At 46.4% G+C, this 142,767-nt stretch overlaps 1 protein-coding gene and 1 long non-coding RNA gene across 2 annotated transcripts; one reads left to right on the plus strand and one right to left on the minus strand.

Moving 5' to 3' along the window:
- Window positions 1–22,541: 22,541 nt before the first annotated feature.
- Window positions 22,542–74,104, plus strand: AJAP1 (adherens junctions associated protein 1). Its single transcript, XM_060694332.2, has 6 exons — window positions 22,542–22,983; window positions 45,297–46,027; window positions 62,300–62,387; window positions 67,483–67,725; window positions 69,610–69,744; window positions 73,885–74,104. Exons 1-5 carry the CDS (start codon window positions 22,955–22,957, stop codon window positions 69,680–69,682), a joined length of 1,164 nt encoding a protein of 387 aa, XP_060550315.2. The 5' UTR covers window positions 22,542–22,954; the 3' UTR covers window positions 69,683–69,744; window positions 73,885–74,104.
- A 40,551-nt stretch (window positions 74,105–114,655) lies between these two features.
- On the minus strand, window positions 114,656–118,428 carry LOC132712548 (uncharacterized). Its single transcript, XR_009623185.2, has 2 exons — window positions 117,247–118,428; window positions 114,656–114,931 (listed from the first exon to the last, which is right to left on the minus strand). It is a non-coding gene; the product is annotated as an uncharacterized LOC132712548 (long non-coding RNA).
- Between the last annotated feature and the right edge of the window lie 24,339 nt (window positions 118,429–142,767).

Consider the following 142,767-nt stretch of genomic DNA (forward strand, 5'->3'; position numbering starts at 1 on the left):
TCCCTTTCTCTCTCCATCTTTCTCTTTCTCTTTCTCTCTCTTCTTGTCTCTCTCTCTCTTTCTTTTTCTGTCTTGCTTTCTCTCTTTCTCTCTTTCCTTCTCTCTCTTTCTTACTTTCTCTTCTTTCTCACTCTCTCTCCTTTCTCTCCTCCCTCTCTTTATATCTTTCTTACTTTCTCTCTTTCTCTCTCCATCTTTCTCTTTCTCTCTCACCCACACACCCACACACCCACAAAGAAAAAAATCCAGAGGAATTTGTTGGTGCGAGGAGAGGCAACCCAAAGGTTATTCAATTAATGAGATCTTACGGAAAGAGAAACAAAAAATAAACAATTAGGCTTACAAAAATAAAGAATGAGACAGTCGGAGCAAGCGAGTTGCCACCAAATCAGGGAAACTCATTAAAGTACCAAAAAAAAAAAAAAAATACAATGTGTGAAGAAACACACACACAGACACCACAAAGAAAGAGATTTTTTTTTTTAAAAAAAAAGGAGAGTGAAAATTAACAGGCTTAATCTTGTTTTTGACATTATGATTATTAGCCGTGGGGGGTGGGTTGAGGCAAGCTTGATTAAGGTAATTCATTTTCAGATTTGACACTGTGAGCAAATGAATGCTAAGGTAGGGGAAGTAGCAACAGGGGGGTTGTATGAGGGTACAAATCCCACCTGGTGTTGCTGTAAGAGATGAATTGGGGAGGGGGGATTAAGAATATTTTGTGCCAGAGTTACAAAAGGCAAGAAAAATGGCCCAGATAGACAAAGCAGGCCGTGAATTCCAAGTTTCCCATTTCAAGGGAAAATGCCACATAGAATGACCTTCTGATTTAACAGACCTTCTGATTTAACGGCTCTTCTGATTTAGCGGACTTTGGATTTAGCAGCAGCCGGCTGTTTTTGTCTAAAAATCGCCTACAAATAACAGACAAGTCATTTTACCCTAAGTGACGAGGCAGTTCTCTGTACATCCTTCGTGGAGGCTCACATCATTTGTGCAGGGTTGTCATCACGCCAAGGACGCCAACAATGTCCTCTGCGGTGATTTTTCTCCAGTACATCACCCTATTTGCATAACAACATCGTTGTGGCAATGATGTCATTTTCAATTTGCAACTTTTCCCCATTGAATTAGATGAATGGAAGGGAATTTGATCTTGACATTTTTTTCCAAGACTAAGAGTATTTGTACAATGACATTTTTTCAACTGAAGTTGTTATTTTATCTTCCACAAGCAATTTCTCCAAGGAAATTGCTTTGCTATTCTTGACTGCCAAGGTTAAATCCCTCCCAAGATGGCCTGTACCATGCGTGTATACATGTATGTGTAAATATGCACCTGAATCAACAACTATTTATTCATCTATCTCACAGACATTCAGGTAATCCTTGACTTTTGACCACAATGGAGCCCCAAAACCAAGCCAGTTGATAAATGTTCTATTTCACAACTGTTCTTGCTACAGTTGTTAAGTGAATCGCTGCAGTTCTTATGTTAGCAACACGGTTGTTAAGTGAATCTGACTTCCTCATTGCTGGTCAGAAGGTCACAAAAGGAGATGACATGATCCCAGGACATGCAACAGTCATGAATATGAGTCAATTACCAAGCGTCTGAATTTTGATCACGTAACCATGGGGATACTGCAACCGTCATAAGAGTGAAAAACGGTCCTGTCACTTTTGTAACCTTGTATGGCCAGTAAATGAACTGGCTGTAGAGTGAAGTCTTCCTGAAGTTGAGCTTAATGACTGGTGACTTCAAGATCTCCTCTCAATCTTGATATCACGAGACTCTTGATATCTTCTCCTGACTTCCCAATCCGGTCTAAAGAATTGAGACATCCAATGAACTCCCTCACCCAGCAACTCTTCCTTAGCTTTTTGAGATATAAGCTGGAAAATAAGTCTGTGTTTAATTATGTGACTTATACCCCTTATCCACAATTTGCTCTGGGATATTTTGTGAGACCGAAGAGCAGGGAGAAGGGAAGGCGGTGGCCTTGGCTGACTTGAGGAAGATCTACAGGTTCAACTGCGGTCAGAAGGCTCCATGGCCAATCCAATTAACCTACATTAATTGCGTGATGGGGTTATTCGCTGGTTTTATTCAAATAGTATGGACTAGGGTATGCAAATTAAAGGGATTGTTGGAACGATTTTTGATGTAAAATCAAACTGGAGAGGAACCAAATGTAAGTTCAAAGATCAGGACCATTTCATGGACTGCAGAGATGTCTTCGCTGGATACAGACTGCCAGAACTCAGAAAGTCCAACCTTTAATTGCAGTTTATTTAAACAGCTTTGATTCCTCGGGCAAAGCGATGATCTATCACCCAACCTTCTTGGTTTCCAGCCCAGATAATTTCGTGTCAAGAGTGCACAGCTCTGAATCTGCACGCAGACTTTTTGTCCCTCTGTTAGTCTGCTGCCATAAATTAAAACCAGATTCCTCATTGACAAAAACCCAATGGAGACCCCCCCACCCCCCATTTAAGGTCACAATAATTTTGGACCAGAAAGGGGGGGAACGGACTACGAATATTTCCAAGCAGATACTTTTCACCAATCTTTTAAGACTTAATTTACAGCAACGTAATAGTTCTGCAATAAATATTAGTACTACAATAAATAGGAAGAACTATATAAAACATACAACATTTCAGCTTGGAAAGGCAAGTTACGTTTAAAAGTCGCCAGAAGCCTTCAAATGCAGCCTTAATTTATTCAATAGGCTGGTACAGTTAGTCCTCACCTTATGACCACAATAGAGAGAAATTTATGTCGCTAAGTTAGCTTTGCCCTGTTTTACGACTTTTCTTGCTCCAGTTGTTAAGTGAATCACTGCAATTCTTAAGTTGTTAAACTGGTAACATGGTTGTTAAGTGAGGCTTTGCTTGTCAGAAGGTCATAAAAGGGAATCACATGACTCGGGACACTGTGACCATCATAAATATGAATCAGTTTTCCAAGCGTCTGACTTTTGATCACAAACAGACATCCCACATGGATGATGCTGCAACGGTCATAAAGTGTAAAAAGCGGTCATAAATCACTTTCTTCAGTGTTGCTGAAACTTCCGACGGTCACTAAAGGAAAGGTCGTAAATCGAGGATTTACCTGTATTGCTGGATTAACTCTCTAAAAACTTTTTCCATTCTCTCACGGATTTTTTTAAAAGTTTATTCTGAGTTAAAAACCAATATTGTCTGTCCTCCGTTTTCCTCCCTCGCTTGAAATAGGATGTTATTCTTTTCGGTGTAAAAATATTTACATTTGCAAATAGCAGGGTGCTTGTTTTGTTTTCAAAAGAGACCGTGTAATTACATCGTTTGATAAAATCTTGATAAATAGAGAAATAAAGTTGGAAGCAGAGCTTCGGTTGAGTGGGATAAAACCTTACCTGCCCATAAATGTGCAACCCATAATTTTGATCTCCTTCCAATCCAAATCACCCTCCTCTCCAGTCAATTAAAAAAGTCTAAAGCAAAATGATCAAAACAGAAAGTGTATATAAATATATACAAGTTTTGAATTGACTGTACGCTGCCTCCTTTATGTTGGTCTCCGGATCCTAATAAAGATGGGATACGAATTGAATGGATTTAAACGGATTTGAGGGCAGCTGAATTGAATTGGAATTGAGTTGAGTTGATGGGAACAGAACTGAATTGTGTGTAGGTTTTATAATATTTTATCTTTTAATATTGCAAACCCCCACCCAGAGTTAAGTTATGATAAGATAAAATAAATTTAATAAAGAAAGAAATAGAACTGAATTGAATTGATTTCCTTCCCTTGCCCCCTTGGGGGGTTTTTGCAGAGAGCTTAAAAATATTTTTGGTTTTATTTCAGATGGACAAAGTAAGGTTATTTTGCTTAACCATGATCCACGTCGTCTTCCCTTTGTGTGGTTCTCGTATCCTTGTCTAATCGTGGTTTATGCTGGGTTTTAACTTTGCTGCAACTGTTTTTGCAATACTGGATTATCTTTATGTCACTTTTCCTTGGTGGTGATTTAACCTTTCTGTCTTTTTACATGAGAGTTTTCTTTCTTTCTTTCCGCTTCTTCTGAGCTTTCAGGGTGCAGATCTTATGTTTTTTTCTGCTCCGGTTGTTCTCCACCATTTTTGACTCCCACACAATGCAGAAGTCAGAACACAAAGTGGACCCCCCCCCCCAAAAAAAATCCAGGGTGCTGTGATACTTTCCTTTTATCCCCTGATGTAACTTTGCAAAAAAAAAAAAAAATCAGTAAAAATGGGATGAGAAACTCTCAGAAGCTGGAGGGTAAAGAGCAAGGTATTTTAATGAGAACATCTTCAAAACATCTTTGATCGTTGGATCAGAGATGTGGTCTCCAAACTTCTCTTGCGAATCTGTTCTTCTCTAAACGAATCTCCACATGGACTTGAAAAACCCATAATATGTCAGAAACACCGCCTGGGTTGATCCTGCAGACAAGACTTTTGTCCTTGAGATGTTCTTGAGGTGTTCCTCAAATTGAGAAAACAACGCCACTTTTTAAACCATCAGCCGACTGGATATAAATAACTCAATTTTGGCTCTAAATAATCCATCCAAGCACCGACGGTTTTCTTTGCCCCTGGAAACTTCCAGAGTTTGAAAGATATGGCAATCTCTCCTGAAAACGATCTGAGGGTTTTTTTTGAAAGCTCTGTCTTCTGAAAATAAGATGACGGCTTCATCTTCTAAATCCACTTAAGCGTTTTCTTTTGATAGCTGTCGAACTTCAGTGGGGAAGAGAAGAGCTTCTGGGATCCACTCCCACATCTTCACAAAACGAGGCAGATAACCTGGATTGAACAAACAGGTTTTCTTTGAAATTAAGTAGTTTGAAGATCCATCAGAAACACCAGAGATTTAGAAACCAAAATACAAATGAAGCACCCTTGAAACAAATGCTATCTATCTATCTATCTATCTATCTATCTATCTATCTATCTATCTATCTATCCATCCATCCATCCGTCCATCTGTCCATCTGTCCATCCATTTTTCTGTCTGTCTGTCTGTCTAGATCTATCTATCTATCATCTATCTATCTATCTATCTATCTATCTATCTATCTTCATCATCATCCATCCATTCTTCTATCTGTCTGTCTATCTATCTAGATCTATCCATCATCCATCTATTCTTCTGTCTGTCTATCTAGATCTATCTATCCATCATCATCATCATCATCATCATTATCTATCTATCTATCTATCTATCTATCTATCTATCTATCTATCATCACCCATCCATCCATCCATCCATCCATCCATCCATCCATCCATTCTTCTGTCTGTCTGTCTAGATCTATCCATCATCCATCCATCCATTCTTCTATCTATCTATCTATCTGTCTATCTATCTATCTATCTATCTATCTATCTATCTATCTAAAGCTATCTATCCATCATCATCCTTCCATTCATCCATCTATCAAATCTCAGAATCCTAGGACTGGAAGGGACCTTGGAGGCCTTCTAGACCAACCCCTCCTCAAACAGGAGACTCTCCACCATCCACTCAAATGGCCATCCAGTCTCTTCTTGAAGACCTCCAGGGATTAGATTATCTATCTATCCCTTCTCCCTCCCTCTCTCTCTCTTTCTTTCTCTCTCTCTCTTTCTCTCTCTCCCTCTCTCTCGTACTCTGTCTCCTTTCAAAATAATTAATATTAACTTTTGCTCTGACCAGCTTTTAACTTAGATTGTCAGTCTCCTTCTCAGCGTACTTGAGAGAATATCTTTGGGTTTCCTCTCGCTGACATTTTGAGTTTCCTGGAGAGTCGGAAGGGAGTTGCCAATTGTGGCCCCCAAGCCCTCTGCCTTTCCATCCTTTGGAGGCCCCTCCCAGGAGAGCCAAGAGTCCCCGGGCGTTGGCTGGAAACGGGGGAAGCGAGAGAGATGGATGAACAGAAGGAAAAAATAAGGAAAGGGAAGAAGACTCAACCACCAGCCATCTCAAAAAGAAATAAAGAAGCTTAACGGCGTTCAGGAGAAGCCTTTTATGTCCGGGACTTCTTTTCTCCTCTGAAATAAATTTCAACAGTAGCTTCTCCTTCGGCTTCTCCTTCGGCTTCTCCAGCCGGCCGAATGGGCCTCACAGGAGGTGGAAATCTCTGAGAAATGGCAAGGCAGATGCCGAGGCCCTCCACGGTTTCTCCGGCAGGAGAGCTGGTTGCATGTTCTTGGCTGAAGGATGGAGACAGCTCTGCTCTCGGGAGCCAGGAAATCCCACGGGACTTTGGGAAGTCTCTTTCTCAGCAGGCGCAAAAGAGCTTGGCAGGAAAAATACACAGGGAGGGGGTCCTTGGAAACCTGCATGGGGTGTCCTTCCTTCCTTCCTTCCTTCCTTCCTTCCTTCCTTCCTTCCTTCCTTCCTTCCTTCCTTCCTTCCTTCCTTCCTCTTTCTGTCCTCCCTTTCTCCTTCTTTCATTTTTCTCTCACTGTCTTCCTTCTATCCTCCCTTTTCCCTCCCTCCCTCTATTCTCTCTCCTCCCTCCCTTCTTTCCCTTCCTTCCTTCCCCCATATTTATTTATTTATTTCTTATTTCTTTCTCACTTGTTTGAAAGGAGAAGGAATGGGGAGAGTGGGAAGCAGAAGGAGAAAGGAGGAGGAGGAGGAGGATGTAGAGGAGGAGAAGAGGAGGAAGAGGAGGAGGAGGAGGGATTTCCTGTGATCTCCCATCCAAGGACTAACTATGAATTAAGACTGAGCTCCTGCCATCCGAAGGGGAAGACACCCAGGGGAATTTGTGTTGTGCAGTAAAAAATAAAAAAGGGAGTTTGTGCTGTGCAATAAACCGGAGTTTAAGAACATGCAGGCAGGGAAATCAAAGCTTGATGAGAAGCAAAGAGCCTGCAGCCAGCCAAGAAAATGCATGTTTTTTTCAACAGGCAGAGCTCATTAATTCTTAAAGGACTCCGAGCTTTGCAAAAAAAAAAAAAAAACCCACACACTCACACATAACAAACCCATTTGTTTTTCACTTCGGCTGTTCTTGCGAAGGCACACAGGGCCCTGTGCAATCTCGGCGTTGGCTTTTCCGAACAAGGGGGAAATTAAGGGGCTGCATTTAGTCTCTTTGGGAAAAGGGGGGGGGCTGCCAGTGGGTTTTTGAGGAGGCGGGGATACATTTAATGCAATGTGGTTGTTATTTTGGGGGTATTCCCCCCCCCATCATCTCTGCAAAAGGGATCAGGCGAATCTGATACATGTAGCCCTCAACTTATAACAGCTCGTTTAGTGACCGTTCAAAGTTACGACGACACAGAAAACAGTGACTTCAGATCGTTTTTTCGTTTTTCACACTTACGACCGCTGGGTCACGGGATCAAAATTTAGACACTTGACCATAAATGAATGTTGGTTGCAAGTGTTGTAACCTTAACAACTGTGGGAAAAACACTCACAAAAATCAGGCAGGACTCATTTAATGGCCAACTTGCTTAGCCATGGAAAGGTTCCAGTCCCAATTGTGGCCGTAAGTCAGGGATTCCCTGCAGCTTGTCCGCAGAGTTTCCCTGGATTTTGTTGTCCTCCAATGAGTGAGATTCTTCGGGAATGTCAGCCTGTTTTGCTCACGACAACTATTGTTTGTTCTTTGTGCAACATTACAATCTCAGTTTAGTTTCTTTCAAAAGCGGATGGACTCAGCAGCGATGATGAATTGGCTGCTCGGATAAAAGAAAAGAATACGATTGACTTTGTCTCTACTTGGAAACCGTTTCTGGACTTTGTGCTTGAGGTGGGGAAAAAAATAACACTTGGATTTGGGGCTTTGCTGATTAGATAGGTTTGTCGTTATAGAAATGGCTGGTACATATTATCACATAAAAGTTAAAAGTTGTAAGTTTATTTCCTTATTCTGCTGCACCAAAAAAAAATTGAAAGTCAACTTCCTCCCTCCCTCCGTCCCTCCCTCCCGGTGTGTCAGCACCGTCGTAACTCCGAATGGTCATAAATGAACGGTTGCAAGTCGAGCCCTCTCTGTACCAATCGCCAAAAGGGGGGGGGAAACCCCAGTTAAAAACGGCAGCTGCTAAATCCACATTTTTTTTCCCAACGAGCTGTGAGAAGAAAAAGAAATCAGTTTCCAGACACGAAGGACATTTGCTGGGAGCAGAAGAAAGGAAAATACATACCAGGCGTTGCTTCTTCCCTTTTGTTATTAATGGGAACATCCCCACAATTTACCGTGGATGATCAGAACTATATTTAAGGCCCCAGAAACGCCGGACAATATTTCACAGCCATTCGTGTCCTCTGGCAAAGTCTCTCTATCTCTCATTTCTCTTGGCTCTGACACCTTCCCCCTTTTTCTTCTCCCCTCCCTCCCTCCCTCCCTCGCCCAGAGACGTTGAAAAGCTGCCTCAGCATATCTGGGCAGCCTTCAAATTTAGCCCCGGTTGGAGAGATGCTATTTTGGGCCAAATTGGGCATCCTAAAATTAGAACTGTCCCCCCCATTGCCCCCCTCCATCCTTGGTTCAGTTTTATTTAATTTTGATTTTTTACTCCAGAATTCAAATCTGGCCAGCAGAGGCTGGATGCAAATGTGAAGTGACCCTTGGAGATATCATTTCGCAAATGATGAGTATGGATCTCAGAAAACGGAATGACAGAGTTGGAAGGGACTTTGGAGGTCTTCTAGTCCAGCCCCCTGATTGAGCAGGAGCCCCTCTACTATCCTAGTCCAATGGTTGTCCAGTTTCTTCTTAAAAGTCTCCAGTGATGATGGAGCACCCACAACTTCTGGTGGCAAGCTGTTCCACTGCTTAATTGTCCTCACTGTTAAGAAATTTCTCTTCAATTCCACGTTGCTTCTCTCCTTGATGAGTTTCCATCCGTTGCTTCTTGTCCTGCCCTCAGGAGCTTTGGAGAATAGGGGGACACCCCCCCCTCTTCTTTGGGGCAGCCCCTCAAATACTGGAAGATGCTATCATGTCCCCGCTAGTCCTTCTCTTACCCAATTCCTGCAACTGTTCTTTGTATGTTTTAGCCTTCGGTCTCCTAATCATCTTCGTTGCTCTTCTCTGCACCCTTTCTAGGACTTCTTCTCCTTAGTTCTTCTGCATTTGTCCGACAGCAAAAAGTGTCATCACGAATGAGGATTATAGCATTATAGCATGGAGAAAGAGCAAGGTATGGTTGTGGCATCTCTAGATAAGGTGTGGGGGGGGGAATCCCCAATTAAAATCCCCCCCACTTTTTTTTGCTTTAAGTCTGGCCAAGGAAGCTCATTTCTGAGTTGGAGGCCAGGGGCCAATCTTCAAATCCCAATTTTATCCTATTTTGATCCAAAGCTCAGCCGAGCGTCACATTTTAAACGCGGAGTCTACGACCCAATAATCAGTTTATACAAGCTCCGAGCAAGGGTAACTAAAACGTTGTACGTTTATCGTACAAGCTCTGGAAGAGCAAAGTCTTTGAGAAACTACAAGAACAAGTTACGACTCGTATTGATATTAATACCCAGCATGGTGATGGATTAAAATATAGCAGAGGCTGCTATTCCCAGAGCAATAAAATAGGATAAAATACGATCCGGTGGAAGCTGAACCGAGAATAAAAATGAAAATGATAAAAGATGATTGCATACAAATAGGTTACTCACAATAAAAGTGATAACCAGGTGACTGAAAAGGAAATTTAATAGGCAGCGGTGTCTCCGTGCAAATACATAAACCAGGATTTGTCTGCTAATTCTTAGCAAATTGTCCTCAACCTTACCTAACTGACAGGGGAAGATAAGCTTACCATTAAAGGCGACTTGGTAAAGATTTACATGCAGTCCTCGACTTACGACCACAAGGGGGACAAGAAGTAAAGGATGACCTGGAACTAAGGAGAAATTTCCCGACAGTGAGAACAAGGAACCAGTGGAACAGCTGGCCACCAGAAGTTGTGGGTGCTTCAACAGTGGAGGTTTTTAAGAAGAGACTGGACAACCATTGGACCAGAATGACATACGGTCTCCTGCTTGAACAGGGGGCTGGACTAGAAGACCTCTGAGGACCCTTCCAACTCTGTTATTCTATGATCCCAGATCAATTAATCAGTGGAACTGCTCCCCTCCAGAAGCTGTGGTAGGTCCATCACTGGAGGTCTTCAAGAAGAGACTTTGACCAGAATGGTATAAGGTCTCCTGCTTGAACAAGAGGTTGGACTAGAAGACCTCCAAGGTCCCTCCCAACCCTAGGATTCTACAATTCTGTCTTTCTAAGCTTGTGGTTATTCATAGCAAAGACAGTTGGAGAACCACCTGACCTTGGAACCTGACCCCAAGGTCCACCTCCATGCCTTTCCTGTTGCATTTGCCTGGATCTCAGCCGCTGGATCCGTGGACACTCAACGGATTTTTCCATATCAGACTCCAGCTGTTTCTTAGGCTGTCCCCGTGGACTTGGAGGGCCCTGCACTTGTGTTAAAATAACACAAACACAGTCCTGGCAGCCACACTTTGTCTTCTGGCCTGCCAGCCCCCCATCCATCCATCTCGGAGGGCTTATGAATCGCCCGTCTTGCTAAGCAGAAGGTCACCCATTTCCCCAGACACCCAACTGGCTTTATTTCAAGACCAGCCATTAAATCTCAGACGTGTCGTGTTAACATTATATATTGTTTTTCTCTGCATGAGATCTGGGTGGGCCTCTCCTTCTGCAGCCAGTCCTGGACTTACGACCACAATGGAACCCAAACATGTCCGTTTGCTAAGCGAGACAGTTGTTAAGCGAGTTTCCTCCCCGTTTGGGGACCTTTCTGGCCATGGTTCTGAAGGAAATTGTTGCAGTTGTTAAATTAGGAACACGGATGTGAATCCTGCCTCATCCTCCATGGGCCTCTGTGAGAAGGAAGCAGGGCGACTGGCCTCCAGAGCTTGTGGGAGCTCCATCACTGGAGTGATGAGTGAAGAGAAGGACCAGCGGAGACATGATAACCCTCTTCCAATACTTGAGGGGCTGCCACGGAGAGGAGGAAGGGGGTCAAGCTATTTTCCAAAGCACCCGAAGGCCGGACAAGGAACAATGGATGGAAACTGACCAAGGAGAGATTCAACCTAGAAATGAGGAGGAACTTTCTGACAGTGAGAACCATCAACCCGTGGAACAGAAGTTGCCTTCGGAGGTTGTGGGAGCTTCATCACTTGAGACTTTCAAGAAAAGATTGGACTGCCATTTGTCAGAAATGGTGTAGGGTCTCCTGCTTGAGCGGGGGGTTGGACTAGATGACCTGTAAGGTCCCTTCCGACTCTGTTAATCTGTTATCTGGAGGTCTTCAAGAAGAGACTGGACAACATTTTGACTGGGGTGGTCTGAGGTCTCTTGCTTGAGCAGAGGGTTGGAGTAGACGACCTCCAAGGCCCTTTTCCAACTCTGTTATTCTGAGAAAGATGATAGAAGATCTGGAGACGAAACCATCAAATGGGAACTAGGAATGTCTAGTCTAAGGAAGAGAAGGACTAGGGGTGACACGATAGTCTTCCAGTATTTGAGGGGCTGCCCCAAAGAAGAGGGGCTCAAGCTATTCTCCAAAGCACCAGAAGGCAGGACAAGAAGCAACGGATGGAGACTCATCAAGGAGAGAAGCAACCTGGGACTAAGAAGAAAGTTGCTGACAGTGAGAAGAATTAACCAGTGGAAGGGCTCCCCTCCAGAAGTTGTAGGTGCCCCATCTCTGGAGGTCTTCAAGAAGAGACTAGACAACCTTTTGACTGGGATGGTATAAAATCTCCTGTCTTGAGCAAGAGGTTGGACTGGAAGACCTCCAAGGTCCTTCAACTCTGTTATTCTGTAATCCCAGATCAATTAACCAGTGGAAGGGCTCCCCTCCAGGAGTTGTGGAGGTTTTGAAGAAGAAATTGGACAACCATGTTATGCAGAATGCAACAGGGTGTCCTGATCGGGCACGGGGTTGGACTAGCAGATCTTCAGGACCCCTTCCACCCCTGTCCTTCCATGTCCTGTGTTCTAATCCCAGCTGAAGTCTCCCTTGCCCTGCCTGGTGTTTCTGCAAAGAGAGGTGTTTTATCTTCAACCTTGGTGTGGACTGTAAGCCATCGTGTCACTTTGCAATCTGTGCAGGGGGTGAGAAGAGTCCCAGTCAAAACACGGCCGAGAAAGAAGGAAGAAAACACTCCCCGAGCGATCAAGAGACCTGGCACCGTTTTCTCTGCCTGCTGGAGAAAGAAGTATTCCGGTCAGGTGTTGGTGAGCCGGCGTCTTCCTGTCCTTCCTCCGCTCTCGGGAATGACAATCGCTCGCATTTTGATGGAGTCAGATGAAGAGGCCGACAAAGACTTTGGAGAGACACACCGATCATACGGAATCGGGAGAGGGAGCCAGCCGGCGTGGGAGAAGTCGGAAAGGAAATTGAAAACCATCTTGATGGGTTAGAGAGGAAAATGGAAAGAAAGGAGAAGGAGGGGAAGGGAAGGGAAGGGAAGGAAAGGAGGAGAAAGAAAAGAGAAGGAAGGGAAGGGAAGGGAAGGGAAGGAGGAAAAAGAAAGGGAAAGGAAAGGAAAGGAAAGGAAAGGAAAGGAAAGGAAAGGAAAGGAAAGGAAAGGAAAGGAAAGGAAAGGAGGAAAAAGAAAGGGAAAGGGAAGGGAAAGCAAGGAAAGGAAAGGAAAGGAAAGGAAAGAAGGAAAGGAAGGAAAGGAAAGGAAAGGAGGAAAAAGAAAGGGAAAGGGAAAGGGAAAGGGAAAGGGAAGAGAAGGGAAAGACTTAACAACATGGCAAGAAAAGTCGTAAAACACACTCCCACACCTGCACCAACACAAACCCCCTCCTTTCTCCAGTCCCCCAGATGTAATTTTGACTGAGAAACAGGGCACTGGGTTCAAAACCCTCCAGTGACTTTCTATGACTGCAAAATTTGCAGCTGGCTAACAAGCCCCTTGCGGAAGCTTGACAACAGCCGTGTGTGTGTGTGTCTCTCTCTCTCTCTCTCTCTCTGTGTGTGTGTTGGTGTTGTTTTTAAATCACGGCCTCTGATTAAGGAGCGAAACACCAGCGTGCTCGCTCGCCCGAACTAACTTTAGACAGATCCACACATCTGTCCTTGCGGCTGCTAAGCAACCGAGCCCAAAGTGCTTAGCTTTGAAAAGTCTCGATTTGAATTCCTTTGTGTGCAGCCAGATTTGTGATGCTAAATTAAGGTTGCCACCTTCCCCCCTCCCCACATCGCCCTCCCCCCCCCCACTGGGCCCATTCTCTGCAGCAAGCAGGAAGCACATCGCAAGCCAACATCGGTTCCCTTGCTTTCCTCTAAAAAGCTGAAATAAGAGAAGAGAATAGCAGAGTTGGAAGGGAGCTCGGAGGTCCTCTAGTCCAACCCCCTGCTCAAGCAGAAATGGCTGCCCAAGCTCTTCTTAAAAACCTCCAGTGATGGAGCACCCATAACTTCTGGAGAGAAACCATTCCACTGATGAATTGTTCTCACTGTCAGGAAATTTCTCCTTAGTTCCAGGTTGCTTCTCTCCTTCATTAGTTTCCATCCGTTGCTTCTTGTCCTGCCTTCGGGTGCTTTGGAGAATAGCTTGGCTCCCTCTTCTGCACACGGCCGGCTCATATTTAAGGGATCTTCCACTAGGATTCCAAGATCCCGCTCCCAGCTACTGCTACTGAGCCAGGTAACCACCTATACTATACCTGTGCATTTGTTTTTTCTTGCCTAAATGTAGAACCTTATTTCCTTCACCATCGAATCTCCTTTTGTTAGGCAGGGCCCAGGGTTCAAGTCTGTCGAGATCCTTCTGTATTTTCAGCCTGTCTTCTGGAGCATCGGCTATTCCTGCCAGCTTTAATTTCCCCTTCCATACCCGGCTTCCGACAAGCAAAATTCCCTTTATTTTCAAGCTGAACCCAGACGTGTTTTTGCCATAAGCAAAGAAAGAAAGAAAGAAAGAAAAAAGAAAGAAAGAAAGAAAGAAAGAAAGAAAGAAAGAAAGAAAGAAAGAAAGAAAGAAAGAAAAGTCCTTGAGTTATGACCGCAACTGGGAGCAGAATGTCAATGGGGGTTGTTAAGCAAGTCATGGGATCTAGCTGGGCGTGAATCAGAATTACAGTTCCGATGGGGGTTCGAATGAGTTCAAACGAATGGGCGTAGGAAGGAATTAGCACGTGCAATTTAGAATTAAAATGTTCCTTCCTGTAATTTCCATCTGACCTAACGAGTGGAAAGAAGGGATAAATGGCTAATTAGAATTAACCATTAATTATCCCAGCTAATGTGGAGTTTGAAAGTTGGTCTGGCAGGTTTTTCCATCAATATGGAATCTTGTGATGGAACAGAGGTCATCCAGACCAACCCCCTACCCAACCAAGAGGCCCGGCCTAGACCATTCCTGATGGAAAATTAGGAATCAAATCTCCCGGGCCCCATCATGCTCCTCTATCCCTCACTTAGGGGGTCCCATGAAGCCAGTTAGAACACCAAACATAGAATAACAGGGTTGGAAGGGACCTTGGAGGTCATCTAGTCCATCCCCCTGCTCGAGCAGGAGACCCTGTCTATCTCTGGCATGTCCGAGCAAGGAAGATTCACAGGGGATTTCATTAACCAGATTTAATGCCAGGAGGAAAAGGTTTGAATTCATAGGAGGCTTGTCCAAAACGGTATAAGGTCTCCTGTTTGAGCACAGGGAGTCGGTCTAGATGACCTCTGAGCTCCCTCCCAGCTCTACGATTCTATGTTCTAAATCCAGAAAATTTCCAGCCTTCATTTATGAATGAACCTCTGTGCATTGTTTGATTTTGTTCCCCTCCGACTGCTCAGCGGAAGCACCCAAAGGCCTTTTTTGGCCCCATAAAGACGGGAATGTTCCTTCATTCTTTGATTTTCCTTTCCGTTTCTTTCTCGTCCGGAAAGGACAAGTTTAGCCCTTGGAGAAGGAGAGTTCTGGTCGATATTGGCATTTTTTCGGCTCTAGGCTTTACTTCTTGAAAACAGAAAAAGCCTATTTAAAAATCATTCAAGAGGGGGGAAGAAGAGAAGAGAAGAGAAGAGAAGAGAAGAGAAGAGAAGAGAAGAGAAGAGAAGAAAGAAAGAAAGAAAGAAAGAAAGAAAGAAAGAAAGAAAGAAAGAAAGAAAGAAAGAAAGAAAGAAAGAAAGAAAGAAAAGCATTCAAACAAAACAAATAGGCCGAGGGGGACCTCTCCTTTTTGACAGGCTGGATTTGAGTCCCCTTTCCCACCCTCCTTTTAAGATCCGACTTTGACACTTGACGGACACCAACTCAAGAGCCTCTTTGGAGATGAGATAGCCGGCTGGATCAATGCAGCCTTTCGCAGGAGGTTAAACTGTCCTCGTATTTCCTCCTTCCCACCTGCAGATCCCTGGCTGATAGCGAGGCGTCCGGCTGTAAGCGATCTCTCTCTCTCTCTCTTGCACAGGGAGACGAGGCGACAGTTGTGATCAGACACTAGTTGTGCGTAAAAAAACACACAACGAGGACAACGGAGTCAAAAACGGAGAGGCTGCGGAAGAACGAATGGAGGAGAGAATTCGAGGTATTATCCGGAATAAAGGAAAGCAAACTTTCTTGGAATTTTTACGGCCTGGATTTCCCACCTTCTCTGCCCAGGTAGTCCTTAACATACAACCGTTCGTTTAGTGACCGATGTTGCAACGGCAACGGATAAAGGTTGTTTTTCACACTTACGACCGTCGCAGGTCACGTGATCAAAATTCGGGAGCCTGGCAACTGGCATGTACTTATGACGGTTGCGGTGTCCTTGCAACCGGACACTGTTGCATGGTTTATATTCGGATGCTTGACCACCGACTCGTATTTATGACGGTCGTGGTGTCACTGGGGTGGGGTGGGGGGGGTCACATGATCCTCTTTTGGTGGCCTTTTGACCAGCCGAATCAAGGGGGAAGCCGGATTCCACTTAACGACCGTATGACTAACTTAACAACAGCAGCGATTCGCTTAACGACTGGGGCAAGAAAAGTCATAAAATGGGGCAAAGCTCCCTTCACAAACGTCTCACTTAGCACTTAGTAAATTTTGTGGTTGTAAGTCGAGGACTGCCTCTAATCAACATCCTGGGTTTTGATCCTGGTCGTAAGCACAGGAAACGGTCCTAAGCCCCCCTTTTTTCCACCATTGTAACTTCAAACGGTCTCTAAACGAACACTTGTAAGTTGAGGACTAACTAAGATGCAGAATGCAGCGGACAATTTGTCCAGAATGGAGTCCGAAAGGAGCAGGCTGGCCTTGCACCACAACTAGGCCAGCAGACTTTAAAAGTGTTTAAATGCGCTGTGCAAATCAAACGTCGGAATGCTGATGTGGTGTGGAATTCAAATGGGTCCCTCCTGTCCAGCCCTCCTTTCCGATCTCACTCACGGAGGCCGAAGAGCTCCTCCAACTTTCTCCATGGCCCTCAAGGCAGGGATGGGGCAGAATCTCAGAGCTGGATGGGACCTCGGAGGTCTTCTAGTCCAACCCCCTGCTCAAGCAGGAGACCTCATTCCACCACGATAGGATAGGAAATCATGACACGGTAGCATCTTCCAGTATTTGAAGAAGAGGGAGGACCACCTATTCTCCAAAGCCCCTGAGGGCAGGACAAGAAGCAACAGATGGAAACTCATCAAGGAGAGAAGCAACCTGGAATTAAGGAGGGATTTCTTGATAATGAGAACAATTAATCAGTGGGACAGCTGGCCACCAGAAGTTGGAGGTGCTCCATCACTGGAGGCTTTCAACAAAAGACTGGACAGCGCTTTGATCTCAAGCAGGAGGTTGGATGAGAAGACCTACAAATTCCCCTCCCAACTCTGTTATTCTGGATTAAGAGAATGAGATCGAGGAGTTGTATTGGACAACCATTTTTCCAGAACAATAGACGGTCTCCTACCTAAAGCTGGGGGTTGGACTAGAAGACCTCCAAGGCCCCTTCCAGCCCTAGCATTCCATGATTCTGAGATAGATAGATAGATAGATAGATAGATAGATAGATAGATAGATGATAGATAGATAGATAGATAGATAGATAGTTAGATAGATAGATAGATAAGATACATGACAGACAAATGGATGGATGGACAGAAGGAAGGAAGGAAGGAAGGAAGGAAGGAAGGAAGGAAGGAAGGAAGGAAGGAAGGAAGGAAGGAAGAGCTTCCTTCAAGAAGTTGTGGTTGCTCCATCACTGGAGCTCTTCAAGAAGAGACTGGAGTGGCCAGCCATTTGTCTGGAATGGCCTAAGGTCTCGTGCTTGAGCAGGGGGTTGGACTAGAAGACCTCCGAGGCCCCTTCCAGACCTGGCCTTCGACGATTGTAGAAATCCCATTTTTTCTGACCGTTGCACCTTCCCATCAGTTCATGGTTGTCAGAGCGAGTCGCGCAGAAGCAAGAACGGATATTTCGGAAGAGTGAACCTGCTTCCTTCCTTCCACTCTAATTAAACTTGTCGTGGGATTAGCGTCAAACGAAGTGGAGAAAAGCACACGCTACAATTTGCAGCTGTTTGGGAAAAAAACACAACGGTGGTGGCTCCCGCCATTGAGAACCTTTCCAGAATCCCTCTTCTTGAAATGGATGACATACGGCTATGTCCAGAGTGCTAATTCTAAAATAATAATAATAATAATAATTCAGAATAACAGGTTTGGAAGGGACCTCAGAGGTCTTCTAGCCCAACCCCCTGCTCAAGCAGGAGACCTCCTTATTCCATCCCGGGTCAAATAGGCTGCCCGGTGCCATGGTCACTTCGAACCGTCACTAAACAAACGATTGGTCACTCGAGGACTAGCTGTACTTACGAAATCTCCTCCCCCTGAGAGGTGACTTTATGGTGAACGCCTGAACGTAACGATGCCGAAATTGACACGGCCCAAAGAAGGGATTCGCCTCCATTTGGAGGTAGACTGCTCTTGTCCAGGGAGGCTCGATTTCAGTACTGGGAGGCGATCTAAAGATCGGGGAGGTAGAGAAGGTGCAAACTTTCTCCGAGACCAGACATTTTTTTTGAAACTCTTCTGCTTCCCTGCTCTAAAACTTACTCCCGAGGGGACCGGCCACCCTGGTGCCCCCCCCCCCCTTATAACGGCAGCGCCATCCTCAGCAGTTCCTTAGTAACCGTCGCCAGGAGAGCATCCTTCCCTGCCGCCCACGGGGGAAAAAAAGAAATTTGGAGAGACTTCCGTCTGGAAGGGTTGTGAAAGCAGGATTGGCAGCCTTCCCCGAGCACCCACGTTCGGCCGGGGGGTGGGGGTAGGGAGATGGGGAGGGGGGCGGGCGGTGGCAGGACAAAAGGTTTCTGGGGGAGGGGGGGTCACAACCCCATGGACCGGAAGAGGGGGACCCATTGAGGGCAGGAAGAAAGAGGGACAATTGTTCCCATTTCTGGGGAAAACTTCGCTCTTAGAAATTATAAATAACGCCAGGCGGGCTTACCAACTTTCCAACCGGATGTTTTGGGTCTTTGAGACAGAGAGGATATCCGAATTTTGTCCTGAGTTGACCTAGAGTTGGAAAGATTATGTTACCAAGAAGTACTTTGCACATGCTCAGAGGCTACGAGAAAGAACAGAGAGAGAAAGAGAGAGGCAGACAGAGGAGAGAGAGAGAGAGAGACAGATGATGAATATAGAAAGAAAGAGAGAAAAAAATCCTTCCACTTTAGCCTTTTTTGGATACAGGTAGTCCTCGACTTATGGCCACAATGGACCCCAAATATCTGTGGCTAAGCGAGGTGATTAAGTGAATTTTTGTCCCATTTTACGGCTTTGCACAAGTGGTTAAGTTAGGAACATGGCTGTTAAGCGAATCTGGCTTCTCGGAAGGTCGCAAAATGGGATCACACGATCCCCCTCCGGGATACTGCGACTGTCATAAATACAAGTCAGTTGCCAAGCGCCTGAATTTTGATCCCGTGATTGCAAGGATGCTGCAATGGTCATAAGTGTGAAAAACGGCCCTGGTTTGTCAGTGGTGTTGTAACCTCGAAACGGTCACTAAACAAATGGTTGTAAGTAGAGGACGACCCGTATTCTTCTTCGCAAACCTCTATTCCGAGGACTCATCGTAGCTGCAAGAAGTGGTCATAAATCTCTTTGTCTATCACGCTAAGCAGCTGCTAAACGAACGGTCGTAAGTCAAGGACTTCCCTAAACAGAAAACGGTGCCGACATTGAGAGAGAAAATGGGCATTTCTTCCCTTTGAAATGATCTGTAATTCTCTGTATTTCCTAGGGTGTAAACATTGGTCCTGTCTGGATTTTTCTGAAGGCGTTTTCCCTCTTCCTTAAACCTGGTTTAAAGTCTTGGTGCAAATGGTGGCTTGAGGCTCATCCTGGCCTGTGCAAGCCATCTCTTTCGCTGAGGGGGGTCCGGGAGAATCGGGGTGATGCCACGGGAGCCCCCCCCCCGCAATTCCTAGCCAGGAGTTGCAATCCAGGAGAGGAAAGAGGGAAGCTGATTCATAGGAACAGGTGAGGTAAGCCAATATTTAAATATTTAGCACCGTTCCTAGGAGGTGTGAGGTTAGTCATTTTGCCATCACTTCCGACACTTCGGCATCTCTGGATCGGCAGGAAGTCGAGGAACGAAGCAAAAGGGGGCATCGCTAAAAGGGCCGCCGTTGGGCATTCGGGCGGCGACTTCGTTTTAGTGGCAAACTCAGTTTGTGCAACCCTAAAGTAACCCCAGCAATGGGACCCCATAGGGCCTGCTGGACCTCAAAGGGGCTTCTGGGATCGGAAGGGAGAGGCTTTTGTGAACTCACATAAAAGGGATGAATTTTCCCCCTCTCTAAATGTATATCTCTAGAGATGGAGGATAGCTGCAGATAGCGGTTTGTTGGTCTAAGCCATGGTTTGTCCAACTTGGTCACTTGAAGGGGGATCGACTCCCAGAATTTGCCAGGAAGGAGAGGAAGGAAGGAAGGAAGGAGAAGAGGGAGGGAGGGAGGGAGAGAGAGAGGGAGGGAGGAGAAAAAGGAGGGAGGGAGGAAGGAAGGAGAAAAGGAGGGAGGAAGGAAGGAAAGGAAGGGAGAGAGAGAGAGAAAGAGAAAGAAAGAAAAATAGGTAGATAGAAAGAAAGAAAGAAAGAAAGAAAGAAAGAAAGAAAGAAAGAAAGAAAGAAAGAAAGAGGTGGAGGGAGGGACAGAAGAAGAGAGGGAGGGAGGGAGGGAAAGAAAGATATAGTGAGATCGAAGGAAGGAGGAAAGGAAGGAAGGAAGGAGAAGAGGGAGGGAGAGAGGGAGGGAGGAGAAAAGGAGGGAGGAAGGAAGGAAAGGAAGGAAGGAGGAAAGGAAGGAAGGAAGGAGAAGAGGGAGGGAGAGAGGGAGGGAGGAGAAAAAGGAGGGAGGGAGGAAGGAAGGAAAAAAGGAGGGAGGAAGGAAGGAAAGGAAGGGAGAGAGAGAGAGAAAGAGAAAGAAAGAAAAATAGATAGATAGAAAGAAAGAAAGAAAGAAAGAAAGAAAGAAAGAAAGAAAGAAAGAAAGAAAGAAAGAAAGAGGTGGAGGGAGGGACAGAAGAACAAAGAAAGGAAGGAGGGAGGAAGGAAGGAAGGAAGGAAGGAAGGAAGAAAGAAAGAAAGAAAGAGGTGGAGGGAGGGACAGAAGAAGAGAGGGAGGGAGGGAGGGAAAGAAAGATATAGTGAGATCGAAGGAAGAAGGAAAGGAAGGAAGGAAGGAGAAGAGGGAGGGAGAGAGGGAGGGAGGAGAAAAGGAGGGAGGAAGGAAGGAAAGGAAGGAAGGAAGGAAAGGAAGGAAGGAAGGAAAGGAAGGAAGGAAGGAGAAAGAAAGAAAGAAAGAAAGAAAGAAAGAAAGAAAGAAAGAAAGAAAGAAAGAAAGAAAGAAAGAAAGAAAGAAAGAAAGACCAAGGGAAATGGCTAAAGATGGAGGAGGAATTGAAGAAGGACATGAAAAGTCCTGGACTTTCCCCGAAAGGGCTGGGAAATATATATCTCTAAAATGCCCAGGAACACCAAAAATTGCAATAAAACTTCTGATATATAAAATAAACTGAGTTGACATATTTATTGCATTCTATATTATTTATGCCGTGCTTTGAGAGGCCAGGGGTTTTATTTTTGAGGTGATGCGGATATAAACTCACCCTCCAAAATGAAAGCAGTTTTTCTTTCTATTCTTCAATACTTTCCCCGTCTGAAAGGGCCCTTTTGGAGGCCTGGAGTTGAACACGGCCTTGCCGTTAATTTGCAGGCTCCCTTTTAACTTTTGAACTGGCTTTATCTGTGGGCTCAGAACTCTCTTTTTCTCCCTCTCGGTCGGTCTGCGGAAGGTTTTCTTCCAAGAAGGATCAAAGCCGCCTTTGCTTACTGCGCCTGCATTTGGAAAAGAAAAAAAAGAAAAGAAAGGCAGCAACAACCATTGCAAAATTATGTGGGTTTTTTTTTTTTTTCCCTGGGACTAACCAAGATGGCAACCCTCAAAATCTTGGAAACTTTTGAGTTGCAATTATACTGGACAGGAAAGTGAAGGGAGAGAAACTTTAGGGCAGAGTTTGTCAAATTTGACAACTTTAAGAGTCCTCCCAGAATTCCCCAGCCATCTTCCTTCCTTCCTTCCTTCCTTCCTTCCTTCCTTCCTTCCTTCCTTCCTTCCTTCCTTCCTTCCTTCCTCCCTCCCTCCCTCCCTCCCTCCCTCCCTCCCTCGTGTTGACCTGGCAGTACTTTCAGAGGACTCTCCCACCCATCACCCCCCCCCGGCCCTCCAAGCACCCACCGGATGGTCAGTTTTAGTGGACACAAAGCGCAGAATTAATCCTTGTGACCTGGGAAGACCCCAGCGGGGGCATTAGCTGCATTAAACATATTTAGCATTAATTCAATGTCACCTGCCAGTTAGCGCCAGATGTAGGCAGCTGTGCCCAATAACCATGGCTTGATCGGCAAACCATAGTTTAAATAAACCCTGGTTTAGCCCAGCAAACAGGCTGTTCCAAAGCTTCAGGTGAGTCTGAAATCAACTCCTTCTTTCCTCTGCCCCCTCCTCCCTTGAAATCTCTCCCCCTCCCCCTCCTTCAGGGTATCCCCCAGCATCCTGGTGGTCACCTGGCCACTTGGCCGGGGCAGATGGGATCTGCAGTCCACCTTTTTCAGGGTACCCCCTCCCTCGTGTTCTGGTGGCCACCTGGATGGGTCCTGGAGTCCAGTCTCTTCCGCCAGAGTCCTGCTGGTCACTTGACGTCCCCCCCCCCCGCCCGGTGGGACCGATGGAGTTTGGAGTTTCCACTTTCAACTATTCCCCTAGCATCCTGGCCGCCTGGCTGTGGCAGATGGAGCCTGGAGTCCCCCTTCTTCACAGCTGTCCTGGTCATCCGTTGGCCCCCTTGCTGAGACCGATGGGCCCCGGAGTGCCCCCTTCTTCAGGCTATCCCGCCGGCCCCGCGTCTTCCCTCCGCCCCACGGGCATGGGGGGGGGGAGGAAGATAAGGGGGTTCATGCCCCCCCCAGCTCCTGGGGGTGACGTCAGGCGGGGCTGGGCCACGCGGCGTCGGCAGCGTCGGAGCCAGCCAGAGCCACCGGCGGGGCTGCAGCGGCGCAGCTGCCGAGCCAGCGAGCGAGCGGAGGGAAGCGGCGGCGGGCACCGGGCAGCGGGACCGGGCAGCGGGCGCCGCCTGGATGCTCTGCGGAGGAGGAGGAGGCGGCCCGGCTGACCTCAGGCGTCCCCCGGCCAGGCTGACCCCTCGCCCACCGCCCGCCGCCCCCCTTCCATGACCCTGGGCGGCTGCCGGGGGGCGGCTCGCGCCCCCCACTCGGGCCGGGGCCGGCGCCCCCGCTGACCCCTCCGCCTGCCCGGACAACTTCGCGGCGGCGGCTTTGGGGGGAGGCGGGGGTCGCCCTCTCGCTCTTTCTCCGCCGGCCGGCTGCAGCGGCGACCCCCCCCCAACTCTCCCCGCATGGCTGGGAAGATTTGACCCCCCCTCCCTCCTCCCCATTTCTGCCACCGCAGGCGTGACAATGTGGATGCAGTGGGTTTCGGCGACCAGGTAAGGGGGCTGCTCCGCGCGTGGGGCTGGGGGGGGGGGCGCGCGGGTGGGAGGCTGGCGGAGGGCGGCGACGGGATTAGAGGAGGGGGCGACCTTCTCTTCCAACTTCCCCGGGAGGGGGGCGCGGCGTGGGGGGGGGGCGGCCGTGTTCCTCCCTCCGCGGGTGGCGACTTTCACTGTCACTTTCAGGACCAGGGAAAGCGGCGGCTGTTTGCGGCGGGCGGGGAAGGGGGCTCGCAGCGGGGGGACCCCCCGCCCCACTTGGCCGGCGATGGCGCAGCAGCTGGAACAGCTGGCTCCACGCGGCGAGGGTGGGGGCGCTGGCGCTCGCCCCCGGGGGCTGCCACCCGGGAACCCGGGCGGTTGCGTGGGGCCGGCTGCGAAGCCCCCCTCCCCCCCCGTCCTCCGAGCCGCCGAGCCCCCTCCGGGCAGCGCCCGGGCTGGTGTGCAGCCGAGCGTCACGCGTGTCACCCCAGCCGCTGCCAAGGACTTACCCTCCATTGGCGGCCGCCTCCGACGTGCAGCCAGACGCGTGCAAGGCGAGCCTTAAGTTGCTCGGCTGTTTATGCAACAGCCTGCCATGCACACACAGGCACATGTGCCCAGGGACTGGGGTAGAAACTGGGCACCGCGCCGCCCATTTGCACGACCTCTTTTTTTTGGGGGGGGGGGCGGAGGAGTTGGACCCCGGCCAGACCCGCGAGAAGTTGGCTTGGCGGAAAAAAAAATTCCTTCTTGCCCCGCGGGGCGCGCGAGCCAACCCGGGTACGTGTGAAGGTGAACCTGCCCCCGTGTTCCCGGGGCAGCCGTGTGTAAGGGAGCGTTGCGGGCATTGTTCTCTTCCCCCCCCCGCACTTTCTCTCTCGGGTGGGAATGCAGCAGACTTCGCGGGTGGGCGAGAAGGAGCGTGTCCAGGACCCCTTGGAGATCTCACCAGGAGGAGGGCTCCGTTCAGACGATCCAACGGGGCTCAGTTGAGACCCAGGTCTACTTCCGACGCTGGGGTTGGCGTGGAGCGATGCCGCCCGTCTTTCTTAGACGTGGACATCGGCGTTGCCTCCCAAAAGCTGACTCCGGTGGAGGTTTTCCGGAAGAGACCGGGCAACCGTTTGTCCACCATGGTGTAAAGTCTCCAACTCAGGAAGAGGGGTTGGGCTAGATGACCTCCAAGGTCCCTTCCACCCCTGCCATTCTATGTATATATTTCATCCCTCCATCCTTGGCTCCGAATATGAATTCTATTCCTACCTCCTTTGTGACTCTCCAAATTGGGGTGTGTGTGTGTGTGGAGCAGCGCGTGGGAGGAAGGTCAAATCGGCACTTATCCTGGCAGCTTCCGAAGAAGATAATCTAATACCGATAGGTAATAGATAATCTAATAATAATAATGATAATAACATAACCTGCATCTTTTCTTCGTGCAAAGAACGAGGTCTTTCTGGCTGGTGGTTGTTTTGTGTGTGTGTGTGTGTGTGGAGCCCCAAATGTGAACAGCCTCTTCTTTTCTTAAAGGGGTGAGTGGGGGGGGGGCATAAATTGAGGTGTTTGTGGGGTTTTGGGATTTGTGTGATTAAGGTCGGTCTTGCTTGCTAGTTTCACCCAGTCTCGTCCATTTAATTCTATTTATGTGAGGCTTGGGTTGAAGAAATGGGTGCCTTCTCCATATTTGCCCCGAACTCGACACAGGGGGAAAAAATACCATATCGCCCTCTTCAGATGCTGTCCTGCCAGCCTCTCTGTGCCTGGTTGTGGGTCCGTTGTGTTGTTCTTTCGGAATGGCAAACACCAGAAAAGCCCTGGCCCCTGCCAGCCCTCATCAAATATCCCCGATTTTTACAAGGCTTGAAAAATCTCCTGCAGGATTCACAAAGCTTGTTTTTGGGGGGATTTTTTTGGGGTGTGTGTGTGAGAATGCTGACTTGTTCCAGTCTGGCTCCAACCTGCTGTTTCCAGGAAGGATAGGCAGGCTCCCCCCCTCCCTTTTCTCCCACCCACCCAGGATTTATTATTTCTAAGAAGAAAATCTTAATCAGGTCTGGCATTTAACCCCCTCCTTGCCAAGGACTGACATTATATATATATATAAAATCAGCTTCTTCCCTCTCCATCTGTGCCCAGTGAGAGAGACTCCTTCCCTGCTCCAAGCTACAATTTTAACCTAATTTTTTAAAAAACGGGGACAGGGACTCAGCCCTTGTATAGTCAAGGAAGCATTTTCGGCGCATGTGATTCCTGCAAAGCGTGAAACCGCCGAGCAATTCTGGTGATGAATAAACAGCTGATCAGCCACGAGGCGGTTGATTGGGATCATATCTGTGGACACGGTGGGTGATTTATTAATCCGTGGCACTGATCTTGAGGAAAATCACTCAAGAAATGAACTGGGAAGTAACCCTTAGCCAACCGGGACAGAGTTTTAAACAGGAAAGGGGAGTTAAGGAAAGGACTGGATGAATATATATATATAAATCACATCTGTCTTATGTTTAATGGGCTTTGGGTTGAATGGATAGAAGCAGAGAAGTCGGTGGCGAGTCCTTGACCTCGGTGGCAAATCTTTGAACTTCTCCAAAAGCCTCCCTTTATCCCAGCAGCGTGTTAAGCAGTGTGTTTTACACTAGCAAAATTGTGCTTGGGAAAAGCTCAGGCCAGCTGGAGGCGATGCCAAGACGCAGGAAAAGGGGTTTGGAAAAATGACTTTTGGCTGCGCTTTGATGGATGCCCAAGTGGGATTTAACACCACATGGGCGATTTAACCCATCCGTGATTCAGAAACAAACTATGGTTTAGTACAACCGAAGAGAAGCCGAACCTCTCTGAATTTTTTTTTTTTTTTGCAAAAAGGCTGAGATTCAAACTGGAAATCTCCTTTGTTGGTTTGTGTCTGTTTGCAACGGGATCGTGGTTTCTAGGGTTTTTGCAAAGCTGGCTTGCAAGTTCCCGCTGGAGTCGCTTTGCAGGCAGGAGGCTAGCGACGGCCTGACCTTGGTTTGATTCAGGCAAGGCGTTTCCAGGTGCCTATGTTGGCTTGTGTTCAGCACCATGACAACTGCCTTCCGCTCCTTCGGTGCAGCGAAAGGACGTTGGGAAAACACAACCAGCCATTATATTCTCGTCAGGCTCACAATACAGATGTGAAGATTGTTCATTTTTTTCGGACGGCCTGGTCCCTCCCTGGTTTGAAAGGAACTGCAGAAATCCAGGCACAGAAAATGAACCTAAGAACTAAACGGGGTTGATTTTCAAAGCCAGGGTCCCGGCATGAACCAAGTTTTAATTTCTGGAATCTGAATTCTGCTTTGAAACCTTTGGATTTTATGAATGATTTTACGAGATTCGGGATTTTTTTCTTCTAATTTTAGTTTCCTTTTTCCACTTTTGTTTTTTAAAAGGACGTTATTATATGTTCTTTTTCTTCTTTTTTGAAACCCCTCTGCAGATGTTCTTCGCGTTGCTATACAGGTTCTCGACTTACGACTTACAACGGAGCCCAAAATTTCTGTTCCTTAAGCGAGACAGTCATTAAGTGAATTTCGGCCCATTTTACGACCTTTCTTGCCACAGTTGTTAAGCGAATCACCGCTGTTGTTAAGTGAATAAAATGGTTGTTAAGTGAATCCGGCCTCCCCATTGACTTTACCGGTCAGGAGGTCGCAAAAGGGGATCACGTGACCCCCCTGGGGACGCTGCAATCGTCATAAATACGAGTCAGTTGCCAATTTTGACACGGGGAGGCTGCAACGGTCGTAAGTGTGAAAAACAATCTGTAACTTTGAATGATCACTAAATGAACTGTTGTAAGTCGAGGACTCGCTGTATAAATATTTTAGGGTCTAGGCAGGCTCTGTTGTAGTTGTCAATTACCTGAAAGGAAGGGTTTTAAAGGAACTTTAAAAGTTTGGCCATCTGATTTCCACCCCCCCCCCCCCGATTTTAGCCTTAGGGAAGAGAAAAGGCTCTTTCTGTGGTGATCTGTCTGTCTCATCTCCGCTCAGAGATGGCTTGACTGCTCCTTGCCCATCTACGGGGGTCCCTCCCTGGGGGACTGTTTGTGTGTGTATTTCTAAGGTATCTCTGTGTGTGTCAGTCAGTCATTGGAACCGAATGAGAAGACAGGACACCCGTTCTGCCTTAGGTGGTAGTTAAACAAACCATGGTTTGTCAGGATGGGTGCATTCAAGCCAAGGTCGATGCTTTTGGTGTGGATGTCTTGCGTTATTACTGGGGAGGGGAGGGGGGGAGGATCAGCCCCCTGAGATGGAATTTATTTATTTATGTATTTTATTCATTCAATTGTGAGATCTGTGCATCTCGGCCTGCGTTTATATTTCACACTTTGGTCCTTAGGAAGGATTGAACTCACGGTCTGGAGGCGCAAAATGGATGGAATGATAAAATGCCTAAAGAGGTGTGTAAGATGCGAAACCTAGGAGGAGAAGGAGGAGGAGGAGGAGAAAAAGAAGGAATGAAAGAAAAAAGGAGAAGAATTAAGGAAGGAATAAAAGGAAGGGAACGAGGGAGGAAAGAAGAAGAAAATGAAGCAGAGGGAGGGAGGGAGGAAGGAAGGAAGAAAGGGAAGGAGGGAGGGAGGGAGGAAAGAAGGGAGGGAGGGAGGGAGGGAGGGAGGGAGGTCGGTCAACTAGTTCAGATTTGGCAACTGGTTCATACTTATGACCGTTGCAGGGGTCACACAATCCCCTTTTACAACCTTCCAACCAGCAAAGTCAACAAGGAAGGCAGATTCACTTAACAACCGTGTGACTAATTTAACAGCTGCAGTGCTTCACTTAACAACAATGGCAAGAAAGGTGGTGAAATGGGGCAAAGCTCACTTCACAACTGTCTCACTTAGCAACGGATATTTTGGGCTCAGTCGCAGTCGTACGTGGAGGACTCCCCCTGTGCCCTGCAAAATTGCACCTCCAATCCCTTTGCCAGCATGCCCCCACCCCAACCCTCGGGGCTTGGAAGGCGAGGATTTCTTTTCGCGCCGGTCTGCAGGCGGCCATAACTCTGGGACTGCAGCCGCAGTTAGCTGCAGTTTTACGGCGTCTCCTTGCCTGGATCGCATCGTCTGGCTTGTGGGGACACAGCGGTGTGTGGCGAAGCGGTGCCAACCGACCAAGGCCTTTGCCAAGCTGTTCAAGGCAGCCCCTGCTTTGCCCTCGGCTGCACCAGCTGGCTTTCAGGTTCCCTGCAAATGCACCCCATCCCAAAGTCTGCATTTCATTTTTGCAAAATCTCGCTTTCAAAAATAGCTTTTCTGCATGAGAATCTCCTTCGCTGTCTTCGGCTGGTTGAGAGCAGACTCTGAGCACGTACAGAGGGCTGCTGGACCTGTTGCTGAGGGCTTCCTTTGCTGCCCCTAAAAGGGAGTTTGGAGATTGAGGGGGGATATGGATACTCTTTGGGGTGCCAGGGATATTTTCTGGGCTTTTGAGAGGGAGGGGCTTCCTTGAGGGAGTCTCATGGGTGGTGGTGGTTGCGAAGGGGGGGGTCTCAAATGGGACCTGGGACGCATCGGAGGGAGGATGTTGAATGAGTCGGAGGAAAGGACCCTGCGACGCACTTAAAAACCCTCAAAGTTATTTCCAAAGGGGAAGATCTGGAGGTAAATCACAGGGTTTGGTCCAAAAAACCTTCTGTTAAATGTTGGCCCCCTTCCCACAACATGCGATCTGGCTCCCTGTCCCCAGTTGCCCCCCTAGTGAGGAGGGTGGGAGGAGGAAGAAGGAAGGAAAAAGAGAGAGAAGGAAGGAAGGAAGGAAGGAAGGAAGGAAGGAAGGAAGGAAGGAAAAGAGAGAGAGAGTGTGGGAGAAGGAAGGGAGGGAGGAGAAAGGAGAAAGAGAGAAGGAAACTGAAGGAAGAAGACAGAAAAAAAGGAAGAGGGAGGGAGGGGGGATGGATGGAAGGAAGGAAAGGCGGGAGGCAGGGTGAGAGAGTGTGGGAGAAGGAAGGAAAGGAGGGAGGGAAGGAGGGAGGGAGGGAGGGAGAGTGGGAGGGAAGGAAAGAAGGAAGGAATTTAATAGATGTCTTGCTTAGTAACAAAATTTTGGGCTCAATTGTCATGAGTCAAGGACTACCCCCCCCCCCCACACACACACACTAAAAGGAAAGCCATTATAGATCTTGGCCCTCACTTGTCTCCAATTGGCTGCTGCTGAGAGCAGCCAAGCACTTCACTTAAAAAGAAATATACAACATTTGGCAAGGGGCTTGAAGAGAACTTGCCTTCAGGTATGACTTTATGGCTCCATAAATTAGGAACTCAAAAGCTTTGCTCGTAAATAACCTGATCTGGTTTGGCCTCAATAACTGGACCAGCCACTAGAGGCAGTCTGGAGCTCAACTTCCTTGCCTGCCTGGTCTTTGACGACATCTAGTGACGAAATCTATATTAGTTAGATTATTTTTTATTTTTTTTTTGCAATCAGGATATGGCAGCTCTCTGTGACTTTGTGTTTGCATTAAAGATTGAAAAAAAATCTTCAATGCTCCAAGACTGGGGAATTCTGGGAATTGAAGTCCATCCATCTTCAAGTTGCCAAGTTTGAGAAACTCTGGGTTAAAGTAACAGCATCGTGCAGTCCTTCCTTCCTTCCTTCCTTCCTTCCTTCCTTCCTTCCTTCCTTCCTTCCTTCCTTCCTTCCTTCCTTCCTTCCGCTGTTGTGTTGTTGTAGTAACAGACTATTGTGGCTTGTCAAGCGTATTGTTTGCAGCTCAAAGGGTTGTGTACACCCAAGCTGTGGGTTTGTTTGGAATCTTTGTGCTTCATTTACACACCGTGTGAGGGCTACACAAAAAGCAGCTACAGTTTGCAAATGCAGCCATAATGCAGCTTGCTCGCTTTTGATATCAAATATGCCCTCCCTTCAGCCAATTGGGATTCGGTCAATAAATCTTAGGTTAAACAAGCCACGATTTTAGCATGTGGCAATATTTGCATGATGTTTTTTTTTTTTTTTCTGTAGACATGATGCTGGCAGGAATTTGGAAAATTAAATTCTGCTTTTCCACAGCCTGTTTGCATTCTTCACTTGGCTCTTTTTGCAATGGGAGAAAAATGCATTTTTTACAGGCAAACCCAGTTTGTTTGTGTGAATGGTCTAGGGGTAAAGATACAGGATTAGGCTCCCTGTGGGACCTTCGCAGGTCTGCAATGTTGTAGTATGATCGCAAGAGCAGTCAGAGTTTCACTTAGCGACCAAATGCACCGTCCCAACTGTAGTTGCTGAACAAGGAGTAATCAGCACATGTTCGGATCTGTCCGTGGTCCTGAAACTGTCTTCCCCACAATTAGGAACCAGAATTTCCAAGTGAGATGGTTGTTAAGTGAGTCACAGCCTCCCTCCCTCCCTCCCTCCTTTCCCCTCTTTTCCCTTTATCTTCCTCCCTCCCTTCATTTCCTTCCTTCCTTCTCTCTCTCTCTCTCTCTCTCTCTCTTCCTTCCTTTCCCTTTTTTCCTTTATCTCTCCCTTCCTTCCTTCCTTCCTCCCTCACTTCACTTCCTTCCTTGTCTCTCTCTCCCTCCCTCCTTTCTTTCCTTCTTTTCCCTTTATCTCCTTCCTTCCTTTCCCTCTGTTCCTTTATCTCCCTCCTCCCCCTTCATTGCCTTCCTTCCTTCTTTCTCTCTCTCTTCCTTCCTTGCTTTCCATCTGTTCCTTTATCTCTCTCCCTCCCTCCCTTCATTTCCTTCCTTCTCTCTCTCCCTCCCTCCCTTCTTTCCTTCTTTTCCCTTTATCTCCCTTCTCCCTCCCTCCCTTCATTACCTTCCTTTCTCTTTCTCTCTCTCTTCCTTCCTTCCTTTCTCTCTGTTCCTTTCTCTCTCTCTCTCCCTTCCTCCCTTCATTTCCTCCCTCCCTTCCTTCCTTTTCCTCTGTTCCTTTATATATCTCTCTCCCTTCCTTCTCTCCCTCCCTCCCTCCTTCCCTTTCCCTAACCTCCCCTGTACTTCTAGGACGAATGCTCTGTTCCAGGGTCCCTGTAAGGCTCCCACTTGCTGTATTTTCTTGATTGCAGAGGTCGTAAAAATAAAAAAAATAAAAAAAATAAAAAATAAAAAACAGAGCCGCTTCAGTTTCATCTCCCGTGGTTTAAAAGTGGCATCCTAGTGGCAGAGCGGGGGGGGGGTGGCAGCAGTGGGCGAGCGGCTCTTCTCGTCCTCTGTGGAAATCAGGAATTTGTCTGAGTTTTCTCGGCAACCAGTTCCCTCTGGAGCACCCACACAAGGCTGTGGCTTTTCTGGCAACCCCAACCCACTCCCCACCGCAACATTCCCCGTGACAAAAACACAATCTGCAAAATACAGGAAGTCCTCGACTTACGACCCCAAGGGAGCCCCAAAATGTCCCCTTGCTAAGCGAGACACGTGTAATGTGAGTTTTGCCCCATTTTACGACCTTTCCTGCCACCGTTGTTCAGTGAATCCCAGCAGTTGTTCAGTTAGCAACACCATTGTTAAGTGAATCCGGCTTCCCCTTTGACATTGCTCGTTGGAAGGTCACAAAAGGAGGTCACATGACCCCGGGACAGTACGACCGTCATAAATGTGAGTCAGTGGCCAAGCATCTGAATTTGGATCATGTGACCACGGGGATGGCTGCGATGGTCGTAAGTCTGAGAAACGATCCTGAGTCTCTTTTTTTCAGGGGCGTTGTAACTCCAGTCAGTAAATGAACTGTTGTAAGTCGAGGACTACCTCTAGTGGCAAATGTCTCGCTTAGTAACGGAATTTCAGGCTCCATCAAGGCAACCTGTATAGAGTTGCTGTATCATGTAATAGTGATCCCTTGAGGTTCAAATTCTCCCAAATTTCCAGCATATTTGGAAAATGTCAGGATGAAAGCATTATTTAGAGCTCCATTCACTGGGAATATATATATATATTCTGGAATAATCTCATTGTGAAAAATGCAAGTAATTGTATTTTTTTTTTTCCTTTTTATTGGAATTTGCGGGTTAAAAGAAGGGCGAAGCCTGGAGAAGATCAGCTTATTGCTAATTAAGTTTTTCAATCTTCTGCTTATTGCCAGAGATCCTCCGTTTGTCTAAATGGCAGGATATTCAATTAAAACAGCTCGGATTCCCACAGTTCGGTCCAGACGGGTTAGCAGCCTCTAAAAACCGAATTACGGACAGCATCGAAATGTGTTTTAGACCATTGCAAATGTACGTTTTAAAAAAGACAATTAAAGAGGGTTAAAAAAAAAAAAAGCAGATAATAAGGATGGGCAATTGAATTAAAGAGTTGGCTAACTTCGTACTGATTAATCAGTGGCTCTGGGCCTTAATGGATATTGAAGATGCTTCTTGGGATAAGAGGAAGCGAATGCCGTAAAAAGATTTTTTTTTTAATTGGACGCTTTCTTGAACTTTATGCTGGAAGCGTCATAGGAGGAGAAGTTCAATTTCCTTCAGTTTTGTTTAATATTCATAAGTCTGTGGGCTGCTCGGGGGTCTCCGAATGTGGCTGTTTTCTTGAAGACGTTTTATGACCCAACTAGGTGACATCATCAGTGCTAGAAGAGAGTGGGATTTGCAGAGAGGAGGAGGAGGAGGAGGAGGAGGAGGAGGAGGGCTATGGAGTCCTTGATGGCTGTTTTCTTGCAGATGTTGCATTACCAAACTAGGTTACATCATCAGAAGGCAAGGAGGTTTGCAGAGAGGAGGAGGAGGAGGAGAAAAAGGGGAAGGAGAAGGATTATGGGTTCTCTGAGCTTGCAGAGAGGTCATCACCCCACTGCAGAGCTGGGGAATTCTGGGAGTTGAAGTCCACCCCTCCGAAAGCGACTAAGGTCAGGAAATACTGCCTGAAAGTTTCAAACGACAGTTTTATTCCAAACTGACCATCTGTTTCCGATGCCTACAAGCCATCTCCGGCCTCCCTTGGCACAAAGACCCACAAACCACACCGCGACCTCCATTTTTAAGCCCAGAGGGCCTGAGAGGCACATTCCTGCTCATCCTCCTCTCCCTAGAGCCACGATAGTGTGTGTGTGTCTGTACTGCCGCACCCCTGCTTGGAACGGGGCCCTTCCTCTTGAAGGATCTCCCCCAAACACTGGCCGCCTTGTCCCAGGGCGGACAGACAGTCCGCGTTTTCATCGGATCGAAGGCCGGCCTCCCCCCCTCCCCTCCCTCTGCCTCTCCGACGCTCAAACCGCGTCTGGTGGAAACAAGGCCTCCTTGTGCTCCCTGAAATGTGCACCTGCTTCACACATTCAGTCCCTCGGGACCCCCAGGACCCCTCGCAGATGATTGCCAGAGAGCAGAAGATTTTCATCCTCGGAAACCATTGAGAGAATTCTGCAGTTGGAAGGGACCTCAGAGATCTTCTAGCCCAACCTCCCTTTGCCAGGGATGGCTAACCTTTTTGCCATTGCGTGCCAGAAGGGGCGGTAGGGGGGGTCACACGCATGCGTGTCCACACCCATAATTCTACGCGCCCCACACATATGTGCATGACCCCCCTCTCCCCTGCTCCTGGCACGCAATGGCCCGTTAGGCCCGTTTTTCTTTCTCACCTGGCTCCAGGGCCTCTCTAGGAGTCTGGGGAGGGCGAAAACAGTCTTCCCCACCCCACCGGAGCTCCTCCGGCGGCTGAAAACAGCCCATTTGACAACATCCAAAAGGCCATTTTCACCCTCCAGACTCCTAGAGAGGCCCTGGAGCCAGGTGAGAGAGAAAAATGGGCCTTCCCCACCCACCCACCCCAGGCCCTCCGGAGGCAGGAAACAGCCTGTTTCCCTACTTCTGGTGGGCCCAGAAGACCCAAAAATCAGCTGAGCTCGCGTGCCCACTGATATGGCTACGGGTGCCACCTGTGCCATAGGTTCACCATCGCTGCCCTATGCTGTTCTGGACAAATGGCTGTCCAGTTTCTTCTTGAAGACCTCCAGTGATGGAGCTCCCACAGCTTCTGGAGGGAAGCCGTTTCTCTGATTGATTGATCTGAGATTATAGAGAGATGGACCTTGGAAGTCTTCTAGTAGCCCAACCTTCCGGTCAAGCAGGAAACCTTATACCATCCTGTCTTGTTTCTTGAGGATGGGCATGATAACTGTCTTCCAGTACTTGAGGGGCTGCCACAGAGAAGAGGGGAGGTGGGGGGATCAACCTGTTCTCCAAAGCACCCGAAGGCAGGACAAGAAGCAACCAACCTAGGACTTAAGGAGAAATTTGGGGATCTGAGAACAATTAACCAGTGGGATGATTTGCCTGCAGAACCTGTGAGTGGTCCATCACTGGAGGTCTTCAAGATGAGACGGGACATCATTTGTGCAGGATGGTCTAGGGCCTCCTGCTTGAGCAAGGGGTTGGACTAGAAGACCTCCAAGGTCCCTTCCAATTCTGTTATTGCATTATTGCAGATCAGTTAATTAGTGGAAGGGTTTTCCTTCAGAAGTTGTGGGCGCTCCATCGCTGAAGGTCTTCAAGAAGAGATTGGACAGCCATTTGTCTGGGATGGTAGAAGGTCTCCTGCTTGAGCAGGGGGCTGGACTAGATGACCTCCAGGCTCCCTTCCAATCCTAGGATCCTGCTATTCTGTAGGTCGATTTGGAAGTCTAAAGAAACACCCTGGAGAAAAGTAATAGCAAAGGGCTTCCTTATTAGTCTATCGAGAAAAAATACATTCATACATCCTTGATATCACCAGAAATTGACCTTGATCTGAATTTTTATTATTATTATCATTCCACCTTTACTTTAAATCAAGATCTGCTCAACCCATTTTGGAATCGGAGAAGATAATTTTATGTAAAACTCCTCCAGCGGTTTCCAAGCGAGAAATACAGGATGGAAAAGTCCTTTTATGTCTCCGAGAACTGAACAAAAACCCAAATAAAAAGGAAATAGACACCCACGTCGGAGGTCCACAAAGTCTTCTTAAAGTAGACAGTGGAATAAAAGTCCATTATGTGCCACCACATTGAAAAAAATACACCACTGTGGGATTCAGCTAGTCCTCAACTTATAACAGTTCATTTAGTGACTTGGGCTGGGGGTTGGACTAGATGACCTACAGGGTCCCTTCCAACTCTGTTAATCTAATCTGTGACTGTTCGAAGTTACAACAGCACTGAAAAAAAGGACCATTTTTCACACTTACGACCGTCGTAGTGTCCCCATGGACTTGTGGTTTATATTTGAATTCTTGACAACTGACTCACATTTATGATGGTCACAGTGTCGTGGGAGGGTCACGTGACCCCTTCTGATAAGCAGAGTCAACGGGGGAGTCAGATTCACTTAACAACCGGGTGACTAAGAAAAGTCGTAAAACGGGGCAAAACTCACTTAACAAATTTCTCATTTAACAAAGTAAATTTTGGGCTCCATGGTGGTGGTAAGTCGAGGACTACTTTAAAAAAAATAAATCTGATGAAACAGCCTTTGTATATAAAACACAATTATTTAATTCGTGGATGTCGAATTTTTACAGCTTCCGTGAAAGCTTGTGACTGCGCCACGCGACTGACGCAGCCTTGCCTTCTCCCTGGAGATCTCTCGCCATCCCAGTTGTGACTTGTCAAATCACACGTTCTTTTGAAATCTCGCACAATGTCAACCTCCTGCTACGCAATCCCAGGAGACCTCATGTGAAAATTGGATCGTGACTTCCGACAAGATGGGTCAGGACGATGCTGGTTGATGCTAAATTCCTTCTTCCTTTAATTTTCATTTGGGTGATGGATATCTCTGCAGGCTTTTTGAGATGCCTCCTCAAAGCCATCTTATCATCTTCTAGATGTGGCCTACTGAATTCTGGCAATGAAACGTGAGGAGTTATGGGCTTAGTCTGGTCAACAGACCTAGATTCAACCTTAATCCTGGTTTGTAAGGCGTGTCAACTTTGTCTAACTTGCTCCAATCTAATATCTGCAAGCGCATCCCCACTGCTGCTAAGATATTAGTCAAATGAAAGCACAAAATTAATCCCATCCTCCTTTAATTTTCATTTGGATATCTCTGAAGGCTTTTTGAGATGCCTCCTCAAGGCCATCTTATCATCTTTTGGATGTGGACTACTGAATGTCACGTCGTTCTGGCATGAAACGCGAGGAGTTATGGGCTCAGCCTAATCAACAGACTTAGATTCAGCTTGAATCCTGGTTTCTAAGGCATCGAGTTTGTCTAATTTGCTCCAATCTAATTCCTGCGTTGGTGTCTCCGCTGGTACTCAGATGTTTGCCAGATGGAGACGGGTCTCCTGTGGCTTTGATTTCCATCCTGCAGCTTGCTTAATGGATGATCTCTTCTCCATTAGATATCGCTTCTGCCTGACCCAGCTAAATCCAAATTCCTGGCCCCCTCCTCATGCATCCCTTCAGCCTACGAAGCAAGCGTGCTTGGTGTGCCAGCCAGCCACAATGTCCCAAAAAACCCAGATTGAATTCTCAAGAAATAGATAGAGAGATGGTGTCTCTCTGTTTGGTCTGCAGGGGTAGGTGGACTTAAACAAAAGGGCAGTTTTTAATATAGGATTGTTGAAAAAGAGAACAGGAGGCTATCGGTGGCTTTCTCGTAGACGTTTCATGACCCAATTAAGTTATCTTGATCAGTGCTAAGAGGGAGTGGAGCTTGTGGAGAGGAGGAGGAGGAGGAGGACAATGACGGCAACTGTGAGCTCCTTGGTGGTCTCTGAGCTTGGCTGTTTTCTTGCAGACATTTCATGACCCAACTAAGTAATGTCATCAGTGCAAGATGTTCTATAGCCCTCTGTATTTCTCTCTCTGTCTCTCTCTCTCTCTGTCTCTCTCTCTTTCTCTCTCAGACTCTCTCTGTCTCTCTGTCTCTCTGTCTCTCTCTCTTTCTCTCTCTGTGTCTCTTTCTTTCTCTCTCTTTTTCTCTCTGTCTCTCTCTGTTTCTCTCTCTGTCTCTCTGTCTCTCTCTATCTCTCTCTTTCTCTGTGTGTGTCTCTCTCTTTCTCTCTGTCTCTCTCTGTCTCTCTGTCTCTCTTTCTCTCTCTGTCTCTCTCTCTGTCTCTCTTTCTTTCTCTCTCTTTTTCTCTCTGTCTGCCTCTCTGCCTCTCTGCCTCTCTGCCTCTCTTTCTTTCTCTGTCTCTGTCTCTCTCTCTCTCTGTGTCTCTCTCTCTGTGTCTCTCTCTCTTTCTCTTTCTCTTTCTCTGTCTGTCTCTCTCTGTTTCTCTCTCTCTTTCTCTCTCTGTCTCTCTTTGTGTCTCTGCGTCTCTGTGTCTCTTTCTCTCTCTCTCTCTGTCTTTATCTCTCTCTCTCTCTCTCTCTCTCTCTCTCTGCGTGTGTGTGTGTGTGTGTGTCTCTGTCTCTGTCTCTGTCTCTCTCTCTGTCTCTCTCTTATTTGCTGCCCATCTCACCATGGGGCTACTGCAGGTGTCTTACAGTCAAGCTGGGTCTGTAAATGCCACCCTCCCCCGCCATCGTCCCCGTTCCAATTGTTGTGTGACTTCGATGCTGCCTCCTTCAAAATGCTTCTGTTGCAAATCTCCACTAACATCTCTTTGCTTGCTTGGATGTCACCCCTTGAACCTCTGAGCCCATCGTCCCCCGTTCTCTTTGCTTCCAGCCCCTGCCAAAAACCCTGTTGCCCTTGCTCAATGCAAACACGCCATGCGACTTCGGCACAAAGGGTTGTTGTGAATTTCCAGCTCCCTGGATCTAAAAGCCTCTCCATGGGTTTGGCCCAGTCTGAATAGCATATTAATTGTAGGGTTTGGAAGGAGACAAGATGGTGATCATTGGAGACCCGTTGCCAAGGTGACGGGGGATAAAACACAATTTAAGCCCATCACCCTGAGAATATTTGGAAGGGGTTCGGACAGACGAGGACCAAGATAATCAGCCTTGGAAGGCTCTTCAATTGGACTCGGGCTCTGTCCAAGGGCTTCAGCTTTCCAAGGAGAGGCCGGGTCTTGGTTGGGTCTACTCAGTGGGGCGGATATTAATGGGTGATGATGATGACGATGACGATGGCTCTTGGCTCTTCAGTCTGCTTTTCCACCAGGTCTGTCACTTCTGGGAAGCTTTTTTTAAAAAATAATCCTGGCTGTTTTTCTCATCTGAGTAAATGATGAAGGCTACAGCATCAACAGCTGTCTGTTGATGACACACATTTGAGAGAAAGAGAGGATGGATGGATGGATAAGTGGATAAGTAGGTAGATAAATGATAGCTAGCTAGCTAGCTACAGATGATAGATAGATAGATAGATAGATAGATAGATAGATAGATAGATAGATAGATAGATAGATAATAGATAGATAGATAGATAGATAGATAGATAGATAGATAGAAAGATAGAAAGATAGAAAGATAGAAAGAAAGAAAGAAAGATAGAAGAATAGAATAGAATAATAGAATAGAATAGAATAGAATAGAATAGAATAGAATAGAATAGAATAGAATAGAATAGAATAGAATAATAGAATAGAATAGAATAGAATAGAATTTTTATTGGCCAAATGTGATTGGATACACAAGGAATTTGTCTTGGTGCATATGCTCTCAGTGTACATAAAATAGATAGATAGATGAGAGAGGGGGAATAGATGTGATGGAGAGAGGGAGGGATGATAGATAGACAGACAGATAGAGAGCTTGAAAGATAGAGAGCTAGAGCTAGATGATAAGATGACAGATGACAGATGATGAGTAGATGGGTAGATTGATGGTTGGTTGATAGATAGATAGATGATAGATAGATAGATAGATAGATAGATAGATAGATAGATAGATAGATAGATAGACTATCTATCCATCCATCCTTACTTGCCTTATCTAACCCAACCCTTTATCTATCACTATATCTGCCTGCCTGCCTGCCCGAGCTATCCTCTCTCTCTCTCTCTCTCTCTCTCTCTCTCCCACTTTCCTCCTGTTTTTTTCTTCTATGCCTACTGATGTTTAATAAACCAACATCCAGCGATATTTTTGTTAGCTGAACTGAGTAGCATCTGCATGTGGATCTGGGGATTGATGGACGGGGAATGTGATCTGCCTGCCAACAAACCTGGAAAGCACCCACTGGAGTTTTTTTCCAACGTGGAGAATCCATATGGATGGAAGAGTGAACATGGGAGTGCGAGTGAGGGAAAGGCAGCCGAAGCTCTCTGTGCAAATACCGTTCCAGGCTGATGGACAAATATCTTGGCTGGGGGTTGAACAGTTGGTCAAGAGTCCCTCAGTTGTCCCACCTTGGGAGCTGCGGAGTTTTTCGCCACCGTTATTTAAGGAGGTTGGGCATTGTCTTCCTTGGGCATCTGGGCGTTAACACATGAATGAGACAATGACAGTTTCGTAGGTCTAGCGAGAAATTGTAGTGCCATCACGATGACATTGGAGGTGCCATCACACCTCGGGATCATCTTGCTGAGGACGCAAAATAAGCTTGCAATTTGTGCCCGTTGCAGCGATGACTCTGCAGTCCTTGGCAATGTCCCTTGTCCAAGTAGACTCTTCTTCAAAACTTCTTCCAGATCAAGAGAGGTCAGGAGGAAGACTACGGAAGAAGAACGAGAGTTGGAAGGGACCTTGGAGGTCTTCTAGTCCTACTCCGTGGTCAAGGCAAAAGATTCTATACCCTTCTGGACAAACAGTTGTCCATCCGGCAACAGATGGAAACTAATCAAGGAGAGAAGCAACCTAGAACCAAGGAGAAGTTTCCTGATGGTGAGAACAATTAATGAGTGGAACGGCAGAAGTCGTGGATGCTCCACCACTGGAGGATTTAAGAAGAAATTGGACAACCCTCTGTCTGAAATGCTATAAGATCTCTGGCTTGAGCAGAGGGTTGGACTAGAAGACCTCCAAGGTCTCTTTAAATTCTGTTATTCTGTTATTCAATCTCTTCTTGAAAACCTTCAGCGATCTTCAGTTGAGCAAAGTCAACGGAGAGGCCTGATTAACACAACCGTGTGACTAATTTAACAACCACGGCAAGAAAGGTTGTAAAACGTGACAAAAACTCACTTAACAACTCTCTCCCTTGGCAACGGAAATTTTGGGCTCGATTGCGGTCGTAAGTTGAGGAGTTCCTGCACTGGAAGAGATGCAAATATCCATTTTTCTGCTGAAATAATCTTGGCCGAATCATTAAGGCAGCCTCAACCGCCTTATCCTGGCGAACTCACCTTGAAAATCTACGGTTAATTTATCTACCGAGGTTCTCTTGGCCTTTGCAGAGAGGGAAAAATTAACAATAACGCACAAACGTAGATAGTTGAGAATTGCGGCGTTCCCAATTGCTCTTCCCCGTCCTTCTTCCCAAGTTCTTCAGATTTCCCCTATCCAACCACGGTGACGGACGGATCATCAGAGTCCCCTCCAGGGTCTGCTTGCATTGTCTTCCATACGACAATCGCCTTCAGCACACACTTCCCTCGATACAGGCGGTCCTCGATTTAGAACGGTTAGGGTTCAGGGGGGGCCTCGATGTGTTTTGGGAAGCTAGTTTGGTCTGCAGAGCCGCCGCCTTGGTTAGTTTGAAGGCCCGGGGCTGGTGAAACCGAGAAAATAGGTTGCCTCCATCCGGGAAGCAGGTCAAGTGCCCTCCAGGGCTCAATTGACCTAGCAGGGAAGCATGTTGGCACCAGTTGTGTGTTCCTCCCGTTGCTGACCTCTCCCCTCCCTCACGGAAGGAGCCAAAGCTCCCCCAGCAACAACAGCCTCATGTGGCCCTTCAAAGCTGGCTAGATCCTGGTTTCTAGCCTTTTCATTGCTGGCATCCTGGATGCAGAAATTGTATGGGAACAAGAGGGAAAACACTTCGCCTCGTCCCTCTCTCCCTCCATCTGTTCCTTCCTTCCTTCCTTCTTTCCTTCCTTCTTTCCTTCCATATTCAATCCACACCCTCCTTTCTTCCTCTCTGTTCTTTCTTTCCTTCCTTCTCTCTCTCCCTCCCTCTCCTTCTCCCCTTCTCTCTGTTTTCCTCCTTCCTTCCTTCATTTAGAGAGAGAGAGAGGAAGAGGAAGACTCCCTCTTCATTCTCTCTCTTTGTTCATTTCTTCCTTCTTCCCTCCCTCCCTCCTTTCTCTCTCTTTTCTTTCTTTTCTTTTCTTTCCTTCCTTCCTTTCCTCCCTCCCTCCTTTCCTTCTTCTCTCTTTCTCTCTCTCTGTTTGTCCTTCCTTCCTCCCCTCCCTCCCTTATGTTTTCTTTTTTCCTTTCCTTTCCTTTCCTTTCCTTTCCTTTCCTTTCCTTTCCTTTCCTTTCCTTTCCTTTCCTTTCCTTTCCTTTCCTTTCCTTCTTTCCTTTCCTTTCCTTTCCTCGCCTCGCCTCGCCTCGCCTCGCCTTGCCTTGCCTTCCTTTTCCCTTCCTTTCATCCCTCTCCTTCTTTCCTCTCTTTCTTCCCTTCCCTTCCCTTCCCTTGGTGACTTGGCCAAGTTTAGGGACCCATGAGGCTGAGCCTCATGCGGAAGCCGATCCCGTTAGAGAGCCACCCGAAGGCTGACAGATCCCCCCTCCTCTGCCTCTCTTTTGATCTCCCAAAAAGCCCCCCTTGTGCTGTGAAGGGGTAGAAAAATCACCGCAGTAGCTGGTTGTGTTCCTGGAGGACACAAGAAGGTAAGAACATGATGCTCTCCAAGCCAGAGCAATTTACAACAGAAAATTGTCTTCCGCGCGACAAATCTTCATTTGTCTCTCCTCCTCTCGTTGTCGCTCTCGTTGCTCCCTGATTCCTCCGGATTTTGGCAGCCCTGCCTGGGAAAAAACAGAGGTTAACAATTCTACAGGTAGTCCTTGACTTACAAACAGCTCATTTAGTGACCGAAGGGCACTGGGGGAAAAAAAGTGACTTAGGACCAATTTTCCCACTTACGACCGTTTCAGCCTCCCCGTGGTCACGGGATCAAAATCCAGGCGCTTGGAAACTGACTCGTATTTATGACGGTTGCAGTGTCCCTGGGGTCGCCTGATCCCTTTTGGAGACCTCCTGACCAGCAAACTCAATGGGGGAAGCCGGATTCACTTAACAACGTTATTCCTCACTTAGCCACTGTTGGTGATTCACTTAACAACTGTGGCTTGAAAGGTCATAAAATGGGGCAGGACTCCGAGAGAGAGAGAGAGAGAGATGACTCTTGAGGTCTCCACTCAAAAAGTATCTCTGCTTTGCCAGCCAGTGCATCCAAAGAATTTCAATATTAAAATTAAATTAAAAATAGAATTTCAAGTTTGATTTTCAAGCAGATTTGTCTTTTAAAGCCGAACGTTTGGCAGGTGCCGGCAGAGAGGAGGGACTTTTGCAAACGAAGGTGCTTCATTTCTCCTTCCGAGCTCTTGGAGGTGCCCGTCTCAGTCACCCCCAAAGAGTCTTTTGTGTGGTTGTGCGCTAGGATCAGCTCTGGGAACACACAATTGCCTTGTGTGTCTTGCAAAACGAGGAGTGCTGTGTTGCCTAGACAACGCCAACTCCCACACACGCCTGTTGTATGCCGAAACGCATCTTGTCACCATTCACACGTCCCTGCACACCCTCGGACACCAACGCCAACTCTCCGGCTCACAAAAGGTTGTGGTGTCTCCTCAATGTGACCGTCTCCATCGGACGGGGCAGTCTGAGTGGGGGGGGGGGAGAGTGGTCATCTCCAATTGCCTGACCCAGATGTTGGGGGTCATCTTTTGCCAGATGAACACAGGGCTGGCCAGCCCCGATTTTGCAAAATGGTGGACAGAGGGTGACCTCAGGAGGGGCCAGAAACTTTCAAAACTGGTCAGCAGATAAAATTCTCCAGGTTTCAGATCAGAGGCTCAAATTGGAGACGATCCAGACAATTTGATTTTAATTGATGGGACAGTTGGCCTCCTACCTCTGTCATATATGTATCATCTATCTAGTGATAGATAAAGGGATATAGATAAATGATAGATAGAGAAGTAGAGAGATAGGTAGATAAATGAGACAGCAGATAGACAAAGATAGATACAGAGTGAGAGACGAGAGAGAGAGAGAGAGAGAGAGAGAGAGAGAGAGAGAGAGAGAGAGAGAGAAAGAAAAACAGGTAGATAAATAGGTAGGCAGACAGAGAAATAATAGAAAGTTAGCTAGATGACAGATTATCTGTCTGCCTATCTATCTATCTATCTATCTATCTATCTATCTATCTATCTATCTATCTACCTATCATCTATCTCTTTCTTTTTTAACTATCTTTCTCTTTCCTCTATCTAACTGTCTATCTAATCTATCTATATCTACCCTCTCTCATCTCTCCCTCCCTCTCTCTCTCTCTCTCTCTCGTCTATCTATCTATCTATCTATCCTAGCCAGGCTCTGCTGTTGAGGTCATCAAAGGACTTGCAAAACGGTGGGGGGAACTGAGGCACATCCGCAGGGAACTTGAGGGCCCCGCCAGGTGAAAGTCAGCACTTCAGGCTTCTGCAGAGCAGCTAAAACTGAGTCATGTTCTTAAAACTGGCTTGTCATTCATCACGGCTTGTCAAACTCTGATCCAAACCACATCTAACTTGCTTAATGCAGTTTGAAGATTTCTCTCCTGGGGGTGTGAGGCGAAAGGGGGGGGGGGCGGGAAAGCCACGCACCCACTCTAGCGCAGTTGTGAGATGCACACAATCACAACCCCAGCATCCTGCTTCTCTTGCAGCCATGGGGCAGCTTTCCCAGGAAGTCCTCGACTTACGACCCCAGGAGGAGGAGGAAAGGAAGGAAGGAAGGAAGGAAGGAGAGAGAAGGATACAAGAAGGGAGGGAGGAAAGGAAGGAAAGGGAAAGGGAAAGGGAAAGAGAAAGAAAGAAAGAAAGAAAGAAAGAAAGAAAGAAAGAAAGAAAGAGAAAGAAAGAAAGAAAAAGAGGACGAGGCAGTAAGGAGATGAAGGGGAAGGAGAAAGAGGAGGAGGAGGAGATGAAAGAGGAGGCAAAGGAGGAACAGTAGGAGAAAGAAAAGGACAAGGAAGAGGAGAAGGAGAAAGAGGAGGGGAAGGAGAAGGAGAAGAGGGGAAAGGGGGAGGAGGGTGAGATGAAGGAGGAAGAAGAAGAAAGAAGGAGATGGAGGAGGAGGTAGAGGAGGAAGAGGAGAAGGAGAAAGAAGGAGGAGGAGGAGAGTGAAAGAAGGAGGAGGAAGAGGAGGAGGAAGATGGTGTCACACAAACACCTACAACAAGAACAAAGCTCAGGGACCAGCAGTTTCTCCTCTGAAGAGTAACTCCCTCCTTCCTCCTCCCCTCTCCCTGCACCCCTTCAGGGGACGGTCAAAGCAAAGGGTCCTCATTTGCCATTCAGTGCAAACCCGGAGTTTGCGTTTACAGAGTCCTCCTCTTACAATTGCAACTGGAACCACAATTTCCCTGGCTAAGCGATGCCGGTTGTTAGGTGAGACCTGCCCGTTTTTCCCACCAACATCCAGAAAGACAGAAAAACTCCCGGGCTCTCGGTTCAACTCCTAATTGCATGCATGTTTATAACGATTTGTGAAGACCCTCCCAAGATGTTCTTCCCATTTAACAAAGGTTTGTCTCTCTCCTCTGTTCCCCACCTACGTCAACAGGCCTGGTCCTCAGGTTCTAGAGCAAAAGCCCCGTTCAGAAGGAGCTGAACCTGTGGAGGAGTTGATTCTATCTCAGTCCATCTGTCTAGAACAGGTTCTCCTCCTTTCAATGAATGGTTTTATTTTAATGGAGTTTATTTTACTCCGTCAAACGAAACACGAACTGGAGGATGTGCAAGGGGCGAGAAACACCGCTTGTTTCCAAAGGAACGTTGCTTGGTGCCCTTGGTGGAGCGTAAAGACGGAGAAGTGTAGGAGGAGGTCAGGAGACCTCATCACAGAGCCTTCTGTGGTGAGGATTCTCAGCTGTGCAATTTGTCGGAGTCGATCAAGAGTCAGTCATTAGACAGAAAAAAGGAGTTGAAAGCCCACCCGAGGGTGACTCGGAGACAGTTCTGCTGAAACGATGAAGTTCTGGAGAAGGTGGAGGAGGTGGAACTTGACAGAAGGCGAGGTTAGATGAAGGCTGGTCTGCAGGCATGAGGGTTGTGTGTTATAGCAACTAGTTCTAGCAGCTATGATTGTAGTAGGGGTTGTCAAAGGAACAGTAGATTGTAATTTAGAATATTCATATTCTACAATATGAAATAAGGATGTTCAAAGAGAAGAAAGATAGGGACACCAAGGGACCTACAGCAGGGTTAGAATCAAGTTGTGGTTGAGGAACATGCTTAATTTGGACCTTGGGTGAGAAGGTCAGCTGGCCAAGGGTTGGAAACCTGGTTGACCTTGATGCTGAGGGAAACATCGTCTGAGGTTCCTCCCCTGTCCTACAGCCATCTTGAGATGTTTGGATTCATGGACACCCATATCTAACCCACTTCTCTCTCTGTCCTCAGGTCAGCTTCTCCTGCGCGAAGCCATGCTTGGATTTTAATAGCCATGTTTCGACTTGCCATGGAAGTCTCTTCTTGTGCATCGTTGGGCCGAGACCACCGGCACCAGTTTTTACAGAGACCCGCCCGTTGGTATGGATTCCCTCACCATCTTTTGTGGAGCTTTAGATACGGGCCACAAGCCAGGAGACTTGGACTTCCAACCAGCCTTGACTACTTGGAACTCTCCAACGGGCAACGGCCCAGCTTGTCCCATCTCAAAAGGTTGCACAATGTGGCGGACCTCTGGTGGGAAAACCGGCGGACGCCGTCGCTCGCCCACGTCAAAGCCAACCCTACGTTGACGGACAGGAGAAGCGTGTCCCAGGCTTACTTGAAACGGAGGAAAAGGTACCTCCGAGCCAATAGCAAGCCGACGATGGAGACGGAGGTCATCGTATGGGGATCCACCAGCCCCTTGGAAGCTCTGGAGACCAGCACCATTCCTGGGATTTACAATGGTCCTGCCACCTTGGTTTTCGAACGGGTGACCAGCATTATGACTACGACGACCACCGTCTCCACCACGACTACGGCTTCTACGACCGTACAGTTCAAAGGACTCGGCCCAGGGTTTGGGGCACCTAAGAACCACCCCATCAGCACACTGCTGCCCCCTTCGACATCCGGGGGTAGCAGGAAAAAAACAGAAGGTCCACCACCACCACCACCTAAAATACCAGGAGATACTTCAGGTAGGTGTCCTTCTTTTCTTGGTGCCTTCATGGATGTTCTTGGTGTCTTCTCCTTGGATGTTCTGTTTTCTATGGAGGAGCTAGGGGGACACTTGATAGGCAGGGATGACATGGATGGGTGTCTCCATCTCACCTCTGATGTGACCCATGGTGCCTCAGCAGGCTGAGATCGCACCATCTTTGAGGTTTGAAGAGGTCAAATGGGGCTCCAGAACTTCTAAGAGGCCTTCTGCTCCCACCTCTACCCTTAATGTTCACTTCAAGAGGTTTGGGCCACACCTCTTCTGGTGATATCCCTTGGATCATCTCCCCTGGACCTCCAGAAAATTGGTAGGCAAAGTCCCTGATCTTCTCAGACGTTGGCCATCCCCTCTGGAACCCGGTTCTTTGCAGCCACTGATTTGATGTGACTTTTCTGAAGTGATGCTTTTGTGAGTCCATCCGTAGCATGTTCTCCAAGCAGGGACATTTGTCCAGGGATGGCAACTCTGTCGGTTTTGGGTTTTCAATGTCGTTGGTGTGTCAATTTTGCTTTCTTTCTCTGGCTTGTTTCTGGGTGTTTTTTGGGTGAATTTGTCCATTTCAGTATTTTCTCTTTTTGATAAATCTGTCCATTTCAGGTTTTTTTTTTTTTCTGTAGCTGGTTCTTTTTTTTCTTCTTCTTCTTTTTTCTTTGGGTGAAACTATCAATCTCAGTTTTTTTTCCTCTGGCTGATTTTTTCTTTTTTTGGGGGGTTTGGTGAATCGATCAATTTCAGTTTCTTTCTGTTGGTTTATTTTTTTGTTGGTTTGTTTTTGGGCACCTCTCAATTTCACTTCCTCGCAGTGTCTTATTTTCAAACAACCTCTTCCTTCAAAACGGCATCGTTTCTGGGCTGCTTTGAGACTCAAACACAGATGTCCAGAAGTTGTGATTGCTCCAACAATGGAAGTTTTTAAAAAGAGACTGGACGACCATTTGTCTGAAATGGTAGAGGGCTTCCTCCCTGAGAAGGGGGTTGGACTAGAAGACCTCCAAGGTCCCTTCTGACTCTGTTCAGATCTGTGGTGGGTCAAACATTTCTGTCCATCCTCTTCCTTGTCTAATCTTAAATGCTTCCTGTCCTTGCAAAGAGTTTTTCCCTAAAATAAACTTTGGGTCATTTTTGCACATAGTCCTTGATTTACAACCGCTCATTTAGTGATCCTTTGAACTTACAATGGCAGTGAAAAAATGACTTCTGTCCATTTTCCATACTTACGACCATTGCAGCGTCCCTGTGGCCACGGGAATCAAAATCCAGACTCATATTTATGACAGTCGCACGATCCCCTTTTGCGACCAAAGCCAACGGGGGGAAAACCAGATTCAGTTAATAACCGTGCTATTTACTCAACAACTGCAGGAGATTCACTTAACAACGGCTGCAAGGAAAGGTCGTAAAACGGGGCAAAGCTCGCTTAACGACCGTCTCGCTTGGCGGTGGGAATTTTGGGCCCCACTGTGGTGGTAAGGCGAGGACTACTTGCAATTTTTTTTAAAAAAAAAATAAGATTCTCAAGTGGGGTTTTTTTGGCTAATTAGCACACGGAGAGAAGCCGCTCTCGTTTCTAAGACTGATGGAAAGTTCGGCTCATGTACAATTTAGATAATTTTAATCCCAAATAAGAAGGAAAGGATTTTCCCACTGCTTCTAATAGCTTCTGTCGTGTAATCCACCCGTCCTCCGCCATTCTGTAGCCTTTCCAATTTTCATCCCCGTCACAAAATCCAGACCCCCAAATCGAGTTGGAGAGTGGGAAAAAAACCCCCACCCTTATCCTTTTTTTTAAAGCAACATTTTCCTTTTGCCCACCGGGCAAACGGTCTGTGTTTTAAGACGTCCCATTGGGGGGGGGGGGGGAAATCTTTTCACCGGCTTAGAAAAGACAAAAGAAATAACCTTTTTTAAAAAAAATAAATAAATAAACTGATTTTATTTTGGCACCGGCTTCAAGGAACCGTTCAGGCCAGGGAGGCTGATGGAAGCCTGAGTGATCCCTGGTTTTGATCTGAGGAGCCTGCTGGGGATTTGAAGGGATTGGAATGGATCCATCAAGGCGGGGAATCAGCCGGGCCTTCCCAGTCATGGAATTTGGGCAGGGAACACGGGACGGCTTCCTCCCCAACGGCTTTGGCTCCACGGAGATGGAGAGGGAAGGCAGGGTCCCCCCCCCCACCCCCCTGGCTCCAATGTTGGTTTGGCCCCGTCAATCTGGAGGAGGCCAAAGCAACGAGAGGAAGGAAGGAAGGAGGGATAGAAAAGGTGAAAACCCAGGCTGGGTCAAGAGGGATTTCCTTTCCTTTCCTTTCCTTTCCTTTCCCTTCCCTTTCCCTTTCCCTTTCTTTTTCCTCCTTTCCTTTCCTTTTCTTTCCTTTCCTTTCCTTCTACCTCCTTTCCTACCTTCTCCTTCCTTCCTTCCTTCCTTCTCTTCCCTTTCCTTTCCTTTCCTTTCCTTTCCTTTCCTTTCCTTCCTTCCTTCCTTCCTTCCTTCCTTCCTTCCTTCCTTCCTTCCTTCTTTCCTTTCCTTTCCCTTCCTTCCCTTCTCTTCCCTTCCCTTCCTTTCCCTCTTCCTCCTTTCCTTCCTTCCTTCCTTCCTTCCTTCCTTCCTTCCTTCCTTCCTTCCGTCTTTCTCTCTCCATCCTTTCCTTTCCTTTCCTTTCCTTTCCTTTCCTTTCCTTTCCTTTCCTTTCCTTTCCTTTCCTTTCCTCTCCTCTCCTCTCCTCTCCTCTCCTCTCCTCTCCTCCTCTCCTCTCCTCTTTCTTTTCCTTTCCTCTTTCCTTCCCTTTCCTGTTTCCCTTCCATTTACCTCTTTCCTTCATTCCTTCCCCTCTCCTCCCTTCTCTTTCTTTCTTTCCCTTCCTTCCTCCCCTTCTTTCCTCCCTCCCTTCCCTTTCCTCCCTTCCCTTTCCTTCCTTCCTTCCTTCCCTTCCTACCTACCTACCTACCTAGAATGAAGTCTATTACAAGAAGCCCTCAATTTACAACTGGCCGCTTAGTGACTGTGGTGTTTACTTTACAACCGCTGTATCCGTCTAACGACCGCTGCAAAAAATAAGGGCATGGTCCCATGGTGACTCGCTTAATGACCAGCACAACTTAGGACCGCAATTCCTGGCTCTCCTACGGTCGTAAATCGAGGACTAGCTGTCAATGCCTCGTTTCCAATTCCCCTCTTGAGAAAAACTTGGAGAATGTTGGTTCCTTGCAATGGGTACCAAGTCTTCGGGAGCTCGGTTGCCCCCGGCAACACACATGGATGCACATGGAGAGGGGGGGGGAGGGCTGTTTCCACCCACACAGGTTCTGGCAGCGAAAATACCTGCGATTGTTTGGGATCATGAGAAAATGGCCTTTTTCCGTAGCTCCAAGGTAAGACCACACAAAGCTCATAATGTTCTTCCTCAGGAAAAAACAAACATGGGAACATTTCCTAACAGAATAACCAAGTCGGAAGGGACCTCGGAGGTCTTCTAGTCCAACCCCCTGCGCAAGGCAGGAGATTTGGCTTTCCACAGCTCCCCTTGCAGGTAGTCCTCGAACTCACAACCACTGACCATGGTGGGTGTTTTATTACCAAACGTTCTAGCACTGATGATGTTCCCTAGTTGGATCATGAAACGTCTACAAGGAAACCACCAAGCTCAGAGAGCACCAAGGACGCTCCCCATCCCCTGCCATTCGGGCAATTCCCGAAGTTGCTTCTCTCATGGTTTCCATGTCCTCACCTCGCACTCAGCACCTCCTGTGCCGGCCTGCTATCTTTCTTCCTTGGCCAATGCCAAATTCCTGGCTAATGACGGCCATCCCCTGGAGTTCTGCTTTGAGCACAAGTTAATCCAGCCGCTCAATAATAATGATGTCAGACAGATCCCAGGCCCCGCGGAGGAGGCTGCGGCCGGCAACATCTGCCCAAACAGCTGTTGAGTGACCCCTCTTAATTGCTGGGGTCCAGTTTGGTCTTCAGCAAAGGCTTCTCGCCCTCCGTGATATCAGAAGGTTTTTTTTTTTTTTGCAGAGATGCCCTTTTCTCTCCTGCAGGCTCTGCTGGAGTAGGAGATTTGAGGGACCCTGGCACCCTTCCTTCCTTCCTTCCTTCCTTCCTTCCTTCCTTCCTTCCTTCCTTCCTTCCTTCCTTCTTTCCCTCCCTCCTTTTTTCCCTCCCTCCCTCCTTCCTTCCTTCCCTTTCTCTTCTCTTCCCTTCCTCTCTTCCCTCCTTTCCTCCCTCCCTCCTGCCTTCCCTCCTTTCCTCCCTAGGAGACACAAAAGGAGGGATCTGACAGCTTTGAGACCATTCCAACAATGTTCTCATGTTGTTTGTGAAGCTTAAATGTGCCTTCACAACTTTCCCAGTGTGACCTTCATCTGTTCATGCACAATAGGTCTGTTAGGATCTGTCCACCCACCCACCCACCCACCCAATCCAACCAACCAACAACCCAACCAACTATTTTCATAAAGAGTGGGTCTTCCATCTCTGGAGACTTTCAAGAAGGTGGACATCCACCTCTCCTGGATGGTTGACTAGTGACATGGTTTGACATGGTTTGGTGGTTCCTCTTGACGTCACCCAAGATCCCCTTTGCTTCTGGAGCAGTTGCCTCTCACAGTGGGTTGAGGCCACCAAGCTGGCCCACCCAACGAAAAAGCCCCCCTCCCCCATGCCTCCTAAGAAGGACATCCGGCTCTGCTTTCCTGAAGGTCGCTGAAGGGCCTTCTTCACACCACCCATGGAGAAGACTTCCGTCAACAAAATTGCCTAGCTCACCTCTGCTAGCGCCTCTCAGTTGTGTGTGCGGGTGTGTTTGTATGTTTGTGCACCTTCCTGGGGAAATCCATTATGGGAGAAGTAATTAATAATTTCTTCTGCTGAGCGAGCAGAAGCTCTTCTGTCATTTTTACTCATCTGCTCGGAGTTTCTTGTGTTCCATTTTCCATTTCCAAAGCGGTGGGGAAGGAAAGAGCCATTCAACAGGAGCCGCAGGAGAGAAATATTCTTATTAATAAAAGCAGCGAGGAGTCATCTCCACCTTCTCTATGAAGGTAAGGTGGACAACCTTGCTTGGGGATTTCTGTGTTTCTCTGGGCTGATTGGAGTCGGCAGACGTCATGTCTTTTTGCTAGCTGCCATAACCTTCCCTCAAACCCAGCTGGGGACCAAAACAAGGGGACTGCAGACCTAACAGCAAGGCCCACGGAGGATGGTCTTCTTCTGATGTTCTACCGATGAGAAGAAGACTTTGCTGGAGAGAAGCTCAACCCAACCAGAAAGTAATTCGTTGGCCACTCATCAATCTGGTAGATGTGCCAAACCAAGGTGAAGTTCCACCTGAACAATGAGAAGAAGGCTTCTCATCAGCAGAACATCAGAAGACGACGATCCTTCATGGTTCTTGGGTCGCCTGAATGATGAGAAGAAGGTGACACAAGAACCATGAAGGATAGTCTTCTTCTGATGTTCTGCTGACGAGAAGCCTAGATGACATTCAATTGTATTTGGAAGGAGTTATGATTGGAGATTTCTATTCTATTCTATTCTATTCTATTCTATTCTATTCTGTTCTGTTCTGTTCTGTTCTGTTCTGTTCTGTTCTGTTCTGTTCTGTTCTATTATCCTATCCTATCCTATCCTATCCTATCCTATCCTATCCTATCCTATCCTATCCTATCTTACCCTACCCTACCCTACCCTATCCTATTATTATGTATTTTATTCTGCTATTCTGTCCTGTCCTGTCCTGTCCTGTCCTGTCCTGTCCTGTCCTGTCCTGTCCTATCCTATCCTATCCTATCCTCTCCTCTCCTCTCCTCTCCTCTCCTCTCCTCTCCTCTCCTATCCTATCCTATCCTATCCTATCCTATCCTATCCTATCCTATTATGTATTTTATTCTGCTATCCTATCTTATCCTATCCTATCCTATCCTATCCTATCCTATCCTATCCTATTCTATCGTATCCTATCCTATCCTATCCTATCCTATCCTATTATTATGTATTTTATTCTGCTATTCTATCCTATCCTATCCTATACAAATCAAATAAAACATAAAACATCCTATCCTATCCTATCCTATCCTATCCTATCCTATCCTATCCTATTATTATGTATTTTATTCTGCTATCCTATCCTATCCTATCCTATCCTATCCTATCCTATCCTATCCTATCCTATCCTATCCTATCCTATCCTATCCTGTTCATTTTCTACCTTACCCTATTCTCCTATTTTAAGTCAAATTTAGCTTAAGAACGCAGCCTTACACTTCTCAAACAGATAGAGGCTCCAAACACCAGGCTACCCATCCCGGTTAGAGCATTTTAATATCTCAGAGGGCAGATTCAAGGCAATTGCGTAATAAGAGCCTGGGAAAACATTCCGTGGCCTTCTCCGGATCAGTCCAGCTTTTACACCGAGTCTCTTGGTTTAATTATAGCGGTTCTTTTTTGACGCATCCGTGAGTTTTATCCTTATTTTCTCCTCTCCAACCCAGCTGTCCTTCTCTCCCGTAAAATCCCCGGCGTTTGTTAGGAGAGCTGTATCAAATTCGATAATGTCGCAGATCCGATGGGGAAGGCCATCTTGGTTAAGGCGTGATCTAATTCCCCATCAACGCGGGCGTAATTTTCTTTAATTATGCCATCAGTGTTTGGGTTTGGAGGGAGCCTTACTTATTTATCTCTTGCCGGTCAGCGACTGTAATAAAACTTGATTGATTGAGCCGGATTGTTGGCTGAATATTAAATCCCGCATATCTCAACAAGCCAGGATATCTTCAGCAGCAGCTGTCAGGGAGCAAAATCGCGCCTCTTTCACCAGCTTTCTTCATTTTTCTTTGGGCTTTTTTTTTTTTGGCCTAATCCTTCTGCATTTTGATGTGCTTGAGACGGGGGCACGGAGGCTGGCTGTGTAGTTCGCCCTTCGCGCCAACTGAGCTTGGCGCGAGTGTGTTGCTCAACAACCCGATCGGGGAGCAGATGGCCTGGAGAGGAAAGCACGTTGGTGATTCACACCAGCCGTGCTTCGCTCCAAAAGCCGTTGGCTTCCCTTCAATGTGGTGGTGGATCAACTATCCGTCTTCTCCCTTGGTTCAGAATGACAGAGGTGGAAGGGACCTCAGAGGTCTTCTAGAGCAACCCTCTGCTCAGGCAGGAGACCCTGGACCATTTCGATCAATCAGTCAGTCAGTCAATCAATCAATCATTCAGAATAGAGCTGGAAGGGGCCTTAGAGGTCTTCTAGTCCAACCCCCTGCTCTATCCATCTATCCATCTATCTATCTATCTATCTATCTATCTATCTATCTATCTATCTATCATCTATCTCTCATATCTCTATGTCTGTCTGTCTGTCTGTCTGTCTGTCTGTCTCTCCTATCTATCTATCTATCTATCTATCTATCTATCTATCTATCTATCTATCTATCTATCATCTATCAGAATAGAGGTGGAAGGGACCTTGGAGGTCTTCTAGAGAAACCTCCTGCTCAGGTAGGAGAGCCTGGACCATTTCAATCAATCAATCAATCAATCAATCAATCAATCAATCAATCAATCAGAACAGAGCTGGAAGGGACCTTGAAGATCTTCTAGTCCAACCCCCTGCTCAGGCAGGAAACCCTCGACCATTCCAGACCGATGACTGTCCAGTCTCTTGTTGAAGACCTCCAGTGATGGAACTTCTACAACTTCTGGAGATGACTTCTGTTCCACCAATAAATTATTTTCACCGTCATTTCTCTTTAGTTCAGATGCTCAGCAACTGGCTCGCATATTATGACGGTCACAGCATCCTTCTCCAGATGGAGGCTCCTCCTGACCTTGACCGATAGGAAGAATCCTATTTTGTCTCAATACAAACCCTCAATTAAATCCCCCCCTCCGACTTTCCCAGGCAGGAGAAGCTCCTGTCCTAATATGGCTTCCAAAGCTCTCAATCGCAGGGTCACGTGACACCCCCTCCCCCTTTGGCGACCTTCCGATAACCCGAGTTCATGGGGAAGCCGGATTCACTTCACAAGCGTGCTGTTGTCCCTAACTTAACAACGGCAGTGGTTCACTTAACAACAGTGGCCAGAAATGGTCATAAAACGGGGCAAAACTCACTTGGCAATTGTCTGGAGCAGCAATGGACATTTTGACTTCAATTGTGGTCATAAGTCAAGGACTACCTTCTATATATTTGAATGGCTGGAACATTCATCCGCTTTGACCAGCCAATGAAAAAAACAAAACAAAACCACATTTATTCCTCTCTTTTTTTGTCTGATTTACACCTGGAGTGTCGGTGAATTAAGGCCAGCTCTGTTGCGTCTCCTTTTGTGTTATCTGCCCCACTTCCGAAGGCCATCGCTTGCCTCCTAATTACCCCTTAATTAAGCATGCTGACCCATTGCTCAGCATTTCTCCCCTAATTGCTTTGGCTATTATTATACCCTCCGCCACAGAGAATTTCTGCCGTCTGAACCGGCGAGAAATACGCGATTTCTGTGGGAGCCAGACCAGGCCAGCAGGTTTTAAACGCAGCCGAGAATTATTTGGGAAAAACACGAAGGCCTCTTTTCCAAGCCGGCTTGCAAAAGAATCACTTCAACACCGGAGGGTTGCAAGCTGGCAACCGAGACAGGAAGTCGTTGCATTCAAAATCTGCCTCTGGGTTGACCTGTGACAGGTCATCCTCGACTTATGACCGCAAAGGAGCCCCAAATTTATGTTGCTAAGCGAGACATTCATCAAGTGAGTTTTTGCTGCATTCTATGACCTCTCTCTTGACTGAAGTCTATTGTCTACTCTGTTATTCTGTTATTATGTCTCTTATCCGTTATACCTTCTTCCTTTCTTTTTTAACGGCCCATAATCTTTCTTTCTTTTTCCTTTGTTTAAAAAAAAGGGGGAAAGATAAATACACACACACAGAGACACACAAATATATATAGGCTGTTTTCAAGAGGAGAAGAAGAGGCGAAATAGCTGTGAAATCTTCCATTATTTTTATAGCCCCTGTCAGTTTGATATAAGAACCTGGCAGGCAGCAGGCTGGAGGGGAAATAATGAAATAAAATGAAGCCGAGGAAATTTCAAAAAGATTGGAAAAAAAACAGGAGGAGAACTAATATATATCGTCCCAAGGAAACTCCAGGGGCCTTGGTGAATTGAAGGACAAAAGAATTTGATAGAAGATTTGGAGCTTGGGGGGTGGAAGGAGGGGTCCCTGGTGCTCTCTGGGCTTCCTTCTTTTCATGCAGACATTTCATGACCCAACTAGGTAACATCATCAGTGCTAGAAGGGAATGTGGTTTGCATGGAGGAAGAGGAGGGAGGAGGAGGAGGAGGAGGAGGAGGAGTCTCGCTTAGCAATGGAAATATTGAGCTCAATTGTGGTCGTAAGTTGGGGACTGCCTATATTTTAAAGCAAGAAACCCCACATTTTCAGCTCTTCAGTGGCACAGCCTTACGTCCCTTGTCTTGACTTAACCCAGTTTCTGGGTTAAAACCATATTGCGACACCTTACAGTCTCTTTTGACTGCCTCCCATCGTGCCCCCTCCCCCCCCCAGGGCAAATCCTGCTGAAAAAACCCAAAATGTGGAGGAAAAGGTTCAGCAGCCCCTCCGGAGCCTCCATCCTTGCAGCTGAGCTGTCAGAGCTGCGTCAAATCTCTCCGGCTTAATTTACTCCCCGGAGGATGAGAACCGAAGCAGAGAAAGAGAGAAAAAAATCTCATTTGTAAACAGCCCAACATCTCCAAGCTGAGATCAGATTCGAGATTTGAATCTTCACTCAGGATCGACAAATCGTCTCCGAGCGGAGAACGTCAGAGAGGAAAGGCCGGGCGAATCGGAAATACCCCCAAATTTGGGGCTCTGGAAGGATGGCATTGATGGGGACGCGGCTGTCAGGATGGCTGAGTAAGGGGAAAAAGCAGTACGAGGGTCTTTGGATGCCCTCTGGGTGCCCCTGCCCTCTGGGTGAAGACACCAGGACACGGGAGGAGCTGCCTGGGATTTGGGGGTGTCGTGGGGGCTCCCACGTTTAAACAGGGGTGTTTTAGTTTGCTCATGGAGGACTGTGGAGGGGGAGGCTGGGTTTTTACAAATGGGTCATTGGATATTTTTTTTTTTTAAAGGTGATGCTTCTTTCTTTCTTTCTTTCTTTTTCTTTCTCTTTCTTTCTTTTCCTTCCTTCTTTCCTCCCTCCCTCCCTCCCTTTCTTTTCTCTTCTTTCTTCCTCTCCTGCCTTCCTTTTCTCTCCTTCCTTCTTCCCTCTCTCCAATTCCTTTTTCCCTTCCTTCTGTACCATCTTCTGCTTTCTTTCTTCCTTCCCTCCCTCTTTTTTTCTTCCTTCCTTCTCTTCCTTCCATCTCTTCACTGTATTTTCTTCCCTTCCTGCCGCCTTCTCTCCTTCCTTCCTTCTTCCTTCTTACCCCCTCAATTCCTTTTCCTTTTCTTTCCTTCCTCTCCACTCCTCCCTCTTCCTTCATTTCCTTTCCTCCCTTCCTCTATTTTCCTCCCTCCCTTCTTTTTTGATACTGCCACTGTCCTTAACTTCTCCCTGGTCTTGCTGGATCTCAGAGCTACTGGTCTCGTCCTCTATAAACCCACAGCAGAGATTTGCAAGGGCAACTGAGTCTTGATCCTTCCCTGGCCAAGGGAAAGACAGATGTAATGGGGGGCCTTGAACCCTCCACAGCCCACCCCTCCAGCTGCTGGAGACCCCAGGCCCCCAAATCACCCCGCTTACTGCAAGCAAGTGCCGGAGACGCCCGGCCGAAGGAGAACAGGCTGTCCATCCTTGGCCTGGCATCTGATGGAGGCGTTTGGATGTGCCGCAGCTGATTTGGCTGGCCGAGGGTGGCGTGATGTTCAATTAAAGTAATAAACAAAGTGAAGTCTGCACTCAGCAATCCTGGCTGGCCTCAAAAACCGTTGCTCAGAGGGATGCAGAGCCAAGACGCCGAAGAGAGAGAGAGAGAGAGAGAGAGAGAGAGAGAGAGAGAGAGAGAGAGGGGGGGGGGGGAGGGGGAGAGAGAAGCCGAGGTTCCTTGGGGAAGACTTGACATCTCTGCGGCCTTCTTGCCCGGCTGCTCCTGGGCACCATCTGGCGCACTTCTCTCCTCGGCAAAGATTTCATGAACTGCTGCCGGCGGATTGTTGTCCTGGCGAGGAGGCCAAAGCCCAAAACTCCTGTCCTAGCACGGATGGTCTAATCCGCCTTGAAAGGCTTCTAAACGGACGGTTAGCACGGGGTCTCCCAGGAACACTAGGCAGGAGGCAGCTGCCAAGCCGCATTAGAGGCCTCTGCTTCGGATCTTGGCCGGCCGGGAAGTGGCGATGGTTGCCATCTCTGTGGCCCTTGCCCTGCGTGGCTCTCTGCTGAATTTGAAACCTTTTGGATATGATAGAGAGAGATCAATAACAGATAGATAGATAGATAGATAGAAAGATAGATGATAGATAGATGATAGGTAGGTAGGTAGGTAGATGGATGGATGGATGGGTGGATGGTTGGGTGGATGGGTGGATGGATGGATACATAGACAGATGGACAGATGGATAGAAATAGATGGATGGAGGTAGGTAGGTAGGTAGGTAGGTAGGTAGGTAGGTAGGTAGATGATAGATAGATAGATAGAGATCCACTATGATGGGATCTGGGGAAGATCCAGAAGTAGATGCATCTTCCCAGATCTCCAGCCAATATCGAAGAGAATAGAGTCACAGAGTTGGAAGGGACCTTGGAGATCTTCTAGTGCAACCCTCTGCTGAAGCAGGAGACCTTATTCCATCCTGTTGTCCATCTCTTCTTGAAGACTTCCAGTGATGGAGCACCCACAACTTCTGAAAGAAAGCCTTTCCAGTGGTTAATTGTTCTCACTGCCAGAAAATTTCTCCATAGTTCCAGGTTGCTTCTTTCCTTGATGAGTTTCCATCTGTTGTTCCTCGACCTGCCTTCTGGTGCTTTGGAGAAAAGAGGTCAACCCCCTCTTTTCCATGACAGGCCTTCAAATATTGGAAGACTGCCATCACGTCACCCCTAGTCCTTCTCTTCGGCCCACTCACCCACTGCTTATATAGGTCCTTTCAGACTGGACTTCACAGCTTCTTCTTCATGCTCTTGAGATGCCTTCAAAACCCCCTGACTCTCCCCCCACCTCCCAAAGTCTCTCTCTGTCTTTTTCTCTGCTGCTTCCTTGAAGGACACCTTCTTCTCACCAAGAGTCCTTCCCACTGCACCTTTGAGTGATTCCTTCAAGTTTATCAGAGTCAACAAAACAAGTTGAAGGACAGGAAGCTTATAATCATTGGCCAGGAAGCTTGGCAGCAGCTGCTGGTGTGACTCACACAAACAGAGGTGCCCTTGGTTTGTGTGTGGCATTTCTGGGCAGGAACGGTGTCCTCGAATCTTCGATTGGGTGAATTTTGTTGAGTGGCCCTTTTAGGACCTTCTGAGCTTAGGCTTCATTTCCAAGCTTGGTCAGCTTTGATTTGAGAGTCACCTGGTTTGATTCTGGGAGAAGGACAAATGTTGGACATCTTTAGCCTGGAGGAGAGAAGACTTCAGGGAGACGTGGCAGATGTATCTGAAGGATGTCATGGAAAGGTTGAACAAAAGTGTTTGGAGACGGTCCAGAAGGTAGGAGAGGAAAGAAAGGACAAGGAGACAGATGTTGGTTGGGTTTCAGGAAAGGTTTCCTCATGAGGAAGACCTGTTCAACTGAGGTGAGTTCTTCTTTGCTCGAGGTGCCTCAACAGAGGCTGGAGGGTGGTTCTCAGGGATGTCGTCATGATAGATTCCTACACTGGACAGGAAGGTGGATTAGATGTTCCTCAAGGTATCTTCTTCTAGCCTGTTGCTGTAATCCTGGGGTCTCCAAATGTGGCCACTTTAAGACTTATGGACTTCAACTTCTGGGAGTGGCCACATTTTGGAGACCCCTGCAATAATCCATGAGACTTGGAAGCTCAAAACTCAACAATTAGCTTGCTCTTTCTGCTGTTCCCTTTTATGGTGATGAATCTAAGGACAACAGATGTTTCTGAACAGATGCTGTCCCTATCACATAAAACATTTAAACCCAGGTTAACCATCTGGGACCTCATCACTGTGTTCCAGAACATGTTGTGTTCAAATCTGAAGACGTTTTCATGAATCAGCTTCTGATATTCTTCATCGGATGGGCGGGTGGAAGCATCTCCCTAGGACCTGACCTTGGTGGTGACCCACATACCTCTTGGCCACAGAATTAACACAAAGGAGCATAGAATCTTAGGCTTAGAAGGGACCTTAGAGGTCTTCTAGTCCAACCCCATGCTCAAGCAGGAGACCCAGCCTAGACCATCAAACTCTCCCCCAAGCCCTCGGAAAGCCATCGGAAGGATGCAGACATTGGATAGGCCAAAGTAATTGTGAAGCAATTCATTGCATTGTGCAAAGTTGCAGGTTGTCTTTGACGTACGACAACCATTGAGCCCAAAGTTTTTGTGGCTAAGCGAGACATTTGTTAAGTGAGTTTTGTCCCATTTTACGACCTTTCTTGCTACATTTGTTAAGTGAATCACTGCAGTTAAGTTAGTAACACTTCCTCCCCTCCCCTCCCCTTCCTTTTTCCCCCTTTCCTTTCCTTTCCTTTCCTTTCCTTTCCTTTCCTTTCCTTTCCTTTCCTTTCCTTTCCTTTCCTTTCCTTTCCTCCCTTCTTTTCTTTTTCTTTCTTTCTTTTCCTTTTTCCTTTCTTTCCTTCCATTTTCCCCTCTCCCTCCCCTCCCCTTTTTCTTTCTTTCTTCTTTCTTTGTTTCCTTCCTTTCTTTGTTTCCTCCCTCCCTCTCCCTCTTTCCCTCCTTTAATGTCATTTTTCTTTACTCCCTTTCTCTCTCTCTCCCTTCCTTCCTTCCTTCCTTCCTTCTTTCCTTCCTCCTTCCCTCCTTCTCCTCCCTCCCTTCCTCCCTCCCTCCCCCTTCCTTCCTTCCTTCTTCCCACCCTCCCTCTTTCTCCTTCCTTCCTTCCTTCCTCCCTCCCTCTCTCGCACGGCATCAGAAGATCACCCAAATGCTTCTCAGTGGAGGAAATCACAGGGAGGGGAGGGCAGGGGGACAGAAGGATGCACATTCCTATGATCTTTGGAGGAAATAATTCTAGCCTGCTGAAATGGCTGCTTTCCCACCTGGAAATCAAAGCCGAAGATTTGCCACGGATGGATCCCTCCCTAAGCCCCAGATTGCCACAATCAGCTGCATGAGCACGGAAGCAAAGTGGCACTCTCTTGAACTGAAGGGGGCTTAATGAACATAAACAGCCATTGCCAGGGACGTCTCCGGCCGCAAACGGAGAGAAAAGTTGGCAGGGTAATGACGGCCTCTGTCAGGACACATCAGCCCGGTGGAACTGGAAATATGTTCCTCAGCTCTCCGTCGAGGCTAGGAGATGCCACAAGAGGCAGCGTCTCTCCTCCGTTATGGCTCGGATCACTTCTCTGGGACTGAATTGGGACTATTTTACCCCTCCAGGCTGCTGCAAAGAAGGGAGGGAGGGAGGGAAAGAGAGGAAGAGAAAGAGAGGGAGGGCTGATGGAAAGGAGGGAGGGAGGAAAAAAGAGAAGGAAAGAAGGAAGGAAAAAGGGAGGGAGGGAGGGAGGGAGGGAGGAAGGGAGGGAGGAAGGAAGGAAGGAAGGAAGGAAGGAAGGAAGGAAGGAAGGAAGGAAGGAAGGAAGGAACTCCCTATAAACACATTTATTTCTCTGAGTTGCATGAATAATTGGGGGTCATTGTCATTATGCCCAAGCACATTGTGAAAAATGGCATTTAAAAAACATTTTTGGGGACATTTCTAAGGGCCACCGCAGAGATTGGGGTTAAAAACCTCTGTAAAAGAGAGGAGGCCGAGTGCAAAACCTTAAAAATTGGAAAACACGGTGGGTTCCAGGGGGTTATTTTGGAAGAAATGGAAACCTCGTAGGCCAGAGCCTTGTACCATAATGCAGACATGAAAGAAAATTGGATTTATATTGATCGGTGCTTTGTTGCTATTTTCAAGACACATGTATTTTTTCGCTGGGCCTACACAAAAGGCCCTTGTTTCCCGTGAGGGTCACTAATTTCTCAGCAACCCAGACTGGTGTGCTCCAAACTTATTTTTATTTGAGTTTTATCTGGAAAAGCCGAGATTTCCCGCATTTTAGCCTCTGTGGCGTTGGTTGTTCTGAGAGAAACTGACTGGTCCTTAATCAGTAAAGTGTAGGAAAGGGATGCCAATTTGGAGTTTGAATATATGAAATTGATGGACCTAGTGGAGAATGAGAGAGAAATGGGCTTCTTTGTTTAGAGGCTGTAATATGACTAAATTTCAGGGCCGTTGTGACATTTCATGACTGGCTGAAGAGAAGAATTGATTGGAGGATTAGATGGGATTTGGCTAGAGAAATATGGCCGCTTTGGAAAGAGAAGCTTATTTACATTGGACAGCTTGCTGGGTTTTTGAAGACAAAATTGAGAGAAGAATATTGTGTGAGGGCTGGTTTTTAGAAGGTTGGCTAATCGTATTTTAAGATACTTTATAGATTGGCATTGTTTAAACACCAAAATCACCAAGGAGCCCACAATAATTCTTCTCCTCCTCCTCCTCTCTGCAAACCCCACTCCCTTCTTTCACTGATCATGTTCCCTAGTTGGGTCATGAAAAAAACCACCAGAGGATTCTATAAGGACTCTATAATCCTCCTCCTCCTCCTCCTCCTCTTCCTCCACTTCTTCTCTTCCTCCCCTTCTCTTTCTCCTTCTTCTCTTTCTCCTCTCCTTCCCCTCTCGCACAGAAAGTGTCCCAGTAATTATTAATAATAATAATTACTAATAGATCTTGCACTGATGATGTTACCTAGTTGGGTCGTGAAACGTCCCAAGAAAACCACCAAGCTCAGAGACCACCAAGGGCCTCCCAGTCCTCCCTTCCATCTCCTCCTCCTCCTGCCCACTCCCTTCTGGCACTGATGAAGTTCCCTAGTTGGGTCATGAGACGTCTGCAAGAAAACATCCGAGCTCAAAGACCCCCAGGGACCCCCTTGTTCAACTCCGAGATCCAAATCCTCCCTTCTCTCGATTCCATGAGGTTTTCTCACTGGCCGATGTTTGGACCCCCCCCCCCCACAAGGGAGGAGTCAGAGTTTGGGGTTGCTGACCCGCCCAAGCGATGCCCAGAATCTCTCTCTCTTTCTCTCGCTCTCTCTCTCCATCCATCCCACCTTCATGTTTCTTTGCTCTTTTCCCAGGTCTGGCGCTCCATCAGATTATCACCATCACCGTCTCGCTCATCATGGTCATCGCCGCGCTGATCACGACCCTCGTCTTAAAAAATTGGTAAGGACGCTCGACCGCCGTCGTGGGTTGGCTGTGTTGGGGGGCGGGCAACGGCCACGATTCTCAAACTTGGTAAGCCCGTTTGGGGGTTCCAGGTGGCCCTTGACGCAGAACCACAATCGAGCCCAAAATTTCCATCGCTAAGCGAGACAGTTGTTCAGAGAGCTTTGCCGCATTTTACGACCTGTCTCGCCGCAGTCATTATTAAATGAATCACGGCGGTGCTGAAGTTAATGAGACGGGTCTCCAATGAACCCTGGCTTCCTCACTAACCTCCTGCACCAACCTGAAAGCCAAAATGGGGCTCAGGGGGGGCCAGGATGCAAGCACGAGGGTGGTGCTCTCGTTGCATTTTGGGGGTTCAGGCATGCGTGCGTGCATTTGTGCGCGTCCGTGCGCTTTGGCCACTCGGCACCAAAGAGGTTAACCATCACTGACCTAGGTTCTGGGCAAAATATTCTTTTATGCAAAATATGCCTTGCACAATATCCCATGCAAAATATTCTTCAATGCAAAATATTCTTCTAGGTTCTACGCGAAAGATTGCCCAATGCAGAATGTTCTATGCAAAAATCTTCTCTGCAAAACATTTCTGTGCACAATGTTCTTCAAAGCTTCTCGGTTTCTCCTCCGGCAGACGTACAAAGAGGACGTTTTTCAGCGCCAATCAGGGCTGTAACCCTTTGGTTGTAATCACACACAAATACAAACACACATACACACACAGAGAGAGAAAGAGAGCACCAATGATTGGAAGGAAAGGGCAGGATAATTTGTGCCTCCCCATCTGATTTGGGAAGAACCCAACAAGATTACTCGGTTGCATTTCTTGGAGACCACTTAGAAGTGTGTGTGTGTGTGTGTGTGTGTGTGTGTGTGTGTGTGTGTGTACCAGATCTGCAGGCGGTACAGAGTGACACCTGGCATCCTCCTTCCACCGTCCAGGAAATCAAAACCTTCTTCTCCTGCCTTTCTATCTCTTCCGAGCTCTCATCTAGCCTAATTAGTTCCTTTTCTTCTTGGCGGATTGGCTCCTGCGTGGCATAAACTAGGTTATGTCATAGCTCCAGGCTCTTCTGCCGTCACCTCGTTTCCTAGTGAATCCAACCTACTTTGAGATCAGCTCGCTTCATTTTTATCTTAAGGCGAGACCCCTGGGAGACGATAGCCAGGATTGAAGACTGGGGAGAGGAAGAGGGAAGGTTGCGGCTTTTTGAAGCTGCTTTACCACATCTCCACGTCTGTTCCTGAAATGCTGGAGAAGATCTGGAGAAGGTGAGGATGGAGATTCCTAGGGCTGGTTGAGAAGGTCTCATAAAACGTAGAAAGTCTCCTTGGAGGACGAAGCCTGCTGAGATCCAGGCCCTGCCAATCATCTGGGAAGTTCTCAAAAGGTTGGAGCCACCACCGTCGGATCTTCAGGAAGAGTTACAAAGGTGTGGGTTTCCCACAACTGTCTTTTGTGGTTGAGGGACCTCAAACGTTCAAGTCCTATTTGAGGTTCCTTTTCTGGTTGAGGAACCACAAATAGGACTTGAGTATCCCTGCCTGTTGAATTGGAAAAGGTCTACGATAGACTTTTTCTGATTCAACATCGGTTGGTTGAGAAGGCTCCAGGCTCCTCCCTGCAGGGGGAGGGAAGATTGCAGCTTTCTGAAGCTGCTTTACATCATCTCGCTGGTCTTCACATTTGCTCCTCAAATGCTCCAGATCTGGAGAAGGTGAGGATGGAGATTCCTAGGGTTGGTTGAGAAGGTCTCATAAAACATAGAAAGTCTCCTCGGAGGACGAAGCCTGCTGAGATTCAGGCACTGCCTATCAACTGTCTTTCGTGGTTGAGGAACCTCAAGTAGGCCTTGAATATCCCCACCCATTGACTTGGAAAAGGTCTGTGGCACTGAAAAAAAGTGACCTATGACCGTTTTACATACTTAACGACCATCGCAGCATCCCCACAGTCATCAAAATTCAGACGCTTGGCACCTGACTCATATTTACGACAGTCGCACTGTCCCGAGGTCACGTGATCCCCTCTTGAAACCTTCTGAACAGCCAAGTCACTGAAGATGCCGGATTCACCATTATCAACCATGTTCCTAACTGAGCAACTGCATTGGTTCACTTAACAACGGAGGCAAACCAAAGGCCGCAAAGCGGAGCAAAACTCCCTTCACAACTGCCTCGCTTAGCGATGAAAATTTTGGGCTCCATTGTGGTCGTAAGTCGAGAACTACCTGTATGGTTTGGCCATCAATACAGGTCAGACCAAAAAATAAACCTGGATCGGCCATGGATCTGAATTACCTCCCGGGTTTTGCATGGTTGAGCTGTTTTATAGACATGAACGGTAGCCGCTAATTAAAAAAATAAAACCACTGGAAATCTATTTTTTCTCTGAACCACCCAGGCACAGAGGCTGTGCAACCGCAAGAAATATTGAATTTCTTGTTTCTTCATCCAATTTCCAAACAGTTTAAAAAAAAAAGCACCCTCCACATCCCTGCTGTACGGCTCATTTATCTATTTTCTCTTTTTTTAAAAAAAAAAGACATTTTTTTTCCCTCCGCGAGTTCATGATTCCCCTTCAAGAGGAGCTTCAGATCTGTTGAGCAGCTCCTAATAGTTCTGACTTTCTGTCATCTCCTCACTTGAGTTACACGAATCAACCTCAAAATGATTTGGCTGCAAATTAAAGCGAACTAAGCGGGGCGAGAGAAAACAAGAAGCTTAATCTCGTTTTCGTTTTACAGCAAACTAAATGAGGTCATAAAATCGTTTGCGAGGATTTAATGTAGGATGTGGAATTATAGGGTTGGAAGGGAGCTTGGGGGGTCTTCTAGTCCAACCCTCTGCTCAAGCAGGAGACCCTATGCCACTCCAGACAACTGGCTGCCCATCTTTTCTTCAAAACCTCCAGTGATGGAGCACCCACAATTTCTGGTGGCAAGTTGTTCCACTGGTTAATTGTTCTCACTGTCAGGAAATTTCTTCTTAGCTCTAGGTTGCTTCTCTCCTTGATAGGTTTCCATCCATTACTTCTTGTCCTGCCCTCAGGGGCTTTGGAATTACAGACTAACAGAAAGAGACCTTAGAGGTCTTCTAGTCCAACCCCTGCTGAAGAAGGAGAACTTATACCATCCTGGTCCAATGGATGTCCAATCTCTTCTTGAAGACCTGCAGTGATGGATCACCCACAACTTCCGCAGGCAGATCTTCCCACTGGTTAATTGTCCTCACTATCAGGAAATTTCTCCTTAATTCTAAGTTGGATCTCTCCTTGATCATCTTCCCCCTGTTACTTCCTTCCATGCTCTCGGGCGCTTTGGAGAAAAGGTTGACCTCCATCTTCTTTGTGACAGCCTCACAAATTTTGGAAGGCTGCTACCAAGTCCCCCTGGCTCCTCCTCTTTGATAGATTAGACCTTTCCAGTTCCTGCAAGTGTTCATCGTAGGTCTTAGCTTCCGGTCCCCTAATCACCTTTGTTGCTCTTCTCTGCACTCTAGATAGATCTGGAAAAAGAAAGGGTGCCACCAGGAGAAGAGAAAAAGAGGGACATCTCTGGGTACTTCCTGTAGGTCAAAAGAAAGATGTCAAGAGGAAGGCAGAGAGAGGAACATCTCCGTATCTTTCCTGCTGGTCTACAGCCAGGGGTGGGGCTGCTGGGGGTTCACATGGGTTCGGGAGAACCTCTAGCTAAGATTCTGTGCAGTTCGGAGAACCCCCAAATCCTACTCCTCCCCTCCCAGGAATCCCCACGTGGCCTGTTTTGGATGCAGGTAAGTGCAAGGCGCCCACGGAGGCTCGGGGAGGGCGAAAAACAAACCTACCGGAAGTTTGGGAACGCCGGAAACCTCCAGAGGGCCTCCGGAGCCTAGAGAGGCTGTTTTCACCCTCTCGGAGGCTCAAGAAAAGCCTCCGGAGCCCGGGGAGGGCAAAAATCCCCCCCCCCGTGGTGCAGGAGGCCGACTAGGCCACGCCCACCATGGCCACGCCTACACAGCAACCAGGCAGAGAACTCCTTGCTAAAAGTTTTGAAGCCCACCCCTGTCTACAGCCAGCAAGCTCTTTAAAAAGTTTGAACTTCTCCAGAGTTGCACAGACGCTAAAATCCATCTTCTTGGTCCACAATCCGGGGAGGGGTCCGCATGCCAGGTGTGTGTGTGTGTGTATGTGTGTGTGTGTGTGTGTGTGTGTGGGAGGGGGCTCCATCTGTCGAGGAGGAACCCCCAAGAAACCCATGACCATGGAGGACAAAAGGAGAAGACAGTCCTCTCCTCCCACCCCACCCCCGTCAAAGGGGAGAGACGTGTCTGATGACAAATGGGGCGACGTGTTGCGCCTACGAAATCATCTCAACAAGCAACGGTATTAAACTTGGTGCCGTTGCTTACATGGACACGGTACTTAGCGTCGGTAATTTCCCCTTAATTACAACGGCCGTCATTTGAAACTCGAGATCGGATTATGGAAGATAAATAAATACACGCATAAAATGTACCTGGAACCTGAGGATCTCGCTCCGTGGCGACGGGTGTTTCTCAGGTACTAAAAAGCGATAATTAAATTTGGAATTGCAGGTAATTGCCGTCTCTCAGGCACGCTAGGACCGGTTGGCATTTGTGTTACTTTTTCTTATGAATTATTTACAGGGTGTTTTTTTTTTATCCCACTTTTTTTTTTTTTAATTCCCCTGCGAAGCGCCGGAGAATAGACGTGCTCACAACTCTACTGAGCACAAAATCGCAGAGGTTGTGGCTTTTGTGCTGAACGAGGCCGAACCCATCGCACACAGACGCTCCGTCACAAAGCGATTGGCCTCCTTCCTTCAGATCAAGCCAGCATTCGTAGGATCCTGGTTTCTCACCGGCCATCACTTGACCTGTTTGTCAGCACGAGTTGGAGAACTCTGCTTGAGCAGGGGGTTGGACTAGAAGGCCTCTGAGGTCCCTTCCCTCTGTGGTTTCGTTATTCCGCTATTTTGTCGTTCTGTTATTCTCTTGTTATTCTGCTATTCTCTCATTCTCCATTCGGTTAGAAAGGGTCTCCTAAAAGCCCAGATGTTTTTCCAACCGGCCTCTCCTGTTCTCCTTCCAGCTGTGCGCAGAGGGGGAACGCCCGTCGGAATGGCCACCAGCGGAAAATTAAGCAGCAGGAAGAGAGTTGCCAAAACCTGACGGACTTTACTCCGGCCAGAGTGCCCAGCAACCTGGACATCTTCACGGCCTACAACGAAACCCTGCAGTGTTCACACGAGTGCGTGAGGACGCCCGTCCCGATGTACGCTGAGGAGACGATACTCTCCCCGGGAGACTACAAGACCTCCTTCAATGGAAACAGGTGAGAGCCGTGGCTGATGGGTTCGATGCCACGGCTGGTGCTTGAGATGGGCTATTGCGATCCAGAGTAAGTTGAGTTGGGATGAAATCTTGTTTCATGAAGATGTGAATTCCACAAGAGCAATAAAGAGTTCACACAAAGTTCAGATACTTTGTGTGTGAGAAAGAGGCTGAAGACAGCTCCTCCTTAACAGTTCCTGGACTACGGATTGTCTTTCACTTACCACAGTTCATTTAGTGATCGTGGGAAGCCACAATGACTTAGGGACGTTTTTCACACTTACGACCATTGCGGCCTCCCCCATGGTCACGTGATCCCTGCTCAATCAGCCGCTCTGCCACTTTTGGCAAAGTGGAGATCCTTCTAGATGCCACCTTGTCAGGTTGTCTCTCAAACTGAAGCATAGAAACATGCACATATACATTTATTTATTTCTATCTCTTTCTCTCTTTCTGCCTCTCTTTCTCTTACTCGTTCTCCTCTTCTCTTTCCTCTCTCTTTTTCACTCTCTTCCTTTCTCTTCCTCTCCCTTTCCCCTTCTCTCCCTTTCTCCCTCTTTCTGCTCACCTCTCTCCCCCTTTCTCTTCCTCTCTTCCCCTTTCTCTTCCTCTCTTCCTCGCTCTCCCTCTTTCTCTCTTCCCCCTTTCTTTCTCTCTTCCTCTTCCTCTCCCTTTCCCCTTTCTCTTCCTCTCCCCTTCTCTCCCTTTCTCCCTCTTTCTGCTCACCTCTCTCCCCCTTTCTCTTCCTCTCTTCCTCTCTTCCCCTCTCTCCCTCTTTCTCTCTTCCCCCTTTCTCTCTCTCTTCCTCTTCCTCTCTCTTTCCCCTTTCTCTCTGTGTCCCTCTTTCTCTTCCTCACTTCTTTCCCCCTTTCTCTGTCCCCCTCTTTCCCTCTCGTTCCCTTTCTCTCTGTGTGTGATTTGTGAATTGTGGGGAAATGCTTGATCTAAACATCTGTTTATACTTCCCTTACCTCCTCCTTTCCTCTCTATTGGCTTCCTAGCTGGGGCGTTTGCATTGCAGAAACTTCCCTGCAAACGTCCGTCCCCCTGTTTGCTTTTAATGACGATTTCTGCCCAACGGTAATGCTCGCACCGATATGGATCGGAAGCAGCCAGCCTTTGATTCCTGCACCAAAATACCGTGTTTCCCCGAAAATAAGACCCTGTCTTATATTTTTTTGAACCCTGAAATAAGCGCTTGGCCTTATTGCCATGCACTCAAAAGCCCAATTGGGCTTATGATCAGGGGAGGTCTTATTTTGGGGGGAACAGGGCAAATCCATGCAAATCGGTCTCTGATTGGTCTTCCTAAAAGAGACCAGGGCATGGGACCAACCAACCACTGGGGAAAGGACGAAGATTCAAAGGGAGCTGTCCAGCTTCTGGTGCTGAAACATGACGTCAGAACATATTAATACACAGGGTTCAACTTACGACCACAATTGAGCCCAAAATTTCTATCACTAAGTGAGACAGTTGGTAAGTGAGCTTTGCCCCATCTTATGACCTTTCCTGCCACGGTTGTTAAGTGAATCCAGCTTCCCCATTGACTTTGCTAGTCAGAGGATCACAAAAAGGGGATCATGTGACCCCGGGACATTGCGACTGTCATAAATACGAGTCAGTTGCTGAATTTTGATCACGTGTCCTCGGGGACGCTGCAACAGTCGTTAAGTGTGAAAAGCAACCCTAAGTCATTTTTTTCAGTGCTGTTGTAGCTTTCAATGGTCGCTAAATGGACTGTTGTAAGTCGAGGACTACCAGCTGCTGTGAATCTGTGGTAGCTTTTTTTTTTTTTGCGTGAAAAGAAAGGAAAAAAAAAAAAACTAAGAAAAATTTTCTTGGCAGCCAAGTATGCAAATCCCCCTTTTTTTCCCCTCTGCAGGGGGTCTTCCTCGGACCGCCATCTAATCCCTGTGGCCTTCGTATCGGAAAAATGGTTTGAGATCTCGTGTTGACCGGCCAAACTCTGTTTTTAACTTCCTGGAGGGGCAGCCAGAAGCCACGCAGCCATTCCATGGTAAGTCCCTTCTCTAGCAGTTCTGATTTAAAAAAAAAAAAAAAAAAAAATTCTAGATATCCTGTTGGATCTGATAAACCTTCTCTCATGGGACCTTGGATGAGAAACTCCCAAGTTCATCTAGAGGCGTTGATTCTTCTACCATCTTCAAGAACTTTATGAGATGTCCCACAGGTGCTTTTTCCAAAAGGCAGCTGGAGTTTTTTGGCTTTTTTCCCTTAAAAACGTTTTGCTTCTCATCCAAGATGCTTCTTCAGAATTGGTAACGGGGGCCCCTATTGGAAGACCTGTAAGATTAGATCCTGGAGAAGGTATCTCTTAATGATTTTGAAGAGTTGACACAAACCTGATGGCCAGAAGTTGTGGGTGCTCCATCACAGGAGGTTTTCAAGAAGAGATTGGACCATGTGAGGGATGGTGTAGGGTCTTGAGGTTGGACGAAAAGTCTTCTAAGGTTCCTTCCAACTCTGTTATTCTATAATGCCAGGGAGATTAATCCATGGAATAGATTGTCTCCAGAAGTTGTGGATGCTCCATCACTGGAGGTCTTCAAGAAGAGATTGGACAACCCTTTGTCCCCAATGGTCTAGGCCTAGGGTTTCCTGGTTGAGCAAAGAGTTGGACTAGAAGACCTCTAAGGTCCCTTCTAGCTCTATGATTCTGAGATAAATAAGATACAGGATGGAGGGATGGATGGATGGATGGAACAGCTTTCCTCCAGAAATTGTGGCTGCTCCATCACTGCTTTTAAGAAGAGACTGGGCAGCCATTTGTCTGAAATTGTATAGAATCTCCTGCCAAGCAGTGGGTTGGACTAGAAGACCTCTGAGGTCCCTTCCAGCCCTAGGAGTCTATCATTCCTTCCCAGTCTCACCAATTCCCATCCTGCCTTGACTGGAGTTCGTTCCCTCCTCTTAACAGAATAACATCGTCGGAAGGGACTGTCAGGTTTCGATGCTATCTCAAAATAAATGGATTTCCAAAGTGCTGATCTTTGAGGAAATTTTCTCTTTATTGAGCACAGCGATCTGATCCTGGCTCTTTTCACGGTCAGTACTGACCTTTACCCCCCAATCCCTCCCTTTCCGATCCCCAATTCTCTGCTTCTCATTGGCTATCTTCCAAGCCACTTTCCTCATCTCTTCTTCGTCAGATCACAGGAATGTCTCCCCCACCCTCCCATCTCCGAGGAGACAGAATCTTCAAAGGGATTTAGTAGGCAAAAGTTCAAACTTCTCCTCTCTTTATATATGTCAGCGCTGGGATGCTGACAGGGACTTTGGAGGCCTTCTAGTCCAGCCCTTCTTTCCTTTGCTTTCCATTAAAACCCCTCTCCCCAGAGCTCAACCACACAGAGGCCAACCCGACCAGCCCCCCCCCCAAAGCTTAACTTCCATCTTAATTGATTAAAGTCCCCTCCCCTCTCTCTTTTCAGAGAGAAATAATCTCTTTTAGACTATCCCAATGGGCACACGATGTAGCATATCCCTTTCCCACTAGGGTGGAAATTGGTCACCAGCCGAGCAAGAATGAGGTTAAACCCGTTTCAGAGGGATGTAAACAATGGTAGGGGGTTTAATTACCTTTCCTTTCCCCCCTTTTTTAAACCTGCTGTTATTTAAATTGGTTCCTGATCACGGATTCTGACCACCTATTTGGTGGAAACCATGAATTCCTGAAAAGGAAGACATGGATGAATGATAAAACACCCACGAATATGGAGAGGTTTTGTAGCTTTGTTTTTTCCCCTCCTTTATCCGTCTGGGCTGGAGGGGAATGGAAACACAACATGAAATTGCACAGCAGTGGTGTCAGGGACATGGAGGAGGACAAAAAAAAAAGGAAATTTAACAGGCCTGTAGGTTGGCTTCCAGAAAGGAGGAGGAGGAGGAGGAGGAGGGGAGAGGGGAGAGGGAGAAGGAGAAAGAGGAGAAATGGTGAAGGAGAAGGAAGGAAGGAAGGAAGGAAGGAAGGAAGGAAGGAAGGAAGGAGAGTGAAGGGAGGGGAAGGAAGGAAGGGACAAAAGAGGGGAGGGAAGGAAGGAAGAAGGGAGGAAGGGAAAGAAGGAAGGGACAAAAATGGGGAAAGAAGGAAGGAGAAAAGAATGAGAGTGAAGGAAGGAAAGAAGGAAGGAAGGAAAGAGAGTGAAGGGAAGGGAAGGAAGGAAGGGACAAAAGAGAGGAGGGAAAGAAGGAAGGGACAAAAATGGGAAAAGAAGGAAGGAGAAAAGAGTGAGAAGGAAGGAAGGAAAGAAGGAAGGAAGGAAGGAGATGGGAGGGGAGCAAGATTGGAGAAAACAGTAGAGAAGGATGGATAAATGAATGGAAGGAAGGAAGGAAGGAAGGAAGGAAGGAAGGAAGGAAGATTAAATTTAAAGAATACATGAATAAATTCAGACTTTTGCGTCAACAGATAATTACAATCTTATTCTCTTTCTGAAATATTTCATCCTTTCATCTAGTTTGCATCTTTCAGTGGAACGTCTTCCCTCCAGAAGTTGGGGGTGCTCCATTCTTGGAGGTGTCCAAGAAGAGACTGGACAGCCGTTTGTCCGGCATGGTGTAGGGTCTCCTGCTTTAGAAGGGGGTTGGACTAGAAGACCTCTGAGGTCCCCTCCAACTCTGTTATCCCCCGTTTGATGAATTCTTAGCTCCTGGCTGGTCCCCCTCTGAGAAAAGCTCCTTGCGTGTTTGCCAAGGGGGATCAGCCTGACCCATGGATCGACAGAGGATCCACAACCAAGCCGAAAGTATTTCCTCCGCCATTGTGAAGCCTTAATTACAATTTTAATTACAATCCCCACCCTTAATTGCTATTTATGCAGGAGACAAATCTCGCCCAGCTATTATTCAAGGGGGTTATTTTCTGCCCACTCTCGCTTTCTATTCAGAGATTTATTTTTATATTTTGGGGGGTGGAGAGGAAGAAGGGAAGTGATCTTTTCCTGCCTTCTCTTCTTTTGGGGTGACAGGAAATGTCTCCAGAGTGGAGCAAAAAATGGGGTGCCCTTTTCTCTCTCTCTCTCTCTCTTTTCTTTCTTCTGTCCTTCCATCTTTCTTTTTCTTTCTTCCATCCTTCCTTCCTTTCTCTCGCTCTCTTTCCTTCTTCTGTTCTTCCATCCATCCTTCCTTCCCTTTCTTTTTCTGTCTTTCTTTCTTTTTCTTTCTCCCTCCCTCCCTCCCTCCCTCCCTCCCTTTTTCTTTTTCTTTTTCTTTCTCATTCCTTTCCTTTCTCCTTTCCTTTCTTCTCTCTCATTCCCCTTCTTCCCTTCCTCATTCTTTTTTTTCCTTTGCTCCCTTTTTCCTCCCTCCCTCCCCTTCTCCTTCTCCTCCTCCTCCTCCTTTCTCTTCCTCTTTTTCTTCTTCTCCTTCTCTTCCTTCTTTTCTTCTTCTTCTTTCTTTCTTTCTTATTATATGAAAAATCTAAATGCATATAAATTAACTTTCCAAATTAAATTGTCAGATTATTATTATTTTTTTCTTTAATGCAGATGGGATGCAGGCTTACTGGGCAGGTGTTCTGATTTCTTAACAGATTTTAATTGCGCTTTAATTGTATTTTAATTGGCTCTGCAAATGTTTACGTTTCATTACCGCCGATTGCCTTCGCCGGATGCCATTGGTGGAAAAAGAAGGACATCCCTTAAGTAACGTAAACCAGGGCCACGATCTGTGTCACCCACACGGCTACAAACTTTGACCCTGGGGGCTCCAGAAAAGAATTAAGGCCTAAATCTGCTTTTTCTCTATGGTTTGGTTCTCTGTGTACCAGCATATAACATATTTCCTTTCCTTTCCTTTCCTTTCCTTTCCTTTCCTTTCCTTTCCCTCTTTCTCCTTTCCTTTCCTTTCCTTTCCTTTCCTTTCCTTTCCTTTCCTTTCCTTTCCTTTCCTTTCCTTCATCTTTCTCTCTCCATCCTTTCCTTTCCTTTCCTTTCCTTTCCTTTCCTTTCCTTTCCTTTCCTTTCCTTTCCTTTCCTTTCCTTTCCTTTCCTTTCCTTTCCTTTCCTCCTTTCTTTTCTTTCCTCCTTTCCTTTCCTTTCCTTTCCTTTCCTTTCCTTTCCTTTCCTTTCCTTTCCTTTCCTTTCCTTTCCTTTCCTTTCCTTTCCTTTCCTTTCTCCTTTCCTTTTCTTCCCAACAGGATTCCATTGGTGAACCTGTAAAAAATAAAAAAAATTCAAGCATTAAACGAAGAGGGCGACCTTATAGCTAACATTTGTGTTTTACTGATGGAAGACTGAAAGCAATCAAATATATTTTTATATTTATACATATCTATAAATATCTACACAAAAAGGGACTAGCCCCACCCTGAAATTTTCGAGGAATGCCCTATTTCTCACGCCAAGGAGAGACCGACCGACCGACCAACCGGGAGAAACGCAAGGGAGGAAGCGAAGGAAACCCGACTCCAGAGGTGGACTTCTGAACTTGTGAATGTTGGAAGGGCAACCAATTTTTCTGAAACTGTGCCAATTCTAACCATTATGTGCCATGAACTGCCGGGAAAAACAAACAAACAAAAGAGGACAAACTCAGAAAAACAAAACAAAACAATTTAAGGACACGTCAAAAACTTAGGACGGGTTGGGGGGGCCACGTCTTATCGTAAAGTCAGTATTTCTGGTTATTATACATATAATATATAAATATATATATATATATAGATCTATATATATATAAAAAAAAACCGCAAACACATTTTGTATTGTAGCAAATTTTTGGAAAAAAAAAAAGCGATCTTAAATGTCCGGGGCTTTTTTAAACTAAGAAATGAATTATTATTGAGTTCTGTGATTTTTCCCTTGAACTGAGTCGATCCTGGACTTAAATAAATCAGTGTTTTTTACTCCGGAAATGTCGTTTACGCCAAGGCCCTAAATGTCCATCTTCCTGGTTCCTTTACAAACGTATCCGGTGAGGATCTGGGACCTCGGGTTGGTTGTAGCTTGTCGGTGATCACAATCGTGGCTGCATCGCAGCATCTCGTAAGCAGCCCTGGAGATCCGTAGTTGGTTTTAATACAGGGAGTCCTCGACTTACAACCGTTTCATTTAGTGACCGTTCGAAGTTCCAACAGCACTGCAAAAAGGGCTGTTTTTCGCACTTAGGACCGTGTGGCAGCATCCCCCCAGGGTTACGTGATCAGAATTCAGAAGACTCTTGGCCACCGACTCGTAGTTATGACGGTTGCAGTGTCCTGGGGTCACGTGATCCCACTTTGCGACCTTCTGACCAGCAAAGTCGATGGGGAAGGCAGACTTACTTAACAGCCGTGTTACTCACTTAACAACTGAAGGGATTTAATTAACAATGGTGGCAAGAGAGGTGGTAAAATGGGGCAGAACTCACTTCTACCCTCTCTTTTCCTCCTTCCTTCCTTCCTTCCTTCCTTCCTTCCTTCCTTCCTTCCTTCCTTCCTCCCTCCCTCCCTCTCTCCTTCCCTCCCTTCCTTCCTTCCTTCCTTCCTTCCTTCCTTCCTTCCTTCCCTTTATCTCCTTCCTTCCTTCCGCAAAACCATCAGCTGAAATCATGCCTGCCTGCTGTGGCAAGGACTGAGTAGCAAGGCAGCCCCAAGACATATTATTCAAGCATCACGAACCTTTTGCAGTCCTCCTCTGCAGCCCCCCTGCGCGAAATCCCAACTCAGGCCCTAGCGCAAAGAATACAGCACATCAGAGTTGGAAGGGGCCTTGGAGGTCCTCTAGTCTAGCCCAACTCCCCCACACGAGCAGGAGACCTTAGACCAGTGATGGCTAACGTTTTTGCCATTGCATGCCAGGAGCGAGGGTGGGTGGGTCACGCGTGTGCGTGCCCACACCCATAATTCTATGTACGTTCCCCCCGCTCCTGGCACACGATGGTACAGTAGGCCCATTTTTTGCTCTCCCCCTAGCCTCCAGAGCCTTTCTAGGAGTCTGGGGAGGACAAAAACAGCCTTCCCCACCCCTCAGAGGCCCACCGGAGGCTGGAAACGGCCCATTTGTCAACTTCCGGTGGGACTGGAAGGCCCTTTTTTTGCTCTCCCCAGCCTCCAGAGCCTTTCTAGGAGTCTGGGGAGAGCGAAAACAGCCTTTCCCACCCCAACTCCCCCGGTGGCCCTCCGGAGGCTGAAAACAGCCAGTTTGTCAACTTCCAGAGGGCCCGGAAAGCCCCAAAATCAGCTGGCCGGTGCACGCATGCGCACCAAAGCTGAACTCGCGTGTCCACCGATATGGCTACGCGTGCCACCTGTAGCAGACGTGCCATAGGCTCGCCATCACAGCCCTAGAACATTCCATCAAGGCTCAGCGCAATATTTATTGTTAACTGGGCTCCCGGACCAGTGCGAGAGACATTCTTGCAGACAAAGAAATGCGCTACGTTTCCCCACACCTAGTTTTCCCCAAATCCAAACACACCCATTACACTCCCCAGAGGGGGCGGGGGTTTTGCCTATCTTTCAGAAAGCTAGTTTGATACGACATTGGCTTAAAAGTAAAAATTTCTTTCTTTTATTGTCCCCAAGAAAATAATATCTAAATCATCCCCAAACATCTCGCGGTGATCCTAAAGTCAGCTCAGGAAAATAACCTCCAAAGAAACCAGGATCGCCAAGAAAAGTTCAAACCAGGATGAAGGCAGAGTTGTTATTCTGCGGGAATCAAGGAAGACGGGAAATTTTGTAGCAGATCAGAATGTGGATGCTCCATTTCAGAAATTCAGAAATATCCTCTCTCCTGGGGGAACACTTTATTTTTAAAAAATCTTATTTTTGTTTAGAAGTTTTGGTAAAGGAAGACCAAAATCTCCTTCTTCGGGAAGGCAAGGGCTGGGCACGGAGGAGTTAGCGACCTCAGTATTGTCGTCACTAAACTAGTCAGTCTGCCTCACTTCTCCCTCTATTTTTAACACAGTGGGTTTTGTCCCTTCTCGTTTTTTTAAAATCTATTTAAATTTAAAATCAATCTTATTGATTTCAGAGGCTGGATTCCCTCCCGTCTCCTCCTTTCCTCCCCCTTAAATGTTTCTAAGCTCCTTTATTGATGGAATTGTTGCTTTTAATTTTTGTAAGCTGCTTCGGGCCGTTAGGAGAAAAAACATGGACGGTGATTTATTTCCCTAAATAAAGACATTATACAAGCCCAAATCTCCTGTAACGTTGAGAAGGGAGCTCGGTGCGTGAAGCAGCTCTTGGGTCTCCAAAAGATGGTCTGGATCCACAGATATATTTTTAAAAAATCAGTTCTCCATTTAAAAAAACCCCAATCTTCTGAAACAGAGGTCAACCACACGTCCCATCAACTCAAACTTGGTGGATAATGGGTGTTTGAATCTAATAAAGGTTGCATTGCTAATATCTCTGAACATCTCCAGGAAGGTAAAAGGTAAAGGCAAAGGTTCCCCTCGCACATATGTGCTAGTCGTTCCTGACTCTAGGGGGCGGTGCTCATCTCCATTTCAAAGCTGAACAGCCAGCGCTGTCCGAAGACGTCTCCGTGGTCATGTGGCCGGCATGACTCAACGCCAAAGGCCCACAGAACGCTGTTCCCTTCCCATCAAAGGTGGTCCCTATTTTTCTGCTTGCATTTAGGTTGGCAGAAGGTGGGACAAGTAACGGGAGCTCACCCTGTTACGTAGCACTAGGGATTCGAACCTCTGAACTGCCGACCTTTCAACCGACAAGCTCAGTGTCTTAGCCACTGAAAGCTCAGCACAAAGGACCCCACAGTTCTCCTCCTCCTCCTCCTCTCTTCTTTGCAAACCCCTCTCCCTTCTAATACTGATGGTGTTCCCTAGTTGGGTCATGAAACGTCTGCAAGAAAACCACCAACCACTCAGAGAATTCCTCCTCCTCCTCCTCCTCCCTGCAACCCACTCCCTTCTAGCATTGATGGTGTTACCTAATTGGTCATGAAATGTCTACAAGGAAACAAACTCAGAGGTCGCCAAGGACCCCACAGGCTAACGCTGCGCTACAGATTTTCTCTTCTCAAGTCAAGATGGCAGGCCCAACCATCCAACTGGAGGGGGAGAGAGAGAGTGGGGGTGAAGGGAGAGAGAGAGAGAGAGAAAATATATTAAAGATTTCTGCCAATTTGTCCATGCTGCAGATATGATGCAAGCTGTAATAAAGTTTGCTAGAACTTAAGAGCTCATGATGTTCACCAACCATCTGTAGCTGTGAGGGTGGTTGGCAGCCCCCGTTTCCTGCAAGGAAAACGGAGCCCTTGAAAGCTGCTTTTGAGGAACTAAATACTTTGGCTGGTCAGTTTCCAGGATGTTCATCCTAGCAATTTCACCCACCCCCCACCGCCGCTCCCGATTCGTACGCCACCTGCTTTTCCGATGCAGCATCTGCTGCGGCTAACTTTTTGTTTTTAATATCTCCACCGGAGCGGAGAAGAAAGAAGCTAGCATAAGGCCCAGGAAACAGTTGTATTTATTTTTAAGAATGTTATTCGGCTTCAAAAAAAAATAAAAAATAAAATTAAAAGAGAATTATAACTCAAGGGGATGAGGAACAACAGGGAGAATGTTCTAAAGCGACGGCAAAGCAAAAAGAGCAAAAATAACATTAAAGAAATGTTCAACTCTTTCAACTCTCCTCAGTAGGGATACAATCAAGGATATATTTTGTTTTTATTGAACAAAAAAAGAGAGAAGAAACTAAACACAGGAAAGAGATGCATGCTGAACAGATAACAGCAACAGCGTATAATTTCTTAAGCTAAAGAAAATGTATAACTCATAAATGCATAAATATCAGTTCTACAAATGCACAACACATTCATAAATATTTTTATAATCAATATAGATAATAAATAGTTCAAAAGGCCCAAAGTCATCCATCCGGCTTTCATGGCTAATACAAGACTAGAACTCCCGTCTCCTGGTGATTGCCCAAAGTCACCCAGTTGGCTTTAATATCTATTGTGGAACTAGAACTCCCCGTCTCCTGGTTTTAGGTCACCACCTTAACCACTACACCAAACTGGCCTTCTATCAAGACTGGGCGGGACTTCTCAGAGGAAGTGGGTGGGGCAGAGCAAAAAGAGGGCGGGGCTTCACACTCTCTCTAATCTCCTCTTTATCTGCTACACCTTGAAATCTCCAACTTGACATGAATATTCAATGCCCGGTCTAGAAACATGGCTCAGAACCCATCATTTGCTCAGTTCTCCCTTGCTCCACACCTACAGCTGCATTCACACAACCACAACCACACTTTGCCCTGAAGATCCAAGAAGAAGATCTTCAAAAAAAAACCAAACGAACCCCAAACTCACAAGTTTCCTTCTTCTCCATCCATCCGGCCTTACCAAACTCTCTGCTGAAAAAAAATACCTTCTCAATTATCTAGCCCCGTGAGATTTAAAAATAAAGTCCTTTTTTGAAGGAAAAAAAAAGGACAGATTATAGCAAGCTCAATCGTTGGCTTCACCAAGCTTCTTCACCAGGAAGCTTCATCCTGAGGGCAGATCAAGAAGGTGGGTTGGAAAACTTCCTGAGATGAAACCTCCTGGTTCTCAGGATGGACGGTTTCTTCTCCGCAGGAGCTAAGTGGACGAAAGAGCAGATGTAACACCCTGAAAGGGAGGAATAATCAGAATAGTCCTCCCCCCAAAAAATGAGTAGAAGAAGCTGGTTTTGGAGGAAGCTTCAGAAAGGTAGAAAAGTTCATGAGCGCTGTTGTGAAGTGTATGATAGATGAAGGGAGAAGGTCCAAAGCTAAGGGTCAAAATGACAAATTGGGACCTCAATTGATGGAGTCAGAAGGTCCTTGTTCCCAAGGTCCATCCATCTCCATCACCAAGCAGAGGGTGGCTTGTCTCCAAGAATACACTTGGCAGGGACTTGTAGACTCTTGTAGGCCACCGAGGAGATGAGAACTTAGAAGAACATGAGTTTTATTCTAGCCAAATGTCCAACTGTATAAACATTAGACATTCCTTCCAGTTCTCTTCCTTCTCTCTGTGAGGACAACCCACCCAAGGTTTATCAGGACGTGCATTCCAGAGACGATGAGGTAGAACTTTTCAAGGTGGAGATCTTCTTTAGTGGACAAGTGAAGACCTTCTCTTTTCTCCTCAAAGCCTCGCTCCAAAGATCTGCAGCCAAACCACAACTCAGAGATTTCAAAAAGCTAATTCCGTTCCTCTCTAATTATAATCCGTTCTCCAGATGGTGTTCTTCCACCGGTAGATCAGCCAGGCCTTTGCTCCCACAGAGGCCCCAGGGACTTCCTTTGAGTGCCTACACACACATGTGCACCGCCCACCAGCCCATAGCAACCAGTCTCCAAAAAGACTTCCTTCTATTTCAATAGGGTATTTCTCCCATCAAGAAGACTCAGGTTGTGGAGACGTTCTCCAGATGTTTCTCCAGCGTTACGGTGCCCCTCAAGGAAGGACAACGGGTTGCATCTTTCTTGCACGCATTCAATCTTTCACCATCGGTCTGGAAGTCAGCAAAAAGATGGTTGCGCACTCATCCCTTAAATGCTGTTAAGGAAAGGGAATTGTCCAATGCCTCAACAAGAAATAGACCACGGGGCTCCAATTCACTCTTGGTTGTCCTGAATTCCAGATCTACCACTTTTTCCACCATGTAACTCTCTCCCTCCCCTACAGGCCTGTGGCCAGATCCTTAAGGAGCTGTTTGGAAGCCAAAAACCCTTTTTGATATGATTAACATTCTCTAAGCTTGTCAACCATCCCATGATTAATTATTTGTGGGGTTTTTAATCGACTTGTGAGATGGGCTGGAAGAGTCAGTGTGCATTTACGGCCTACAGATCAAAGGAAGGCTCTGTCATTTCCCAAGAGGCTGAGACAATTCTCTTTCTTTCCCCATTTCCTTAATGAAACAATTAACAAAACAATGCCATATAGACAGAGAAACAAATATCTATAACCTCGTTTAATTAGATTATCTCAAAGGCTGGATTCGGATGGCAGGCCACCGTTAACGCCTTCCTCGCATATCCTGAATAGGTTTAAACCAGGTGAAGTGGAAATCCACACCGTTCTTTCTCAAACGGGGTTCACAAATAGCCCCCAACATATTTAGAATGCAGAATAACAAGAGTTGGAAGGTACCACCTTGGAGATCATCTAGTCCAACCTTGCTCAAGTAAGAGACTCTATATCATTCCGGACAGGATGGCTGTCCTGGTTCTTAAAGTCTCCTGCTTGAGCAGGGGGTTGGACTAGAAGACCTCCAGGGTGCCCTTTTCTATTTCTATTCATCAAGCTAATTTTGTAGACAATGTCTTGTCTACAAGGCATTGGGCAACCTTCTTCATTTCTTCCTGCTCTGTTTGTGGCCACCAGAAAAACCCAGATTTATACCCAGGCTACATAATATTGGCTGTTTTATTTGCAATTAGTTTTATCATCTCTGGCATGGATTGGTCCTTTTCTAAAGACAACAGCTTAATCAATAATGCCTTTTATGGGGTCTTTTGGCTGTTTATAGACATGGTCACACTTCATAAACCAGCTGAGGATGCCCACTCAGATCCAGCTCGGGTGAAAATCTGGGATTTGAAACGAATTCGTGTCGGCTTGAAGAGCGAGAGATAAACAACAAATATATCTATATATGAATTTATCTGACCAAGAAAATTCATCAGGACGTTTATCGTATTAATAACCACTCGGTTCCCACAGAGCTGTGACTGTGGGGTCAAATGTATAATTATAAAGTGCTACCTTGTCCACACCAAGCTAAATCCGTTTGGTTTCACTTCGTGAATTTTTTAATAGAAGCGCAATCTGTTAGGACGATCTTCCCACCCATACATAAAAAAGAGTTTCACTTGAGGCCGGAAGGATGGCAGCTTTGATGGAGCCGACATCTGATTTCATTGTCAAGGTGCCAATATTGTGAAGTCGTTGTGTTCCTGAGGATTGCATATTTCTGAAGAAGGATGCAACTGAAAGAGGAGAGAAACAGAGAAAAGAAGAAGAAAGAGATTTAGTTAACTCTTCAGATAGCTCTCTGGCAATTCTGTTTACTGGGAGACGTTCTTGGCAGGTTAGAGATGGGCTCCAAGAATAGCTACAGATCCACCATGAAGAATATCTACAGGTATACTATGAAGAACATCTACAGTGCACCATGAGGAACATCAACAGGTCTATCATGAAGAACATCTACAGATCCACCATGAAGAACATCTAAAGGTCTACCAAAAAGAACATCTACAGATCTACCATGAGGAACATCTACAGGTCCACCATGAAGAATATCTACCGGTTCACCATAAACATATCTGCAGGGCACCACGAGGAACATCCAGAGGTCTATCATAAAGAATATCTACAGGTCTACCATGAAGCATATCTACAGGGCACCATGAGGAACATCTACAGGTCTATCATGAAGAACATCTACAGATCCACCATGAAGAACATCTACAGGTCCACCATGAAGAATATCTACCAATTCACCATAAAGCATATCTACAGGGCACCATGAGGAACATCTACAGGTCTATCATGAAGAATATCTACAGGTCCATCATGAAGAATAGCTACAGGGCACCATGTGGAACATCTACAGGTCCACCATGAAGATCATTTAAGGTCCACCATGAAGAATATTCCAGACATCTGCTGGATAAAGTTATTGAGATCTGCTCTAGGTTACACTCCAGCCTGGAGTACATAGAAGACTGTTGGTTGTAATACCATCACTGAAGTGAACTTTAGAGGAGATAAATCAGAATTTGAACTTGAAATCAAACTTCTGGAGGCATCAGATGACCTTCAAGTTCCCTTTCAATTCTTCTGTTCAGCAAGTCCACGTTGTTCAAATGTTTGGTCTCCTCTGACCCAACTAAGCTTGTGGTGCGACTACAGTCGAAGTCAGAAAATTTGATGTCCTTAATTGAGTTTGTTCCACAGCTCCACCTCTTCCTCTTCATTCAATATTTCTTATCAAATGCAATTAAACATCCTCTATATTTGCAATATCTAGAAAGGGGGGGGGAGCCTGGATCCGTGAATCGATTCTCTGGTGGAAGAAAAGAATTAAAGGCCCCGCAGAGACCAGCCGCTTGCCTGAAATCCTCGTCATCAAGATCACTTGGTAAATCGATACTCTGCTCAGAAGCTAACAAAAGAAGATAGGGGAGGAATCAAACTAATTACTAGGAAAGCCATTAGAAAGCCACGATGAAGTGCTGACATCTTATCATCATCTCTGGCTGGAGTTCGGAAGAAATCCTGTTAATTAATTCCAAGCGAGGCAAAAAATATCGAACATTATGGACCGTTTTCGCATTCAGAACTTCAAAATCTGTTCTTCAGGAGAAGGAGCACCATAAAGGAGGAAGAAGAAGAAGAAGAATGGGGAAGAGGAAGAAGAAGGGGAAGGGGAAGAAGAAGAGGAAGAGGAAGAAGAAGAAGAAGAAGAAGAAGAAGAAGAGGAGGAGGAGGAGGAGGAGGAGGAGGAGGAGGAGGAGGAAAAAGAGAAGAATGAAGGAAAGAGTAGGGGAGGAGAGAAGGAGAAGGAGAGAGAAGAAGAAGGAGAAGGAGAGAAGGGGAGGAGGAGGAGGAAGTAGCAGTAGTAGTAGTAGTAGTAGTGATGGTGGTGGTGGAGGAGGAGAAGGAAAAAGAGAAGAAGGAAGGAAAGAGTAGGAGAGAAGGAGAGAGAAGAAGAAGGAGAAGGAGAGAAGGGGGAGGAGGAGGAGGAGGTGGTGGAGATGGAGAAGAATTGGAAGGAGCCTTGGAGGTTTTCTAGTCCTACCCCCTGCTCAAACAGAAGGCCCTATTTCCATCCCAGACAAATGAATGTCCAATCTTTTCTTGAAGTCCTACAACGATGGAGCACCGACAACATCTGGAGGCAAGGGAAAGAAGACCGAGAAGTTTCTGGGAAGGAAAGAGACGATTTTCATGGAGAAGAATCCATTTTTGGAGCTTGCGGTCTGATGAAGTCGAGTAGCGGTTGATGGGTAAGACATGTCCCTAGCTGCTGAGCTAGATGGTGACTCAGTCGCTCTGTCTAATCTTCAGTGATTCGGTTGTTCCTTTTCATGCTTTCATATCCCAGGAGGTTGGAAGCAGGCGGAAGGGAAGTAAACATAAAATGTAAATAATGGAGCTTAAGATAATTGAAGTGGATCCGTTCCAGCAGTGAAGGATGGCATGGCTTGCTCAGCGCCAGCAGCACTGTACATAAATAGGTCACCTCTGCTCTTCTGAGCAGATGCTTCCAACATGGTTGACCATGGCATCTTCTCTGGACCTTCCACGTGTGAGTTCTCCAACATGGATCGATGGCATTGACTCAAGTTGCTTTCTATCTTCTCTCCAATCTTGGAAATGAACCATCAGAAAGTTCTTGAGATGGAGGAATTACAAGTTCACATGATCGCCATCAACCTCCGGGTGAAATGGACGGATGGAAGCAGAATTCTAGTCTCTTCTTGAAAACTGTTCTGACCTAGGCTCCCTTACAAAGCAGGAAGCAGAGTCTCGGTCCCGGCAAAACCTCTTTAATTTACACGAGTGTGAATTCCTTTCATTCACAGTCAGCAAGGCCTGTCCAAACAGTTTTTCAGAGGAAGATTTATCAACACAGACCTTATCTCGCTTGGCAAGCTGCCACGTAGCTAGTTTTCAAACGCAGTACAAGGCCAAACTTGGCACAGAGTCTCTCAGAGTCACGGAACGAACGAATTGTTTCCTGCAAAAGCCCCCTCCCCATTCGCTCCGCTTTTGTTTCCTATGGGAGGGGCCAATCACCTCCAAAATGTGTCCTTACTCCCAAGTCGACCCTGCTTTCTGAGTTATTCTTGGCAGCTCTGTGCATGCACACAGTGGGACCGGGCTCCAGCTGTTCCTCTGCCTCACTACTGTCTAGCTCCCTCTCTGGCTCTGATGCAGAGCCCTCGTCCGAGCTTTGCCCAGCCCCCAGGACTGGCCCACGTTCCTCCCCAACCTCCTCACTGTCCAACTCTGCTGCCAGCTCCACAACAAAAACCTCCAGTGATGGAGCACCCACAACTTCTGGAGGTAAGCCGTTCCACTGATTAACTCTCCTCAAATGTTCTACCAACCTTCACCTGCCCACAAATCATGAGAGGTGACCTATTTCTGGATGGGCCTCCATCTTTTCCCTTTTGTAGGACTCCAGTTCCCATCTTTCATCCAGAAAATCCAACTTCAGTAGACGTTCTAGCACTGCCCTACTTCTCCAGGTTCTTGGTGGTGAGGAACCCCTATTGAGAAAGATCTAGTGAAAAGAGAAGATGACTCAAGAGGAAGGAAATGGCCTTCTATGAATAATAACCAAGCAGAAGGTTGATATGAGGAGAACTTCTGGGTGTGTGAACTTCGTATCTGCTTCAAAACTCTTGAAGAACTCCAAGGAGCTCTTACATCAACAGCTCCAAGGACAAGGGCCATGTCAGAGATATTTGCCCAGCTCTGAAAACAAGTTCTTCTCCACACACACACACCTTCCGCACGCCTGTTCCACACCAGCTGCTTCCCCTGGTGGAAGAGTGATGGGCGATGGCACTAGCTGGAAATCAAATTAACGTTTCACAATGGCAGCTGTAGCTCGGTCGAGGAGACTCAGCTGCCACTTGGCACATGTCCATCAAAGGACACCTTCCAAGCCTGAAAAGAATAGCCGGTGATGGATGGGCTTGTTTGTCATTCGAGGAGACAAACTCGGCTTTGATGAGACAGGGGGGGAAAGGAAGGAAGGAAGAACAAAGAGAAAAGCAGGGAGCTGGAAGCAGGAGATACGGCGGTTGTGCACCACCAGAGAAAAACCTCCTTCCAAGCTAGAGACGTGCAATAGGCAGATTTGTTTCCCAAGGGAAGCCTTCCTTATCAACTCACTTATTTCGAACGTGTTATGGGCACTGCTCCACCAGTAGAGGGAATTGCTGAGGGATTTGTGAGGCCCAACCCAGAACAAGGCCAGAGATCAGCAGGAAAGGACAGCTCAGAGCTCGAGAGGTCTTATGGAGTGAACTTCTATATCGGGTGAGAGCTGCCTGGAGGCAGAAGATTTGTCCTTTGTCCAAAAATGTCAGATACTCAAAGCCTAGATGACCTAAAGGGACCTTCACTGCTTCCCAAATAATTTCCCTCCCCCCAAAAATGCACTTCTGTATGAGAAGAACAAAGACCTATCAATCCTCAACATGTCCATACTTATAACCCAGCTCTGCTCAAATCACAGGCATGACTTAAAGAGGAGTGTCCATAGCACATGGTCCATAAAATGAACCTGGTGGCCTTCACATTGGGATGGAAGCTCCAACCATGATGCCCAGCTTCAGAGAAGCTGTGGTGGCCACCATCTTAATATCTTCTCTCACGCCAGCCATTTGTTCTGGTTGACAGCTTCTTCTGCTCTTCTGCTCCACGTAACCCTCTGCAATTGCTGTCAACCCGCAATTTGTCTGTTTGTATCACGAGATGCCAACACTTGATATCAGCTTTGGTCTCCACAATATAAGAAAGATGTTGAGTCTCTAGAAAAGAGTGCAGAGAAGAGCAACAAAGAGGACTAGAAGAACGAAGGCTAAAACATATGAAGAACAGTTGCTAGAACTGGGTATGTCTAGTTTGATGAAAAGAAGGACTGGGGAGACATGAGATCATCGTCCAATATTTGAGGGGCTGCCACAGAGAAGAGGAGGTCCACCTGTTCTCCAACTCACCTGAAGGAAGGACAAGAAGCAACGGATGGAAACTCATCAAGGAGAGAAGCAATCTAGAACTAATTTCTTGACAGTTGGAACAATTAATCAGTGGAACACTTGCCTTTAAAAATTGTGGCTGCTCCATCACCAGTGGTTTTCAAGAAGAGACTGGACAGCCATTGACAGGGGTAGTGAAGGGTCTCCTGCTCGAACAGGGGTTGGACTAGAAGACCTCCAAGGTCCCTCCCAGCCCTATTATTCTGGTGAACCAACGACTGTCAAGGCATCCTGTATCTGCCCAGCACAAGTCGCATCTCATGGTTTTCCGACTCTGGCAAAGTTGTTGGGGATTTGTTTAGCTCCTTCAAACAAAACTAGGCTAGGAATAATTGCATTTGTCATGAAGGCCTGGGGGGAGGGGTAAGAAAGCCAAACGGCACAAAATTAATATTGATTCCAATTAAGCCATTTATCTCCCCGTGTTTTCCAACCGCACATCAAATGCGAAGGCGCGCATGAGCCGAGGCCGTGGCAAACCGCATTATCTTCCGAAGCCGTTTTTTTTTTTTTACGGGGCTGCCCTATTTATTTAGCGCGCATTGCACAAAATAACACAATGCAGCCCCCCCCTCTTTCCCCTTGCACCCGCCTGACAAGTTGTCGCAGCTCTGACGAGAAAAGGAACGGAGGTATTCGACCGGCGTTAAACGAGGCCGGAGGTCTTTTGTTTTTTGGGGGGGTTTTTTGCAATCAGGAAAAGTTTGCAAAAAAACACAAACAACAGTTTTTTTGTTTTTTGTTTACTTGCTAAGGTATTGTCTTCATAACCCACAAAAAGAAAGTCCTCGACTTACAAGAGGTCCAAGGCAGAAGGCAGGAGATGTCCCATCAACCTCCACCCACCCCATTCCCCATCTCCATTCTCCACTGTTTTTTCTCAATGATGTCTCCTGCAACTTGTTCAAACATAACATTTCTCTTTTGGAAGGAAAAAAAAAATCAGCAAAAGTCTTTGAAATTCATTTTCACCTGAAGGCAGACATGCCACATTGAAAAATGGTAGGGGTGGGTAGGAGGGAGGGAGGGAGGGAGGAAAATACAGGTTTGAACTGTTTTCTTTTCCATCCCTTTTTTGTTTAAAGTTAATTTTTTTCTTTTTCCATTTTTAAAATTAACTTTGGTAACTCCAAGAAACTAACATCTCCTTCATTTGCTTTCTCTGCCCGATTTTGGGGTGGAAAATGTTCCTTTTTGACGGATGGAGAAGACAAACCCATTTCAAACATCCCAACTTGCGAAACTGCTACTTATTCAAGTCGTGTCCCCAAAGAGCCAAAGGTTGCAGATGACGTCACCCCAATGACATCATCGTGAAGTCACTGGAGGAGGCGGAGCCAGGGACAGCTGCCTGTTTATTTGGCAGCTTCCTGGGCTTTGAAAAGGTGAGAATTGGCAATAGGAGGCGGAAGCTTTGAACTGCTCCAGCAAAAGGGACTTTTCCACCGAATATCAGCAGCACAATTTCAGGAGGGAAGTGAAAGGGGGGGTGGGGAGAGGAAGAGGAAGAGGAAGAGCATGAGGAAGACTATGAGGTCCTTGGTGCTCTCTGAGCTTGGTGCTTTTCTTGCAGACATTTAATGACCCAACTAGGTAACATCATCAGTAGTACAGTAGAAGGGAGTGGGGTTTGCAAAGAAGAGAGGAGGAGGAGGAGGAAGACATGGAGATGGTGAAGGAAGTGGGGGAGGAAGAGGAAAAGAAAAGAGAAAGAATAATTCCCCATCACAGCACTAATTTATGCTGACACATTGCTATTAATTGTGTCATTTTTTTTTCACGGCTCACCTGAGAGCAAGGTAAGTGTGAAAAGCAGCGTGAAGAGCAGCCAAGGACACAAGGCAAGCAAGAGTTCGAGTCCCAGATTCTCCTGGGGTGGACAGGAGGCCTCTGCACCAACCTCCCCATTACTCCTCGCCCCAATAACCCCACAATTTGCACCTCTAGCAATTAAATATTTTCAGCCCCCTGAAAGAGTCTTCCTATTAGCCTCAGCATGGCAGGGAGGGGATTCGAACGAATAGCAATTAATTTGGAAAAACAGGAGTCTTTGGCTCTCTGTTAGGTTTTAATGTTTGGGAAGGAAGGAAGGAAGGAAGGAAGGAAGGAAGGAAGGGAGGGAGGGAGGGAGGGAGGGAGGGAGGGAGAAAGGAAGGAAGGGAGGAAGGGGGGAGGGAGGAAGGGAAGGAAAAAGGGAAGAAGGAAGAGGCAAGGAAGGAGAGAGGAAGGCAGGGAAGAAGGGAAGAAAGAAGAGGTAAGGAAGGAAAGAAGGAAGGAACGAAGCAGAAGAAGGAAGCCAAGAGGAAGGGAGAGGAAGGGAAGGAAGGGAGGGAGGGAAAGAGGAAGGAAAGAAGGAAGGAAGGAAGGAAGGAGCGAGCAAGGGAAGGAAAAGGGAAGAAGGAAGAGGGAAGGAAGGAAAGAGGGAAGGAACGAAGCAGAGGAGGAGAGAGGGAGGGAAGGAAGGGAGGGAAAGAGGAAGGGAGAGAGGAAGGGAAGGAAAGAGGGAGGGAGGAAAGATGGATGAATGGGAAGGAAGGAAGGAAGTCCTGAGCTGTGTCTGATCAAAGTGACACTAACACAATTTCTCAAACTTTGTCTCTCTCTCTCTCTCTCTCTCTCTCTCTCTCTCCCTCTCTCTCCCCCGGCCTTCCGCTCTCACTTAACGGCAGGGTCACCTTCTACGACATCTTAGATTTTCACCTAATCCCGGTCTGGATTTATGCATTTAATTACTGAGCCACCATACCTGCAAGTCCCCGGCTTCCCTTCCTCACCCAAGAGCCGTGGGCCTCTGTTTATTACAGAGGAGCTTTATAACTCTCCGGCCTCCGTTTTAATTACCGGAGAACGCAAAGGGCAGAAAGTTTCAAACACCAGCGAGAGAATCCCCAACGGAGGGGAGGGGTGGGGGGACTTTTCAAGCCAGGCAGTCCTCGACTTACGACCACAAGGGTGCCTATCCATTATGGTCGTAAAGCAGGTCACCCAGGTGTCCGATCTGGTTTTACGACATTTTTCCTGGCTGTAGTTAAAGCTTTTCCAGCATCGCAGGCAGAGAGAGAGAAAAACGGAAGTCCTCGACTTACGACCAGAACTGAGCCCAAAATTTCTGTTGCTAAGCGAGACGTTTGTTAAGTGAGCTTTACCCCATTTTACGACCTTTCTTACCCCAGTTGTTAAGTGAATCACTGCAGCTGTTAAGTGAGCTTTTATGAGCTTCTTCTTTCCTCCCTCATTTCTTCTTCCCTTCTTTCCTGTTACCTGCCTCCCTCCCTTCTTTCTTCCCTTCCTCTTCCTTCCTTCCTTTCATCCATTCTTCTTACTCTCCATCTGTCCTTCACTCCTCCCTATTCCTTCCCTCTTTCCCTCCCTTTTCCTTCCTTCCTTCCCTCCCTTTTCCTTCCCTCTTTTCCTTTTCCTTCCTTCCTTCCCACTCCTCTCCTATTCTCTGCTCTCCTTTTTCCCTTCCTTCCTTCCTTCCCTCCCTCCCATCCTTTTCTTTCCTTCCCTCCTTCCCTCTCTTCTCCTCTCCTTTCCATTCCTTCCTTCCCTCCCTTTTCCTCCCCTCCCTCCCTTTTCCTTCCCTCCCTTCCTTTTCCTTCCTTCCTCCTTCCTTCTCTTCTCTCCTCTCCTCTCCTTCTCTATTCTCTTCTATCCTTTTCTCTTGAGACGCTTCCAGTGCTTGCAGCCCTACTCCCCCCTCCCCCCACAGGCAGCCAAAGCTAACATTTCATCCCCTCTGCAAAGAGGCTAATGGGAAAATGAGCCCCCACCCTTAAATATGTTTCTATTTTTTTTCGGCCTCTCCCCCCCCCCCTCCAAAAAGAGAGAGAGGCTTTTAACACGCCCTGTCTCCGTGAATTATCTCCCTCTCTCGTTCTGCATCCATTTATAAATAGCAATTGGATTAGGGGTTTTATTAGAGCGTATTAAAGGAACATGTGCAAATCAGGAGGTGCTATCTCACCAGCCAAAGCCTGGATTTATTCTTATCAATCAGAAACGCTCCCATCGCCCTCCACCCCTCCACCCAAAAAAGGGGAGGGGGCTTCCTTGAGCAGAGATGGCAAGCCGAGCAACAATGCGAGAAGCACCCAGGGTTTCTAATGAGCCCTGGCAGTCGCCTTCAGCTCATCTGCATTGCAAACGCGGCCGGCAGAAAAAATGGGGCAGAGGAAACAAGAGGGAGAGACGGAGGGGATGGATTATGCAAATGAGGGAAGGCAGGTAGACGCACCTGGGACCTCTGAGGACTAGGCGCTAGGCGTCCGTGGGGAGTGGACGATGGCTTGGAGGCTTCTCCCATCCGAGGGCCCCAATGTAGTTCTGGCAAGGAAGGCTGCTATGTATTGCTATCATCCATCTGTCTGTCTGTCTATAATCTACCTATCTGTCTATCATCTATTTATCTCCATCCTCCATCTCGATATAGATATGCCATCTACGTGTATCTCTCTGTCATTTATACCTGTCTGTCTGTCTGACACTCTCCCTCTCTCTATCTCTGTCATCTATATGTATCTGTCACCTGTCATTTATAAGTGTCTCTACTTCTATCATCTATTATCAATAACTATCATCTATCTCTATCTATCATCTATTTGTCATTTTATTTACCTATCTCTGTCTATCTAGCCATTATCTAGTTAGCCATATATTATATCTATATCTACCATCTATATTTATCTGTCAACTCTTTCTCTCTCTTGTTTATCATCTACCTCTCTATCAATCATATCTATCTATCTGTCTATCTATCTATCTATCTATCTATCTATCTATCTATCTATCTATCTATCATCTATCTCTATCTATCATCCATCCATCCATCCATATATATATTTATATATATCTCCCTTCTCCCCTTTGTCTCTCTCTCTCTTGTTTATTATCTACCCCTCTATCAAGCATCTGTCTATATCTATCTATCTATCTATCTATCTATCTATCTATCTATCTATCTATCTATTATCTATCTATCTATCTATCCATCCATCCATCCATCCATCCATCCATCCATCCATCCTACCCTATCCATCTATTCCTCCCATCCCTAGGGGAACAAGAAATTATCCAATTACTTCCTGGGTGAAAAAGACCATCCATTATTGTAGGTGTCTGAAATCTTGGAAGAGGTGATGGAAAGAGAAGTTCAAAGAAGTGTAGTCCCTTCACTCATAATCCTCAACGGAGCAGAGCACCCATCAGATGTGTCCCCATGCTCCAGAATCTTTCCCCCCACCCCTTCTTGATGTTCTCCTAAACTCAAGAAGCAGGAGGTCCCTGGAGAAGGTGGCCTCCTTCCTCGGATGGGGTTCCTCCTGCGTGCCACCACTTAGGTAAGAAAATGTCTGGCTGGGTGGTTAAGGAATGAATTAGGGCCAAGTCCAGAGGAGACAGCTTGATTCATAAACAAATTTAATGCTGAACGCTCTCGTTTCCAGGTAAGGAGGGAGGGAAAAAGGCCCTCGTTTAGAATATGAATTGCGGTTTAGGTAGCGAGAGATTGATTGGGCTGTTGGAAGACGAATGCCGGCCACGGAAGTAACAAACTCAGAAACCAGGAGGAAAAATGGAATTCACGCCAAAAAACAAAGAATCAGAACAAGCGAAGGAAGCTGACTCGAGAAGTTAAATTGGGGCTGGGAACAAGAAGATCTTTTGGGGCCTCTAGAAAATCAGGTGGTTTCTGGAACTCCATGGTAGCCACCATAACCGATGACTCTAGATAGTTGATTCTTGCTCCTTCAGTTCATTCATTTTGGCCTCAGGCTGTCCACGTATGATGAACGGTTCCAGGGACTAGATGGAAAAGCTACTCGCTACTTTCACCTGGTTTGAAAAGCTACCTCATGGTCTTCTTTCTTCTGGAGGACCAGAAATTGAGTCCAGAGACGTTACTCTACAGGAGAGATGCTAAGGTCCACCTGGAATATCCTCTACTTCCACAACTCTGGGAGTTTGAGGTCCACCTATCTTCAAGTTGCCACGATTGAGAAACGCTGGTCAGACCTTTGGTTACATGTAAAGCAGAGAAAAGAGGTTAGTCCATGACCCACCAAATACTCGAAGGAGAAGGTTCAGATCGTTCGTTCCAAGCCAACCATGGTCTACTAGCCTTTGACCCAACCCAACAACCTCCAGATTTGTTGGGTATCCAGCTCTAAAACCTGTGTTGGCTGGGAATTATGGACCCTGCGATTCTACCCGAACCTGGTTTGAGAAGTGCTGGTGGACGGAGTTCCTCACAGATCAGGACCATCCAGCGCGTGGACAGCACCTTCCTCGTCAGAGGAGCATCCGTGTTTTCACCAGATGCCCCATTATCGACCTGACACGTTAGTCTTCCAGTTCATTTCCCAACCATCCGCTCCAATTAAACCGTAGCGAAATCAAGAGCCCCGTTTCGAACATCGGCAGTCGTGAGGATTGATTAACAGTCATTTGGAGTCAACGTCAAGTTGGGGACGGGCTCCGACTTCGCGGCCTGCAGGGAGATGTCGCTCAGGTCCAAGCGAAGAGAGAAGATAAGAAAACAGGGCACACGACTCGGGCTTTGCATGGAGAAGATCCGAAGGACAGAATCCCAGAGTTGGAAGGGACCTTGGAGGTCTTCTAGCCCGACCCCCTGCTCAGGCAGGAGACCTTCTACCGTTCTGGACAAATATCCATCCAGTCTCTTCTTCTTAAAGACCCCCCAAATGATGGAGCATCCACAACTTCTGGAGGGAAGCCATTACCAACTGATTAATTGATCTGGGATTACAGAATAAGAGAATTGGAAGGGACCTCAGAGGTCATCCAGTCCAACCCCCTACTCGAGTAGGAGACCTGGACAAATGCCTGTCCGATCTCTTCTTAAAAACCTCCAGTGATGGAGGTCACTAAATGAAGTTGAGGAATCCCGGTATCTTTTTACAAAATTGATAGGATTGCCATACAGGGAGCCCTTGACTTGAAACTAAACTCGTTTAGCGACCGTTCGAAATTTCCCCCAGCGCTGGGAGAAAAAAGTGACCGACGACCCGTGCTTACGTTCATCACAGCATCCCGACAGTCGCATGATCCAACTTGAGAAGCCCATATATATATATCCTCTTAGGAGCAGTGCGGTGGCCTAGAGGTGGAACTCTCACCTCACAATTGGAGAGGCTGTGAGTTCGATCCTAGGTAGAGGCAGATATTTCTCTCTCTGGGCATGATGAGAATATATTTGCTGAACAAAACTCCGTATTGGCAACAGGAAGGGGATCCGGCCAATAAACACTCTGCTAGCTCCATTCAGTGGCCCATAATCCACCAGGGATGATGGGGTTGTTAAAAGATGATGATGATGATGATGATATATATATATTCTAACAAGCAAAATTAGGAATTATTTAGGAGTTTGATTAGGCCAATTAGCAGCGTGGTCTGCGTGCCAAAAACTCCCCTTCCTCCAATTACGACCAAATCGCTGGTTTATGAAAAAACCATCCTCTCCTTTGAAACAGCCCGTACTAATCTGACCTCACCTGTAACACAGGCAGTCCTCGACTTACGACAACGGAGCCCAGAATTTCCATGGCGAGTCACTAAGTGAGTTTCTCACCCTTTTTTGCAACCTTTCTTGCCGCAGTTGTTAATCACCACCGTTGTTAATAAGTAATGCGGTCGTTAAGTGAACGAGACCATTGTAAAGTAGAATGCAAGGGTTGTAAACGATTTATCTGACGACAAGCCTTTAAAAATAGATCGAGCAAAAAACCTTCCGATAAATAAAATTGAAATCCCAACTAACTACCAAAAGAAAAAAAACAGACTGTAAACAAACAAAATAAACTCCAACTAAGGAGCACTTTGGATTGTTACTGACGTAATTAGTATGTTAACATATTTAATAACCTAATTAATGTAATATATTAACATAATTAATAACAAGCAAAACAAGAGAAGGGGGAAGAAGAGACATCAATCCTCTGTATGCATCATTTGCGTTTTCGTTTTTATTCCAGCTATAAAATGTTTCAAATTAAGAGGAAAATAAAACCTCTCAAATCTTTCACTGTTTTCTTTTTCTTCTCCTCCTTCTTATCTTCCTCCTTCCTTATTTTCCTTCCTTCTCCTTCTTCTCCTTTTTATCTTTTCTCCTTTCCTTTTTTCTTCCTTCTTATCTTCCTCTGTTCTTCTTTTTCTTCCTTCTCCTTCTTTTTATCTCTTCTTTCCTTCTTTCCCTCTTATCCTCCTCCATCCTTCTTTTTCTTCCTTCTTTTTATCTCTTCTCCTTTCCTTTTTTCCTTCCTTCTTATCCTTCCCCTTCTTTTTCTTCCTTCTCTTTTTTTATCACATGACCAGCGGGATGCTGCAGTGGTCGTAAGTGTGAAACACCATCCTAAGTCACTTTTTTCAGGGCCGCTGTTACTTCGATCAGTCACGAAATGAGCTGTTGTAAGTTGAGAACTACCTGTATATTCCTTAGTGGGCTTTCCGTGGAGGTGTTGACGAAGACTTGGACAGACATTTGACCAGGATGGTATAAGATCTCCTGCTCAAGCTGGGGTTGGCCTAGATGACCTCCAAGATCCCTTCCAACTCTGTTATTCCGTATTCATTCTGTAAAACCAGCCTTGCTGAAAAATGACGGGCTACATTTTTGCAGCAACCTCCAACCACTGCAAGCTGATAGAGCGTGGAGGTTCTAAATTCCCCGCTCTCTTTTATTGTCCTTATTCCCTTTTTCTTCGAACGCTCCTCCGATTTGCGATGGGCGGCTTGGGACCTGGGAATTTTTAATGTTTCTTTTCCCGTGTCAAATCGGACAATAGGCATCGCAGCCGAGCCGCTGTGTTATTACCATATCTATCTTCCCTGCCGCAGATTTTTGCCGCCCCCGTGTTGGATTTGAATTTGAAAAAGCCCCCCCACACACACACACACATACAATTTCCCTGCAAAGGGGGAGGCCTGACAATCACACACACAAACGCCACCAGCCCTGCCTTTGTGTGGTAACCCCTGTTGACATGTTTGTTGTGTGTGCAAACACAAATTGCAATTGTTGTGCGGGATTTTCTCGCTGAAATTGGCACGGGGAATAAGCTGTTTCATGGGGAAAATGTTTCCCAATTGGATACACAGGTGGTCCTGAACTTACGACCGTTCGTTTAATAGATGGATGGAAGCTCAATTTACAATCCTGTGTTTAGTGACCACTGGAAAAAGGCAAACTGACTCGTATATATGGCGGCTGCAGCATCTCAAGGTCAGCTGATCCCTTTTTGTGACCTTCTGATCAGCAAAGGGGAAAGCCAGATACACTTACTTAATGACCTAGTTACTCGCTTAATATCTGTAGCGATTCATTGAATAACCGAGGCCAGGAAGGTCCTTTAAGTGGGGCAAAACTCACTTGAGAACTATCTCGCTTAGCAACGGAAATGTTCAGTCTCAATTGTGGTCGTAAATCAAGGACTACGCGTAGATGACCTCCAAAATCCCTTTTCACTCGTCCCTTCCAGGAGACCGTGCTAAGGGGACCTGAGGCAGATTTAGGATTTGAAAACCCCACTTATTTTAACCATCCTCGGGTGCTTGGGAAGCTCCCCCTCCATCGGGACCCCAAGGAGGTCAAAAAAGTCAAAATGGCACCTGGCTCAAAGGTCTCTGCCAGAGACAGAACACAGACACACAGACACACACAAACCCTGAGCCTCTAAGCCCTTCCAAGCAGTCAATTCTCACAACCTCCTCTCTCCCTTCTCGTTCTTTTTGTCGTCTTTCACACCCGCCTCTTCCCCGGGGGTTCGACCGCATGTTTCCTCTCAGGCAGTGAGGGGAGACACATGGTGCCTTCCACCCACAGGCAGAAGGAGGAAGAGGAGAGAAACCGGGGCTCCAACCGCTGAGCACAGCTTCCTTCCCAACAGGGACCCCTGCCGAAGAGGCACCGGGAAAGGTCTCCTGCTCGGGCAGGGGTTGGACTAGATGACCTCCGGGGTCCCCTCCGATTCTGTAGCCGTGGGGCAAAACTCTGTGTCTCACCTCGGAGCGTTCACTAAAATTAAATACCAGGCTGGCAATCCTGCTTTTTATACATTTCTCCCTGCAGGTTTACTGAGAATAATATTTGGATTGCAACTTTTAGCTGTTGGCGTGGAAGTTTATTCTACTCCTCCTCGTCTCTTCTTCCTCCTCTGCTCTTTCTTTCTTTCTTCCTTCCTTCCTTCCTTCCTTCCTTCCTTCCTTCCTTCCTTCCTTCTTCTTTTTCTCTCTTCTTTCCTTTCCTTTCTTCTCTCTCATTCCCCTTCTTCCCTTCCTCCTTTTCCTTCCTTTGTTCCCTTTTTCCTCCTCCCTTCCCCTCCTCCTCCTCCTTTCTCTTCTTTCTCTTCTTCTCCTTCTCTTCATCCTTCCTTCTTTTCTTCTTCCTTCCTTCCTTTCTTTTTCTTTTTCTCTCTTCTTTCCTTTCCTTTCTTCTCTCTCATTCCCCTTCTTCCCTTCCTCCTTTTCCTTCCTTTGTTCCCTTTTTCCTCCCTCCCTCCCTTCCCCTCCTCCTCCTTTCTCTTCCTTCTTTTCCTTCTCTTCTTCTCCTTCTCTTCATCCTTCTTTCTTTCTTTCTTTCTTTCTTTCTTCCCTTCCTTCCCTTCCTTCTTTCCTTCCTTCCTTCCTTCTTCTTAACCATCTCTCTCTCTGACAAGGACTCTGCATTGTGTACAATGTAATCCATAAAACCCAGCATTTAAAAATAGAATAATTAGAAATATTTACTTATATTTATATATTTTGGGGGCCTCTTCACCTTCCTGCCCAAAGCTGTTCTAAAATGAAGCAGGACACAAGAAGCGAGGAAGGCCACAGCTTCTTCATGGCCTCGAGCCGAGACCCTCTGAAGTTTTAAAATCTTTTTGGACCAAAACCAAATCCCAATATTCTGCTTTCCTTTCCCCCAAAAAAACAAAAACAACAAGACAAAGGTGAGGAAAAGCATCCGCTCAGGAGGGAGGAAACTGTCAACAATTTAGATTATTTATAAGGCTGCCTCTAGGTTCGGTTTCATGCCAGCTTCATTCATCTCTCATCTCTTGTCCATCTTTCTACCCAAGAGGGAAAGAAAAACTTTTTCCTTGTCGCCCCTGGCTTGGTGTTGAGTGTCTAAAACCAGTTTTCTTATTTTTTTAAAAAGTTTTTTATTAGTAGTTCAAAATTAAAAACATTGGACATAGATATGACATCACTGTTCCCAAGCATCTTCCAACACTTTAAACTAATACATAATATACTAATGATAATATACTAATATATTCCTTACACCTCATACGTTATTTAAACATAGTATAATAATAATAATAATAATAATAATAATAATAATAGTAATTTTATACCTTATTTCTTATTTTTTTAATCTTGTTTTGAGGGTTTGCATCCCGTTTCCTTATTTCATGCTAACGGAGATTGGAAGTTGTCTGCTGATGTCACTTCACCCATCTGAGGTCCCTTTCCTGGGGGGGAGTGTGGGGGGTGAGATTTGGGCCCCACACAATGGACCTCGAGGGGTTTATGAACGGGACGTTGAAAACGGAGCCTGGAATTTTGGAGACGGTGTTTGGATGAGAAATGACATTTTTTTTCTTCAGCCTCTGCCTTGATTTTTCTCTGGTTTCTTCCTTCCTTCCTTTCTTTTTCCTCTGCCCTCCTCGTCTGCTTTTCCTCTGATGCTACTACGCCTTTGGAAAAAAATCACCCTCAACTTCAGGAACCGGTTTATTCGTACGGAGGGCTTCCAAAACCCTTTTGGCTTGCGAATGGGATCCCTAAGCAGGGCAGGTTTGACCCCACCCTGCCTCAATCTCATCGCCTTTCCATTCAACGGCACCTAAATGCCAGGGGAACCTCCATATTTATTTATATATATTTTTTGCATTTTATCAGTCCTTGGCAGATGTCTTCGGTAAACATGGCTTTGATCCTCTCCCTTCCCCCCCACAACTGTGGATTAGGAGATAGGATTTATTTGCCGTGGGGAAAGGACGGGGGATCCAGGAACTGTCACCATAAAATGAGAGATAAGGCTGGGGGATATTTTTTGCAGGCTGCCTCAACGACTCCACTGTCTGTTCTTGGTTGAGAGGTGGGGAGGCTTTGTCAGACAAGGGGGTGGGTGGGGGATGGGGCAATATGAACCACCTCCCCTCCCCCAAAGTTTGTTTAGTGCTCAGGAGAAACAGGTAGGACCTGGGGTCTTTGGGGGGGGAGAAAGGGATCCATTGGAACCTTCGGAAAGAAATCAAGTACAGGTAGACCTCAACGTACGACCACAATTGAGCCCAATGCTTCTGTTGCTAAGCGAGACAGTTTTACAACCTTTTCCTCTCTCTCCCTCCTTCCCTCTCTCCCTTCTTTCCTTCTTTCTTTCAACCCTCCCTTCTCATTCTTTCTTCCCTCCCTCCCTTTTCTCCTTCCTTCCTACCTTTCCTTCTTTATTTCCATCTTCTTCCTCCCTCCCTCCCTCCTTCCTTCCTTCCTTTGTTCCTTCCTTCCTCCCTCCCTCCCTTCTCTTTCTCCTTCCTTCCTTCCCCTTTCCTTCTTTATTTCCATCGTCCACCCTCCCTCCTTCCTCCCACCTTCCCTTCTCTTTCTCCTTCCTTCCTACCTTTCCTTCTTTATTTCCATCTTCTTCCTCCCTCCCTCCCTTCTCTTTCTCCTTCCTTCCTACCTCTTTCCTTCTTTATTTCCATCTTCTCCTTCCTTCCTTCCTTCCTTCCTTCCTTCCTTCCTTCCTTCCTTCCTTCCTTCCTTCCTACGTACCTACCTACCTACCTACCTGAAACTGGAGAGATTTAACCCACCAGAGGGGCGATTCTCACATCAACATAAAATAATTCGGTTTCTGTTTTAAAAGAAAGTTTGAAAGAGTTTTGTATGCAGTTCAACAGGAAAGCTGCTGCTTCCTTCCATCAGCTCCAAACTGTAAAATTAGTTTGTACAATCCCTTCTCGGTGTGATACAGGAGCGATATTTTTTTTCCTCCACTTAATGTCCAATTAAGGGACATCTGTCAGTCCTAAATCGCAGCCATTAAATTTGTAAAAACGCAAATCATTTTTTTTCCAAAAAAAAAAAAAGGGAAGCTTTTCTCTAGAACTGTAACATTTTTACGATGGGTGATTGATGTCTTGGAAAGCATTTGGGCTGAGGGTTGGGAAGGGACCCATCTTATTATGCTGCACAGCATTATGGAACCAAAAAAAAAAAAAAAGAAAGAAATGCAGTGAGGATCGATTAATATTATTCTATCTCCTTCCCTCGCAAAAGGAAGCCGGCTGGCAGAGATATTTTAGCAGGGACGTCATGTTCCGCCTTGCAAATACAGAATACAGAAGAGTCGGAAGGGACCTTAGAGGTCTTCTAGCCCAACCCCCTGTGCAAGCAGGAGACCCTTTCTTACAGAAGAACAGAGGTGGAAGTGACCTTGGAGGACTGAGATCCAGGATCCCCAGTGGCAAAGGGCCTGACCCCAGGATCTAGCAGCTGGCAGAACCCCTCCCTTCCTATAATTGCTCAACCCCCCCCCCCCCCCTGAGAACAGGGTGCATTTCCCTTCCTTATTTTCTGGCAATTTTCCTGGCATTAGGGCTGATTAATGAGCCTCCGTGCCAGCGTGACTTCCCAGTGCAGCCGACTTAACCCCCCGACGCAACCCCTGAAAATGCATTACTAAAGCTGTGCGCAATTTTATTTTAATTATATTTGTACGTTATTTTCTTCCCCTGCAAATATTTGCTATTAGAAGAGGCCACACATTTTAACTTTCTAGATTTTACTTTGTTGTTGTTGTTTTTTTGGCTTCCCCTCCTGAGTTAAACTAGGTGGCCTTGTATTGCAGGTAAGATTAGAGTTAAAGATGGTTTGAGACCGTTAATTTGGGATCATCCGTCTGCCTCCCTCCCTCCCTCGCCTCAAACTACTGGGAGAAGTTACGGCTGTCCTCAAATCTGCTTTCTGGTTTCTCGGAAGTGCCTTTTAAAAAAAGGCTTCTGTTTTTCTGCCTTGCCCTGGCAAAGCTTTCTTTAGTGGGGGTGGGACACAACTTGACTTTTGTGGTTTCCTGGGTTGTTGTTTTTCTGAGTGGGCATCCTTGTTTCAAAACAACACCCCCCAAAAAAACAACCCTCCCAGAAAGACAAGAAGGATAAGTGGACAATGAAAGGTTTGCAACTTTGGATGTAAACTCAGTACCAGAAAGTTAGATGAGAATTTGGCTTTTTCCTGGTTTGGAATTTGGAAGGGAGGGAGGGAGGGAGGGAGGGAGGAAGGAAGGAAAATGAAATAAGAGGGAGGGAGGGAGGAAGCTGAAATAAGAGGGAGGGAGGGAAGAAGGAAGGATGGAAGGAAGGAAGGTGAAATAAGAGGTAGGGCGGGAGGGAGGGAGGGAGGAAGGAAGGAAGGAAGCTGAAATAAGAGGGAGGGAGGAAGGATGGGGAAATAAGAGGGTGGGAGGGAAGGAGGGAGGGAGGGAGGGAGGAAGGAAGGAAGGAAGGAAGGAAGGAAGGAAGTTGGCAGCTTTAAAAGAGGTGGACTTCAACTCCCAGAATTCTCCAGCCAGCCATGAAACTAAGAGGAGGTGACAGTTGGGTGTCACTTCCTGTTCAAGGTCCCTTTTCTGCCAAGTTGGACAAGTTGCTTTTGGAAACGGAGATGGAGATTGGGAGAAGGTGTCTTGACGAGAAACTCCTTCTGTCCACCGTCTGATGGACCTTCATGATCCTCTTCCAGAAGAATGAAACAAGCAGTCCACGGAAACCCATATCTCCTCTCACCAACAACATCAAGATGGGTTTCAGGCTGTCCTCCTTCATAAAGCACTTTGTTGTGGTTGGTTGGTTGGTTAAAGTGTGAGTTGAGGAAGGCAACCACAAATCACTTTTTTAGGTCTCCTATCTGGGGTAGGTTGAGAGAAACCTACCACTTGATGGGCCTTCATGGGCGTCCTCCAGAAGAACGAATCAAAGAGTCCATGGAATCCGATGGCTTCCCTCATCAACAACATCAAGATGGTCTACAGACTCCAAACCTTCTTTGTTCTTCCTCCTCCTGGCCATTGCCTGAGGGATTTTCATGGCTTCTTTCAGAAAAATCAAACAAAGGGTCCATGGAAACCCATATCTCCTCTCACCAACAACATGGAGATGGTCTCCAGGCTGAAGTCTTCTTCTGTGTCAACGTGTCATCAGCCACATTGGTTTGTTTCTTTGCCGAAGTGCTTTCCTCATTCAGAATGACAACAAGCATTAAATCCCTCCTCCAGAGCTCCACCGTTGAAGTGGAATTATTCTGAAGGACAACGTGAGCAATTTTAATTATAATTTGATGAAGGATCCGCGTCTGGACGAAGGCGGTTTGAAGTGGAGGAACGTTATCAGCCGGTTTACAGACTCCAGCGAGCTGGATTTGAGAAAACACGAAGGATGCTCGCCCAGGCAGAAGTAGCTACTTCAGAAGAAGAAAAAAAACAGGCATGAACGTGCCCAGGTCCACCAAAATTTATCCTCTCCTGTGAAATAGAGAAATATTGGCCGATGTTGAGAACAATGGAGCTTTCTTCATTCAATTTTGGGGTTCAGCATCAGCAGGAACCCAACAAGAAGAATCATAAAATATTTATTTCTGAAGGAACATCCATATCATCGTTGTTTACACTGGATTTGATACTCTTGTCCATCTCTCCAGCCCTTCCAAGGACCTGCAGCAGACAGATGTCGTTTAATGTTGTACAGGGAGTCCTCCACTTATGGCCACAATTGAGCCCAACGTTTCTGTTGTTAAGTGAGACATTTCATCAGTCTTTTTACGACCTTTCTTGCCATCGTTGTTAAGCGAATCACTGCAGTTGATAAGTTCATAACATGGTTGTTAAGTGAATCTGGCTTCCCTCTTGACTTTGCTTGTCGGTAGGTCAGAAAAGGATCATGTGACTCTGGGACGCTCAACCGTCGTAAGTGTGAAAAACGGTCCTTTTTTCACGGTCACTAAGTCAAGGACTGGCTGGACAGTTTGCCTGGGCAATTCCTCTGCAAACAGAGCCTAGAAATTTACATTTTTTGGGGGTGGCGAGGAACTAGCATGGCTGTTTCTCCAAAAATATTTCAAGGGGGGAGGGGGAGAGCTCTATTTTTGTGGTCTTTTTCCCACATTTTCAATCCACCCTCCTGTTTTTACACACCAGGCCTTGTTGGGGTTTCTCTGCCATCCTTCCCTCCGTTGGAAGTCCGTCTGCTTCAAATTGTTTGGCTTTGTTGAAAAACCATCTTTTTCTAATTTTCAATTTTCTTTCCCACTTTGTATGGAATCGCCTCCCACCATGTCAATCGTTCTGGGTGGAGAAGACGGCGGAGTTTTTCCTCCAGATTTATACCTAGTTTTTTTTTTTTAATCAAGTTTTTAAAAACTTGACGTAGAGACGAGGGCTAGAACAATCCTGCCGTAAAGGCCTCTCTAGGAACAATATATTGATCCTAAAGATAAAGGTAAAGGTTCCCCCTGGCACATATGTGCTAGTCGTTCCCGACTCTAGGGGGCGGTGCTCATCTCTGTTTCAAAGCCGAAGAGCCAGCGCTGTCCGAAGACATCTCTGTGGTCATGTGTCCAGCATGACTCAACGCCAAAGGCGCACGGAACGCTGTTACCTTCCCACCAAAAGTGGTCCCTATTTTTTCTACTTGCATTTTTAACGTGCTTTCAAACTGCTAGGTTGGCAGAAGCTGGGACAAGTCACGGGAGCTCACCCCGTTACGCGGCACTAGGGATTCAAACCGCTGAACTGCCAACCTTTTGATCGATAAGCTCAGCGTCCTATCCACTGAGCCACCACGTCCCTGTTATAGTGATCCTAGAGAGGGATCGCATATATGCATTTTTAAGGATTTGCAACTGTTTTTTTCTTCCTAGTAAGAGCATCTTTGCAAAAATTACCCCCAAAAATGGAATGACCACTAGGGGGCCTCAGAGAGATCAGCCACTTTCCTTGTGGCTTCCCCCTATTGGTGATCTGGGGAATTGCACCGTCTTGGAAAAGCGCTAGATTTGCAAACATGCTCAAAAAATTATTTTTTTCTCTCTCTCAGATCGATTCAGTCAGAAGGGTGGAAATTAAGACGAGCCTTTTCTTGCCTTCACTTAAGACCTGGGTCCAAATTCTAGAAAGACAATCAAGGCCAAATGAACAAGGAATATCTGTTGAAATTATCTTTGGGCTTCTGAAGAAACTGATTTATTATTATTATTCCCTAAGGGCCTTTTTTTTTGAAGATGGACACACACAAACAAACACAATCTGGGTGACAGGATACCGAAGGACAAAGTACATTTATTCTGACTTGCGTTGTTCCTTCACAGGGAAGTTAGTTCCACCCCATTTCCAAATCAATCTGTGAGGAAAAAAACAACACATCTGCAGAAGGATTTACATTCCAATGTTTTTTTCTAAATATGCACTTCTGAACGGATTTGATCCTGCCTCTTTAACCCCTTAATTCATAGGATCCTAAATTTGGAAGGGACCTTGGAGGTCTTCTAGTCCAACCCCCTGCTCAGAGCCAGAGACTTTATACCATCCCAGGCAAATGCTGTCCCATGTCTTCTTGAAGCACCCACCCACCATTTCATTCCACCGATTAATTGTTCTGTCAGGAAATTTCTCCTTAGTTCTAAATTGGATCTCTCCTTGATTTGTTTCCATCTGTTGCTTCTTGTCCTGCCTTCAGGGGCTTTGGAGAACAAGGGGACCCCCGCTTAACACAAAGAAGAAGGGGTCCACCTCTTCTCCAAAGCCCCTGAAGGCCGGACAAGAAGCAACAGATGGAAACTCATCAAGGAGTGAAGCAACCTGGAATTAAGGAGAAATTTGTGCCAGATCATTTAATCAGTCAAACAATTTACCTCCAAAAGTTGTAGATACTCCATCCCTGGAGATTTTTAAGAAGAGACTGGACATCCATTTGTCCAGAATGATATAGGATTTCCTGCTTCAGCAAGGGTTGGATTAGAAGACCTTCAAAGTCCCATCCAGCCCTAGGATTCCATGATTCTGAGATAGATAGATAGATAGATAGATAGATAGATAGATAGATAGATAGATAGATGATAGATGGATGGATGGATGGATAGATAGATAGATAGATCTAGCCTTGATAGTACAGTGGTCTAAGCACCCTGTTATTAACACAGCTGCCTGCAATTACTGCTGGTTCGATTCTCTCCAAGGCTCAAGGTTGACTCAGCCTTCCATCCTTTCTAAGGTAGGTAAATTGAGGACCCAGTTTGTGGGGGCAATAAGCTGACTTTGTATAAATATACAAAAGTATGAAGGCTATTGCTTAACGCATTGTAAGCCGCCCTGAGTCTCCGGAGAAGGGCGGCATATAAATCAAATTAAAAAAAAAATAGATAGATAGATAGATAGATAGATAGATAGATAGATAGATAAATAGATAGATAGATAGATATAGAATACATAATGGATGAATGCAGGGGTGAAATCCAGCAGATTCTGACAGGTTCTGGAGAACCGGTAGCGGAAATTTTGAGTAGTTCGGAGAACCGGCAAATACCACCTCTGGCTGGCTCCAGAGTAAGGTGGGAATGGAGATTTTGCAATATCCTTTCCTCAGGAGTGGGGTGGGAATGGACCTTTTGCAGTATCCTGCCCCTGCCATTCCCACCAACCCACACCACGCCCACCAAGCCACGCCCACTAGAAGAGGTAGGAAGGAATTTCACCACTGGATGAATGGATGGATGGAACAGGTTGCCTTCAGAAGTTGTGGATGCTCCATCACTGGAGGTTTTCAAGAAAAATCTGGAGAGCTATTTGTCCGGGATGGTACAGGGTCTCCTATTTGAGAAGAGGGTTCGACTAGAAGACCTCCAAGGTCCCTTCCAACTCTGCAATTCTCTCTTCTAATCTCCATTCTCCGGTGGCCCGTTGATCCTCCATTCCAGCCTCTTTGTCTCACGAGGAACTTCCTCCCTCCCTGTCTTTCCTTCCCCTTCGGTAAGAGCTGAGAGTCCCTCAACAGGGATGCTGGGAAAGCCCACTCTGAGGTTCGAATTCCCACACCTCCACCAGCTTAATAACGAGACAAAAGCTTGTGTAATTACAAGTGCTCGGTTTCCCCTTAAGCGGTCACTAAGCTGTTGCAACGCGCCGGTGCTACTCCATAATTACTTGCAGCTCAAGGGAAGGAGGCCAGCTGTCCCTTTGGCACCAGGCTCTCTTGTTGGAGTGGCCGTCCAGTCAATTTTGCCTTACAAGGCCGTTCTTTGGAATGAGACAGCCCATAATATCAAATATTAATGGAAGGACGGAGCATTCTGTCTGCTTTTCATCCAGCATCCCAATTTTAACGCTCGGTGTTGTAATATTTCTAACTTTTGCATTTTCTGTATTGTTCTGGGGTCCTCGGTGCTCTCTGAGCTTGGTGATTTTCTTACAGACATTTCATGACCCAACTCGGCAATGCCATCAATGCTGGAAAGGAGAAAGGAGGAGGAGGAGGAATAGGAGAAGGATTGTGGGGTCCTTGGTGATCTGTGAGCTTGGCTGTTTTTTTTTTCAGGCATTTTATTACCAAACTAGGCAGCAGCATCAGTGCTAGAAAGGAATGGGGTTTGCAGAGAGGAGGTAGAGGAGGAGAAAGAGAAGGAAAAAGAGAAGGAGGAGGAATAGGAGGAGGAGGAGGAGGATTGTGGGATCCTTGGTGCTCTCTGAGCTTGGTTGGTTTTTTTCAGGCATTTTATTACCAAACTAGGTAATGTCATCAGTGTTAGAAGGGATGGAGGTTTGCAGAGGAGAGGAGGAAGAGGAGGAGAGTGGAGGTTGATCAGAAATGCTCCTTGTTTGTAAAGACTGAAAAAATGTTTATTGGGAAATGTTGCTTCAAGCCGAGAACTTTATTTTGAAGTTGGGAGAAGAATGGTAAGGAACGAAGGAAAGAAAAAAAAAGAAAAAGAAAGAAACTTGAATTCCACTGTGTCTATTTTTGCTGGAGCTGTGGTTGGGACTCAAAAAGGCATTTATAGATGTGTGAAACTCAACTACAAATTAGGAAACAGTCATATATTGTCATATATGCAAGCTTTTTTTTCCCCTTCGTCCCTCTGTATCCTTGTTCCAGCAGAATAAGGGAGTTGGAGTCTAGACCTTAGAGGTCATCTAGTCCAACCCCCTTCTCTGCTTTTATTCCATTTGGAACAAAAGACAGATGTTATGTTTTGCATTTTAAAAAATGAAAAAAAAAACCTATATTTTTCTTCTCTTGTTTTTCAAGAACGATTTATGAGGATTTGAGCCATCCAAGCTTGGTATAATTGAGTGATTAAGCTACTAGAATCCTCTATACGGGCAGTCTTCAACTTACAACCATTTCGTTTAGTGACCGTTCGAAGTTACAAGGCCACCGGGAAAAGTGACTTAGGACCGTGTTTCACACTTACGACCGTTGCAGCCTCCCCGTGATCAAAATTCAGATGCTTGGCCACGGACTTGTATTTATGACGGTCATAGGTTCACGCAATCCCCTTTTTGTGACCTTCTGACAAGCAAAGTCAAGGGGGAAGCCGGATTCACTTAACAACCACATTAACAACTGCAGTGATTCACTTAACAACGGTGCCAAGAAAGGTCGCAAAATGGGGCAAAATTCACTTAACAACCATATCGCTTAGCAACAGAAGTTTTGGGCTCAATTGTGGCCGTACGTCGAGGACTTTCTATCTGTGACTCCCTAAATCGATGGGCTAAATAAACAGACTTAAAGTATCTGATTTATACGCTTCAGGTAATGATCATATTCAAGCCGCACGTAGAAATCTTGGCTTCCAAGCCAACTGTAGCACACAAACACAATTTATTCAGTTTAAAATAACAACCACATCAATCGATGAGGAATTCTTGCTTAACGACTTGAAGATTTTATAAACGTTTTTCTCAAGCCTGGGATTTAATATAAGAATGACCTTTGTGTGCAAGAATTTTGTTATTTTTTCAGCTAGCCTTTTGGAAGGAGGGGGCTGGAAACCTTGTTTTATTACCCTGCCGTGTGTGTGTGTTGTGTTTGTGTTCCTTCCATTAAAAGGTTTTATTGATATTTTTGTTTGACCTTTTTCTTGTTAAACACACACACTATTGCATTGTTGCCAAAAAAAAAAAAAAAAACCAACCAAGAACAACAAATTTTGGGCTGGAATTTTCCATTGCAGCAAGATTGGGTTTCAATAAAACACTCGATTTACGACTCCCACGGAACCCCAAATCCCTGTTGTTAAGCTGGAAGGGACCTTGTACGTCATCTAGTCCAACCCTCTCCTCAAGCAGGAGACCCTAGATTAGTGTTTCTCAACCTTGATAGCTTGAAGATGGGTGGACTTCAACTCCCAGAATTATCAGTTGTCCATCAGTTGGCGGTGTTGTCTATTCCACATTGTTCTATCTCGTTGAGTGGTCTACTCAATCAAATGCCTTCTGTTTGCCTGAAATGATCTAGGGCAGTGTTTCTCAACCTTGGAAGCTTGAAGATGGGTGGACTTCAACTCCCAGAATTATCAGTTGTCCATCAGTTGGCAGTGTTGTCTATTCCACATTGTTCTATCTCGTTGAGTGGTCTACTCAATCAAATGCCTTCTGTTTGTTTGAAATGATCTAGGGCAGTGTTTCTCAACCTTGGTAGCTTGAAGATGGGTGGACTTCAACTCCCAGAATCATTAGTTGTCCATCAGTTGGCAGTGTTGTCTATTCCACATTGTTCTATCTCGTTGAGTGGTCTACTCAATCAAATGCCTTCTGTTTGTCTGAAATGATCTAGGGCAGTGTTTCTCAACCTTGGAAGCTTGAAGATGGGTGGACTTCAACTCCCAGAATCCCCCAGCCAGCAGCGCTGGCTGGGGGATTCTGGGAGTTGAAGTCCACCCATCTTCAAGCTATCAAGGTTGAGAAACACTAATCTAGGGTCTCCTGCTCTGGGAGTTGAAGTCCACCCATCTTCAAGCTTCCAAGGTTGAGAAACACTGCCCTAGATCATTTCAGACAAACAGAAGGCATTTGATTGAGTAGACCACTCAACGAGATAGAACAATGTGGAATAGACAACACTGCCAACTGATGGACAACTAATGATTCTGGGAGTTGAAGTCCACCCATCTTCAAGCTACCAAGGTTGAGAAACACTGCCCTAGATCATTTCAAACAAACAGAAGGCATTTGATTGAGTAGACCACTCAACGAGATAGAACAATGTGGGATAGACAACACCACCAACTGATGGACACACACTCAACGCGTAGTCCTCCATGGAGCTCCGTCTACGAGAATGGAAGCAAGCCTTGAGCTGCCAGTACCCTTCAACATAACAGAATAACAGAGCTGGAAGGGGCCTTAAAGGTCCTCTAGTCCAACCCCCTGCTCAAGCAGGAGACCTTCTACTGTCCCTGGTTGTCCAGTCTCTTCTTGAAAACCTCCAGTGATGGAGCACCTACAACTCACGGATTAATTGATCTTGGATGATAGAATAACAGAGACAGAAGGGACCTCTGAGGTCATCTAGTCCAACCCCCCGCTCAAGGACAGCCTATACCATTCTGGTCAAATGATTGCCCAGTCTCTTCTTGAGAACCTCCAGTGATGGAGCACGAAGGGACCTCCAAGGTCATCCAGTCCAACCCCTACCCCCGCTCAAGAACACCCTATACCATTCTGGATAAATGGCTGTCCAATCTCTTTTTGTGATGGAGCACCCACAACTTCTGGTGGCAAGCTGTTCCATTGGTTAATTGTTCTCACTGTCAAGAAATTTCTCCTTATTTTTAGGTTGCTTCTCTCCTGGATTAGTTTCCATCCTTCGCTTCTTATCCTGCGTTCAGGTGCTTTGGAGAATAGGGGGACCCCCGTCTTCTTTGGGGCAGCCCCTCAAATATTTTCCACTTGTCCTCTGTCCCCTCCTGGCCACCTTCTCTCCTTCTGTCCTGGAGTTTTTTCTTCATTTTTCTACAGGTCGAAATATGGAACTTTATCATCTCCTCTGCCAGTTATTCCAGGGGAAAATTCTCTTTTGTCAATAACAACAAGAAGGGGGAAAAACAAACAGACACAGGAATTCTTTTCCGGTACGCCCATGTCAAGGAGACCCCCAAGGTCACGCCAAAGGGCGACAACCGACACACAACCTACCCACAACTCCCCGATGCCTCCGCTCACATGTGCCTGAAAAATTGTTTTCCATTAAAAGCACATCTGTTGATACAAGGGGAATGAATGCGAGCACGATTGTTTCCACCTTGTGTTAGCAAAACACATTAGTGGAAAAACAAAGCCATCTGCCTTTGGAAAAAAGAGAGAGAGAGAGAGAGAGAAAGAAAGAAAGAGAGAGAGAGAAAGAGAGAGAGAGAGAGAGAGAGAGACAAACAATGTGATTTATTATTCATTATAACCAGGATTTAATTGACCGGGGGGGTGGGGGTGGGGAGAGAAATCATTCTTTTGTACGAGGAAAGAGAAGAAGGGAGGAGGAGAGGAAACGCCTGGCTTGTTTGCATATATTTGGGCAGAAATTTTATTTTATTTATCAAACAAATTGATACAGCTGCCCAGTTTGTGCGCAGGAAGGGAACAGCTGTTAACTGGAGCAGGATAATTTTTGTGCTCCATCACCGGAGGTTTTTAAGAAGGGATTGGACGACCATTTGACCAGGAGGGTGTAAGATTTCCTGCTCAAGCAGGAGGTTGGACTAGATGACCTCCGTGGTGCCTTCCAGCCCGAGGATCCTGCGTTCCAATCTACCACGTGGAGGGTGAGTTCACATCTGGACATAGAAGTCCAAATTGTTGCTGTTGATTGTGGTGTTCCTGACCCAGGAGTCTTTGAGCTTCATCGCCAGGAGAAAATGCTTGAGGACTAGCAGCTTTGGAGGGCTTTTCAGTTTTGATCAATCAGACTTACAACATTCAAACCAGATCCAGGGTCCTCTAGATTCCCAGGAGGACTAGCATCTTTGGAGGGCTGTTCAACTTGATCAATCAGACTTACGACCTTCAAACTAGATCCAGGTCCCTCTAGATTCCCAGAAAAAGACTCTTGAGGACTAGCCTCTTTGGAGTGCTTTTCAACTTGGACAATCAGACTTCTCACCTTCAAACTGCAGGTTTTGCCATGTCCCAAAGTCTCTTGATCCTCTTTTTGACCTTCTCACCAGTCATGTCATTAACGAAGCCAGATTCACTTAACAACCGTGTTACTAACTTAACAACCGCAGTGATTCACTTAAGAACCGTGGCAAGAAAGACCGTAAAACGGGACAAAACCTCACTTAACAACGGTCTCGCTTAGCAACAAACATTTTGGGCTCCATGGTGGTCGTAAGTCAAGGACTACCTGATTTCCATCCACTTCCGGAACTTTTATCAAATGTTTTTCCTGGTTTTTACCAGGGACATTAAGACCTACTGATTTCTCCCATCCGAGTTTAATATATTGCAGAGCAAAATTCATCACAAGAACTGGGAAAGTTTTTGGGTCGGGGATCTGTCCGTAACCAAAGATTGGCGTCAGAAAAAAGAAAAGTGGGGTGGGGGGGAAACCAGATTAAGAAAAGCTATGGAGGGAATTCACATTTAAGAGCCTTACACCAAAGTGTGCAAAGGCAAAATTGGAGACAAAAATCTATCTCGGTTAATGAGGAGCTGAAATATAATTAGTGTCTCTGCTGGGAAATTTTATTAAGTATATTAATTAGGGGGAAAAAGTTGCTTAGAAAAGAAAGGGAACGTATTTAGGGCTTGCTGTGAGACGTGCAATAAAACTCTGTGTGTGTGTGTGTGTGTGTGTGTGTTTGTGCCAAGTAGTCTTCGCTACAACCACCGTTCTTAAGTGAGACAGTTATTAAGTGAGTTTTGCCCCATTTTACCGCCTGTCTTTGCCACCGTTGTTAAGCGAATCTGTGAGTTGTTCAATTAGTCCCACGATTGTTCAGCGAATCCGGCTTCCCCATCGACTTGGGGGGGTTGCAAAAGGGGATCACGCAACCCTGGGAATAGAATAGAATAGAATAGAATAATACAATTTAGAATAGACTAGAGTAGAGTAGAATAGAAATAGAATAGAATAGAATAGAATAGAATAGAATAGAATAGAATGGAATGGAATGGAATGGAATGGAATGGAATGGAATGGAAGAGTTGGAGGGGACCTTGGAGGTCTTCTAGTCCAGCCCCCTGCTTAAGCAGGAAACCCTACACCACTTCAGACAAATGGTTGTCCAGTCTCTTCTTAAAAGCCTGCAATGATGGAGCATTCACAACCTCTGGTGGCAAGTCGTTCCACTGATTAATTGTCCTCACTGTCAGGAAATTTCTCCTTAGTTCTAAGTTGCTTCTCGTGTGACCATGTTTTTGATCATGTGACCATGGTCGTAAGTATGAAAAACGGCCATAAATCCTTTTTTCCCCCAGTGCCATTGTAACTTCGAACGGTCACTAAACGAATTGTCATAAGTCGAGGACCACCTGTACCTAAACCCATAAATAAATACATAAACAAGCAAACAAATAAATAAATCAGGCAGACAGACAAGAAATAAATAAATGAATAAAAGCAGAGATGCCAAAATTAGCTTAGAAATATCAACAGAACAATTTCGGGTGCCAGGTTCAAAACCAGACTGCAGAGCAGTTTGGTTCCAGGGGGAACCAAATGGTGGGCAAGAAAATTGCCAGACAGAATTATTTCTCTGTGTTTGATCCAAACGCTGGGATGGAATACAAAAATAAATAAATAAATAAAAATTGGCGAGCCAGAAATGAAAAAGAAGAGACGAAAAAATTGCCCGACAGAAATGTCATTTTTGGGATGAAAAGAAGTGTAAATATCTCCAGGTTTTCTCTGTGGGAACCTCACCAATATCCCTTAGGAAAAAAAAAACAAAAAAACCACATTTTGGTGCTATTTAGAAAGGAAGTCCTCAAGTTACGAACACAGTGGAGTGCAAAATCGCCATGGCGAAGCCAGTTCAGTGAGTTTTGCCCTGTTTTATGACCTTCCTTCCCGCCGTTGTTAAGTGAGTCACACGGGTGTTAAATGAATCCGGCTTCCTCATCCACTCGCAAAAGGGGACACTGTGACCATCGTAAGTATGAGTCATTTGCCAAGGGTCCGAATTCTGACCACGGGGATGCTGCCACGGTCGTAAGTATGAAACATGGCCCCTTTTTTTCAGTGCCACTTGTAACTTTAAATGGTCACTACATGAATTGTTGTAAGTCAAGGGCTTTGCTGAAGTTTTCAGAAATAAAAGTGCATTTTGCTTTATTTATTATTTTTCCCCCTTGAATCCTGCTGGGTTTGAAGGAGACATTTCACACACCCCCTTCCAAATGGTTATTTTAGCCTTATTTTCTTCGTATTTCTGTATTTTATGCTTTGATAAATATGAATAAAAACTTAGAAACCACGAGAAAAACCCAATATTTAAGGGCCTTCACCCAACCGTCCCTCTTCTTTCTCGATAGATAAGTAATTTAGTGTGTATTATGCCTCGGCCGCATTGATAAATAGGCTATAAAAATTCACAGGAGACCCCAGCTAAATCAATTTATTTCAATGCTTTTGACACCGTTGTGTTCCTGGCAGAGACTTTGAGTATCTCTGGTGTAATTTCCCACGGAGTGAAGTGGTGAGAGGATGGGCATAAATTACCCTTAAATGCCAGGCAGATAATGAGGCTACATTGGCACAAGAATTATGGACTCCCCCCCTCCCCCCCCTCTCTCTTCTGGCTTGGGTGGCACGAGTTGTCATTCTTGGAACTGACGTAACCTTTGAGAAATGTTAAAAAAAAAATTGCGCCTTGAAATTTACGGGCTGGGGGAATCTAGAAGATCCTGGATCTGGTTTGGAGGTCATGAGTCTGATTGTCCCAATTGAAAAGCACTCCAAAGCTGCTAGTCCTCAAGAATCTGAGAATCTAGATGGCCCTGGATCTGTCTTTTGAAGGACTTCAGTCTGGCTCTCCAAGTTGAAGAGCCCTCCAAAAAGCTTTGGAGCGGGAGGAGAAAGAGGAAGAGTGGTAGTGGTAGAGAAGGAGGGGGAGGAGATGAGGAGAAGAGGATGGAGAAGAAGGCGAAGAAGGAAGGAAAACAGGAAGGAGAAAGGAGTGGAGAAGGAGGAGGAAGAAAGCGGTAGAGAAGGAAAAGGAGAGAAGGGAATGGCAGAGGAGGAGGAGAAGGAAGGAAGGAAGGAAGGAAGGAAGGAAGGAAGGAAGGAAGGAAGGAAGGAAGGAAGGAAGGAAGGGGAGGAGGAGGGAGGACGAGGGAGGAGGAGGAGGAGGATTAGTGACCCTTGGGAATTCCTTCCTGCCTGCCTGCCTGCCTCTTTTCCTTTCTTTCCTTCGTTCTTTCCTTCCTCCCTCCCTTCTTCCCTCCCTCTCCACTTTTCCTTTCTACTTTCCCTCCCTCTTCTTTCTTTCTTTCTTTCTTTTTTTCTTTCTTTCTTTCTTTCTTTCTTTCTTTCTTTCTTTCTTTCTTTCCTCCCTCCTTCCCTCCCTCTCCACTTTTCCTTTCTACTTTTCCCTCCCTCTTCTTTCTTTCTTTCTTTCTTTCTTTCTTTCTTTCTTTCTTTCTTTCTTTCTTTCTTTCTTTCTTTTTCTTTCTTTTCCTTCTTTCCTCTGTCCTTCCCTCCCTCTCCACTTTTCCTTTCTACTTTTCCCACCCTCCCTCTTCTTTCTTTCTCTTTCTCTCTGTTTCCCTCTCTTTTCCCCCTTCCCTTCCTTTCTCCAGCCCATATATCTGAATTTTGGCGCACTTCCTTCCATGGCCCTGCCAAGGCTGCTGATTCAGGACCAGAAACCGCTCGTTTCTCCCCCCCCAAAAAACCCAAAAGTTTGGCCAAACGCCTCCCCAGGAACCCTCTCGGCCCAGCTGAGATCCAGAGAAATTTGGGGCCCGGGGCAAACAGCTGCCGCCTGACAAGGCAGAGACACTGCCAACCAAACTGCTCAAAACCATTAAAACAAAGAGGAAGCAACATGAAAAATCGCATCAGCCCTGCAGCAGGAAAAAAACCCAAAATCTGATTTTTTTTCTGCCCACCTCGTCTTTCTTCCATCGGTGAACGACTGCAAAAATATTTCCAAGAAAGAAGAAAAATTGGGCAAAACATTCTCCAGGAACACAGCACGGCCCGGCCCTCTTAAATTCTTTATTAAGTACAGGTGGTCCTCGGTTTACGATCACGACGGCGCCCACAATTCATGTTGCTCAGCGAGACATGAATCAAGCGAGTTTTGACCTGTTTTACGACCTTTTCACCACGGTTGCTAAGCGAATCATGGCAGCTATTAAATTAGGAACATGGTTGTTAAGTGAACTTGGCTTCCCCCCCCCATAAGTCCCTTTTTTTCCAGTGCTGTCGTAACTTCAAACGGTCACTAAATGAAACGGTTGTAAGTCGAGGACTACCTGTATATAAATACATAAATAAAAACATACATAATTTTTAAATTTATATAAAATTTATAAAAGGGGCAAGGAGGGGTTGAGTCAACGACAGATTTGTAAGGAATGAAAAATCTGTTTGTGGGGGAATTATAGCAGATTTATGGTGATTAATAACCCGTCGGACAGGCCAAGCGCCCGATTTTTCAGACTCGATGGAGGAGGAAGGCGAGATTAACTTCGGGCCTTTGCAAAATGTCTTAAAATTAAAATACACGAGGGAGGAGGGGGGGGTGGAAACCAACCCCAGATTTATTTTTCGTCCCTGGCCAAAAACAACAACTTCACATCTCGCTAACAGCTGGTTCCCCAAGCTGTCGAGCGGGAAGCGGTGACGATAGAAAAAAAAGCCGAAAAGGACAGATAGCTGAACCCAAAGGAGATATTTCTCCAGGGGTATTTTTGGCAGCCTTAAAATTTTTTTTAAAAAAATGCTTCCTCATTTCTCAAAGAGATATGAAAATATCAGAAGGACAGAGTTGGAAGGGACCTTGGAGGTCATCTAGTCCAGCCCCCTACTCAGGCAGGAGACCTTCTACCATTCCATCCAATCTCTTTTTTAAAAAATCTTGGGTGCTTGCCAACTGACTCGTATTTATAACAGTCACAATGTCTCACACTTGACCGCCTTTTGTGACTAGAACTCACCATCTCCTGGTGATTGGGCCAAAGTCACCCAGAAGGCTTTCATGTCTAAAACAGGACTAGAACTCCCAGTCTCCTGATAATTGACCACCCCAATGATGCCCTTGAAGTGATGTCCCAGTGCCTGGAGGCCGTACGGATCTGGATGGGGAGGAACAGGCTCAGGCTCAACCCATCCAAGACCGAGTGGCTGTGGTTTCCGACGTCCCGATATAGTCAGCTAGTGCCATCGCTGACTATTGGGGGAGAATCATTGCCCCCACGGAAAGGGCTCGCAACCTGGGTGTCCTCCTGGATTCACGGCTGTCTTTAGAAGAGCATGTGACGGCCGTGACCGGGAGGATTTTTCATCAGGTTCGCCTGATCCACCAGTTGCGCCCCTATCTAGATCGGGACTCCCTACACACAGTCACTCATGCCCTCGTTACCTCTCGTCTGGACTACTGCAACGCTCTCTACATGGGGCTCCCCTTGAGGTGCACTCGGAGGCTCCAACTGGCGCAGAGTGCGGCCGCGCGGGTGGTAATGGGAACGACATGGAGCTCCCATGTAACACCTCTCCTGCGCGAGCTGCACTGGCTCCCGGTGGTCTTCCGAGTGCGCTTCAAGGTTCTGGTTATCACCTTTAAAGCGCTCCATGGCTTAGGACCTGGTTATTTACGGGACCGCCTGCTACCACCAATAGCCTCCCACCGGCCAGTACGCTCCCATAGAGAGGGGCTCCTCTGGGTGCCGTCGGCCAAACAATGTTGGCTGTCGGCCCCCAGGGGGAGAGCCTTCTCTGTGGGGGCACCTACGATTTGGAACGAGCTCCCCCCGGAGATACGTAGGATCCCGGATCTGCGCACCTTCCGCCGCGCGCTTAAGACCTTTCTATTTTATCAAGCTGGCCTGGCCTAAATCTTCTCCCTTTTTAAATGTGGAAATTTTAAATTTTAAATTCGTCTTATTTATAGGGTTATGGGTACGGTGTTTTAAATTGGGGAGCCATTTTGGATTTAATTCTGTTTTAAACGTATTTTAATGTTTATATTGTATGTTTTTTAATTCTGGCTGTTCACCGCTCCGAGTCCTTCGGGAGAGGGGGCGGTATAAAAATCTAATAAATAATAAAATAATAATAAAAATAATAATAATAATTGGCCCAAAGACACTCAGCTGTCTTTCATGGCTGAGGCGGGACTAGAACTCACCGTCCCCTCGTGATAGGCTCAAACATACTCAGCTGTCTTTCATGGCTGAGGTGAGACTAGAATTCCCCGTCTCCCGTTTTCCAGCCTGGAGCCTTAACTACTTCCACATCCAACCCACTTCTGAAAATAAATGAGGCGGCGAGAGGATTTTTCACTCTTTTTTTTTTTTAAATAATAAACACTTCCTAGAGTGACCATGCAACCCCTTCGCCACCTTGATCGTACGCAGGATCAAAAAAATGCCACAAAAGGGGAAACTGAGGCAGAACGGAACATCCCTGCAAGTCCAGAGGGGCCCACTTTGCTCACCTATTCCACATGGCTTTAGAAAAGCAAACTTACCTTTTCCCCCTAAACCTCTGCCTAATCTTTTATTAAAAGCCCCCAGCACGACTCCTCCCTGCCTTGGAAAACTGGCAATAAATCAGAGGCGATCCTTACCAAAAGGTGCATCTTGACCTGGAGCAAATCCTCTTCTCCCTACTAAAGGTAGCTTGGCGGAAACATCTGTTGTCTTGCTGGTTTTCTCAGCTGGAAGGTTCCTCCACTGGACTTTTAAACTTCAGAAGAGCTCACGGGGGAGGCATTTGTCACTGGAAACGTTCCCTGTTGTTTTTAGCCAGCTATTAATTTTTTTTATCTCTCTCTCTCTCTCTCTCGCTGATTCGATACAGCAGGGTTGAAAATATCTCCTGCGGCGTTGAAAGGATGGTGAGCATCCCCATGGAGTTTGTAAATAAAAGCGTTGAAGATCCGCGGTGGAGTTAAGGAACAAATATCTCCACTCGGTGACCGGTGCTGAATCAGCTCATTGGTTCTGATTTTTTTAAAGTTAGAGGACAAAAGATTCTTTTTTTTAAAAAAAAAGCATTATTCTAGGATACCTGGGAGATGCTCCTGGATCCGAAACGGTGGGTGACGGTTACAAGATTTGAGGAGTAAAAAATTCAGATTACGGCAAGATGGCGATCAAAATTTAGACCGAAATATCTCAATCTTGGCTGTTTTAAGAGGTGTGGATTTCATCCATGCAAGGTGCCGAAGTCAGAGCACCTCAAATGTGATGTGATAGCAGTCTTCCAGGACTTGAGGGGCTGCCACAGAGAAGAGGGGGGCAGTCAACCTGTTCCCCAAAGCACCTGAAGGCAGGACAAGAAGCAACGGATGGAAAGATATCAAGGAGGAACCAACCTACAACTAAAGAGAAGTTTCCTGACAGTGAGAACAATGAATCAGTGGAACGAAATTGTGGTTGCTCCATCACTGAAGGTCTTCAAGAAGAGATTGGACAACCATTTGTCCAGGATATTAGTGGGTCTCCGGCTCAAGCAGAGGGTGGAATAGAAGACCTCTGAGGTCCCCTCCAACCCAATGCGTCTATGATTCTTCTAATACTTTCAATACTTGAGGGGCCGCCACCGAGAAGAAGGGGTCAACCTATTCTCCAAAGCCCCTGAAGGCAGGACAAGAAGCAACAGGTGGAAACTTAGCAAAGAGACAACCAACCTAGAGCTAAGGAGAAATTTCCTGACAGTGAGAACAATTAACAAGTGGAACTCCTTGCCACCAGATGTTGGGAGTGCTCCATCACTGGAGGTTTTCAAGAAGAGACTGGACAACCCTTTGTCCTGAATGATCTAGGATCTCCTGCTTGGACTAGAAGACCTCCAAGGTCTCTTCCAACTCTCTTATTCTGTTAAGCTTCCATTCTGGCAGTTTTCAAGAAGACAATGGACAATGCTTTGACTGGGATGGTCGAGGGTCTCCCGCTTGAGCTGCGGGTTGGACTAGAAGACCTCCGAGGTCCCTCCCAGCTCTGTCATTCTGTATTCTGGTCATCCCTGCTTTCCCAAGACTGCCTGCAGCTCCTTGTTGTAGCTGCTCCTCTCTCTCTCTCTCTCTCTCTCTGTTCAAACTCCAGCATTCATCAGCCCTCGTTAGAAAACGAATGCAATGGCTGAGCTGCTTAATTAACCAAAGGAAGCTGACAGCTACCGAAAGCCGGCACGGTGATGACAGATTGCTCCATATTAATCATGCATTATCATACGTGATGGCTGGGAGGCCGTTGTGGCTGATGAAGTTATGAGACCTGGGTGTTGGGTGTTTACATGTGTGGGTCTCCACGTAAAGCCCCCCCCCACTAGTTCTGCTTCCCCTCTCAGTTGCTCCATCAAATATCTCCCTCAGCTTCCAAGCACTGGTTTTCCCAGGAGTTCCCAGGAGTCTCTGTTGCCATGGTGATCTTGGAATACATCAGTGTGGATTTCTCCCTGGGGTTTGCCTCTTGACAAGTTGGACTCGGGGTAGCTGTAATTTTCCAGCTGTCTCTGCATCCTTGATTGATCGAGCAGAGCTTCTGCATGGAACAAGCTACGGTTCTCAGCACAGCGTGCGGTGGGACGAGGAGATGTCACAGCCAGAGCTGGAGAGAGACACAACGGCAATAAACACTTTTGTTTTCCATGCTGGAGCTGAGTGTCCTCAAGGTGATTCACAGCCTTGTCAATATTCCAAGGTCTTCTCCACGCTCTGACCAGCCTGTCTCCAGAAAACCAAATATCTACCCCCACAATCTCCTTCTGGGTGGGGCCATGCCCCAGTCATGATTGGAAGAAGATTCATGATGGAAAGTAGTCTTCTTGGAAGAACGAGATGACCTTATTCTTGGTGGTTTTTTTCTTTATACCACCCTGGTGAGACCATACTGCATCCAGTTTTGGTCACCACGATACCAACAAAATGTTGAGACTCTGGAAAAAATGCAGAGAAGAGCCACAAACATGATTAGGAGACTGGAGGTTAAAACGTGTGAAGAATATTTGCAGGAATTGGGGATGTCTAGTCTAGTGAAAAGAAGAACTTGGGGTGACATGACAGCAGTCTCCCGATATTTGAGGGTCTGTCCCAGAGAAGAGGGGGGGTTCCACCTATTCTCCAAAGCACCAGAAAGCAGGACAAGAGGTGATGGATTGAAACTTATCAAGGAGAAAAGCAACGTAGAAATAAGGAGAAATTTCCTAACTGTGAGGACGATCAACCAGAAGGAATAATTTGCCTTCAGAAGTTGTGGATGCTCTATCACTGGAGGTCTTCAAAAAAAGATTGGACAACCAAGCAGAAGACTCTATACTATTCTGGAGAAATGGAAGTCCAATCTCTTCTTGAAGATCTCCAATGATGAAGAACCCACAACTTCTGGAGGCAAGCTTTCCATCCGTCCGTCCATCCGTCCATCCATCCATCCGTCATGTTTCTTTATCTATCTATCTATCTATCTATCTATCTATCTATCTATCTATCTATCTATTATCTATCTATCTATCTATCTATCTATCTATCTATCTATCTATCTATCTATCTATCTATCTCAGAACCATAAGGGCTGGAAGGGACCTTGGAGGTCTTCTAGTCCAACCCCCTGCTCAAGCAGGAGACCCTCCTCAACCATTTCAGACCAATGGAGTCCTTCTTTGACTCTCAGAATTTGCTCCTTCTGATGTTGTCCTCATCGCCAAGAAAACCCACCAGATGGTCCCCGGGGCCGACTGTCTGACAGGTTTTTTTTTTCCACGGCGTAATATATCATCTGCCCTATCTTATCTCCTGCCTAGTCATGCCTCTAAATTATATCTGCTTCTATAAATAAAACCAGAATTCTCCTGCGAGGACGCCTCTAAATTAACAGGCATCCAGCGATAATTAAATCGGGTAGGAATTAAACATATATTTACTTTCTCGTCCAGGCCTTCCAGGGAGTAGCGAGCGCGAAGGAGACAAAAGGAGACAAAATATGAGTAAATGAAAAGAAAATAAAAATTCTCGTGTTGACATTTGTGCAACGCCCTTCTCAGCTGATAAGGAAATATGAGACTTCCATAAAACATAAAGGAACAAAGACGTCCTAATTAATCTTCCCAGGAAAGATGTAATTTCCTTATGCAAATTCTAATCGGAGTTTATTGCAAGGGTTTCGGAGGTCCTTCATGCAAAAATTTCCTTCACCAGATCCATCCTGGGGCTGTCTGGAAGAAAACAGAACCTGCCGGAAGGTTCTAGAGAATTCTCTTCCTCCTTAACCAAGGCACAGAAATCAAGACACAGGTAATCCTTGACTTATGACCACAATCAGTACCCGAGTTCTAAGCAAGGAGGTTGTTAGGTCAGTTGCACCTGATTTCACGACCTTCGTGGCCACCATTGTTAAGCAAACCACTGCAGTCGTTTTATATGAATCACAAGGTCCTTAAGCGAATCTAGCTTCCAACCATTGAGGTAGCTTGTTAGAAGGTAGCTCGGAAGATCGCAAATTGTGATCATGTGATCCCAGGATGCTGTTGTAAATACACACCGGGTGGCAAGTGCCCAAATTTCAATCCTACAACAGTGGAGTTCTAGGTGCGAGGATCAGTCATAACTCAGTCGTGTAGGAGAACATGCTCAGATGCTTCCTCATGATGTGGAACTTCCCGAACTTCCGGTAGACCCGTTTTTTGCCCTCCCTGAACCTCCGCAAGCACCCTGCACTTACCTGCACCCAAAACAGGCTGCGTGGGGACTCCTGGGAGGGGAGGGGAGGGTCCAGCCAGGAATGGGATTTGGGGGGTTCTCCGAACTGCACAGAATCTTAGCTAGAGGTTTTCCTGAACCCCCAGCGGCCCACTCCTCTTCAGGATCCTGGAAACGGACCCTCCACAGATCGGAGCCCCCGCTGTGCAGTCTGCCAAGACTCTCCCAGCCTCGATTCCCTCCTTCTATTTTCCTACAACCTCCTAATTCAATTTTCTTTACATCCTTTTTTTTTTTTTTCCCCTTTCTTCTTCTTCTTCTTCTCCCGCATGGTCTATTTTTCAATTGGCACAAGAAATGGTTGTTAGCGGTGCAGAAGCATTATTCTGCTGCTATTGCAGAATAATGGATTTCCAAGATAAAGGATGACTTAAGTCACAGGCGCACAACCCAATCGCCTGCTTTATAGTTCTGCAATTTTTCGGCTTGTCGGGCTGAAAAGCAGCCACGGGCTTGTCAAGTCATCCCGTGATGGAGTTTTCAGGAGACGTCAAATGCGTTTCCTGCTTCCTGTCTTTCGGGGTAGATCCCGAAACTAGCAAAACCTGAGGGCCCCAGGCTGATCTCCAGGGATCTCTGAGATCCATCACTGTAAATCCAGAGGATGGAGAAGACACACAATGTTATTCTGTGGAAGAACTCGAAGGGACCTTGGAGGTCTTCTAGACCAACCCTCTGCTCAAGGCAGGAGATCCTACACCATCCCAGTGAAAAGGTTGTCCAAACTCTTCTTGAAGACCTCCAGTGACGTCTTTGAAGTCAACGCTAAATGCTGATTAAAAATCTGTATTTTTGCAGCAGGAGGACAACAATTTGTGTTGCTTAACCTTGGACGGCTTTTTCATGTACCAATTAGCACAAATGCTAAAACACGCCTCCGACTAACACAAATAAGTCACCGTAAACAGCTGTACTCTCCAAGAACATCGTGTTGGAACAATTGTCTAGTTGCCCAAGAGTTACGTTACGGCTCATCCAATTTTTCCCCCACTACCTACGGTCAGCTGAATGCAGGTGTTGCCTTCAACAATGATGGCAGAAAGAGGGACCCATTCCTAGGATTGATGGGGTCCAGTTAAAGCTGTCATTCCAGATGTTGCAGACCGATTTGGAGGGGACAAACTTCAACCAACGTCGTCCCAGGTCAACCAAGTTAGAAAGGATAGTCTCTAGACCCTCAACAGTGCCTTCACTTGTTAGCCACAATAATGGTCTGAGCTGGGAGTTAATGCTCCTCCTTGCAAGCTAAACATTGAAGGCACCACAACACTTCAACACACAATCTTCTGGCATCGGCTCTGGGTTGGCCTTCAATTCATCTTGGCAGGGAGGGAGGAGAAAGAAGGAAAGGAAGGAAGGAGAGAGAGTTAAGGAGAGAGGGAGGAAGGAAAGAAGGGGAAAGAGGGAGAGAGGAGATAGAGAAAGGGAGGGAGGAAGGGAGGAAGGAAGGAGAGAGAAAGGAAGGAAGGAGATAGAGAAAAGGAGGGAGGGAGGAAATGAAGGAAGGAGAAAGAGAGAGAAAAAGGAAGGAGAGAGAGTAAAGGAGGAAGGGAGGAGGAAAAGAAGGGAAAGAGGGAGAGAGAAGGAGGAGATAGAGAAAGGGAGGGAGGGAGGAGAAAGAGGAAGAGAGAAAGGAAGAAGATAGAGGAAAGGAGGGAGGGAGAGAGAGAGAAAGGAAGGAAGGAGATAGAGGAAAGGAAGGAAGGAGGAAGGAAAGGAAGGAAGGAAGGAGAAAGAGGGAGAGAGAAAGGGAGGAGAGAGTAAAGGAGGGAGGGAGAGAGGGAGGGAGGAAGGAAGGAAAAAGGAAAAGAGAAAGGAATAAAAGGAGGGAGGGAGGTTATAGTGAAAGAGAAAAGAAGAGAGGGAGGGAGGGAGAAAGAAGGAAGGCCACAGAAGGGAGGGAGGGAGGGAGGGAAGGAAGGAAGGTGGTTTAGGACAGACCCCTCCTCCTGTTTTCATCCCCCCCAGCACTCAATTTGAAAACCCTCTTTAAGAAAAACAAAGAAACCTCCAACACCAACTGAAATCCCATCCTAACACGGGGGCCTCTCAGTGACCGGTGGAAGGGCAGGAAAGGAAAATTACATGTCAGCCACTGTAAAAAAGACCCCCCCCAAACCTAACCCCCTCCCCCTTTTTTTTCCAAATGAAACCAAAGCCCCCTTAGGGCCCTTCGCTTAATTTTTTGCAAGCAATTCCGCCGGCCTCCCTTGCAAAGGGGGAGGTGGGGAAGAGAGAGAAGCAAACAGCCGACCCAATCTGCCCCCCACCCCCAACCCAATTTACCTGACCTCGCCTGGCCCCCTCCCCAGCCAGCTTGTCCTCATTTTCTGCACAAATTGCCCCCCCCCCCAATGGCTGTACAGCTAAGCATCTGAAGACGGAGCCTGGGGGAGCTTCATTAACCTGCCATAATTAAAGCCGGGCTCGCTTTCCTGCGGCTGTGATTAAAATGTTAACATGTGCTAAACCGAGATGGTCCCTCCGGGTTCCCACTTTTGGACGGAGGACACGGCTGGCAGTGAGGAAGGACGGCAGATGGACGGACGGGCGGACAGACGGACAGATGGTCGGGGATATGGCAAAGCAGCTGAGGGCAGAGTCCTCCCTTCTCTCCGAAGGAGCTTCCCTTTAATCCAAGCAATAGGCAAGGCCTCAACGTACAACCATTCATTTAGCGACCATTTGAAGTTACAACAGCACTGAAAAAAAGTGACTCATTGGGTAGGTCTAGCCTAGTGAAAAGCACTAGGGATGACATGATAGCAGTGAACCAATATTTGAAGGGCTGCCCCAAAGAAGAGGGGCTCAACCTGTTCTCCAAAGCACCAGAAGGCAGGAGAAGAAGCAACGGAGGGAAACTCATCCAGGAGAGAAGCAACCTACAAATAAGGAGGAATTTGACAGGGAAAACAATTAACTTGCCACCAGAATATGTGGTTGCTCCATCTCTGGAGGCTTTCAAGAAGAGATTGGACAGCCCTCCTGTTCAGGAGGTTGAACTAGAAGGCCCCCCAAAATCCCTTTCAACCACCTCTATTATTGAGGAGGAGGAGGGCTGTGGGGTCCTTGATGCTCCCTGAGCTTGCTTGTTTTCTTGCAGACATTTCATGACCCAACTAGGGAACATCATCAGTGCTAGAAGGGAGGGGGGTTTGCAGGGAGGAGGAGGAGGGTAGTCTAATGGTCTAGGGCAGTGTTTCTCAACTTTGGTAGCTTGAAGATGGATGGACTTCAACTTCCAGAATCCCCCAGCCAGCAGCGCGGAGCTCCATGGAGGACTACGCGTTGAGTGTGTGTCCATCAGTTGGCGGTGTTGTCTATCCCACATTGTTCTATCTCGTTGAGTGGTCTACTCAATCAAATGCCTTCTGTTTGCCTGAAATGATCTAGGGCAGTGTTTCTCAACCTTGGTAGCTTGAAGATGGGTGGACTTCAACTCCCAGAATTATCAGTTGTCCATCAGTTGGCGGTGTTGTCTATCCCACATTGTTCTATCTCGTTGAGTGGTCTACTCAATCAAATGCCTTCTGTTTGTCTGAAATGATCTAGGGCAGTGTTTCTCAACCTTGGTAGCTTGAAGATGGGTGGACTTCAACTCCCAGAATCCCCCAGCCAGCGCTGCTGGCTGGGGGATTCTGGGAGTTGAAGTCCACCCATCTTCAAGCTTCCAAGGTTGAGAAACACTGGTCTAGGGACTCCTGCTTGAGCAGAGGGTTGGACTAGAAGATCTCCAAGATCCCATCCAACACTGTGACTCTGTTCTAATCGCTCCGCCAGTCCATTGCCCGCAGGGTGAGATGAGCAGAGCTCTTGCCAGCCTCGCTGTGATTAATAAGTCTGCCGATGAAGACCGACAGTTTGCTCCGATGGCCGTAATAGAGTCGACCACGTCTTCTGGGGGCTCGCTGTTCAGCGAGCCCCCGAACTTCATGCTCCCTGGGCAGTGGCTTCATCTTGGCAGGGCAATTATCTGGCCATGACCGCCTGGAAGGCCGGCTGTTTCAAATTTGAAGGGGACCCAGGTGTGACAACGTGGATTAGTTAAGCACAACTTAACTAGGTTAGTGGGGGAGGAAATCCAGCTCGCTTTGCACAAATCTGGAGTTGCATTTTTTAAAATAGAGGTAGGTAGGTAAGGAGAGAGAGAGAGAGAGAGAGAGATGATGATAGATAGGTAGATAGAGGAAGGAAGGGAGGGAGGGAGATAAATAAAGAGGTGAGAGAGAGAATGAATGAATGGAGGGAGGGAGGAGGGAGATAAGGAAGGAGGGAAAGGAAGGAAGGAAGGTGGAAGAGAAGGAAAGAGAGAAAGAAAGAGGTGTGAGAGAAAAGGAAGGAGAGAGGAGGGAGGGAGGAGGAAAAGAAGGAAAGAGAAATAAAGAGGTGAGAGAGAGAATGTATGGAGGGAGGGAGGGAGGAGGGAGATAAGGAAAGAGAGAAAGAAAGGAGAGAAAGGAAGGAAGGAAGGAAGAAAAGAAGGAAAGAGAGAAAGAAAGAGGTGTGAGAGAGAAGGAAGGAGGGAGGGAGGGAGGAGGAAGAGAAGAAAGAGAGAAAGAAAGAGGTGAGAGAGAGAGAAGGAAGGAGGGAGGGAGGGAGGAGGAAGAGAAGGAAAGAGAAAGAAAGAGGTGAGAGAGAAGGAAGGAAGGAAGGAAGGAAGGAAGGAAGGAAGGAAGGAAGGAAGGAAGGAATTCAAGGCCCCTTCTTTGTCATAAGAGAAGAAAAACAGCATCTTGGCCAATCACCAGTACCTCCTAAAATAAAAATACAAAATTCAGTCCAACATCCTCCCAGCCACGAATGCAAGAAACAGGCTGAGAGAAGCAGGCCGCCCTTCACAGCGCTTTCTCTGAATTCTCGGGAAATTCTCTTTGATCTAATTTAATCAGAAGTGGTATTTTTAAAATGTGGGATGTGTGTTTTTTTTTTTTCCCCCTTTCCCTTTCCTCCCTTTGCAGGTTGTTCATCCAGCACCGTCTTAATCTGTCCCGGGGCCAAACTCGCTCAAGGAGAAGAAGAGGATGCAGCCGACAATTCAGCCCTGAAGGGAAAACATGCAGGCTTCTGTTTGAGGTTATGCAGCAGGCAAAAATAGGTTTTAAATGCACTGTACCATCAAAAGGAAAGACGCCGCTAGCCAGTACAGGCAGTCCTCGACTTACGACTGCAATGGAGCCCACCCATTACAATCGTTGGTTGTGAGACTCGTAGAAAAATGGTTGCAACTAGCAGAGATGGCTAAATGAACCCCATCTCCAACTTTGTTCCTATAGGAACAAATGTCAAGTATTTGCACAACAAATACTCCTCAACGTACGACCATAAGGGAGCCCAAAAGTTCCGTTGCTAAGCGGGACAGTTGTCAAGTGAACTTTGCCCCATTTTACAGCCTTTCTTGCCACAGTTGTTAAGCGAATCACCGCGGTTCTTAAGCTAGTCACATGGCCGTTAAGTGAATCTGGCTTCCCCCATTGACTTTGCTTGTCTGAAGGTCACAAAAGGGGATCATGCGACCCCCTGGGGACGCTGCGACCGTCATAAGTATGAGTCGGTGGCCAAGTGTCAGAATTTTGATCACGTGACCCTGGGGAGGCTGCGGCGGTCGTTAAGTGTGAAAAAGTTTTCTCAATGCCGTTGTAACTTCGTCCCACTGATTAATTGACCTGGGATTATAGAATAACAGAATAACAGAGCTGGAAGGGACCTTGGAGGTCTTCTAGTCCAACCCCTTGTTCCACTAGGAGACCCTTTACATTCCCAGTTAAATGATGGTCCAATCTTTTCTTGAAAACCTCCAGTGATGGAATCAAACCTTTCCACTGGTTCATTGATCTGGGATTACCGTACAGCAGGGTTTTGAAGGGATCTTGGGGGTCATCTAGTCCAACCCCCCTACTTGAGCAGACGTTCTCCCCAGTTCCTTGTGATTTGCAAGGGTTCCACATGCCAGACATGGTGGGGAGACCGACAAACTCTCCTCCCCCCCCCCCCATCGTTGCTGGCTTCTTTCTAACGTGGCTCGCTTAGCCTCCCTGACGGCTAATGACAAGCCATCTTCTATTCAAACCATCTTTGTTTCTTCAGCTGTCACATGATGGCATATTTTTCTTCTCTGATCTGACAACCGAGAGGAAACCAGCAACAGAAGAATCGCACAGCCTGGCGTGTGTGTGGGGGGGGAAGAAACTTAAAATACACTTATTTTATTTTTCTGTGATTTCAATCGGCAGATTGAGATGGGAATTATTTTTGGGGGGGGGGTGTTTCCCACCGGTTGTCGGAAGAGCAAGAAGGAGGCAGCTGCGATGCCAGAGGAGATGTGGTGGTGGGTTGTGGTGTTGTTGTTTCTTTCCCTTTTTTCCCCCTTTTTTAAAACTTTCTTGATGTGTTTTATTTGTTCAGCGCTCGGTGTGAGTCAGTGGGAGTCGGCGGTCTGGAAATAGGGGAACGCACAATTTAAATAAACATGTAGACAGTTGTGTTAGGTCTTCAGTCTGTGTGGTGTATTGAAGGAAGAAATGGGAGGGAGTCTGGATAAGGAACGGCCCCCATATCAGAGGTGGCGCCCTTGGGGACCGGGGGGGGGGCAGCGCTGGCACAGTGTCCTTGTGGTCAGATGGGCCTGTGGTCAGTGGAGGTTGGCCAATGGAAGACCACAGCAGGAAGACCAATAGGGAAAGGGAGGAAGGAAGGAAAGAGAAAAGGAGGGAAAGAAAATATTAAAGGAAGGAAAGAGGGAGAGAGGGAGGAAGGAAAGATGGAAAGAAGGAAAAGGAAAGAAGGAAAGAAAGAAAGAATGAGGAGGAGTAAGAGGAAGAAGAGGAAGGAAGGGAGAAGGAAGGAAGGGAAGAAGAGAAAAAGAAGGAAGAAAGAGAGGGATGGAGGAAGGGATAAGGAAGGGAGGAGATAGGGAGGGAAAGAAAACATTAAAGGAGGGAGAGAGGGAGAGAAGGAGGAAGGAAAGGGAAAGAAGGAAAAGGAAGGAAGGAAGGGAAGGAGGAGGAGGAAGAAGACGAAGGAAGGGAGAGAGGAAGGAAGGGAAGAAGGGAAAAAGAAGGAAGAAAGAGGGAGGAAGATTAAAAAAGGAAGAAAGAGAAGGAGGGAGGGAAAAAGATAAGAAAGAAGGAAGGAAGGAAAGGAGGGAAAAGGAAGGAAGGAAGAGAGAGAGGGACGAGGAGAGGAGACAAATGGAGGGAGGGAGGAAGGGATAAGAAAGGAAGGAGAAAGGGAAAGAAGGAAAAAGAAGGAAGAAAAAAGAGAGAGGGTGGAGGGGAGGGAGGGAGGAATCTGAAAATCCACCCTCCTTCCTGCCCCCTTAGCGTTTGCCCCGGCCAGCGCCTACTTTCTTCCCCCAGATTCCAAGCCGCCTGACTCCCGAGTTATGAACTCCCGAGAACCATGGGAACATAAAAAATTAATAATAATGCCACATGCATTTATAATAGATACCCTTTTCACTTATGAACAGGGTGAGAACTCCTAAGGCTGGAAGCTCAGCTTCGAATACAATTCGGGCTGAGAAAAAAATGAACTTTTCAAGCCTCTTGAAAGTAGGGCGGTATATAAATCAAATAAAACCTAAACCTAAAACCTAAACCTATCTATATCTATCTATCCATCCATCCATCCATCGATCTATCGATCTATCCATCCATCCATCCTCTATCGATCTATCAATCTATTGATCTATTGATCCATCCATCATCTATTAAGCAATCTATCTATCCATCCATCCATCCATCCTCTATCTCTATCTATCTATCTATCTATCTATCTATCTATCTATCTATCTATCTATCTATCTATCTATCTATCTATCTATCATCTATCTCTATCTATCTATCTATCTATCTATCTATCTATCTATCTATCTATTTATCTACCTACCTATCTATCTACCTACCTACCTATCTATCTATCTATCTATCTATCTTCACTATGTTCTATTTATCAAGCTTTCTATATTCTTCTTGGTTACACCCCAATTCTGGACATTTATCCCCTTAGGGGGAGAATCAATTCACACCCCACTTGGCCCTATATTTAATTCAGCCAGATTTTTCACCCACCCCTCCCTGTTCCGAACATCCAGCCCCATTCTTTTTCATTTTTTAAAAAAAGCCTCCTATCCTACCCTGTGTTTGCAAGGCTCCATCTTATTAATTTTAATGTTGGAAATGGCTGGCAATTAATTTCTTCTGGCCTTGAAGAAATTAAAAGGAGTCAATCGACCCAGGCCAATAAAAGGACATCTTTTTTGCAAGCGAGGGTAACCAAAGAGATGCTGCTTTCATCTCAGAACATCATGTGTGATCAAAAGGTTGAATAGCTTTGGAGAAATCGCCCCGGACAATGCCAAAAAAAAAAAAAAAAAAAATTAAAATTAAAAAATTAATTGTTTAATTGTGCATTCCGTTCAAATGCTCCGTTTGATCGATCGGCGGGCGGGAGGGGGGGGGCGGGGAGTGTAGCTCCAGGCCTCAGCTCCTTCCCCAAAAGAGGAAAATGATAACAATTATTTTCTAATTATTCTATATTGCAGCAAATTCTAAGGTTAATTATGATGATTTAGAGATGTGGCTTTCCCTCATTAGCTACGGAGTTAACACATTTGGGAAGGGGAAGGAACTTGAAATGCCACATTAACGGGCGTGTAATTTTGAAATTTATCGGGGGAAATTGATGGGCCCCGTAATGGTCCCGGGTCTGGATGAGTTCCACCCTCGCTCAGCTCCACAGATAATAGAATATTTTAATAGCCTGGATCTCCTGGCTCCGAGATGAAGTCTCGAACATGGGCGGGAAGCGTATTCCATCAGAGGAGGCGACTAAATTATTCATCCCCAGATATTAAAAATATCTGAAGGGGCCGAAGGATCGCAAAAATAGATTAGAACGGGTGAAAAATGTGTCTTTTGATCAACGACAAGACTTGGACTTGCAAAAGTCGGCTGGGGTGAATTTTGAGTTGCCGAGCAGAGCTGGAGATGAGGATGATTAAAGATTGGATTAGATTAGAACAAGAAGCCAGGTGTGGGCGAGTTCTAGCTTCAGCTCAGGTAGGAAAGACGGCTGGGGGATTTTGGGTCGATCACCATGACACAGGGAGTTCTAGGTGTACCTTAGACATGGAAACTGGCTGGAAGACTTTGAGCCAATCACCAGGAGATGGTGAATTCTAGTCCCATTTTAGGCTTCAAAGCCAGCTGGGTGATTTGGGCCAATCACCAGGAGATGGTGAGTTCTAGTCCCGCCTTAGGCGTGAAAGCCAGCTGGGTGACTCTGAGCCAATCACCAGGAGATGGTGAGTTCTAGTTCTGCCTTAGGCATGAAAGTGACTTTGGGCCAATAACCAGAAGACTGTGAGTTCTAGTCCTACCTTACATTTGAGATCTGGCTGGATGACTTTGGGCCACTCACCAGGAAATGATGAGTTCTAGTCCTGCCCTAAGCATGAAAGCCTTCTGGGTGACTTTGGCCTGAGTACCAGGAGACTGGGAGTTCTAGTCCTGCCTTAGGCCTGAAAGCTGGCTGGGTGACTGTGAGCCAGTCCTTCCCTCTCGGTCCAATTTATCTCACATCCACAAATCCCGGATTTTATCCAATCTAACCGTCGGGTGAGAACGTCTTCCCTAGGAGGCGGCTCCCGGAATTAATAAATGAGCGTTTTAATGCCCATCAGGGTCTCGTAAGCTCATAAAATATATTTTGAAAAGAATGACCACCTCGCCAACATCCCGGCCATCAAAGGATGAACATAAGGAAGGAGGGGGAAAAAAAAACAAAAACAATCCTATTTATCTTTAACCCCGGTTCGTAACTCTTGGCGTGGGGAAGACGCATCGTTTTGACTGATGAATGTTGATCAAATTATATCTGGTGATTTAAACTGGATTTAGGAGGCCTTCCCCCACCGCAGACGCACAAATTCAATTTCCCCGGCTTAATAAAAGATGTAAATATGATATACGGAGGGCGTCTCTCGGCTCTGAGAAACGAGTTGCTCCGGAGATGAATCGGTTCCCCCTCGGAGGGGGCTGCTTAGGCCAGTTAGTCCTCGACTTACGACCGCCATTGGAGTTTCCGCGGCTAAGAAAGTCGGCTGTTAAGCGAGTCGCACGTCATTTAAGGGTCTTTTTTTTTTTTTTAGAGCCAGGAAAGGGTTAATTTTTTTTTTTTAAATGTGACCAAAAACCTTTCATTTTTTTTTTTAATCCATGCCACATTTAAGCATCGATCGGCCAACCTCAGCCATCGCACGCTCATTAACATTTCAGAAATCGTTATGCAACATTGATATAATATTTTTTCCCCTCGTCCTTTAAAGATTTAATTTAGCACATCCCGGTGTCAACAGATTCCAGCATCAATTGTATAAATAAATCACACACACACACACACACACACACACACACCCCTCCGTTAGGGATTGTGACATGAATTATTTTCTGAAGGGGGAAGAACCCTCGGGGGGGGGTGTCGTTTTGCAGCATTTTCTGGAAGGATCTTATAATAGCCCCACAAAATACAGGTACGACTCAAGAATCAAGGATCCCACAGGCTTTTCCTTCCTTCCTTCCTTCCTTCCTTCCTTCCTTCCTTCCTTCCTTCCTTCCTTCCTTCCTTCCTCCCTCCCTCCCTCCCTCCCTCCCTCCCTCCCTCCCTTTTTCTTCTTTCCTTCCACCTCTATATTCTCCTCCTCTCCTTCTTCTGTCCCTTCCTTTCTCTCTTCCACCTCTTCCTCCTCTCTTCCTCCCTCCTTCCCTCCCTCCCTTGCTCCTCCCTCTCCTCCTCCTCTCCCTTCTTTCCTCCCTTCCTCCCCTCTTCCTTCCTTCCTCCCTCCCTTCCTTTTTTTCTTTTCTTTCCTTCCACCTCTATATTCTCCTCCTCTCCTTCTTCTGTCCCTTCCTTTCTCTCTTCCACCTCTTCCTCCTCTCTTCCTCTCTTCCTCCCTCCCTTCCTCCTCCCTCTCCTCCTCCTCTCCCTTCTTTCCTCCCTTCCTCCCCTCTTCCTTCCTTCCTCCCTCCCTCCCTCCCTTTTTTCTTCTTTCCTTCCACCTCTATATTCTCCTCCTCTCCTTCTTCTCTCCCTTCCTTTCTCACCTCCACCTCCTCTTCCTCCTCTCTTCCTCCCTCCCTCTCCTCCTCCTTCTCTCCCTTCTTTCCTCTCTTCCTCCTCTTCTTCCACCTCCTCCCTTCCTCCCCTCTTCCCTCCCTCCTTCCTTTCTTCCTTTCCTCTCTTCCTCCTCCATCTCCCCTCCTTCCTTCCCTCCCTCCCTCCGTTCTCTTCCTCCTCCTCCTCCTCTTCTCCACAAAAACCCGACTCTCTTCTAGCCCTGATGATATTCCCTAGTCAGGTCACGAAACGTCTGCAAGAAAACCACCAAGCTCAGAGGGCACCAAGCATCCCCTCTTTCCTTGACCGATTCACTCCCCTCCTCCTTCCCCCCCCCCCCCTTAAACCAGAAGTAATGAAGATCTGATTTGTAAAGCTGTTCCGGGGAACTCGTCGGGCAGCCTGCGCAAGGAAGGCCTCGTAAATTTTTTAAAAATCCTATCTCCGCCAGATCATAATCCTTCTTGTTCTTTTCCAAGATAAACTGTTTATCTGGTCCCATCCATTCCAAGGTTTTCTCTTGTCACTGGGGCTATAGCTCGTCCTTCCTTTGACGGGCCCATTTATAAGGGGGGTCCTTTCTGAAAAATTGGGGAGGGGGTCTTATCTCTCTAGGAGATCGTTTCTTTCTTTATTTCCCCCACCCCACCCCACCTCACCCTCTCTCGGCTGAGAAAAACGAAGGAAGCCACGCAAAGCTTTTCGGAAAACCTTAGGGAAAAAATGAGATTGCATTCAGAGCTAAGGCTGGGGTGGTGAGGGGTCTGCCCCAGGCCTCGATCGACAATTTTTGTGCGTCTGTTGGGGTCTTCAGTGCATGAACCGAATCAGGGCTCCCATCCATCGAGACAAGTGAATTAAAAGCAAGAAAAACATCGCAGGAAGGCATTTCATCACTGCAAGGCCACCCCAGCTTTTTGCAATCTTCAGGTCTGCAATTTAACTGCAGAATTTTTATTTTTTTTTTAAAGGGGGAGGGTGTCTTTAAAAATGACCCCCACGGTGCTAAGTTTTGGCCTTGGTGGGAGCGTTGCCAGCCCGGTCAAGGCGAAGCCAAATTCTGCATTAAACCAGGACAATTTGGGATAAACTGGAGGGGCGAATAGCTGAACTCCCTCCTGTCGCAACTCAAGGCCTGCAATCTAAATTATATATATATATATATATATATAGTCATGTTGTTATCTTGAACGTCAAACTTCCAGGAAGAAAGTTCAAACCAAGGAAACCTAGTTTGATTAACTAGAGTTGAGGGAAAATGGTGATTGGGGGACTGTTTTTCTGTTTGAGCAGGCTAACCCTAAAGGGTTGTTGTTAGGGAGGGTATGAAGCGAAGGCAGAGACCCAGGCCTATATTCGTCCTTCCCTCCCTCCCTCCTTCCTTCCTTCCTCTTCCTTCCTTCCCTATTTATTTCTCCTTCCTTTCTCCCTACCCACTCTCTATTTCTCCTTTCTTTCCTTCCCTCTTTTTCTTTATTTCTCCTTCATTTCTTCTCTTTCTCCTTCCTTCCCTATTTATTTCTCCTTTCTCCCTCCCCACTCTCTATTTCTCCTTTCTTTCCTTCCCTCTTTATTTCTCCTTGCTTTCTTCTCTCTCCTTCCTCCCTTTTCCTTAGTCCCTTCCCTATTTATTTCTCCTTCCTTTCTCCCTCCCCACTCTCTATTTCTCTTTTCTTTCTTTCCTTCCTTCTTTATTACTTTCCTTATTTCTCCTTCATTTCTTCTCTTCCTTCCTTCCCTATTTTTTCTCCTTCCTCACTCCCTACCCACTCTCTATTTCACCTTTCTTTCCTTCCCTCTTTATTTCTTTATCCTTCCTTCCTTCCTTCCTTCCTTCCTTCCTTCCTTCCTTCCTTCCTTCTGATTCTTCCTGGAATTATTCATCTGCATTGTGTCAAAACCTGGATCGAGCTCAAAGAAAAAAGAGAATTCTATGTGTCATTAATAATAACAAATATTAATCACAAAATGGCACACCAAGCATGAATTTCCTAGGAACATTAATTTCCAGGAAAAGCAGAAAGCTAACAAACAACCCTGTATTGGCATCGTGATGTATTTATCATTATAAACTGCACCGAGACTCTAGAAAGGATATTCAAATCGATCAATAAATCCCAGACATAAACCTGCTACAAGCAAATCAGTTAACATGGAAGAGGGGGGGTGGGGCGGAAATCAATTGTTTAAAAAAATAAAATAAAACTTCTTAATAATCATGTTTTTGCTAAGATTTGGACAAGGATTGCCCTGGGCTCATGAGAGCGAAGAAAAGAGAGAAAATAGCAAACATTTTTTGAGTTTGTGGATAAAAACGTCGTTGGCTACAAGAGGAGTGGCTAATACTTTCCATAAATCAATAAATATGGGACTTATTTTAATATTGTGAGTTTAATTTTTTTAGAATGCAATGCGGTATTACAATTTGAATATTGTAAGCTGCCCAGAGTTATCCTGCCGTAAGAACGGTGAAAAAGGAAAGGAAAGGAAAGGAAAGGAAAGGGAAGGGAAGGGAAGGGAAGGGAAGGGAAGGGAAGGGAAGGGAAGGGAAGAGGGAAGAAAGGAAAGGAAGGGAAGGGAAGGGAAGGGAAGGAAAGGAAAGGAAAGAGGGAAGAAAGGAAAGGAAGGGAAGGGAAAGGAAAGGAAAGGAAAGGAAAGGAAAGGAAAGGAAAGGAAAGGAAAGGAAAGGAAAGGAAAGGAAAGGAAAGGAAGATAGAAGAAGGGCACTGATCAATTAATTGATTAATTGATTTTTTTTACATCCTTTAGGAAACGCAAGGAAATGAATCGAGTCCTCTTTCCTCTTAATTCCCCTGCCCCACAACAACCCTGTGGGGTGGATTGAGTGGAGATGGAGCCACTGGCCTTGATCTCTCTGGCTGGGGTGAGTGGGAGGACTTGAACTCAGGTCTCCCTGCTCTCAAATCCAGCCTCTTGGCCACTTGGCGCTCTATTCTCTCCACAAAACAAGGAATGAATTGTCGTTAAGTTGCCAACGTAGGGAAGGGAGAAATAAAAAAATAAAAAAAATAAATTGATTGGATCAGAATCGAGAGGAGGGGAAGATCCCAGAAGGATTTCAGCATCTGTTTCCTCCTGTCTCTGGCAGTTCCAGATAGTTCCGTGTTAAACGAGCAGATTGCAATTAACTCAGTTGGCTAAGGTAGCCTGCAAGAAAATTAACTTAGCTATCTGAGCTGGACCATCAGCCCAAATTCTGAAAAGAAGGTGAGAAGAATGAAAATGTAAGCCCAGAGGGTAGAAGGCAACATCTTTCTCTGCAAGAGAGACCGGTCAGTTTCAAAGCTTTCCATGGAGGAATTCGGAATGAAATTCTCACAGTCCCCAAGAATGAGGTAGAAAAACAGAAGCCCAAATCTTCGCTGGAGGAATTCAGAAGAAATTCTCAAACTTCTCAAAAATAAAGCAGAAAACCAGGAGCCCAAATCTTCCCTTAAAGAAACTCAGAAGAAATTCTCAAGTTTCCTGAAAAAAAAAAAAAAAAAAAAAAGCCAAACCCAAAATCTTCCCTGGAGGAATTTAAAAGAAATTCGCAAGCTTCATAAAAATGAGGTAGAAAACCAGAAGCCAAAATCTTCAAAGTCAGAGCCCAGAGAGATGCCAGATTCACTTAACAACCATGTTACAAACTTCAACCCCTGCAGTGATTCACTTAACAACGGGGGCAAGCCAGGTCGCCAAAGGAGGGAAAACTCACTTAACAACTCTCGCGCACGTAGCAAGGGAAATTTTGGGTCATACATGGAGAACTCTCCGTATTTATTACAGGCAGAGAAATGGAAAAATAAAGACATTAAAAGGCTGGATTAAATAAATTATTAAATTAAATAAACTTATGTAATTGCTGGAGATGGCAAAAAACGGAGAGAAAATCCGAGGGGTTTTTCTTAAGACAAAAAGGAGCCGGTTTATGGATTATATTACAAAAGTGGAACAGCTCAACAATAAAGGGTTTTTATGGAGGAAATAACAAGAGATAACGGAAAATTCAAATAGCGGCTGCCGCTAGTATAACAGAATAAAAAACCGCGAAGAGAGGAGTGAAGGCTGAAAGTGGATGGCAAGCAGTCCTCGGCTTACAACCACAGCTAAGTGAGACAGTGAAGTCAATCTGGATGAACTTCCTTGCCATAGGTGCCAAGTGAGTGGTGGCAGGACTCAAAATCAAAACTTGAGAAAACTTGGCATTCGAAGAGACGGCGTGCCATTTTCCCCCAGACGCTGGGGGTGGGGGTGGGGGTGTTTGAAGCAAGCGGCAAACACACGTACGCACACACAGCCCTTGAGCAGACACCTGGAGCTGCCCCAGATGAGCCGAGGGACGGAGAGAAAAGAGCTGGGTTAATTACAGACCCTTGACCTGATTGCAAAGGCACTTCCGTCATTAACCCAGATGCAAAACACGCCATTACGGAGCGATGAAGCCAAGAAAACTTCCTCGGGGACGGAGAGATTTACAGGAATCGTTTTGTGCAATCTTACACCGGTTGGAACTCACAATCGCGGTGTTATTGGAGTTATTAAAAGGCACCCCGTTGGAGCAAAGGGTGGGCAATAGGTGATGGGGAGGGTACCCTCCTTCCTGGAGCCTTCCCACCCTCCCAAAATGTCCCAGCGCAGCCTTTTGTAACCTCCGATGGTCAATTGCAGAAAGCAGAGAGGAATTTACTCCAAACAGCTTACAACCCACCGCGAGGCCTTGGACATCCTTAAACGACAACATCTGGCTATGCCACGCCCTTGGGAAGGACTCTAGAAGTTGGTCAAAGGGCCAAATCCAGCCTAAACATCTGGCTGGCTGTGTGACGAAGGTTAAATCCCCCCTCTTGAACACCAAAGGCATTGACATCAGTCAATTGCGGAAGGCAGCTTGGCTTGGAGAGAGCTTAAATCCTGCAACAGTCTCCTTAATGCAATCAAACAGCAACCTCTTCCTATGCAAAGGGTTAGCAGCTGACTTCCTGCCACAATCCCCTTAACACAACCACACAACATCTGTCTATCCTAGGTCCTTGCCAGGGACTCGATAGGTGGGCAGAAATACCAAATGCAGTCTGAACATCTGGCTGAATGCACAACAAACAACAAGAAGAAGACCTGCAAAGAGAAGTAGAACAATTTCGGCTAAATGAAGTAAAGATAGCCTCAATAATCATAGTAGCCTTGAGTGCGATCCCAAAACATCTGGAGCAGCTCTTGAACACCGTTGGCATTGACAAAATCCTCATCGGTCAATTGCAAAAGGCAGCTTTGCTTGCAACAGCTTACATCCTACGACGAGACCTTTAACACCATCAACACAACTACAACTGCCTCTCCCAGGTCCTTGGGAAGGGCTCCATAGGTGGTCAAAGCTGCCAAACATCTGGCTCACTGAGGAACCAACCACAATAATACTATCGGCATTGACAAAAATTCCCATCGGTCAATTACAAAAGGCAGTTTGGCTTGGAACAGCTTAAATCCTGCAACAAATTCCTTAACACCACAACCACATCTGCTTATCTCCGATCCTCGGCAAGGACTCAATAGGCGGTCAAAACTGTCAAACCCAGTCCAAACATCTGGCTGGCTATGCAACAAACAACAACAACAACAACAACACAGAGAGAGGTATGTTCTCATCTCTTGAAATCAACTTACACATTTTTAATTTCGCATGGAGGAGAAAATGGAGCTGCCTCCTCCAATTTTCAGCCCCATTAGCCGAGCCGCAATAACAACAAACCAATTTTGCCAGCTTCCTTCTAATTACAACTTAGGCACAATTTGCAGAGAGGAGGAGAAATTAGTTTCTGACATAAAAACTTACGACGGCGACTAGAAATGGCCGTCCGGTGGTTTTGTGCAAAGCTCGCTCGGACGGGCCTGGGAACCTGTTCTTCGGGGCGACCCTTCGGACAATGGTTCCAGATGTTGCCGGACTTCTGAATCTGGTTTATGTAGTTGTTGGTTTTGGCTTGAATGTGTTATGAAGGCAGCTACAGCCTCTTCCCAACTATAGTTAATCCTCGACTTACAACGCTTCTGTTTAGTGACCGTTCGAAGTTAGAAGGACCCTGAAAAAAGGGAGCGAAGGACTATTTTCACACAGCCTCCCAGGGATCAAAATTCAGATGCTTGGCCCCTGGGTTCGTATTTATGACGGTCGCAGTGTCCCAGGGTCGCACGATCCCCCTTTGCGAACTTCAAAGTCAAGGGGGAAACCAAACTCACTTAACAACCATGCAGCTAACTCCACCACTGCAGTGATTCACTTAGTAACCATGGCAAGAAAGGTTATAAAACAGGACAAAACTCTACAATTGTCTCGTTCAGTGACATAAATTTGGGGGTCCTTTCTGGTCGTACGTTGAGGACTAACCTGTCATTCAGGCAGAGCAATGTTGAAAGGGAGTAAAAATTGCTTTTAAAAATTCCAGAATTATTCTACTCCAAAAAGGAAAAATGCCAATTGGATTTTCTGGACCAAATTGTGGTCTTGGGAGTAGCGGACGGGGATGATGGTTTATTTACAGCAATTTTTGGAACCCCCAAAAAGAACAGCTCAAAGGAATTAAAAGGAAGTTGATTTCAAAAGAGTTGTTTCCTGCAGAAATTTCAGAGGAGATTCGAGAAAAGCAAGGCTGTAGGAAATTAAATATTTAGAGGAAAAAAATCCATTTTAGAGCAGCTTCTGCATATTGCAGAGTTTCAGCTACGAAGGATCAAGAATTCACCGGGAACTTGGCGTATTTTTTTTCCAATTTCTCCCATTTATAAGTAGTCCTCAACTTATGACCACCATGTTGCTAAGCGAGACAGTGGTTAAGTGAGCTTTGACCCATTCTACGATGTTTCTTACCACCGTTGTTAAGCGAATAACTGCTGTTGTTCAGTTAGTTGCCCAGATGTTAAGTGAATCCAGCTTCTTCGTCGATTTTGCTCGTTGGAAGGTGGCCGAAGGGGATCGCAGTGAACCGACCACGGTTCACTGCGACTGTCATAAATGCGAGTCAGTTGACCGGCGTCTCTGAATTTTGATCACGTGATCGCAGGGATGTTGCAAGTGTGAAAAACGGTCATATCTAGGACTCCTACTTATGACGGTTGCAATATCACTCAATCCGCTTTGGCGACCTTCTGAGAAGAAAGTCAGTGAAGGTTCATTTAACAACCGTGATACTAACTTAGCAGCTGCCAAGTGATTCCCTTAACCACGCTGGCGATAAAGGTCGTAAAATAGGACGAAACTCACTTTGTAACTGTCTCGCTTAGCAGCAGCAACGTCAGACTCCATTGTTGTCATAAGACAAGGACTACCTGAAAAATGGAGAGTTTGTGAAGTCTGTTTTTTCCCTCTGAATTGTGATCACGTTTAGAGAGTGGTGGCCTAGAGGTGGAGCTCTGGCCTCACAATCAGGAGGCTGTGAGTTCGATCCTAGGTAGAGGCTGATATTTCTCTTTGTCTGGGCACAATGAGAATATATCTGCTGAACAAAACTCCGCTCTGGCAACAGGAAAGGCATCTGGCCAGGAAACACCCAGCTCCACCCTGCAAGGGATTATGGGGTCATTAAAAGAAGATGATGATGATTGTGATCACGTTTAAACTTCCTCTGAGGGAGCAAAGAGCAGATCTCTTCCCCGGCGGGTGGATTTTAATGCCAGGGTTGATCTCATCTCTGGAAATCGATGGAGTAGATCCTGGAGGAAGGTAATCTCTTCTGTCTTCTCATCGCCACCTGCTGCTCTGGTGCCAAATTATGATGAATGGGCTGCTTTTATACTTTTAATATCCGGCTAATTTTCCCTGTCGCTTTTTCTTTGGGGTTTCGTCCTCAGTTAGAGCTGGAAACCTCAGCCAGCAAAGGAAGGCTGAACACTGCCAAGCTATCCACAAGAGGTCCTCGACTTACGATGCTTTCTTTAGTGACCGTTCGAAGCTATAATGACCCTGAAAAAAAAGGACCGTTGCTCATGCTTTATGACCCTTGCAGCATTCCCACAGTCACGGGATCAAAATTCGGACGCTTGGCAAATGACTCGTATTTATGACAGTCACCGTGTCCCTGGGTCACGGGATTTCCCCCTTTTGCGACCTCCTGACAAGAAAAATCAGTGAGGGGAGGCGGGAGCTGGATTCACTGAACGACCCTCTTCCCACTGCAATGATTCGCTTACCCACGGTGGCAAGAAACGGAGCACTTACCAAGTGTCTCACTCAGCCACGGAAATCTGGGGCTCCACTGCGGTCGTAAGTCGAGGATCAGCTGCAGAAAGGGAAAGTCTTTTCGTACTTTGGGAAGGAAAAGGGCTTAACTCAGTCGGACCTGGAGAAAAGTTTTGGAAAATAAAGACTGAATCAAAGCAGAAGGAAGTTATCTGAGTTTGGGGGTGTTTAATTCAGAAGTCCAGGTTGCTGATGGCTGGCAGGGGAGCCATTTCCGTCCCACCAAATGAGGTCAGATCGCAGGGCCATCAAATCTAGAAATTGCTTCTGTGCATTCCATATACATAGAATAAATACATATTTTTTTCTCTTTCATCCACGGAAAAATCAGAGTGCATAAATCGAAGGGTTTAAAAACTGGAAGTTTTTAAGAAGATGGTTGGATAACCATTTGTCTGAAGTGGGGTAGGATTTCCTGCCTAAGCAGGGGGTTGGACTAGAAGACCTCCAAGGTCCCTTCCAACGCTTATTCTTATTTAGAAAGACTTCTAAAAATCAAGCCGGATGCCATATCCATACTTACGACCTCCATTGAGCTCCACATTTCCGTTGACAGTCGTTAAGCGAGTTCTGCCCCCTTTTACGACCTTCCTTGACCGCGTTGCTAAGTGAATCTCTGCAGTTGTTCAGTTAGCCACACAGTCGTTAAGTGAATCCCCGTTGACTTTGCTCGTCAGAAGGTTGCGTGACTCCGGGGACGCTCAACCGTCATAAGTACATGCCAGTTGCAAAGCAAGCCTCCGAATTTTGATCACGTGACCACGGGGGATGCTGCAACGGTCGTAAGTGTGAAACACGGTCACAAGTCCCTTTTTTCCAGCGCCGTTGCAATGTCAATCTCTTTCTCTCTTTTTTTTGGCCATATTTTTGAGATTTGGGTTTGGAAGAGATTTTGGCTTCCAGCCGATTTGCAAACGGTTACGGAAGGAGAAGCGGAGAAAAGGGCCGCCAATTTGCAAATTTCTTTCAAAAGTGCACAATTCAGGAAATGAACAATGGGCTGCAAAGACGGAGATGCTAATGAATCATTGTTTGCAAACGATTCCGCCCAGGCGAGGAACTATTGTCTGTTTCAAAGGCATCTGAAGACCTTCATTGTCTTCGCAGCAGCTGGGGAAGTTTGGACACGCTTCAGATGCTAAGCAGAAGGACTGGTAAGCACACCCAGAGGCACATCTGGCCAACTTCCAAAACATGTTGTCCTTGTCCCATCAAGGTTTCTTCTGGGCTCCTTCTCAACCTGGCCAAATCCGCCTGGGATTCGGAAGCTCGTTTTGAGTGAAACTTTTGAGGTTCTTCAGAAGTTTCTTCAAAGAAGGAGACCTTCCACATTCAGGTTTGAAGGTCAGGGGTTGGACATCAGGTGAGATGTGGTCTTCAATGCTCCTTCTGAACCTGACCATGTCTATCTGGGATTCGGAAGCTTGTTGGAGTGAAACTTTTGAGGTTCTTCAGAAGTTTCTTCAAAGAAGGAGACCTTCCACGTTCAGGTTTGAAGGTCAATGAGTGGACATCAGGTGAGATCTGGTGTCTTCAGCACTTCTTTTGAACCTGACCAAATCCAGCTGTGATTCGGAAGCTCGTTTGAGTGAAGCTTTTGAGGTTCTTCAGAAGTTTCTTCAAAGAAGGAGACCTTCCACGTTCAGGTTTGAAGGTCAGGGGGTGGACATCAGGTGAGATCTGGTGTCTTCAATGCTCCTTCTGAACCTGACCATGTCCATCTGGGATTCGGAAGCTCGTTTGAGTGAAACTTTTGAGGCTCTCCAGAAGTTTCCTCAAAGAAGGAGAAACTTCCATGTTCAGGTTTGAATCAAGGTGAGTCAGTTGCCAAGCGTCTGGATTTGGATCACATGACCATGAGGATGCTGCAACGGTCACTAAGTGTGAAATGGTTCTAAGTCATGTTTTTCAGGGCCCTTGTAACTCCGGTCACTAAACGAACGGTGGTAAGTGGAGGAATACCTCTGCTGCTTGTTACAACATCTTTGCTTTTTGGGGAAAAATAACATTTGGGTGGCAGGTCAAGAGTCTGGGGTTATTCCCTC

Source organism: Pantherophis guttatus, chromosome 15 (assembly GCF_059756535.1).
Source record: "Pantherophis guttatus breed Tessera chromosome 15, ASM5975653v1, whole genome shotgun sequence".
NCBI classification, from domain to species: domain Eukaryota; kingdom Metazoa; phylum Chordata; class Lepidosauria; order Squamata; family Colubridae; genus Pantherophis; species Pantherophis guttatus.

Excerpts from the sequence above, each read along its gene's own strand:
- AJAP1 (XM_060694332.2), top strand. The coding sequence starts at position 22,955 with ATGTGGATGCAGTGGGTTTCGGCGACCAG. Across the intron at positions 22,984-45,296 it reads CAGTGGGTTTCGGCGACCAG|GTCAGCTTCTCCTGCGCGAA; the intron begins GTAAGGGGGCTG and ends CTCTGTCCTCAG. Across the intron at positions 62,388-67,482 it reads ACCCTCGTCTTAAAAAATTG|CTGTGCGCAGAGGGGGAACG; the intron begins GTAAGGACGCTC and ends TTCTCCTTCCAG.